General features: G+C 36.4%; 4 protein-coding genes across 14 annotated transcripts in view; 1 reads left to right on the forward strand and 3 right to left on the reverse strand.

Moving 5' to 3' along the window:
- Positions 1–10568: 10568 nt before the first annotated feature.
- LOC109083140 (TGF-beta receptor type-1-like) lies at positions 10569–44138 on the reverse strand. Its single transcript, XM_042718197.1, has 9 exons — positions 43984–44138; positions 28048–28281; positions 24034–24273; positions 23116–23346; positions 21361–21528; positions 20926–21082; positions 15997–16121; positions 14942–15072; positions 10569–11609 (listed from the first exon to the last, which is right to left on the reverse strand). The coding sequence occupies exons 1-9, from the start codon at positions 44072–44074 to the stop codon at positions 11484–11486; spliced, it is 1503 nt and encodes a 500-aa protein (XP_042574131.1). The 5' UTR covers positions 44075–44138; the 3' UTR covers positions 10569–11483.
- Positions 44139–46184: 2046 nt separating this feature from the next.
- LOC109052326 (collagen alpha-1(XV) chain-like) lies at positions 46185–84258 on the reverse strand. Of its 6 annotated transcripts, XM_042718203.1 has the most exons (44): positions 84009–84258; positions 83846–83916; positions 66928–67475; positions 65649–65723; positions 65324–65443; positions 64341–64449; positions 64217–64257; positions 63884–64066; positions 63682–63708; positions 62992–63054; positions 62790–62867; positions 61935–61997; positions 61688–61819; positions 61272–61385; positions 59907–59960; positions 59776–59811; positions 59428–59556; positions 58784–58846; positions 58538–58573; positions 58263–58304; positions 55701–55763; positions 55436–55471; positions 55170–55253; positions 55025–55090; positions 54614–54649; positions 53695–53757; positions 53110–53199; positions 52997–53032; positions 52856–52909; positions 52713–52769; positions 52561–52620; positions 52404–52445; positions 51832–51856; positions 51669–51743; positions 50975–51000; positions 50238–50327; positions 49990–50134; positions 49744–49808; positions 49514–49642; positions 49308–49409; positions 48339–48401; positions 48052–48249; positions 47811–47926; positions 46187–46883 (listed from the first exon to the last, which is right to left on the reverse strand). In XM_042718203.1, exons 1-44 carry the CDS (start codon positions 84038–84040, stop codon positions 46667–46669), a joined length of 3954 nt encoding a protein of 1317 aa, XP_042574137.1. In that variant the 5' UTR covers positions 84041–84258; the 3' UTR covers positions 46187–46666. The 6 variants fall into 6 exon arrangements, with proteins under 6 accessions (XP_042574135.1, XP_042574133.1, XP_042574132.1 ...); XM_042718199.1 differs by lacking the exons at positions 83846–83916; positions 84009–84258 and adding an exon at positions 70672–71042 and having other exon boundaries at positions 46186–46883; positions 61284–61385; XM_042718198.1 differs by lacking the exons at positions 83846–83916; positions 84009–84258 and adding an exon at positions 70672–71042 and having other exon boundaries at positions 46186–46883.
- Positions 84259–90544: 6286 nt separating this feature from the next.
- Positions 90545–115586, reverse strand: slc12a7a (solute carrier family 12 member 7a). 5 transcript variants are annotated; one of them, XM_042718205.1, is made up of 26 exons: positions 115252–115586; positions 109825–109910; positions 109538–109669; positions 109250–109396; positions 108101–108155; positions 107865–107995; positions 107411–107646; positions 106623–106840; positions 106282–106428; positions 105053–105151; positions 104870–104927; positions 104566–104740; positions 104252–104370; positions 102360–102458; positions 101416–101535; positions 101233–101337; positions 100974–101142; positions 99947–100142; positions 99516–99685; positions 99302–99433; positions 99001–99108; positions 98697–98807; positions 96988–97157; positions 96846–96860; positions 92841–92974; positions 90545–92645 (listed from the first exon to the last, which is right to left on the reverse strand). In XM_042718205.1, the coding sequence occupies exons 1-26, from the start codon at positions 115373–115375 to the stop codon at positions 92554–92556; spliced, it is 3348 nt and encodes a 1115-aa protein (XP_042574139.1). In that variant the 5' UTR covers positions 115376–115586; the 3' UTR covers positions 90545–92553. The 5 variants fall into 5 exon arrangements, with proteins under 5 accessions (XP_042574139.1, XP_042574141.1, XP_042574140.1 ...); XM_042718207.1 differs by lacking the exon at positions 115252–115586 and adding an exon at positions 111344–112781; XM_042718206.1 differs by lacking the exon at positions 96846–96860.
- A 2875-nt stretch (positions 115587–118461) lies between these two features.
- Positions 118462–144179, forward strand: part of kcnh2a (potassium voltage-gated channel, subfamily H (eag-related), member 2a) — a 45117-nt gene continuing 19399 nt past the window's right edge. Inside the window, exons 1-5 of one of the 2 annotated variants that reach the window (XM_042718211.1) lie at positions 118462–118945; positions 119783–120013; positions 130052–130219; positions 131221–131655; positions 131899–132110. In XM_042718211.1, the coding sequence (XP_042574145.1) occupies positions 118870–118945; positions 119783–120013; positions 130052–130219; positions 131221–131655; positions 131899–132110 (1122 nt within the window). In that variant the 5' untranslated portion in view covers positions 118462–118869. The remainder of the gene's footprint in view (positions 118946–119782; positions 120014–130051; positions 130220–131220; positions 131656–131898; positions 132111–144179) is intronic. The other variant, XM_042718212.1, reaches the window with a different exon arrangement.

Raw genomic sequence — 144179 nt, forward strand, 5'->3', positions numbered from 1 at the left:
GCTTTGTTTGATATGTTAGTATTATTTAGAAATATTATTAATAAAATATAATTGTATTAACTAATTCTTTAATATCATTAGTATTATTAATACATACTATTAAATAAAACTATTAAGTAAAATATTATGACTAAATATAAATATAGAATTTGTTTAATATATTACTATTATTTTCAATCGTTTATATCTTTATTCATGTTATAAACATTTGTATGTTTATGTTCCATTGGTAACCGTTCATTACCACCACAAGGTGGCGCTGTAAAGTAATAATCTCCGGTTTATTTTACCCCTTTAGTTTCAGGTCTAAGCATTACTAGCACTTACCGTTCTGCTTTGAGGGAAATCGTTGGTAAATCATCAATTGGACCTCAGAATGATAATATGTGCAACAATCAATCGAAGTGGCCTTGTTTGGAAAAGGACATAACGAGAATTTTCATTCTCTTCAAGGCATTGAAGACCCTTGAGTCTTTCTACACCGTTATATACTGATGAAGAAGACAGAGCGGATCTGAATACTGCCCTACCAGGCTCAGTTTTGAACCCCAGGAAAGATTGACAAAAATGGCTCTGAGGGTGTTCAAGGTAAAACAAAAAGTGTCCTGAATGATCAGATCTGAGATTGTGTTTGATCGAGAGCTGCATTCATCCAGTCCCTCCAGACCTCCAGACATTACTGAAGTTATGCTTGAAAAAATCATTCCTTGCTCAGCTGTAAATTGTGTAGCAGCAGTGAGAGTCTCTTCTGAGGTGAAGCGAGATCAAGCATGGCAGGAGTGGCAGACCTGTCCTTGTTCAACTTTTCAGTCTAGACGTAAATATCTGATATATTTTCTTTCACAACAATAATTCAATAATTACATTCATGCAAAGGCCTTGCGAATGCATGCCACTAAACAAAAAAGAATGAAACCATCTCATCTCATTTGTCCCTAAAAGTTTACATTGTGTTCTTTAACCTCTTAACCTGCGCCCCTATTTTTGAGCATTTTCTGAAAAACGACATACCCAAATAAAAATGTCTGTAGCTCTTGAACCCTATGGTCTAAATTTATAAATCTGGTATTGTCTGAAACTAGACACTTAAACCTTTATTACTCTGGAGTCATAATAACTCAAAACTAGTATAGCAACAGAGTAAAACAAGGTAAAACTTACATGAAAGTGACTCATGATATCTTTGAATGAAATTCACTAAGGGAAAAATGATAGTGACTTATTTGCCAAAGGCCTTAAAATGCCATAATCATTAACCTGAATGTCTGAACATATTTTGATTCAAATTTGAAGGTGATACTCCCAAAAATGTAGTTTCTGTAAGCTTTTATTTTTAAAAAAGTCTAGGCGTCCTTTCAAAAAAGCCATTTGGAGACTCCAAATGTACACCTGGTAACCAAATGACCAAATGAGGCAAAACTGCATAATACATATATGTATATCAGTTCAGAACTGCTCTGCCAACCATAATACACAAAAAAAAAAAAAACTATTCCTGACTCATTTGGTCATTTTTGGGCAAAAATTTTGGGCATTTTTGAAAGGACGCCTTAACTTTTCCTGAAATAAAAGCTGAAATAAAACATTTTTTAGGTAAAAACTTGCGAAAAGTACATCTTTATGGTATTTTATTTAAAGAAAAGCTTTGGAAAAGTCATTTAGATCTTTTATTTCAAGAAAAGTCTAGGAATACTTTCAAAAAGGCTATTTAGAGACTCCATATGACACTGCATACTACATACACTACATATGTATAATCAACTCAGAACTCTACCCATGAAACCACAAACAAACACAAAACTATTTCAGAACAACATTTAAACATTTTAACTAAACTATTTATTTTGAACAATTCTAATAATGAAAACAGATTTGATCAGTGATCATTTTAGAGTGAATGAACACAAAACATGCAAAATACAATTTATTTATTTATTTTACATATTTTTGTAATTGTACATTTTTTTTCTCTGCTAATTATTATGAATATCAAGTTACTGAAAAACTAAAAGCAACTATTTACAGTATTTACAGTGTAGGAAGACACTCAAGGCAGTCACTAAAAAGGTTTGTTCTTTGACCAACTGGACACCAAAGTCACTGAAACACAGGAAAGGGAGAAACAGTGTGTAAACAAAACAAATCAAACTTGCAAAACTGTGTTTACATGTTTTATACACACACACATAAATATACATACTCAATGCTCGTACACATAAACATACATATACACACATACACACACACACACACACACACAATACTCATGCATACGCACAAACACAAACATACTCAATATACATACACACGCACAAACATGCATAAATAAATCATGTAGCCCCCTCATATTTTCCCTCTCCGTTGTCATTTTTATAATCTAACACAGCTAACATGAATCAGAAGCTGCAAACACATGATAAACATATATAAACATTCAAAGAGAACAGCGTTGAAACTCACGTGCTAATGCTATCCCTGGCTGCATGCATCTCTCCGGGTCTTTCTGCTGCTCTTCGCCGCTGCTTCTCATCACGGCCTCCAAAAACACGATCAAACACCACAAAAACTCTTCTAAAGTCGACGTTCTTTGCTGGAGAGATTCAGATGTAAGCTTTGGAGACAATCCGCTCGCTGATAGATACCCGTGTAGCGCTGCTGCGCCGCTCTGAGCGCACCGCGGGCGTAAAGACGAGAGCGCACGGACACACAGCAACTTTTGCGCTCGCTGAATCTTCAAACTGATTACGAAACGGTGCAAACTGTGAATCACTGTAAACGTCCTTGTGATTGGCTAACACTTCCATCCATCAAAACATTGCTGGCTAGGCATTGGCTAGCTTACAACAGCCAAAACTGAGGTGCGGTGATTGGCACCTCGCTAAACCAGTCAGTGACTCCTAGCCTGTTCTGGGTTATAACATCGCCTGTGATTGAAGGGAGAGAGACGAGGGAGGGCTCATTTTGCTCGGAAGAGACCATTCTATAGGAAACAAAAGCTGGAATACGAATTAGAATCGATATTTCTTTGAAAATGGACGCTATCGACAACTATAACTCGAATCGCTCATGTAAACAAAGGAGGATCTTTCGTTTTTTCCCCTATCTTTTCGTTGTTTTGGATTAAAAAGTGGGATGCATCTTGAAGAGTAGACCCTTACCTTGAAATGTGTGCTGGTGTTCGTTGGAATAGTCCGAGCAGACTAGAACTATAGGCGATGAAACGTAAGTACTGCCGTGCACTTTGTACATGTTTAAATGACCGGTCCTTCAGCATTTATGTTAACCCTTTCCTCTCTGGTGTATTGATTTAAAAAACAACCTCAGAACATGGATATTGAGTGTTTTAGCTTTCAAATGATATATAGTTTATGATAGTTAATTGAATATTTTTCTAAAACAACGGTTATAAAATTCACAGCCGCGCCTAGACGCGCCCTTCCACAACAAAAAAAAACAAAAAAAAACAAGTAGTTCTTGTTCTTAAACTCTGTGGCCCGACAAGGTCTGGTTGGGAAGAATTCAAGGATACATGTTGCTTTACAGTACAGTATCTAGCTTGTGTCTTCGGCTGCATGGGAGTGAAGGAAAAGAAAAAGAAAGAACGAAACACGTGCTTCGAACCACATTTCCTGCAAGTCGCATCACTTATGGCCTCTGAAACAGACAATGCAACCTTTGTTTGACCTTCAGCTCCTCTCACTTATTTATAATGCAGACTTCATAAAAATTTGAGCACAACCGAGCGCAGAGTTGTCCACGGTCCAGAATGTGTATGAGTTCACATACAGCACTCAATGTAAAGTGGGTTCTGAGAACAGACACGGCGTGAAATGCATTTTAAATCTAAAATGTTCTAGATGAAACAATCTAGGAAAGTTTTTAAAAATGTATTCAGCGCATTGTCTGGTCTCTGGTTCTTGCTTACCTGCTTGTCAATACAATTGAAATATTTTATTCAAGTTCATTAAATTGTTATATATTTAATTAAGTTTGCAAAGAAAAGAAAAGAAAAATGCCAAAAAGTGTCATTATATGTATATATATATATATGTACATATTAAGATTAGAGCTGAAACAACTAATCGATTTAATCGATTAAAATCGATTATTAAAATAGTTGTCAACTAATTTAGTAATCGATTCGTTGCTAAATAATTTTTATTTGCCGTAAGCGGCTCATTTCGTGCATATTTTAAATCTGCGGTGACCAAAGTGTGGCAGTAATGAGCCTCCGGAGGTTTTACTCAGCCAGTACAGCAGGAGAAGTAGCGACTAGCCAATAGCTGGCCTCGTTTTATGTCACGTGACGCACAGCGTCTCTGCAGCATTCAGCGTGATGGGTGAGGCAGGCGGCAGTGGAGTAAGCTCGAGAAAGAAAAAGAAAAAAGCGGAAGATAAAACTAATCGGACGAAGTCATCCAAAGTGTGGGAGCACTTTACTTTGAGCCTTCAAAAAAGAAGAGTAACCTGTAAACTGCGGCAGGAAACATGTCCTCTACAGGGTTTTTCCTGGGTCAAAATTGGTCTTCGGTAGTGGCTGACCGACATGGTCATCCACACACAGCAAAGAGTACCCTAGTACCCACATGATCCGCAAGCCCAATATTGACAATAAATGTTAAATTTAAAATAAATACAAAGAAACAGTTTGTAATTTTTTTTTTCTTGTTCTATTTATTCATGAAAAAACTATCACTGTCAGGCTAGATAGTAAAAGAAAGAGATTACAACTTATTTTACATGTAAACATCATCGATACCAAAGTATATTTGAAATGTCAAAGGTATCACAATTTATCTATTTACAAATTATGCAATTATCTGACATAGATATTACCTGTCACTCTCACTGTCATGCTTTCTTTCCCTCTTTGCAAAAAAAGCTGTGATTTTTCCACGACTGGCTTTCATAGTTTTGAAAGATAAAATCCTTTTTTGATAGATAACTATTTTATTATAATCATATCAATTAAAAAGTAGCATTAAAAACGTAGCGTTAAAAGGCGTAATAGTGTAATTTTTTACCATATAAAATGTAATAAAATTAGCAGCTAGCTAGCAACAGCTTGCTTTGATCTAGTTTCATCTCACTCCAGTCTAACTTTAAACTAAATGATTTTATAGGTAATTTACTACACATTGTCATACGCCTATACATACTGTGGATTATTAAGGCTAAATTTTACTAAACACTCTTGCTAAATGGGGTAAGCACACTTACTTTCTCATTTCAGATGTGTATGTTCTTCTAAGAAGTAATGATTTGTTATACACCTATTCAGACACTGACGGGCAGACCAATTGCTTTAACCATTCATTATAATGAATCGGCTCAAAGGAGTCATTAGGTCATGAATCGGACTTTAGCGAACGTGTTGTGTGGGAATCCTGGCTGTTAGGACATCGCGAAAGATTTGTCAACAGAACACACACGCACACACACAAAACACTTCATAACTGGATAGATTTTTTTATTTTATTTTTTTGCGTTTATTTAAAGTTATGTCCGCTGCATGTGCGTTGTAAGAGAAGATAAGGCAACTTTTTTTTCTGACTGCAATTCACACACAGCGGTAATTCAGGAAAAATATTCTCCGAATGCACCACGTGAAACATGGATTCGGTCTTCCGACCTTTAGGATCAGTTGATTTTGATGCGAGGGAGAGAGCAAAGACAGATCTGAAGACGGAGAGTGCGCGCGCGCGGGGGGGGGGGGGGGGGGGGGGGGGATGGGGTGCTGTGCTCGTTCTCTCCGTCACTCTGTCTGTAGCCTGCTTCACTCACAAAACACAATTACACATCAAATAAGGCTTTGGCGGGACAAAAAATCGTTTTGGCGGCCGCCAAAATATTTTCAATGTAGGAAAAACCCTGCTCTCAAAATATTTTCAATGTAGGAAAAACCCTGCTCTCATTTGGACATGTTGACCTTTTTGCACTGTAATGCAAAGTTTTTCTCAAATAATGAGTGAATAGTGTTCTGCCTCATTTCCCACAGGTAGTCGAATTCTTGTCAGTTCACGCATAAGCTGTTTTTGTTAACATTTTATCGCTTTATTACATTTTTGAATTTTGCACTGTTATAAGGACCACTACATATTTAAATGTGTGTAAAGACTTATTTGTGGAGATTCTGCCGTACAATGTTGTTTGCAAATGTTTAGTCGTAAAAGCTGATAACATTGCTTTTTAACAATTAACATTTAAAGCTTTGTCGTTTACCAGTTCATAATTCAGTCTTGCAGCCTAATTATGACTAAATGAGAGAGGTTAATGTTTAAATGTATTTGAAATGCACTTTTTTCTAAGCATTCACTGCTCTTTTTCACACAGCAGGTTTTTTTTGTGTGTCCAATTTTTTTCTGGACAACCTTCTGATGGATTTTACTTTAAATTTTATTTTAAATTGTGAGTTACATTCAGGTTTCATGCCATTGGCACTTTATTCGAAGGATTGTTTACAATTTCACAGCATAAGCTATAAAGCTGTTTCCCAGGTATAAGCTGTGTGTTTACAGGAAAAAAATAATATAAAATAAAATGCAATTTACTGCAATTTTGTTCTGTTTTATTCTTATTCTTCGTGAAAATATGTTCTGATAGATTCCTTAATAAGCTTTGTTCGGGATGTTAAACTACTATAGGAGCCCTAACGACTGCCATGGTGAAAACATTATTTGAAATCTCCTTGTGAAATTTGCTAGAGTATGTATGGGTCAGTGTTTTGATTGCAGAAGAGTTCGACAAAGGATAACTAACATAATAAAACACAACTCCAGGTATGTTTTTGATGAGGATATGACAATGCAAAATGGTTAAAATCTCTAAAAAGTCTATGTTGAATGATAAAGACCCTTTGTTAATAATTTACTTGTTTTGGGGGTGGGATGGGCTAAAATATAATTTAATAAACCGATTCATCGATTAATCGTAAAAATAATCGACCGATTAATCGATTATCAAAATAATCGTTAGTTGCAGCCCTAATTAAGATGTACGGTAGTCAGGAAACCAGTGTAAGCACGGAACATGTGGCAACATTATAGACTCGCACACAGTTAAATATTCAGTGTTATCAGGGATTAAATGAACTTGACTAGATGTTTACAGTGTATGGTGTATATGTTTAAGACAACACATGATGATCAAATTTCTTCTCAAGTCAGTTTTTTTTTACATGTGCTGTTTCTTTTAGCCTTGAGACCCATTTGAACTGCTCCTGCATTTTTCCCTTACCTGATTGTTGTATTGTGTTGTGTTGAGGTCAGGGGCGTAGCCATCAATTCAGAAGTGAGGGGGACAGAAATATCAAATATAATACCAGGTTTTATTTTTCTTATCTCTTACTTTTAATTGGCTAAGAAATCAAATAGGCCTTCACTGCTTTACACTAACCTTTCATTTTTGTATTTATTTTTTCCTGCATTTTGCCCTCGGACTTCAAGTATGAATGAATTTTACACTGCATGAGAGTGTGCAAGATTCATAATGATCACATCGCCTCATTTTGGAGATGAATTAAATGTCAGGTCATGCATAGACTATCTTGTCACCTTGAATTTAAATTCAGCTTTATTCACACTGGACCTTGAAAACCTCTATTTGAACGCACTTTGCCTGAAAAAATGACAAATTTGCTTTTTATGAAAACATTCCCCACGTATTCTAGATACATGGTTGTGATCGAAGCAGCAGGTGGACTTTGACAAGTTGTGAAGAAAGAAATGTGTTGGTAGAGCTTTCAAGAAATACACCAAAATTCTCCAAGGTAAAATAAGTAGCTATTTATGAATTTCAAATTTACAAGTTTAACACAGAAAAAAAGAGATATCCAGTACTAGTTGAGCGTTCATCTTCTCATCCATTAACAGCGATTTATCTGACACTTCCTCAATCAGACCCGTGAACACTCCACTCCAAATGACAACATTACACTGAAGAAGAAAATAAGACAAAAACATCTTTCTCATTTGCAGAGATTGCCAAGTGTTTCAAACATTAGGTAGAGCACTGGAATACTATCATCATCGGCAATTTCTTCTATGAATCAAATAAAACATACAAACATTTCTCATTGCAAGCACTTTGCACAAATCAATGTCACATCTAAATGAACAAACCTTTATGTACACTGAGGTAAATGATCATATTTGTCCAAAGAGGTATGCTTTGACATGAGTTATTTTTGTGTTTTGCACTGTATTGTTTTTTAAAGTGATGTTTCGACTGTTTTTTTTTTATTTGATGTTATAGTGTTTTTTTTTTGAATTTTGTTCAAGCTCTTGGTAGAGACTCAATATAAAAAGGCTTCTGGAATGACTAAAATACAAAGAAAACTGACTGTGAATAGCAAAATCTGTCTGCACATAAACCATAACCTTGAAATTAACAAAGAAGAATGGTATGACTTTAAAAATGCAGAAAACCATTGCAAATACAGATCCATTCTGGGTTTCGGGGATTGGAAATACCAGTAATTTGTGACTTTGCAGAAAGCAGAAATCTTTATAAAATTGAGGCACTTGTATTGCATCATGCACTGGAGAACACAGTGAGATTGCATATCATAGTGTAAGTGTTCCTGGCTGCATCCCACATCATTTCCTGCCTTTTTGAGCAGGAACTCGTTCATTCATCAAGTTAATGCCAATGTGGGTTACAGAACAGTTTGGTGCTATTGTAGTGTGACCCCCTTTTAAGCTCAAATTGAAAATACTGAATGGAAATTGCTTTCTGATTACTGATTTTGTAGATTTCTGCTGGTGTCTTGGATTTTCATGCCTTTTTGCACCTCCCTTTCTTCATGTGTTCAATACTTTTTCCCTGGGTCATCCTATTTTATTTTATACACAGAACTTTTTTAAATTTATTTGTTTTGCTTTTTGTGTATGTATGGGTTACTTGGATTGTTACCAACATATGGTGAAAATTTCATGTCAACAGCACCTTTAGAAATATAATTACTGAGAAAAATGGTGACGTGTTCAATACTTATTTTACCCGCTGTATAAAAAATGTGTACACTGACACTTTAGTTAAAATAAATGAAAGAAAAAAAAAAAAAAAAAAAAAAAAAACTGAATTGTTAGAAAATATCTGAGCTGCTGAGGGTGTGAATATCTAGAGAAATCTAGACATTTGTTTCATTCTTTGACTGTAATGTTCTGAAGGCTGTTGGTGATTGTTGGCATTGTTTCTAACAAAAATCCAGAGTGACTGGTAGTTATGAAAAAATCTGTCATCAATTATTCATTTCAAACCTGTATGTCTTTTGTTTATCTTTGACACAAGGATATGTTTAATAAAACTAAATTCCATTTTACTGTAACTATGACGCTTCACAAAGTTCACAGACATTGTAGAAGAAATCCTCATGAATCAAGCAATTTAATTCAAGTCTTCAGTAAAGACACAATCGCTTTATATGAAGAACAGCACGATTTATTTGAATTTCTTTTATAATCTCGTCATGAACTTTTTAAAGTGTCACTTTTGGTTACATGGACTTTCAAAGGAGGGACGAGGACGATACACAGAGATTTCCACCTGATTTGACTTGTTAAAAACACCCCAGAAGATCCTTTCGGTTTTAGATTTGGCTGTCCAAATAAAAACAGATTTCTTTAAAATGTTTACAGACTGTCTAAAATGTTTCAAGATCAAATTCATTGACTTTTAGCACTCGTACCTTCCAGCTATAAAACATTTTTTTTTTTTAAAGGAGCACTTTTTGCTTAGCTTGACCAAATACAGACAAACAGAGTAACACAAAAAATCCACGAGATTGCGGCTCAAAGACTAATCCTCAACTATATGCATGAGGTCACAATCAATATGGTGTATTTTACTAATCTGAATGAATCTGGCTCCATAAAAACAGCATGTACAGCAAAATTGGATAATTCAACCCGAGGAACATGTACAGACTTTATACACAGAGAAAAATACAATGTAGATACATGTAGATAGGTCATAGTTAGTGTCTTTCTGAGCTACAGGTGTCCATGTTTTCTTAAAGGGATAGTTCACCCAAAAATGCAATAATTACTTGGATCGACCCCTGATGTCGATCCAAACCCATAAGACCTTCGTTCATCAAATTACGATATTTTTGATGAAATCTGAGAGCTCTCTGACCCTCTGTAGACAGCAAGGGTCCTACCACGATCAAGCCACAGAAACGTAGTAAGGACGTCGTTAAAATGGTTCATGTGACATCAGTCGGGACAGTCCTCCGCCATTAGCGACGCATGCGCATGGTGCTGCTGACATAGAACACACACTTCACCTTTTTCATAAGCAGAGGAAAGCAATGCACATGTGTTGATAATGGTGGAGGACTGTCCCAGAAGACAAGAAATTGTTGAACCAAGTCGTCATTTGTTTTCTTTGCGCACAAAAAGTATTCTCGTAGCTTTGTAAAATTACGGTTAATGGAACTGATGGAAACACATGGACCATTTTAACAATGTCCTTACTATATTTCAGTGCCTTGATTGTGGTAGGACCCTTGCTGTCTATGCAGGTTCAGAAAGCTCTTGGATTTCATCAAAAATGTCTTCATTTGTGTTCCAAAGATGAACGAAGGTCTTACGGGTTTTGAAGGACATGAGGGCGAGTAATTTTTGACAGAATTTTCATTTTTGGGTGAACTAACCCTTTAAAGCCTGAAGGTGCATGAATTAAAAATATAATCGGATCTTCATCATGACAGCACCATCCTTTCAAATGTGCATAAAACATACACATCCTTATTACATTCACGTAGATGTGCTGTAGCTAAGTTGGCCTTTGTACAAATGGCTTTTGATGACTAACCCAGTTTTCGTAACGCGAGCCACATTATGAAAACACTTCCACATAATGAGTTGCTGCTACAGCAATCAGCAGAATATTATTCTTTTTACTTTCAATGTTTTCTTCAATTGATGAGTTGTTTGCAAACAAGTGCTTGGTGTAAATCCAATGCGGGTTGTAAAGAGACATAGTGACTTGATACCTACAAAGATCCTTTTTTACCAAATATGGTAAACAGGACTGTTTCAGAGCAGTGGCACTTCCTGGGACAAACACTGCAGCACGTCATTATGTACAGTATTTGTTTCTGTGTTAATCTACACGTGAATATACGAGCATACAAGCAAGTCAGATATGTACATCTAGAGACAACAGGCTATATACAGAAACAAGTCCAAAAGGCTCAAGTCCAGTTTGAAAAGCACAACAATGACACCGAATGGCCATCTGTGGTTGTTGTTTGGTGACTCACCAGATGAAGCATGGCTGGTAAAGTTTGACTGAGGTGTTCTTGCATGGTGAGGAAGTATCTGTTCATGGACAACAGTGAAACAGCACCAATCGTTTCTGGTCCCTCGATATTCCTAATTGAAGTAAACCTCCACACCGGATGTAGGTCCCTCGCTGTCCTCTCTAGATGAGTGGAGGGAGTGGATAGGCATTGTAAAGATGATGAGAGTTTTGCTCTAGATCTTGATTCCTTCTTGTTGACTGAGCTGAGATACAGACTTTTTCACACGAAGTGCGGTGAGGCGAGCGCCTCCGTTGGCATACCAGCATTCCTTCATGACCTTTGCCATCACACGCAAGGCCTGCGGGCACGAGGAGACAGATGCTATCACAGGTATAATTATTATGCTATACACATTCCCTAACCTTCTCTTGCATCACTTGTGTACATGCACAAAGAGAATGACTGCTAAAACTACTGAGCTTTACCAGCCATATATTGCTGTTACCAATCATTTAATTATTTGGGACTGGTGGAACTTCTTGTGACATCAAAATGAACTGGAAATTGTTACTACAATGAGAATTTTGAAATTTACATCAGCCTATTTACTGGTGATGATATGACAGCATGTAATTAAAGATAAATATTCATGATAGTTAGTACTGATAACTAATACTCAAACTATTAACAGTTATTTTTGTTAATTTAAATAAAGCTGAAATTATTATAAATATTCAAAGAAGAAAATAATATTGACTTGGCATTTGAATAAAACTAAGTAAAATAAAATAAGCTGAAGTACTAAAATTATCAAAACTAAAATAGAATTACAAATGATAGAAAAACTACTAAAAATGGCTAAAGCACATTATACTAAATACTATATACTACAATGTCCCTTCAACATAGCAGTCACTTTAGATAAAAGCTAAAGTAAGAAGCTATGACCTCAATGAACTAAGGCACTTCTGAACAACCATCTTTATCAAGCAATGTTGTAATCTTTTTCAACTCAAGTCATTTGGCTCCTCAAACCTTTTAATTCAAGAGCCACTGCCTCGCTTGGCAATTTGATGACCCTATAATACACTCTTAACTTTGCCAAACATAAGCATTCGCTTAATTACTTAAAGTCATATAAAGAAAACTTTGTAAGCTTAAGATGGAAGAAAACATTGCGTTTAGTCACTTCTGAAAACCCTGGGCATTCAGTTGTGTTTTTAAAGCAGAGAGCATGAAGCATCTGCTGTGGCCTTCTCTCGTCCTTTTTATCACACATCACTGTCTAGACAGCTCTTTCTATTAAACACACCTGTGCATACAGAAAAACGCTCCAAACTTTAACTCAGGTGAACTTGGAGTTTGACAAGCTTATGAAACAGGTGAAGTTTCAGAAAGTAATCCATACGAATCAGCACTTTGAAAGAGTGAGGTGAAGGATTGAATGTCAGTGATCTAAATTACACTGTCTGTATTTAACAAAAACAAAAAGAGCACTCAGCTACATGGAAGTCACATCCAAAATTAATGAAATTCGTAAAAAGGGTTATTCATTATGAGCATTCATCCTTGCAAACCCAATTTAATGTTTTGCCAGGATTTTATTTCTTAGAAATCGAGGAATCGTGATTTTGAATAGAAATATTACCATATGTTAGAATTAGACACTTTGACAATATGCCAATGATAACAGTAAAGAGAAAAGAACGATTCAACCGCATGTCAGCGCGCGTGATTAACCGCTCAAGTGTGACGCGTTCATATCGCTAGGCGCCATTCACACAGAATGCACTTTTGTGTTGACAAAGATAGAAAATAGAAAAATACATATTTTTTGATGTAAGTACATAGTAGTTAAGGCCACCTAATAAAAAGTGTGACCGTTTGATTGTCCAGATCCATCTATGTCGTCATTCACAACAACAATTAATGAGTTTCAAGATGCAACAACATTGTGCAGCATCTGGTTGTAAAAACCACCTTAATTTAAATTCCTGAAGAAACTGGATACATTTTCATATGAACTCAGTATTACAAGTTTTTAAACTAAAGTACCTTTTAAATGTCTTGATGTATTGTATTAGTTTAGCAAAAGCATCTTCTGAAGATATAAATATTCATACATGTGTATAACTACAGTTGCAGTGCAAATGCACCAGAAACTTGCTCGTGAGTGTTGCTCTCAATATGTCCTCCAATATGGCGGACAGCTTACGTATATCGGCCCATAGAAACACCTGCAATAGGGCATCTACCTATACATATCTATGGGGTGATGATCTGCCCTAGCATAGATCCTGCTTTGCAAACAACGTTCATAGAAATGCAGGACTTGCACAGAAGTTGGTTCTCAAAGATGGATCAATATCAACTGTTCGTGATCCAACTTCATATGCAGCACACACAAGTACCTCACTTTATATTTTGTTAATGTTTGCAAATCATCTTTCTGAATGTGCTTGTTAACACCAGAGCCACGTTGTTATTTTTTTTTAACGAAGTTGGAACACGAACAGTTGGTATCGATCCATTTTTGAGAGTTCTATTCGCTGTGTGACATTCTCCAGTTTTGTACTAAATACTGGAGTATCTGAAGCATGAGCTGTAAAGGCTCCGCCCTCTTCTGGAGGGGGGGGGGGCAGTTAATTTGCATTTAAAGAGACGCACACTCAAAAACAGCGTGTTTTTGCTCCTACCCAAAAAGGATAATTTTGGGCACGGTGTAATAAATTATCTGTGGGGTATTTTGAGCTGAAACTTCACAGACACATTGTGCACCTGCAACTTATATTATGTTGTAAAAGGGGCATAATATGTCCCCTTTAACTTAAACTAGAATTATAAAAGCTGTTTTTATTAACTGAAATCAAGCTAAAACAAGATAAGTATTAGATGGAAAACTTGCTGAAAATTAAAAGTGGTGCCTTGGCAACTGACTTAAATTAGTTTAAACTGGAGTACTAAAATACTTTACTTAAGTACTTAAACTAAAACTGAAATAAAAAGCTAAAAGCTGAAAGCTAAAAGGCAATAAAAACTAATAAAAATCACAAAAGTCTGAAAATTAAAATGAAAACTGAAAATATAAAAATAAACACTATTTCAAAATATATAAACAATAAAAATGTATAAATAAAAATAAATAACACTAAGGGGGTCGGTTGACGATCTGATGGCATTCAGTGTAAACACTTGATAATTCAGAAAATCAGACAGGGGCCAAACATTTTTTCACAGCATGGGTCCCAGTATTTAATCCAGCATGTCAGTTTAGGTCTGATTTAATAAGCTTGAAGCTCTACATCTGCTTTCCCCTCTAAAAAATCACTTACAAAATGTGAAAATCAGAAAACCTTTTAATATTGGGCAGCACTATCATGAAATGTGTCTTTTACGCCGGCAAGCTGTAATAGCTCTGCAGACGCTTAGTTAGATTAGAGGCTTTTTACGACTGCAAATTGGATGTAATCGAATCTTCCCTTTCACAGCAGAGAAAAGCGCTTCAAGATAGAGTGAAAACAGAGTGCCACCTCTACTTATGCTGATTGTGTAGAACAAATGCTTGAAGAAATCAGAGGAAGAGCAATTTAATATAGATCAACAAGATGAAAATGGGCAGTTTGGGAGGAATAGATCATCTACGAACAAAATCATCCACAGAAAAAGGAATAAAGCTGAAGAAGCGCTCACCTCGCAGCTCTGCCACCTGTTAGGGATGTTGGCACGAAGCTTTTGGTCACACACTACCCGCTTCATGTCCTCTATTGATGGATCAGATGGTACAAGGTCATAGTAGGGCAGCTGGTAGTCCTCATGGATGCCTGAACAGAGAGCATAGCCCACAAGAGCATATTTATATATGCTGTTACAATAAAAGAGTACTGAACCTTATGTATAAAACAAAGTGGGCTCCAAAAACCTGAAACCAATATGGGATTGATTATAATTCGAGCTGTCAAATGATTCATCACGATTAATCGCATCCAAAAGAAATGTTTTCGTTTACATAATATGTCTATTATGTATATTTATTATGTACATATAACTCACACACGTACAATATGTGACCCTGGACCACAAAACCAGTCTTAAGTGTAAATTTTTCGAAATTGAGATTTATACATCATCTGAAAGCTGAATAAATAATCTTTCAGTTGATGTATGGTTTGTTAGGATCGGACAATATTTGGCATCAATAATTCTGACCCATACAATGTATTTTATGGATATTGCTTTAAATATACCCCAGCGACTTAAGACTGGTTTTGTGCTCCAGGGTCAAATATTTATTTGGGAATTATTGATGTTTTTTTGCTTTTGTGTATTTTTTTTTTATGTTTTTTATAGATATGTTTCTTGTTTATAATTAATTTATTTTTATTTTTTATTTACATGGATGTTTTTGTATTTATATATATACATAATAAATATACACAGTATACACACGTATATTATGTAAACAAAAACTTATTTTAGATGCGATTAATATCGATTACTTGTTTGACAGCACTAATTATAATACAATATAACACATTACATATTAATTATATTCTAATCAGATAATAATAATAATTTGAAATGTTTTAATACAATTGTTTTTAAATTACAAAAAAAAACCGAAAAAAAAAAACAATGAACTAATAAACTAGTAAATAGTCTAATAAATAATTAGTCTAATAAATAAGACACTGAAGAACATAAATCCAGTCATTATCATAATTTTTTTTTTTTTCACAGTGTCGTACCTCCAATTGAACACCTGCGAGCAATTTCCCAAAACACCAGACCCAAGGCATAGATGTCTGCCCTTTTAAAAGACTCAAAGTGCTTCATGTTAATGGAGTCATCCAACACCTCAGGGGCCATATACCTGTGAACATGACAGATGACATGAGAAATCCCTCAGCTTAACATTATTTACACCCTTAACTTTATTTATACGGCTGCTCATTTTGACAAACTTCACAAAACTACCCACAGGAATAAACTACACATTTTCTGTGAAGAGCATTACTTTCGGTAAAATATGCTCACAAAATCTTTTTGAAAAACAATTTTCAGTATTACTCTTACATGCACTGGAACAATGTGTGACACTGCAATGCAATTTTATCTGCTGTTTTTCTTCAAGAAATTACCAAGATTAAAACTTTGGAAACTGGGAACCATAATCAAGGAAAGCAGGTATTACAGTCAAATGAATACAGAGAGAGAGATTACAAAAGGTAATATTAGTTTCTGCAAAAAACAAAAAAACAAAAAACAGATTATATAAGAAAAGGTGTTTTTTAAAGGGAAAAAAGTTCAGATTTGAGGCAGTGCCATTTGTAATATCTTAATTTTTTTAAAATCTCCAATTATAATTAATTTGCGACCTACAATTGTCTGTCATCTTTCCAAACAAGCGAAATGAACGGACCGCAACTGATTTCAGTAATTTATCAAAAAAAAATTACAGGTAACTTCTCTTATTATCACTAATACAATTATATAAATAAATAATGATTTTTATAATGATAATGGACTTTGATAATGGGTTTTTTCTGCAAATCAACACAAAAATTGCTGCAAATATCACCAAAATGTCTGGCTGCAAAAATCTGAAAAAAGACTGCAGAATCTTGGTGGGATTTATATATGCTCATTTGGGAATGAAAGGTGACACTTTTATTTAAAGACATAAAAAATACAGATTCACTACTGTACGGTTTAACATTTAACTGTGTCTTTGGATAATTTAATGCAAAATGTGTTTTAAGGCAGGACCTCCATAGTCTTACATTAGAAAAGGGTAAAAAAAAGGGTCCCACTTCATATTAGGTGGGATACTTAACTACTATGTACTTACATAAAAAAAAAAAAACGAGTACAATGTACTTATTGTGTTCACACTGTATTGCAAGACACTTTTGCTGCTATTGAGTTGTGATACGGGTAAGGTTTGGAATAACAGTTTAATTCTAAATGTAATTACATGCAGGCATTTTTATAAATATAAGCGTAATCTAAAAACATGTATGCACACAATAAGAGCACTGTATCAAATGATTAGTTTAAATCTAAATATACAGTATAAAGCCACCTAATATAAAGTGGGAGCAAAAAAATACTTGTTGGATAATATGGCAGATAACAACAGGTGCTAAGGTAGGATTGCTTAAGGCTAAGCTTTAACGGTTCAGCTGCTGAGGGTGTCTTGTGGGTTGCACAGTGGCCTAAAACACAGTTTTCCTTTGAAAACCATGAAGACGGGCTAGATGACATCACTCAAGTGAGCCCTAGGGGGACAGAAGACTGTGAGGAAGCACTTTGACATTCAAAAGTCACATTCAGTTATCATCACAGCAGGACATGGTAGTGGGTGTTGTATACTGGAATATATGAATGTCGGTGTGTGGGTGTCACAGCCTGTCACACCCAGCAGTAGTCTAGGTAAGTGTGTGTGTGCGCATGTAGTATCCAGGGGGTATAGAAGAGAATGGGTGCACCGCTGAGAGCTTCTCGCGGTAGATTCAATGTGACACACTCTTGTGGTGACAAAAGGGGTAGTAGGGTCCCTTCAGCACTATCCTTCGCAGCACACATCTCACCCTCTGAGTGTCCTCTGAGTCATCTCAAGATCTCAGGCCTGTTGAGGGGGTCCGAGAAGTGTGGTTCCACTCTCAACAGACTAACCAGAAAGTTTTGAGCTCGGAAACTTGGCGGTTGTTTTCATCAATGACCTCTTATATGTCAAAATGTATGTCAAAAGGATATTTTGGTTTCTCAGTTCATGACCCCTTTAAATTTAATGATGGTACACTTTAAATATATGTGTATATAGATATATATGTATAAATATGTGTGTATAAAGGGCTGTCAATAGATACAATTTTTAATTGGATTAATCACACCATATTTGTGTGATTAATCACAATTAATCTCACACATATCATGAAATTAAGCATACAACATTTATCTTGTTTAACCAGGGCACCAGACAAAAATAAAAAAATTAAAAATCAATTAAGGAACCATTGGCTATAAGAAACAAAATTAGATACCAAATTATTTTTTTAAGTGCCACAGAATAAACAGTTTTATTTATTTTATTAAACACTTGAACATTTCAGTCGTCCTGTTGAATTTTATCTTTAGCGCCTTGGATTTTTCTTATCATGTAGACAACAGGTTAAGTAAAAATATAGCGCATAAATTTAGCAAAATGCTCCTCTTTATAGCTGTTTTTTTTTTAGCTGACTGATGAGCTTATGGACGCCAAATGGTTATTCTGTGGTAAATGTATTGTTACTTGCCATCATTTAAGTTTTACACATTTTCTGCTGTTTGAAAAATGAATGAGCAGTGAATGAGCAAAGACATTTTAGTAAGTTGTACTGTAGGCTATCTTTTAAAATAGCCTGCATTTTGATGTCCATTCATGTTTATTTCATACTATAGTAGTAAACAAAGGTATGAAGGGTTCACGTGATGCCACTACTGGAGCTGCTATTAGCAGGTGTGTCGTCAGCTGCCAGAGATGAGGACTGTTTTCCCAACTAAAACTCTGATGCACATTTTTTAACAAATATCATGAATTACTAATAAAACTCATGAATATTATTGCTCAAGTATTTAAGGGGCCGCACATCATGACATTTTACAACCTGAACTGCTCTTGCCCTGTCAAGGTCAAATTAACTAATATTTCCCTAATATTTTAGACAGTTGACCTTGAAAAACAGTCATGAGACAGTATATTTATGATATAATTTTAATGTATCATTTTATGTAATTTTTTCTTTTACGTTAAGACAGAATATTTTTAAATATTAACAAATAATGCAGTTTTGTTGCTATTCTTTTCTAGATTCCTTTCGAGATAGATTCTTTTTTTTATAGAATGTTGTAAACAAGTAATTTTTGTATTAATTGCTTTGTAAAATGAATAGACCAAAAATAAATAAAAGATATAACTTTATATAAAACTAATCAAACGATAATAAATAAAATAAAATTAAATAAAATAAGTATTATTATATTAATATTTAAAGCATACTACTTAAATAAGGTTTTCTTTTCCAAGAAATGTATTATTTTATCATTGAATGTTATCATAGATTATGTGTAATCAAATTTTAATTACATTTGAAACAAATAGAGCAATAACAAAAAACAAACACTGACCTGTCTACAACAACTTCTATAGCCGCGTTTCCACCGCAGGAACTTTACCCAGGAACTAGGGACTTTGGGCTGGTACTCGGTGTGTTTCCACCGCAGGAACCAGGAACTAAATAAAGTTGCTGGTAAAAAAATGCCCCTCAGAAAGTCCCTGCTGGCGAGGTAGTACTTTTTCAAAGGTCCAGAACTCTTTTAGGGCGGGACTTGGGCACTAAACATGCTGATTGGTTGAGTTCACGCAGCATTGTGATTTCAACCACCATTTATTCGGATCATTTTCAAAATATTACTGTTATTATGTCATGAAATGTAGTTTTTAAAGTATTTCAGGCGAGAATGTAGTTGTTTAAAATTCAAATCTGTGGTTTATTTAAAAGACAGCGCCTATTTAAAACTGTGTTTCGCCGATTTCGGAAACGGTCAGCTCCACGCGATCAGCGGGAGCTCAGTGCTCATGTATCCGCGGAGAGCAGCCTCACCTCGGCTAGTCCTTCTGACATTTGCCGCTGGCTCTGATGTCTCTTTAGTGGTTAAACATAAAATATAATTCGTTTTGGGTAAATCTGGGTAATTCAATTTATCTATATGTTAAAATGAAAATAAAAAGAGGCAATTGATATAATATTTCATTTCATTGTAATGGCTGTATATATACACATTTCCCTGAACGAAGTACATTTCTGGAGCTATTATTATGTTTAAATGAAAACGAAAGGAGGCAGTGGTATTTGATATCATATTTCGTCTTATTGTAAATATACAGTGAGGAAAATTGCAGTAGCCAAGGTGAGCTGACTGATGTTATCAAGTACGCTGCTGTTTGCAGAATTACTGGTCTTGCATCGTCCCGTCCACGGGAGATCACACTAGAGTGTAGAACTAAGATAGTCTGATGTTTTGAGGATTTAAGTCCGAAATTTGCATACTTTGTATTGAGAAACGCGCGCAGACCTACGTCACCAGACTATTTGCCTAATCTTCCCAGTACTTCAGACCACGGTGGAAACGCAGAAAGCAACAGGTCTGGAGGGAAAACAGTTCCTGGGAAAAAAAGTTCCTGGTACAACTATTCTGGGTAATTTCGGCAGAAACGCTGCATATTTGGTTGTGAGTGGGTAAACGGTCAAAGGGTCCTTGTTATGTCACTTCTTTTTTTATTTCTGGGCTTTTCTTATCCTCTACTTCACAGAACAATACAGAGTAGACAGGAAAGAAGGTGTGAGAGCGATGTTATGTCACTAAATTACAACAAACAGACGCTAAGTGCTTTTTTACGAAACCGCTCACATTAGCGCCTGACTCCCTCTCTTTTGAATCTCACACAAGCTACAATCATTGGGTGTTTCACAAAATCAATATTCTCAGGAACACAAAGCCCTCAAGCTCAAGCAAACACTCCAGTTAGGAGCCGTATCGCTGTGCATTGGAATACAAATGTGGGAGAGTGCGTGTCTGTCGACTGGATCTAGACATATGTCGCTGTGAATGGTGCCATGTGATGAATTACTGACCTTTTAGTGCCCACTCTGTGGTTGGGTGCAATATCAATTGTGTCTGTCGCTGAGTCGTGGCGCACGGCCAATCCAAGGTCAGCAATGCAGCAGGTTCCATTCTTCTTCACTAAGATGTTTTTAGATTTCAGATCACGATGGGCAATTGCAGGCTTACCTGAGGATTGAACACGATGCAGTACAGCATAAAACACGACTTCTAATTAAATGAAGGCTGTCTCTTTCATCTCGAGTTTTCTTTAACAGCAATACATTTAGTTGGTCCTTTATTTTCATCTACTTGACTGCATATAAAACATCACAATTATGTTTTATGGGAACTTGTGTTACACAGCATAAAACAGAATATTTCTATGAAAATCTGTGCATTTTCATGTAAATATGTCTGTGTTTCAGGAAGGATAAAAGAAAAGTGATCTGTGTATTGTGACTCACCCTGAGTGCCCACAATCTCCATATGTAGATGAACCAGACCGCTGGCGGTGGAGAGAGACAGCTTGATCATGCCCTCTACTGTGACCGTGTACCTGTTCAGGTAGTCAAAGAGCGAGCCGTGCTCATGGTAATCAGAAACCAGCCACAGCTGAGTCCACGTGCCGTTATCTGAGATGCACAGAGAGAGAAACCACTGAATGCTCTGCGCTTTGAGGGATAATAGAATGTAAGCATATTCTGAACGTGGCCGTGCTTTAAATTTCTAAATAAATCAACATCTGGCAGCTTTTAAGTTTCTTTTCTAGGAAAATATTTTCAAGAATTTTGCTGAATGCTTTTTTGAGTAGCTTTATTGATTTTGTTAATTAAAGTGAATGGCATAACTAAAATGGTTACAAATAAATATTTGATTAAACTTTTCACAGAATATTTACTAAAAAAACTGCCAAAAGTAATTGAAAATCATGCTTATTATGCTGACAAAACTATCAGTTTTTGTGAATGGACACAGCCACCACTGATAAAAGGACAGTTCACTCAAAAAATGACATATCTTTCATAATTTACTCACTTTCATGTTGTTCCAATCATGTATGAAATCTTTCTTCTGTTGAACACCAGTTATTCTCAAGAATGTTGGGAACCAAACAGTTGACAGTAGCCACAGACTTCCTTTGTATTTTTTTCTGTGCTATGGAAGTCAATGGCTAACGTCAACTGTTTGGTTACCCGCATTCTTCAAAGTATCTTTTCATTTTTCTTTTGTTGTAAACTCATACAGGTTTGGAACAACTTGAGGGTGAGGAAATGCTGACAAAATCTTAGTTTTTGGGTGAACTATCCCTTTAATTGGCTAAGCAGGTAGTACAGACTCCCTTGTCCATTTGACCAATACATTTCAGTGACTTTTTCCATTATCTTCTAGGCTTTTCTAATTACTGTTAAGGGGGTTTAACAAACACTTTTACTGAAGGATTAGTTCACCCCAAAATTCTGTCATTAATTACTCACCCTCATGTCGTTCCAAACCCATAAGACTTTCGTTCATCTTCAGAACACAAATTAAGATATTTTTGAAGAAATCCGAGAACTTTCTGTCCCTGCATAGACAGTAACTCAACTTCATGTTTTTAGGAACAGAAAGTTGGTAAAGACATTGTTAAACTGTGATGGCATGTGACATCAGTGGTTCAACCATAATTTTATGAAGTTACAAGAATATTCTTTACATGCAAAGACAACAAAAAAACGTAAATGTGGTACTCTCGTGAAATAATTTTATGAAGTTACAAGAATATTATTTAGTTGATGTGGTAATATAGTGAAGTCAGATGTGGTTATATCGTTGAATAAAGTCATTATTTGTGTTTTTCTTGCGCACAAGAAGTATTAAAAAAATTACCTCATAATAATTGTTGTACAGAAAATTTTCCATGATTTTTATAACTTTTCCAGGCCTGGAAATCACAACTTTTTAAAATTCCCTGATATCCTTTTAGAACCCCTGACTGTTAAAACACTATATATATATTGTAGAATTGACTGAAGGCTCCACAAACAGAAATCTGAAACACTGCGCACCTAAACACACACACACACACACACACACACACACACACACACACACACACACACACACAGACACACACACACACACACACACGCACACACACACACACACACACACAAAATGGAAAGCAAAGTGCTACTAAAGTTCAACATAATAGAACTGAACTGCTTTTATTGATGTCTGACCTTTGTTGTCTGCAGCAATAAAGCCCAGGATGTTCTCATGACGAAGCATGACAGTCTGGTAGATCTCTGCCTCACGGAACCAAGAGCGCTCCTCTCTGGAGGAGAAGATCTTCACTGCCACCTCCTCTCCACGCCAGCGGCCCCTCCACACCTCTCCAAAACGGCCCTTCCCTATGCTCTCCTGGAGGATGATGGTCCTGGCAATGGTCCTCTGCACTAGCAGCGGCAAACCTATAGAAGACAAGAAACGGTAGTGAGGGAAAGTACATTTCAGTCTGACAAATCATACTTCATAAATTGCTTGTTTTTGTCAGAAAACACAACAATGTCTACTCGTAAAAGGAGAAAGATGCTTTTTGCCCTTATAATGGTTTAATTACAGCATCTGCCAGCAGGGGATAACAGAGCCATGCAGACCAGCCAGACCTTGAACCTTTGACATATACTATGCACAATGTTTGATATGAGATCATGACAGTCATTCACAAGCTAAAAAACAAATATTCCATCTGAGGCACTGCCAAATGTACAGTGTTTCTTGGCTTGGACAATACGCAATCATGATAGATTCTGGACTAAAATCCTGGACTAAAGATAAAGCCTGCAGTGAATCCAGCTTGGCATGAGGCTCATAACACACGGAAAGCATTAAACTGTCAATTTACACATCCTTAATTGTTCCCAAGGGGCTTTGAAAACAAAATTATGGAAAATGAAATTGGCTTGAGCGTACTTTGGGGTTTATGATGGGTATTACAACAAAAACAACCTGCAAATATATGAAATTACCAGGGAATTTGATGATTTGATGAGAATCTTTGAATAGTAAGTGACATAAAAAAATGGTACAGCCGAAATCTTAGAAAGCAGATAGGGGAAAACAACAACAAGCTATTAATAGTATGATCTGTAAAATACCTGAGCCTGATCCAGAAGTGGTCATGTCATAGATGAGGTCCTTCAGCGTGGTGCCGTCAGCGAGGAATGGGTGGTCGTTGTTGGTGTTTTGGTCTTTTTGATTTGGATGGTGGTGTTGTGTGGTGGTTATGTTTATGTAGAAGAGCAGCACCAGCATGAAGCTCAGCACGCAGATGGGGATGGCGATCACTGCCGCCAAGGCTATGGGACTCAGAGACTCAGGTTCAGTATCAGGCAACTCTGAAACCGGAAGAAGCAAAACACATGCTTTTTAGGCTGTAAACTAGTGGTTCCCAATCAAGGAGAAGATGTACGACATTGAAATATTTTAGTTTTCAATAAAAGTACTAGAAATACCAGACATATCAACTTCAAATATTCTTTGGGACAAAGGAAGGCTTTTTGACAACTACTGCTGTGAGCACGATGCAACAAAATAACTAATAACTAATAAAAGCTATTACTCACACTAGAGCACTGGTCACACTGAAACCGTTTTCTAGCCAAAACACCAAAAGAAAACAAAAATCAACCTTGCTACATTGTAATAGGCACAACAAAATATTGAGGTTTTAAAATACTTTTGAAAGACATTCTTTTGACTTCATAAAGTCTAGAGGAGTAAATGACTATCTAAACATAAAATTAGGCCTGGGCGATAAAAAGTTATCGGAATTTCTCAAAAGTACACCTTGATTGATTACAATAGAAAAAATGTTTGATATAGGCACGTGCTATGAGTGACGCAGACAGCCCACGAATACATGCTGAAATGAGTGCTGTGCCTGTTTGTGATAAGGAGATTGTGAATAAAGAATGAGTATTAGTCAAATAAAAAATAAAAAAATGGCGCAATCGAATGTTATGTGTGCGTCTGGGAGCCTTTTCAGTGGAGCATGGAATGCAGTGATAATGATGAAAGTGACATCGCTGCATTTTAATGTTTTGTTAGTCTAGCCCACGAGATGCCCCGCTGCGTTATGAAACTGATGTGACATACAGCCAAGTATGGTGACCCATACTCAGAATTCGTGCTCTGCATTTAACCCATCCAAAGTGCACACACTGTGAACACACACCCAGAGCAGTGGGCAGCCATTTATGCTGCGGTGCCCGGGGAGCAGTTGGGGGTTTGGTGCCTTGCTCAAGGGCACCTCAGTCGTGGTATTGAAGGTGGAGAGAGCGCTGTACATTCACTCCCCCTACCTACAATTCCTGCCCTTGGATTGCAAGTCCAACACTCTAACCGTTAGGCCATGACTTGTCCCATTATGCATTCAAAATATTAGAGAAATACAGAAGGTATAGAAGGTCTCACACGAGAGATGTAGCAATGCAAAGTTAAATAAGTTGAAACTTTTAGAAAACATCACAAATTTGTGAAGGTTAATTCCATTGCACTGCGTCTCTTATGTTTTTAAATGCAATCTGTGTGAATGGCGCTTCGGCTCACCAAGACAGTTAAACTATAGAAATGATCTATTATTAACATTTAAAAGATCAAAACAAGTGAAACTGTGTTGAAGGTTATTTCTGTTGATATTTGAATTTTCATGCATGTTATTTGTCCTTTGTTAGTTCTTTTGTGACTATTTTTGAGCTCCCGTGGTGAAAAGTGGCTGAATCAATTTATACTGATGGGCTCTTTTGATTCATGCCATAAACACATTTGGTGAAGTGCACTGCACTTTTCCCATCAAGCCAAATTCTATTGCAAGGGGACTGGGATTTATTTTTTGGAATATGTGGATTTAAAACATCTGGTCTGCAGCATTTCTGCTGGTATAATTTTGAGTGAGGCGTACTTGTGGTTGTTTGGAGCACCTTGTTAAAAAATTTATTAAATAAATAAATAAACATTAACTAAAATAAAGTTTTATGCTTAGTTTAAGTGATTTTCTATATAATACAGTACTGAAGATAAATAGAATAAACAATCCATTTGTATTCTGTAGGGCCCTATGAAATCCGTTTTATTTTTTCCCAAATTCTGTTTTATTTTTTCCCAAATTCCATTTTTTCTGTTTTAATTTTTCTGAATTCCATTTTTTCCGTTTTAATTTTTCTCTACTCTTTTTAATGGTTAAATTAAATTTTATTAATCAAAAAGCATGTCTAATTAATTCAAATCATTAAACTTATTAATTTTCACATCAATTTAAACAAATAAACAAATATTACATGTTTAGGGTCCTATAAAATGTTTTATTTTTTCATCACCATATGTTTTATTGCTACCTAATTCTGTGTTATAGCATGTCTAATTCTTTAAATGCTTAAAAACAACTTAATTTATTCAATATGTTCTTAAAATAGCCTTATGATTTTTTTTTTTCCAAATCAAACGGTCAAATGCTTATGAAGTGACTCTCAGAGCAGTTCTGGAGATGTTCTTCGTGTGTTTGCGTCCTCATTTAGAGAGACGGCAGACGCTGAAATCACCGCGAGCGTTATATGTGTGTAATAAACGAAGCCGCGCTTCTGGTCCATTCATTAACAGAGACACATGCAGGATTCATATTAAAAAAATCGACTTTCCCAGCTTAATATTTACAGATACTAGTCCATATTGCGATTTGATTTTTGATTAATTCATTCAAAATTTGATAAATTTCGTGACATTCCACGTTAAATTCCGTTTTTATGTTTGGTTTCTGTGATTGGGTTCGTTTTTTCCTTATGTGTTTTATCATAGGGCCCTAATTCTGCTATAAAAAAGTGTTTGAGGAAAAAACGCTCATAAAAGAGGAGTTTAGTTAACATCAATAAAGCTTGATATACCACTGGATAGATATTCAATAGCAATAAATAAATGAATAAATGCATTAAAAAAAATTTGTTCCGACATATTGTGAATCCCTGCTACTCCGAATTGTGATTATAATATCAGGGTAAATAATTAACTATTATGATTCTTCTCACAGTTGTGTCAAAACTAGTCAAAACCATCTACAATAGACAGCGAAAGTATAAAGTATGAAGTTTCAAATCACTATTTCTTTTAGGGGGCTTTCATACTAGCACTTTTGGTGTGCACCCAGGTTCGACTGATGTCAGAGTTCGGTTCGTTTGGATGATGTGAATGCTGTTTTCCGAACTCGGATGCGCACACGCGAACACGAGTCCGCTTAAAAAGGGTGGTCTGGGGTACGGTTCATGTGAACTCCGGTACGGTTTGCTGCTGATGTGAACACAATCACACCAAATCGCGGAAGTGAACCGCTATTAATGACTTATTATTTGATAAAAATGTGTGTTTGTGTGTGTGTTTCACTCACTTTCCTGATGAGCGTGACTGACGCGCTGTAAACAGAGAGCTGTTTATCTCATTTCTGTTCGCCTTCAGTGTTCTTCAGATCATTTGCAGTACATTCGTAACACAGACGTAAGTGTCGTTATGTACCGAAGATTTGTAAACAAAACGAACGGTTCAAAAACGTAAATATACAAAAGTGCAGAGAGCAATGTTATGCATTTGCCGCATTCTGCTGCGTCACCCTTACTAAGCAACGGGATAAACAGCTGCTGGCTTGATGAATGCATTTGCCGCCTTGTTGTGGCTCATGTAACATAGGTTGGGAGCAGTATAATGTGGTATGGGGGAGTGTGGAGCGGTTGAACTCGGCTTCGGACCAGGCAAGCGAACCAAGTGTGAAAGCACCCTTAATCAAAACACATGACTCAAACTGATTAAACAAATTAGGCAAAAGAGCTGGCTTGAAAGAGCCAAGCACTTATGTCTCCAGCATCATTGCGAAGTGGATTGCATGAGAGTTATAAATATATATTCTTTCAAGTTATAAACATCTCTGTGACGCAAGAGCCAGTGTTCACTCAAAGGTTAGTATCTTTAATACAAGTCACATGGAAATGTATTGACATATTGTGAGCTCAAGGTAAAAAAAAAACAACAAAATAAAAATACATTTAATCAAGCAATGTACAGTCAAAGAGACAAGTATGAAGTATGAAGTTATAGAGACACAATCTTTGAAGATCATATTATTCTCTCACCTGGGTTGACCTTTGGGTTCTTGTTGCACATGTGCACGTCGCAGCAAAACGGATGCTTGCCGTTGTTGGAAGGGGCGCATTGGAAAGGCCTGTCCCGTGGGTAAAGATCATCCTGCTGAATGCACTGACTCTCCTGTGTCACAAATTGTCCGGCAGACTTTACAATGAAAGCAAAACACAGGCCAGTTGTGTTGCATGTCCGATTTACACATCGCTCACAATAACACAGCAATCCTGATTCAGAAAAGAGAGACAAAGAGACTCTAGTTTAGGACACATTTAAATAGTCAAAAGGCCAGTTGTGTTGCATGTCCGATTTACACATTTCACATAATAAAAAAACAACATTAATTTTTAATCTTCATCATAAAGAAAATTCAATCAATATTCAATCAAAAACACTGAAAAATCTTTTCCAACCCTAAACGTTTGAATGGAAGTGAAGTTGAATGTATAACAGAAGAACACTGGGACTGGTCACTGGTCACCTCATTCACTCAAAGAGTTCAACATGGTCATAAATTAATCTTGCACTAAGACTGTACACCAATTGTCATGCCAATAAAAGTTTAGGACACATTTAAATAGTCATTGCATTTCAAACTCAATACAAGGTCATAAAAACATTGTGCATAATAAATATAAAAAATACAAAAATGTTTTAAATAGTTAGGCTGCCAACTGCAGTTTTTCATAAAATCCATCATGCCATTATCAACACTTCCAAAGAACGTTTTACCATTATCAACTACAAAAAAAGAGCTATATCAGTACATGCAGACACAACTTCCATCTACTGTTAACTCTTTAACATAACGAATTACAAACAGTAACTACAGATGCGAGCTGAAGTTTGAAGCCTAGTGCTGTGGAGATTCAAGGACACAAACCTGCAGAGACAGCAGCGGCCAAACCTCAAGCAGCCACAGGCTTCAATTAAACCAGTGTGAGAATTCAGACTGAAATAAGCTGAGAGATGCAGTAAACCTGTTTTCCTTAAAGGTGCTGTATGTAAGATTTTGACTCTACGAAAGGATAAAAATACCATAATATGTTTGCAGATATTTAAGAAACATGCTAAGTTAACATACTTGTTTATCTGAAAAACAATGCTACAGTCAGTTATTCTCCTTTGAAAATGTGTGTTCCGGGCCGGAATATCAGTCTTTGTTTTGGTTTGTGAAACCCGCCTACTGCCAGTTTAACCATTTGTATTTCGGCACCCCGGGTTGCCAGTTGGCGATAAACACAGCGTATTTCATTTCATTCATCGTCAAGTGCACTTGTTCCTGTTTGTGTCGTCAATCTGGCAACCTGCGTGTCCGTCAAGTCTGAGGAGGTGGTGCCGGATGAAAAAAACCCTCTCCAATATTTTGAATTTGGACTGCAATACCTAGTTCAACCACTCGGTGTCAATCCTACATACAGCACCTTTAAGGGAAAACATTATTTCAGGGAGAATATATGCGGGTGTACCGGTTCAACTTCCTCACAGTTTGGTTTGAGTCACGGTTTCGTTACGGTTCGGTATGTGCTATGTTTAGGTAAAAAACTATACTGTCAAATAAAAACAGAGAAAATAAGAACAAATAATTAACTACAAGCAACAGCACAAATAAATACAATAGAGCAAAGATACAAATAAAATAAATTGTGCTTTTCAGGTAGGTTTAGCATTAGATATTAGGTACAGAAATTGAATAAAGTAATCAAATGTAAAATAACATTGCATACTTGACTGTATAAATTGTTTTTGTTGTTTGATTAACATTAAAAAAAAGTGCTGTCACACCCCTAACGTACATTTTTCCAATAAACTAAACCTTTCTATTTCAAATAAATGCTATTTTTTCTGGAAAAAGTACACAAAAGTACAAAAAGTACACAAAAATAATAAGCAGCACAACTGATTCAACATTAATAATAATAAATGTTTCTTGAGCAGCACATCACCATATTAGAATGATTTCTGAAAGATCATATGACACTGAAGACTTGGGTAATGATGCTAAAAATTAATCAAACTTCTGAAGAAAAGCATTAGGAAACTAAACCATTAAAGGGATAGTTCACCTAAAAACAAAAAAACCTGTCCTCATTTACTCAGCCTCATGTTGTTCCAAACATGTATGACTTTCTTTTGTGAAGAAATGTCTGTTTAATTTTTTGCTCACACAGTAGAATTCAAAGGGGTCCAATGCTGTTTGGACTTGAGGGTGAGTAAATGATAAGAGATTTTCATTTTTACAGTTTGCATGGTAGAACAGTCAGAGAACTAACATTTCATTTACAGATTGGCTTCAAACATATCACATCTATTCCTCCTCTTGCGCACTTCCCCATAGACTGTTGCTTTCATCAGCTTTATCTCCTGATGCAATTTTCCATGCCTCTAAAATAGCTGACAAGTTCCTTAACTCAGGGCAATAAAGACCATGTAGATAAAAAGCAGAGGCAGAGCTGGATAAAAACACAACTGTCTCTTGGGACAAATGCAGTTAAAAATCGATGGTAAAGTCTTTGCACAGGCTGCATACCATATAAACATCTAGTGTCATCTTTGACTCCTGTGTTTTATTCATGAGAATGTAAGACTGTACAGTACGTTCCTCATTGGTGTATTTCATATGATGTTCACTATAATGACAAATGTGGTATCTGGTATGTGGTACCTGTAAATGACAAAGATCATCCTTGAGAGAGTTCTGTTCTCAAGGTTTTTAGGAATATCTTGCACTTCGCTACTGCTTATAAACCTCTGTTTTGGTTAATTACAGTGCAATTTTGTTAATTGGTTAAGAATTTCTCTTTTGCTTGTAAAAAGTATCAAGATGTAGATAATAGCATGTTTAGAAAGAAAAACAGCAGGATAGAATAAAAATACATCAGTGGTAATTGGACCACCATCCTAAAATTTCCCAGAAGACAAAATAAGCATGATTTACCCCAGTCATCCTGTTCAGAAAGTTTACACCCCGCCTCTTAAAGGGGACATCAGATGCAAAATTCACTTTTACATGGTGTTTGCAAATGTGTCTTAGCAGTTTACGGACACACAACCACCCTACAATAATAAAAATCCATTCACTCCTTTTTTTAAACCAAAAAACCTAAACAGTCCCAAGTCTCAAGCTCAGGCCCCACACACGGCCACTGACACCAGTAGCTCATTTTCATTTATAGAGTCATGCACCGAAATGGGTCGCTGTGAACAGTGCTGTTTTTGGTCAGGAAAAAGTGTGTTGTTTTACATGACCATTGGGGAATTTGAAACAACGTATGTTGCAGACATTTCATGAAGACCTTAAAGAACCATACCAAACAATGGACTCTTGAACAACTCATGAAAGTCATCAAAAAACAAAAACAAACAAACAAAACAGTTCCATCATCCAGGTAACAGCAACAAGGTAAAGTACATTTGCTTTTTCACAATACTGTAAATGTTTAACGGGATGTGATCAATAAAGACATGAATAGCTTATAATTGTGTGTTATTAGCTTAATGATCATTGTGTTTGTCAATACTCATATTATGGCCAATTAATGCAGAAAACCAACTAATGGGTTCACATACTTTTTCCTGTCACTGTAATTACTTTTAAACCTGTACAACTTTCTTTTGTGGAACATAAAAGTGAAATTCTGGATAAAATACTGGTCCCTCTGTTGTATGTCACGGCATGAAACAACCATCATATGACTCTTTAAAGGCTGCCATTAATGTCCACCTCATAAATCAAAGAGATAAACTCAAAAACAGAATCATTCTGACTTGTAAGAAACATCCCTATGACTATTATTGATCTGACTCAAAAGAATGATTCATTCATGAATCAGACATCACTACTAAACTCTCAAAAACATATTAAAGGGGTCATATGATGCTGCTAAAAAGAACATTATTTGGTGTAATGAAATGTGTTTTTGTGGTTTAAGGTTCAAAAAACACATTATATTCCACATAATATACATTATTGTTTCTCCTCTATGCCTCGCCTTCTGAAACACGTCGATTTTTACAAAGCTATCCAGTGCATCGTGATTGGCCGAATACCTCAAGCATGTGATGGAAAATTACACCCCTTAACATATTGTGATGCCCTGTCCGGCCGGAGCGACAAGATATAAACATAAAACCCATTATAAATGTGATATAAACATGATTTCTAGTCGTGTCCTCTTTTGGAAGGCCAAACAAAGTAGTTTCGCTTTCTCAATGAAACAGCGTTAGGCCTAGCGTGAGTGGAGGCCGGCTTGAGTGAGCAAAGGCCAGAGGCCTAGAGTGAGCCGCGGTCTAGAGTGACTAGAGGCCGGCTTCAGTGAGAAGAGGCAGATTGACTTGTTAACAGCAGAGGTGGTCTAGAGTGAGAAGGGGCGTGCTTTGGTGTTGAGGGGACCACATGTGACGACCCCGGGCTGGACTGCTTCGTCCACGGTGAAAGCCAATCTGGCGAGCCACAGCGCAAAGTTGATGTATTTCCAGAAACAGCTGTATTGCCATGTTTACTACAGCAAGTCACAGAACAAACATTCTCAAGAAATATTTAGGTTGAAAAAATATGTATACATTGTTTTAGTTTTAGTTAAATATAGCAATAAAAAAATGATACTAAAAAACTACAAGCTGTATTTCTATACTGAAAAGGATATTTTTGTAACTGGATTTTTGTGACAACGGCCCAGAAAAAAAAAATAAAAATCAGGCTACCAGCATTATTTGTGAAGGATGTCAGTCTCACACACACAAGTCTTACAAGGAAGTACCGTTTCGCCTAATTAAAAAAAAAATTTAAATCGCACCTCCTCTGACAAACAGTTTTGTTGGCCCGACTGGAAAAAATACCCTGTGTCGTGTTTCTAACTTCAACATTAATTGATTATAGGTGAGAGATTTTACATCAAGCAATGTTCCAATTAAATGATTCCCTCAGAGAAGAGATAAGGAGCAGAAAGTCGAACAAAGTGTCTCACATGCGCCCACTGGGGTCATTATGTATGCAGTATATGCTTCGGGTTGTCACAACCATTCCTCTGAATGAAGCTGTAAGTGAATGAGAGTTTCTGACTAACCAATTTCAAAAGGTTTAATCAAATGCTGCCATTAATACGCTATGGGGGCCTCTGCAGTTTCTAGTTCATGGACATGAACTGGCAGGCACCTTTATACAATCCTTTATGTGTTATTGTTTCAGTTTTAATCAACACACACCTGAAGTACAAAACAAATTATGAATTTATGTTTTGTCAGTGGACGACCAAACTATAAAGGATTGGTTTAGGTTTACTTGTTACTGATAAACCCATGACATTAAATTGTTTTTTGTCCATCTCCATACTTACAATGTAACCACAGAAAAAAAAAGGGAATCAATTACTTCTGTCGCTTAGCAACTAGTTGCAGCACATTGCTGAACCCATTGCTTTCAGTTACCTATAAAAATCCCATTACGCACTCAGAGCCTCCACCCAGACAGCCGCGTCACCTCAACGCACCACAGCAATGAAGCAAGGTAAATCTCATGTGTGTATTTTTTTATGTTATTTATTATCATATTTTTTTTTTTGTATTATATTTGTTATGTCTTATTTCTGCTTTGTTTATTGTTTGTTCATTGGTTATTATTTGATTGTTATTAAAGACAACACAAGATGAAGAACTCATGTTATGGCTGTGTCTCCCCTTACTCACTGTGAAAAAACGGGAAATTCTTCAGGCTAGAAAAAAGGAAGTGGGCATGTCCAGACAGCACAGAGTAAACCACAGCCTCGTCAATGTAATGAGTAATAAATGAGTACGATGGCATTTCTATTAGTGGCCTACTTAACACTAAATTCAAACATGTTTCTAGACATACCTACCTAATATAGTACCTAGCATACCTAGACATGCAGATCTGAATCAGGCAGTCTCCAGATCACCTGACAAACACTTGCATTGTTGTCGTTTAAAAGCCTGGGGTCAGTAAGATTTGTTTTGAAAAAAATAAGAATAATACTATTATTCATAAAGATTACATTAGAGGGGTCATATGATGTTGCTAAAAAGAACATTATTTGGTGTATTTGGTGTAATGAAATGTTTATGCTCTGATTGGCCAGCTATCCAGGGCGTTGTGATTGGCCAAATGTTTCAAGCATCTGACAGAAACGTTACGCCCCTCAACATATACTGTTATGGCGTGTCCCAGTCAGAACACCTGCATGACAGGACAAAAACAATAAAACTCTTTACAAACCATCCAGTGGGGACATAATTACTAATTATAATGACTTATTCTGTCTTTTTACACGTTGCGTTGCATATCGCACCACGTAAGCATAAAACCATGTCTGCATTTGTGATCGGAGAAACGACAAACAACAAGTGCTACTCTACACTGCTCAAAATTCGCTTTTGAATCATCAGTGGCAAATCCTTTATATATGTAAACCTACTTACTGACTGTGAGTCAGAAGCTCCAGACTGTCCTTGCAAAGAGTGAGGAACGGCCCGCGGCTTGAGTGAGCGGCAGCCAGCGGCTATAACGAGGAACAGCCGGCGGATTCAACAAAGGAGCGGCCAGGGGTTGCGACAACTACATGTGACGACCCCAGGCTGGAATCCGCTTCGTCCACAGTGAGCGCGAAGTTGATGTATTTCCTCAGCGACCAGCACAGATCAGCTCTAGGCATGACTAAGTGGATATCATGCACTTTTGAAAGGCCAAACAAAGTAGTTTCACTTTCACAATGAAACACACAGCTTCTCCACAACATGGCGCCGACGGCAACTGCGAGAATAAAAGGTATGCCTTCTTTCTTTGCGTGAACATTTGGGCGGCATTATGCAAATCTTCCCACATAGTGATGTAGAGATGTGGGGGCGTGTTAGAACGAGCCGTTTTAAGCTGGCATGGACAAGTCTTAACTTTTATAAAGAATATCTCTTTGGATTTGAGACTTTTTTGAATTTGGATTTGAGAAAGGAAAATTTTAAATCGCATCATATGACCCCTTTAAACTGATCAAAAGTGAAAGTTAAGACATTTAGAATGTTACAAAAGATTCTATTTCAAATCAGTGCTGCTTTTTGAACTTTCTATTCATCAAAGAATCTTGAAAATACTGTCAGAGTTTCCACACAAATATTAAGCATCACAACTGTTCACTTGTGTCCTTGAAGAATCACGTGACTGAAGACTGAAGTAACGACAGCTTTTGTCACATAAATTAAGGACATTTTATAATTTAGAAAACAGTTATTTTAAACTGTAAATATTTCACAATATTACTGTATTAAATCTATTTTTGATCCAATAAATGCATCCCTTGTGAGCATAAGAGAATTCTTTCAAGGACATTAAAAGTATTACTAACCCCAAGTGAGGTAATACTAAACTGCTGAAAAAACATATTAATCCAGCCTTAGGCTGATGATACACTCTGTAACTTTTTGAGCAATGTTGCTGGGTAACTTTGGGAAATGTTGCCGTCAACAGGCAACCAGGTGAGACACAGGGCCCCCGAGCGATCTAAAATGTCCCAATAGAAATTTGTTACCCATTCGCACAAACAACTCTGCTCAAAAAGTTGCCTTGTGTATCATCAGCCTAAGAAGGTTTGCTGGACTTAGGTCGACTCTCAGCCTGGGCAATGGTTTCAGAGTGTTTTTTCAGTTGGTCAGGTTGGTTTAAAAGGGTCATGATCTTGATGTTTTGGTACATCAAAAAACATCAGATTTTAGAATAGGCAATTTTCTGTCCTGTTTATAACCCCCCTCATCAGAGCGCTCTGTTTGAATAGGCGTGGCAGATTGCAGACTCTGAAGTACACGCCCACTGCTATGACTGGCAAACAGTTGTGTACGTTTGACAGCGTACATCCTTCATAGATGGACGCTGATGTGATTTAGGTCAAAAACATAAATACTCAGTACATATCAAACGATCTGTAATAAAAGACAAGGCAATAGTTACCACATAATAAAAACAGTTACTCACACTTGTGTGGTGCAACATTACTGTCGGATCCAATATAGTTGGCACAGCACCGTCTTTTAGTTTCAATCTTTTTTAAAATCCTGCATCAAATTTTGCTTTGTTTTTAAAAGAATCTGCGGTAAAATGAAGTGACTGACACATTCTTTCCTAACGTTGGGATCAGAAGGAAGGCAATGCAAAGACTGCTTCTCCATAACTTGGCACTGCACAGCATCTTGTTATCTTCTGAGCACTTTATTGTTTGGTTTCTGTGTAGACCTGTGTCCGCCTTTCTTATTTACACTACATGCATGAATCAGTGGGCAGGGCTAGACAGGCACAGTGATGTAGAAGCAGGCACTGATCTTCTTCTGCGGTGTTAAGCAGTACTAATCATAGAGTTGTACATTCCACAACCTGTCATTTTGGCAGATTGGCTTCAATATAAGCTGTTTTTAGACTAATAGGGCCCTATGAAATCCATTTTATTTTTTTCCAAATCACATTTTTTCCATTTTAATTTTTCTGGATTCTGTTTTTTTCCATTAAAATTTTTCTTGACTCCTTTTTAATGGTGAAATTAAATTTTATTAATCAAAAAGCATGTCTAATTAATTAAAATCATGAAACTTAAACATTTTCACATCAATTTATTAAAGGTTTAAAAACAATTACATGTTTAGGGCCCTATGAAATGTTTTTTTTTTTCTTCACCATATGTTTTATTGTTACATAATTCTGTGTTTTATCATGTCTACGTAATGCATAATTTTTTTTCTTAAAATAGCCTTATGATATATATATATATATATATATATATATATATATATATATATATATATATATATATATATATATATATATATATATGTATAAAATTTCCTCAGAAATTTGGTTGTGTATTTACATTTTTCTGGTTATCAAATACAGGCATAAAACATTAATTTAATTTGTCTTTTAATTATTGAAAATTAAGCAAACTTTATTTTTTGGTAAACAAAGGAGATTTACTATTAAAATTAAAACATGGAAGAAATGTTGTGTGATAATTCCTTCAAAAATTATGTTTGTTTCTTTTTAGGTGTAGTAGTAGTAGTAAGTTATGTACATTCTGCTGAACAATAGTAATACAATTCTGGCAAATACTTGTCTTTAAATTAAACCGGACTTTTATTTTGACGGGTTGCCGTGATTACCTTTACAGTTCTGTGTCTGTGATCTGAGCTAGTTTTACTCAAATCAAACGGTCAAATGCTCATGAAGTCACTCTCATAGCAGTTCTGGAGATGTTGTTCATGTATTTACGTCCTCATTTAGTTAGACGACAGACGCTGAAATCACCACGAGCATCACGCACGCACCCATATGTGTGTAATAAACAAAAACTCACATATGCTTTGCTATTATGTGGTAATTAAGTCCATACTTTCTTCTGCATTGGAGGCTCCTGTTGCCAAAAAGTCAAATTCCTTGTTTTTGAAAACATACTTGGTAATAAAGCTCTTTCTGACTTCTGACTAATTGAGATACTAAAATTCTTCAAGGGGTGGAACAGGCACTAAATTTTGCTTTGTAGTATCAGAGGACAGTTTAAGGCCGCCCTCTGGCTCTAAACACATTTCCTTAGTCATACACACATTGAGCTTGTCTGGAGGAGGGAGTCAGACATCCTAAGCTGCCAAGTTTGGAGAACATTACACAGACGAGGCTCCGCGTCCAAGCCAGTCGCCTGCTGTGAGACACACACAGAAAGACACTGTAGCCAGCAACACAACGCCACCAACTTAATTCAGATTACCACAACAAACGGACACTCGATACTCAACCACATGACCAAAACAAACAATGACTGGAGGAATGTGATCATAAAATGGACAGAAAAAATTTCTACTTTAGAAATCTGAAACACATCCTAACCCAATTATGGCTTGTCTTGTCAAGTGGCCTTTGAGACCTTCAATCAATCAGTGTAACCCCAGTCTGAAGGTATGTTTGCTGTCTGAATGGAAGAACAATCATTGGCTGTTAAATTGTTGACTGAAATGTTTTCTGGGAATTCAATTTCAGTTTATTTTCAGTTGTCTGAAGTCAATAACCTGCTCTGTAAACATTCACGTTGACCCTCTGGTGTTTCCACATGAGAGAATATGCTCAGGCACGCACGGATCTCTCTGTGAACCACAAACCACCTTGGCTCTCTCTTAGCAAAGGTTCATATCTGTCCATCAGTGGCAGTGTCCACAGGGGTTACTAATCTTTTAACTGTGGTGTGTCATTAGCACAAGAAACAATTCCTAACACAGAGGGAGGGGCTTGGGAAAAAAAGAAGAGAAAAAAATGGTCAAATCTACTGAATCTACTAAAGTTCCTTGGACTGACTCAGAAATCTTCAGTCTAAAAAAAGAATCTCAGAAAATATAAGTAGATATGTACTGACCCACATTTTGGTCAGGTTTTCTGTCATAACAAACTCATCTTCGGCCCAGTATAGAAACTGCTCATTACAACTGTCCTAATGTTGCCATACCTTTTTTTTTTTTAACTAAAATGTGTTCACTCTGCTAGTAACATCACAAAACAGTGCCATGATAAGTAGATGCTTACACAAATCTCTAGACATTTTTTTTATTTCAAAAGCACACAGTGAAATTTCAGCACACGTTGAATGCTATAGATTTGGTCACTACCTGTTGTCAAACAAATGGAAATCAGCTGATTCTGATGTTCAGGCAACCAATTAGCATCTACAATTTATTCTGCCCTAGAACTGGCAAAACATTTGCCTCAAAGGTCTTGTTTACACCTGAGACCTGATCCCAAAAGTAATGTGTATGGGCACCAAAAACTGCAAACACTATTTCCCCCACTAAGGAATTATAAAAACTCTGGAGGTGTAGTAACCATCCAAAGAAAATGAGTAACACGTTTTTTACATTTACACACATTTAAAATAAAAATCTATGCAGTTAGGTGCTCAAATAACTTTACAAGCAATTCACATAACTTATTGAAAAGGCATTAAAATGTTATGTTTGAAAAAGTAAAGACTGGTGATGGATGTTTCCCATGGCATTTTAGGATGGATGCGTGTATTTAATGGATTTCTCGGATCATACTACTTTCAATTCCTGTGGGACCTAAATTCAGAAATCTTATTAAAGAGTTAAAAGTAAACATTTAAATAAAGACTAGTCTCTGTTGTGCACTTGACTTGTGAGAGTTGGCCTGGCAAGACAGACTGTATAATGACATACACTGCCAGACACATTTGGTATCAAACGGACCATTAGTTAGTGATTGGCTCTGATGCCAGTGTACTGTTCTGTCTCATGCAGGTGTGCTATTGAAGGCAAGGACAAAACCATACTAAAATGCCCAGAAAAAAGAGGACTGTCCCACTGAACCCTGATAACAATGATAACCCTTGTGACCCTTGTGAATTATGCTGTGCACATTTTATTTGTGAATGTTCAAAAGCTAAAGTCTAAAATGACTTTTTAATACTACAAATTATCTGCATCAGTGATTTTGTTAACAGGACATATCTAAACATTCTTAGAGCAAAACTCCATTAACAAAGGAAAAACAATCTGCTAAAGTATGAGAACAATACAAGGTCAAATCTATCAAGATATCTCTGCAAATAACATTTCATCCAATTTTGCCTCTTGTTTTATGGGTATTCAAATACTGATTAAGAAAATAATTTTTAGCAGAGGAATTGTATTGGCACAGGCAACGTTCAACTGTATCAATACACAGTATCCTGTCTCTGGATGGCAACATGAACATGCATATGAAAATTATATGCAGATGTGATGCATAAAGAGCTGTTGCGAGCTGCCTATATGGTAATTTCTGGGATTTTGGAGTAAGAAATAAAGCTTGTGCACATAATCTCCCACTGGGATTTATAAAGTGTATTTTGTGCAATTTGTGGCATACAGTATGTACATTTTTTTAAAACATTTATGCAAAATCTGCACCTGCATACATATACTTAGATGAAATCTATGCAAAGTTTTATACATGAGGCCATTTGAGTGATCTGATCACAGCTTATAAAGCAGGGATAGGCAACTTCGGTCCTGGAGGGCCACTGTCCTGCAGAGTTTAGCTCCAACCCTAATTAAACACACCTGAACAAGGCAATCAGTGTTTTCGGGATTACTAGATAGATACAGGCAGGTGAGTTTTTATGAGGGCTGAAGCTAAACTCTGCAGGATAGTGGCCCTCCAGAACCGGAGTTGCCTATCCCTGTTATAAAGGGTCACGCTTTTTTGTTTTATTATTTAATTTTATTGTATTATTTAATTTTATTTTTTAATATGTATGTATGCATTAAAAATATAATTCCGGCAATAATAATGATGCTGAGTCAAATGAAGATAAAGATGCGTGTTCTTGTGTCTGGAGTGTTTATTGAACCAATCAGATAAGAGTAAGTTAGCGAGAGCCTCATTTGATTGGCTGCAAGAAGAAGGTCCCGCCTTCCACTCGCGCTTGCAAATCTGAAATCAGTGAGAGAATCGTGCCAAAACTGCAAGCGCAAAGACACAGAAGTACATTGGGTTATTTGGGGAACATTTTGCCCCACACACAAGTAATTTAGACATTTGCAACAGTTTATTTTTTACACACACACATTGATTTTACATGGTCAATCCATTTTCCAGTTCTTGATATGGTTGTTTTTGCTTGCAAAACGCTGTGCACAGGCTTGCAATACTTTTGGCTGTATTTGGGCGAAATGACAGTGCCAAAAGTGTAAGCACGGAAAAATGGAAGTCAAAAGAATACAGATCATATTTATTTTGCCTTAGCATGAAGTTGCAGTTTCACAATACATGAATTATACTAACAAAAAAACAGTAAAAGGCTGCAAATCTTTTTTTCTTACTTTAAACATGATTTACACTTTTACAAATATTTTCTTGCGAATGCAAAATTAATTTTCACTTGCTATCTTATGTACACTTTTACAAATCTTACCCATGCGCATGCAGATCTTTTAGGCTTCATTTTATCTCCATACATTACTGTTTACACTTGGTACATGTGTCTCAGACCACATGTGATTGGATTTTATTAAGGGGACCCTTTTTACATCAATGTATCTTTCAATTTTTAAACAGGAAAAAAAAACTCACTGGCTCTGAAATATAATTGAGGTACAATAAAGCAGCAATAGAACAGTGATGTGACCTCATTTGTTTCAGACTGCCTATGGGTTTTGAGTAATCAAAAACCCATTCATGTAGTGTTGTTAGAACATAATCTTACAGAGCAGATATGAATGCACCTTTCGTAACTGGGTCTCTCACAAAGACAAATCTTTAGATGTGTGTGATTTAATGTGGTCCATCATACTTATGATGATTACAACACATGACACATAAATAGACAAAAAACGTCATATTAAGGTTGCTGTGAGATCTAGAGAGATGCATTCAAATTCTGCATAGAAATCTGTTATAAACAGATCAGACAGCGCTGATGTAGAAAACCAGGAGCAGTAATGATAACTGTAACCATGGTGTTGTGGCAGAAATAGTCGAATGTTATTACATTATTAATTTCAGGGTTTGTACAGCCTTTTGAGAGAGAAATTCAAGCAATTTTCAATGACTTACAAGCATTTCACACAACTTTTTCCAGCACTTTAAAGCTCCTAAATGATCCAATTTGAATGATATTTTCAATGGGATGAGCAAAATATACTGTGGTGAACAAATACTTATGTAAAATTAGATGGCAGCAGAGGAGCACTTATTGGCTTATTAGTCATTCATTTATACTTTTTCCTTTATATTCTGAAATGATAAAATCACTATTATAAAATATCAAATCATCAAGAAATCAGAGTTTTGCTCTTTTTTGTGTATGAAGTAAAAAAAAGGTCACAGAGTGCTTTGAAAAACAAACTTTTCTTCAATTTGCGAGTAAATCACAATCACTGAAGTTAGAAGAATAATGGTACATTTAATAAGAGTACAATATATATCTTTTCTACATAAAAATTAGATTTTGCACACGTTGCTGTTGTTTGTAAGCTTTCCAACTCAAGCTTAGTGCTTTACTGTCAAATGTGTATAAACATGAAATAAACAATAAATGAAAATGTAATATTATTAGTAACTGCACTTATTAATGCAAAACAATAGTAATTTTGTCATATCATATATAAATTTGTCATTTATTTATTTATTTTCTCTGAAATTAAAAGAATACTGCACATTGCAATCTCTATGAGTTAAGTCTATTTATTATCAAAGCACTTGTCAGTAATACAGTTAAAATGGGGAAAATATGTGAATGATTGCATTGCAGGCTAATTTAAGGTGTGCCCCTAAATTTTCTGCTTGTGCTCCTAAAAATTTTCAGTCAGGGGCTACAGTGCTCCTAGTAAAAATAGTTAGTCTGGAGACCTGTTATGTAGGATGTATGCGCAGCGCACGAGCCTGTGAGAATATGCTAGTCTTGCGCGTTTGTTTACAGGAGCCAAGGAAGCAAAATGTCCTTACTTCTCCTCTTGGCTTACAGTGAAATTTTTCTTTACAAATCCTCATACTTCTAATTTGTGACCGGCATTTTGTTTTGTTTTCTCCTCTGCGCTTCTGCATTCGTTAATCACCGGTGCTTACGCTGCACATACGTCCTACGTCATTCGCCCAGAACGGCTTCTGCATACAACAGTTAGCCAAAGTGAGAGAACAGTGTTTATAACATTTTAAATATTTATATTTTTCTTACAAAAACGCATCCATTCGCTACAGGAAGCCTTTATTCACCCCCGCAGCCATCTGAGGCATTTTTTATTATGGATGGACGCACTTTATTTGACGTCTTTTGGACTGTTGGAAAAAAACACCCACCTTCTCCCATTCTAAAGCTGGAAAGAGCAAGGATAATTTTTATTAAAACTCCGATTGGATTCGTCTGAAAGAAGAAAGTCGTATACACCTAGGATGCCTTGAGGGTGAGTAAAACAACAAGCCTCGTCATGTTATCTCATTATATATCACAAAAGCATTTGAATGGTACTTGTTGTTGTGCTCGAAATAACTGCTGTAAGCTTTTAAACGTAATGCATGTAAGTGTCATTTGTATCCGCGACAGATGTAACAATTTATTGTGTTTCTACTGTTGTGAAACACGAGAAAACGCCTCTGATCAAACAAAACTGTTGCATCCATAGACGTTCTATCATATTAAATTTACTTAGCCAGAAATAATGGTAGAAGATATCAGCTATCCCAGAGCTGGTGTTCTGTATCGTCTGTTAAGAATAGCCAGTGATATTTGTAACGTACAGAAATAGTCCGATCTGTTATTACAAGTCAAGTAAACATGTAAAACAGGTTTCCTATCAGTCCACATAACTTGATGGCAGATGCATTGAAATGAAGACTTTGATGTCACTCGTGCGTATCGGAAATTAATAAGAACCTGTCTGGGCTGTGCCCTAAAACCATTTGAATTGATAAATGAGTCGACAGGGAGTTTTTAAATGTCATATTGTGAAATAATGTCTATCGCCACAAAACACGTGCGAAACAGACGTGAAATGGAAACGGACTGAAGGTAAACTGCTGCTCGCTAATGAAGGCAAATCTCGTCAACAGTTTCAGATGACTGAACATTTGATCTAGAGGTTGTTATAAATTAACAGGAGCTTTGAAGTATGGTAAATAAATACTGTGTCGCGATATCCAAACCTCGCGCGGTGCTCCGATTGCATGCGCGAGCCACTCCATCTCATCTCCCCGTCAGAAAAACGCTCGCTAACTGTTGTGGATGTGACTGATGTCACGGCACGAAAATCACTAAACACTCATGCCAGCGCACCTTCCTATGACCTGCGCCATATTTGAACACCCCTAGGTAACTAGTATTCTGAAAAATAGGAAACGGATAAAACTTGAGAAATGTAGGCGAGGGGAAACTACGAAGTGTTACAGTCCCGCAACTTACCTCGCGCCTCCTGGGTCACCGTGAATACGAGTAAAGCCAGCAGTATCGAGCGGTTAAGTAATGTTCCCACGTCCATCGTGGTAGAGATCATTGTTTAGGACTGGTCAGTTTTTTCTCACACATTCAAGTAGTCGGGTCTTTGCTTCGAGAAAGAGAGCGTTCTGATTGGTCAGCGCGAAGAAATATGCCCCGCCCACATGTTCACGCTTTACCCTGCCTCAGTTCAGCAGGGGAGTTCAGCTGTGCTTCAAAACTACTGCGAATCTGTCCTGTGAATGTTCTTTGGAAATTGATCTGATTATCCCAAATGCAGTTCTTATGATCAGCGAGATCATGAGATACTCGTGGCAGGAATTTTAAATGGACTACGCAGCTGGAAAAAAAACTGCTCTTAGATGGTTTTGGTTTCCACATTTACATAATAGCTATCATAACATGTAATTATATTTTCTGTATGAATGCACTTAAGGTGCCTCTGTGCACCATTAAACAGTCTTAATGCGTCTTTTTTGTTATGCATGTGCTGCTTTAGATTCAACTTTTGTGCTTCCATGACACACATATAAATAAAAAGGGTTTGAATCATTATTAACATACCTAATGAGTCTCTATATGGCCAGAAATGAAAGAACTATATGACCTCTGAATGAAATGAGCCAGGCCAGACACACAGCCTGAAGGAAGAGATTGATGAGAAGCTATTATCTGCAGTTAGTGCACTGCAGCACACTTCTTTCCTGATGGTAAGAGTGGAATTGAACTATTTGAATTAGGCTGACGGGGCATTTCTATTAGTTCAGAACTGCTCAGAATAGAACTAGACTGTGCTGCTGATGTACAAAACAGTGGTAATGACATGATGTGATGCAAAAGAATGAGGCCAATGATGACTGATTATTAAGACTATGTTAAAACTTTTTAGATACATTTTAGAGAAACTTGGCAGTGAAGCTCAGCTTTGCAAAAGGTAACACTAAAATATTATCTGTGCTAAGCTTTCCACTAAATCATAATATCATTATACATTTAGTTTTTATTTTTCAACCATATATCCTGCTTTATGCATCCCCACTCTGCCCCCTTGTGACCTAATATTTACCAAAAGTGTGGGGTCAGTAAGATTTTGTTTTTGAAAGGAATCAGTACATTTATTAAGCTTTAAATTGATCAAAGTGTCAGTAGAGACATTTCTATTCATCAAAGAATCCACAAAAATTCAACATTAGAATGATTCGTGACAGATTATGTGACCCTGAAGACTGGAGTAATGGCTGCTGAAAATGCAGCTTTGCCAACACAGGAATAAATTACATTTTAAAATATATTCATATAGAAAACAGTATTTTTTTAATTTTTTTTTCACATTCTTACTGTATTTCTGATCAGATACATTCAGCCTTGTGAACATGATTTCTTTCAAAAACATCATACAGACCCAAAACGTTTGAATGTTGGACATAGTCCAGTTTACTTTGAGAAGAGACAGGTACATTGAATCTTAAAAATGTATATATATTGTTTGTAATCCTTTCTAAAATTCTGTGTATTGTTCTAAACCACAATAACAAAAGACGAGCAGACTTATAAAACAAAACATTTATTTACTGAGCACCATTCAAATATGAAAAAGAAAAGGGGAATTCTCAATTATTGTTTCATACTAGAAAATAAACAACGCTGTTGCTTACTTTCCAGTATGTTTTTCTAAATGTCACAGAAAGATTAAACAGTGAAGAGTTATAATGTGGTTGTGGCCTCTGCCAACTTTTAAAATTAATGCTATTTAAATTATGTAGTATGTGCTGCTTTTACATTATAAATTAGACTTATTGCCTCTCTTAAATACTAGTTTAAATGCAAGTTCACAAAAAGGAGCTTTGTGGTTGTGAAAAAGAAAACAAAACAAGAAATTATTAATACAGTGCATTTTAACAACTTCCAAATCTCGCTCATATGAATACAGTATATCCTTATCCAAATACTGTAGTGAAAGTGAAAGTGAAAGTGACGTGAATTCACAAATGGTGACCCATACTCAGAATTCGTGCTCTGCATTTAACCCATTCCGAAGTGCACACACACAGAGCAGTGAACACACACACAACTGTGAACACACAAAGCAGTGGGCAGCCATTTATGCTGCGGCGCCCGGGGAGCAGTTGGGGTTCAGTGCCTTGCTCAAGGGCACCTAAGTCGTGGTATTGAGGGTGGAGAGAGCCCTCTCCACCCTCAAAATATTGGCATTTAATCTGATTAAAAATAAGCATTGTTTATCTATCAATGTTTGTGGTTTCAGATTTGTAGTTAATACATTAAACACACACAAAAACTCTGTATTAGTCATTGTTAGGAGGGGCTAATTTCATTTGAGAAGGCACAGAGTGATGCGGTGAGTTCATACAATAGATCTACTCTTGCTTGTTGATGTCTGGCTGAGGTATTCTTTGGTATTCTAACAGAACTCGGTGGGTCGTTGATTGAACAGTATCAGTGGGTGTTTTATACATATTTACATCATGCTCAGAGAAGAAGTGAAACATGATTGCAGTGTCATTTCCCCTGGCTTATAACTTCTCATAAGAGCTCTCTCCCTAATAAAAGAGTAGATTGGATATTTCCCCCAGCAGTCCAGCTACTGCTGCTCCCTACATCTGCATTACTTTACTTTAAAACTGTCAGCTTTCTAGTTCCTTCCAGGGTTCTGGATGTAGCTGTTCTCAATGCAAAGCACAATGAAGTGGTTTGAGCAGCTACGTGCGTGCTGTCCCAGCAGTCTGCCGGTCTGCAGGAGAGACGCCTGTCCCGTCACCGCCATGTCACCCGTCCGCCAGGCTTCACAGTAGCTAGTTGTCATTCGGATGCCCGCGGTATCCGAGCCGTGCCACACCAGTTTCTGAGGCTTAAGTCATAATAACATATCACTTATTAATTCATGTTTGTTCATAATATGAGAAATAATATTAAATTAGATTAACCTGAAAAGTTCAAATATATGTAGAAATTTGTATCTTTCAGAATATGTCACATTTTTCCAGTTTGAGGCCTTGAGCCATAGTAACATACAGTTTATTAATTTATGTTTGTTCATAATCTAAGAAATAATATTAATTTTGGTAACTTGAAAGATTAAAATATATATAGAAATGTAGAGATGTATATTTTTCAGAATATAAGTAACATTTTTCCAGTTTCCGAGGCCTTGAGCCATAGCAACATACAGTTTATTAATTTATGTTTGTTCATAATAAAATAATATTAATTTTGATAACTTAAAAGATTAAAATATATATATAGAAATGTAGAAATGTATATTTTTCAGAATATAAGTCACATTTTTCCAGTGTCTGAGGCCTTGGGCCATAGAAACATACAATTTATTAATTCATGTTTGTTCATAATATAAGAAATAATATTAATTTAGATAACTTGAAGGTTAAAATATACGCAGAAATGTAGAAATGGTAAAATTTTTAATTTGTGTCTAAAAACAGCCCGCAGCAGTAAATAAAACACTGATTGGCAACACCGATTATAATGTTCATATACTGTACATTTACATTAAAATTTACATATACATTATTTCTGAATGTGACAATAAAATGTGACTTTGTTTGTTTGTTTTTCTTAATGCAATTTTGACCTAGTGCTTATTTTTCAGAAAATAGGGTGACTAAGATTAACAAATGCTGTAACATATTCTTTGATCGTTCATTGATATATATCTAATATATTAAATATTGTAGCATACAGAACCTTACTCAAAATGTTACCAGACAAATTAATTAAATACACACGTCTGAGAAAAGCAAAGGGAAAAGGCTGTTTACCAAGCTTGATCTGACATGACATTTCGTCCATCAAAGGAATAAATCGGTGTAAGTGGATCAAAAACAGCCCCGTCACCAGAGAACATAGCCATCCAGCTGCCGAAAAGCACATCTCCCTAGAGAGGAAACACAAGAAGCTAAATTTAGACAGCTAGACTTAGGCAAACTACATGTATTGTGAACACACTGATCAATAACACATGATTAAAATCTACTGTTGCAAGCATGCTCCTTTACATACTTTGAGGTTCACCACTGGCATGCCGAAGCGGTCCCCTTTCTTGACGATGCTGGAAAGGTCTTGTAGGTGAGAGGAGAGGAAAGCTCTGTAAGTGGATGTCAGGCCCCTGGCACGGGCTTGCTGGTAACACTGATAATCTGCCCCTCGAATTCCATGCATGTCCCCTGTGAACGGGGCATTAAGTGCCACCAGGTGCAACTGAGAAGATCAAAGGTCAAAGATCACATCAAAGTGTTCACCTTTTCATATCAATTATTTAGGAAGCAACAAGGTTAAGCAACCCTTACCGCTGGCATTGAGTGTGCATTCTGTAGAAAAACATGGTAGTCTGGCAGGGAGCTCTTCAACTCCTGACATAAACATTAGATATTCACATCAGACATTAAGATACAGTATACAATATTATAAATGATATTACACTTTCTTTCTATAATACTGAAACAGTTCTCTTGGTTTGATAAATGGTAGTAGACGACCAAAGATTCTAAGATCATACTGTGGATATCGGTACCATATCGGTTATCGGCCCATATTAGATATTCTGTATCATTTTTTTAACATTTATTTTTGGTGTTTTTATGCCTTTAATTAATTCTAACAGGGGAAGACCACAGCACAACAGTGCTACATGCCAGCGCATGAATATTTTTTAATTTATCAGTACGATATTTAATTGTTCATGTTCATTTTGATTAACCTTTCTATAACCATTTCCTTAATGTTAACTTAAAAAAGTGAATTTAAAAACAATACATTTGATCTTAAGCAAATCTCAAACAGAATGTTTATTATTAACTAAATTAAAACTATTAAAAACAAGTTGAAATATAAATATTAGATGAAAAAAATTTACTTTAACTAAAAAACTGAAATGATTTAAAGCTAAATAGAATAAAAACCTAATAAAAATGACAAAATGGCATAATAAAATGACCAAGAAACCAAAATTAGAACAAAACTCAAAATATAAAAATAAGAGCTAATTCACAACATTTATTAATGCTATAATAATATATAAATGATACTAAAATAATACTGATCTTAAAATGACTGTTTTTCTTTATACTGTATATTAAACTGTTGTGATGCCTAAACTCACTTGTAACATTTAAAATGACTAATTTAAAATAGCATAAGATTTTAATATCAGCTGTGTATTAGCTATCTGTGCAATAATGATCAGTTTATCGGTATCTCCCAAAAGTTGAATATCGGTACATCCCCATACTGCTGTATATGTATGATGCATAACGCACCTGGCTATGAACTCTAGGTACACTGCGGTCGCTGGGTCTGCTCAGGCCTTGTGACAAAGCAGATGAGGAACTGTCTTGAGGAACTGGGATTAGCTCTCCTAGCTAACAACACAGTTACACATCAGAAAACATTTGAATAAGCAGACAACAAAGAGCAAAGTTGCTCTATTACTTTTGTTTCTAAGGGAAATGTAAAGAGTAGATACCTCAACTTTCTTCCAGCCCCCTCGTACCCTGATATACAGTTCACTCTTGTCTATAACATATGCCAGAGTCCCTTCCGCAGCCTGGCTGGTCTCTCTTATCAAGGTCTGACTGTTTTTATATGTTCTTACCTGGGAAGGCAAAGTAAGCAGTCATAATGTAGACAAATAAAAAAATGCAAGGCGCATTTATTATTTTATGAGCTCGCTGAGTTTCGTGCCATTTGACTTACAGGGTTTCCATGGCCAGGAGCACCAGGTGGCCCTTGAGGACCTGGAGGTCCAGGGAGACTCACAGCTGAGACAGAAACAAGTAAAACAGAATCTTGGTGCATTATTAAGTTGTTGATAAGAAGTTTTAAGCCCTGATAAAGTCTGAAGTCTGAGAAAATCTGTTTAAGAATGCACTCGGGGTAGTTATTTAAAGTTTGGAAAAGTTCTCTTTTTGCAGTCATGATAAAGAAGGTATTTGTTGTTACCAGAGCCATATGCAGATGGAGTGCCTGGTGGTCCAGGAGGTCCTGGTGGCCCCTGTGGTCCTGGAATTCCATAGCCAGGCAGTCCTGGAGGGCCCGGGGGACCAGTGTTACCAGGAGGACCAACAATAGAGTCACCTTTCGGTCCCTAAAACACAAAGCGTCACATTGGGGCTGGAATGTGAAAGGACTTTCACTTAGTAAAATGTACTAGGATAGTCTCAGTTTATGTCTTTTTTCAGATGACTTACCACAAGGCCTGTCCTCCCAGGCAGCCCTGATGAGCCAGGCAAACCTGGATCCCCCTTTTGCCCCTTGTAGCCATTATCACCTTTAGCACCCTTAAGAGACACACACTCAACACTGTCAACAACAGCAATGTCAACCATAACATGAACAAAATGGAACTGTAGCTGTTCTGATCACTCAGTAATACTCAGTGATGTCAAATTTTGTTCTCATCATCATTATTTATTTAAACTTTTTTTGTGCTATTTTTCTCAGTGAAAGCTCTTGTAGTCCCATGAGGATCCCAAGACAACAGTTTGAAAACCCTGTCACATAAGATCCATTCACGGCTTGTTAGAACATAAATATAAGATTCTGACTAGTAAAAAGCATTCACATCCTCGTAATTACAACTTGTAAACTCTGAATTTAGTACCTCCTGACTGCTGCATTGTCACTGCAGCAATAAAAAGTAGTTAAGCAGCTATCTCATAATGTTTCTATACAATATTTCCAATAAATTACACAGATTTATTTTGCAATTAATTTAATAAAAATGCATACATATAAGTCTAAGGTAGACTAACTAGAATGAGTTTTCATGTAGTAATTATGGTAATTATGACATAGCATGAATGCACCATTACACACAAGAGTGTGTGCAAATTTTTGTCCATTTTAAGTTTTACGTGCTTATAGAATCTACACAAATGCTTAAGATATTTTTCAATGATATGTGAGATACTGAACAAGTGCTTACCACATGACCATGAGGAAACAAAGGCACTGTGAAGAAAGAAAACATAAAGAGCATTGTTGAGGTCTAGTCACTGGACTGTCTATCAGTGCCATATAGACACTCAATGCATTTTTTTATATTTGTTTATAATCATTCATTCAGGGACAAGAAAAATTAATAATACATAAAAAATCAATGTGAAATGTGACATATCTAGCCAGAGTGACCAATTTTAATTTGTAGTCCCAGTCCCAATCTGTAGTGTTTTTCATCCCAGGTTGATGGGAAAAAAAATCAATACATTAGTACATTTTATTACTAAAATCCCTATAATGTTCACAATTTTGATTTGACAACCCTTTTTTATTGATATTTTCTTTTTTTAGATAAAACACAATAACTTTTTATATCTTAATTATAATAAAATTATTAATTATTAAATATAATTGTGACAGGAATCTATTGCATTCATGGGTTCCTCTAAAGGCAAAAGAAAACTGACTAAAAGTATTTCTTATCAGTGGTAAATAACAATCACTCTCTGTACCCGTGTTCCTTCCTGTTATTTGATTTATGTACTCCTTAAATATGGGTGGAGCAAAACCATGAAGAACCTTAAAAACCAACATTAAATTAGGTAATTTAATCAATTATATACAAATACAATGCACAGGGTTATAGGTAATTTCCCAAAATAAGACTTTTTTTAATATACCTGCAGTTCCTGGCAACCCAGGATTTCCCACATCACCCTTGTCCCCTTTGACTCCTAATGATGCTCTTCCATTGCCTGTTTCAATGGGAAAAATATCATGAAATATAAAATATTATAAAAAATAGTTGAAAATGCTGCTATATTTTAGATCTGCTACATATACCTTGTTGTGAATTGTTGTTGTTGACCTGTAAGACAAACATTTTTTTGTATAAAATAAGACAACATTTTGGACAGAACAGAAGTGATGACATGAAATATTAAAAAGAATATTAATCCATGCCGGCTAATGTCAGCATATTCAGGAGTGAACAGTTTTGTTAGTGTGGCATTTTAAAATATACACACCATGGAAAATTCCATAATACCATGAATTCACTGCTGAGCCCAACAAATGTTAGAACTCATGCAACATGCTTTGGTGAGCTTAGGAGAGCGCCTTAGATGAGATGAGATATTGGTTTAAAAACCATGGACAGACACTCCTGAATTTGTGAATAAAAGCATAACGCAGGCATTATTCAGATATAAAACTAAATAAAATATTCCCTTTAGAAAACAGTTTTCAAATTAAACCTGTTCTATGCAGTTTTTAAGACCATGAACCCAATCCAGAAGCACCTTAGAAAGCAAAGTAGGCGGGGCTAGTGTATTAGGGGGAGGAACTGAGCCAGAAGGACATGCGCCACACCCAAAGCCAAACCACCAATAAGAGAATTTCACTCATTAACTTACTGGTATTTTGCAGTGCGGTCTAGGAGGAACTGGGAAAACTGTCTTTAGAGCAGAATCATTTCATGACTTTTGTGAAAATTGCATTTTAGGTTAAAGCACACTTTGATGCTCAGTTGAATTTCCATATGCTGCAAATCTGATAAGAAGATAAACTTACTCTATTGAGACCAATTACTCGTCCTGGTGGCCCTGGAGGTCCAGGTGGACCCGGTGGACCCTTGAATACAGGTAAGCCATTGTATTTAAATAGATTTAAAGATATAAACATAATGGAAGCATCATGTCACAAAGAAAAAAAGTTTAACTTACAGGGGGACCACTAGTATCTCCCTTGTCCCCTTTCCGTCCAGCTATTCCAGCCCTGCCCTGAAAGAAATTTGAGGGAGTTAATGGAAATAAGCATGTATGAGAGAGACTGTAAATAAAGAGACAAAAATTTAATTTTTTTTTACCGGTCGACCAGGAAGTCCATATTCTCCTTTTTGCCCAGGTGGTCCAATCGGCCCCTAAATATCAAAGAAAAACATACATATTCTTCGATAGTTGTATTTATGCATGCATGCTTCAGTTTTTGTTTGAGAGATGCATCTTACCATAATCCCAGGCTGTCCAGATGGGCCGATGTCTCCCTGCAAAGTACAACGATGTCAATGTCAGACCATTAAGGAACAACAAAAAGTTCAAGCTCAAAAGTAGATAGTTCAACCTTCATTCCATTTGGTCCTCTGGGTCCTCTCAGGCCTGGTATTACAGAGCCATCAGCAGCTATAGATACACCTGACTCCCCCTTTTCTCCCTATCAGACAATGCAACAAATGATATTCCATAAAACGTTACTTTATGGCAATCCTGACCAAGTAGTTCTAATGTAGTATGTCATATATGAGTAATGGGTGAAACAACTACTTCCATTAAAGGTGCTGTAAGCAATTTCAGCTATTTAACTAGGTTCTGCTAACCTGAACACATAAGAGAGAGCGTGGGACTCTCTTTGGCAGTGTCTCTGGGCTGTCACAGAGTTAGCCCTCAGGAGACCTATTTCAATGATCTCTGAGTTGGAAAAAACATTTTATGTGTGCTATTCAAAATAGCTTACAGCACCTTTACAGTTAGCAATCAGATGTGACAGCTAAATTACAGTGGGAAAGACAGCAGCTCAGATTTATGAATACTTGAAAATAAAATGAGCCCTCATTAGGAAATTTGTTATGTCAATTGTGAGGCAATGATGGGAGAGTTTGTGTTGCATTATGTGCAACAGGTTATTTCTGATCGCGTTTTAAACCCATACCTTCAGTCCTGGAGGTCCTTGAATGCCAGGAAACCCGATTTCACCTTTTTGTCCTCTTGGGCCCTAAGCATTACAACATTCAAGCAAGTTATTTCCACCATTATAAAGGGTTGTATGCCAGTTTATAACACCGAACATTAGAGTAAGCCCATTAAAAGCTTTACACAAAATCATATGAAATATAAAAGTTCAGCTTAGCCAGAGGCAATTTTAATTACCAGAAAAATTTAATTCCATTTCTTACTGCTTTTCTTTATAAAAGCAAAAATCAAGGTTACAGTAAGGCACTTACAATGGATGTGAATGGGGCTAATTGGCAAAGTGAATTCGTTTATTCTATCGGTTTTTATCCACTTTTCATTGCCACATCGACGCAACACTGCAAACCATCTTTACAGCTCATTACAGATGCAATGTAGATGAATTGATAAGTGCTTCTATAAGTTTAGTAGCTTCCTATTCCTTCTTAATACTCCAAAAACTTCATTCACTTCCACTGTGAGTGCATCAATGTACCAAAAATGTACCAACCACAAAGTTATGGATTATTCTTTTATGACACTGTAAGGTAAACTGGCAAATTCATGCACAGATAGATCATATGACAAGACTTAACCTAGTAAAAGCACTATGAAGCTATGTCAGTCCTTCTCAAGTAGTCCAAAAATCACCATTTCTTGATTGATTACATACCTATGCATATTGGCACTACAACATTTATTACATGGTGGTATTGCAAAACTAAAATTATTTTACTTGGTTATCCAGAGTGTCTGTCTTTAAAATCAAAAATGGTCAAGCAAACTCCATTGGACCACTCAGCAACTTAGCTGCATGAGCTTAACAACTTTAACGTCAGTATATCATATTGAAATAGTTTTAATGTATAAAGCAGACAGAAAATGTATGGCATTCTTACAGGGAATCCTGCTCTGCCAGGCAAGCCTTCAGGGCCCTGCAACATGCACAACACACGCACACACGCACACACACACACACACACACACACACACACACACACACACACACACACACACACACACACACACACACACACACACACACACACATAGAGAAGCAAGCAAAAAATCATCAGCAGTGACATGGATCAAAGAATAAACCCATTCTAGATCATGTGGAAATGCTAGGCATTTAGCTGCATTGTGCTGTGAGGGGTGGGAAAGATCTTGCAGATTTCTGTATCCTTAGAGCTGCGATTGCTCCTGGACATGTTTCTTGCACAATTTAGATTAAAAGCTGACGTTTGTACTATCCATGTTAAACATCTTAAAAAACTTTTGAGGGGAAAACAGTGAGCTGCTTTACATACCATAGGGCCAGGAGGTCCTCTGATCTTAGTAAGGTTCAGTTTGGCTGCAGTATCATTAAGAAGGAGCTGGAGGAAAAAATCATTATCTTTTTTGCCTCTCAAGCAAAATATAGCAAAAAAGCAGGTTACCAGACTTTATACTTACATCCTGGAAGTTAATGGTCGGTCCAGGTGGGCCAGGGGGACCGCGAGGCCCTGTGATGCTCAGTCCATCACGACCTCGCTCACCCTAAGTCACAATTAATACAGCAATTTACAGCATGTTCTACACACAAAGTGAAATTTGTTTCATACAGTGTGCTTTCGGCTTGAGATGAATACCATCATGCATTATTCATCACTTGGTGTGAATAATGTGGGTCATAACTACACATAACTGCTCAAAATATTCTTAGATAAACAATATAATACCTTCTCTCCTGGACTGCCCTTGTCCCCCTTTGGCCCCTGTTTACAGTAAGGTAACAAAAGCAAAAACATTAAACACTTATTGTGCCACAGCTACTAAAGTCATTTTTTATCATTTGCACGCTACATAAAAATCGACCCATCATTTGCTAAAATACTCATTTAGTAGGCTATTCAGTATTTCAGTAATTGTACCATTTGAAACATACAGTATACAGTATAATCTCTTTTCAGAGTACTCCAAGAATGCAAGAAACCGAAGACTGACCCTGGCACCTGGTAAACCAGCTAATCCTGGCATTCCATCCTGTCCTGGTGATCCCGGTTCACCCTGGACAGAGAAGAGACATGGATCAGGAAACATATTAATCCCTATCCGGATGGTAACTGTTTCTCATTGGAATCCAGAAGTCATTTTGTAAATCCTTTTTGACCACTGCCAAGCACCATATGGTTAAACGTGAGAATTTACATGTGTTTTAAAAATGGACACCTTCATTACTGAAATTAAAATACTGTAAACCACATTTGAAATAGGCCTTTATTATGGCAGCAACAGATATGCAGGGGAGTTAAAGTAAAAATAAAAATGTATTTTCTCTGGATTATTTTCATTTTATCTTCCATGTCTTTTTTCCCCCAATAAAAACATGTTTTAAAAAATTCTATAAAAAATAGGAACTGAGTAGCCAGGTCTTATATAAATAGTAGGGGCAATAACTTATTTCTTATCATTTTTATAAAGACAGCTATCATTTTGAGATTGAAATGCATCACAGAAAACAATTTAAATCAATAGTGTATCCACTTTTCTATATTAAAATAGGATATTTAAAGGGGTCCTATTATGCTCTTTTACAAAGTCTTGATTTTGTTTTGGGGGTGTACTAGAACATACTCTCATGCTTGTTGGTTCGAAAAACGCATTATTTTTCACATAATTTACATTATTACAATACCTCTCTCCCCAGCCTGGCACAAACGGCTCGATTAGTTCCGGGTTTGATGTGATGTGATTGGTTAGCTGTCCCAGTGCATTGTGATTGGCAATCAACTTAAGGGCTTTTCACACTGAAAGTGTTCGGCGAGATGATGCTTTTGAATCGAAACAATACATCCCTATGGGGCTAAAACATCCTTTGCGGTGTGAGAAAGCAAAGATTTTATTTTCGTCAATGGTGTTTCAGTACTGCCCCGCCCCTTGCCAAAGCAGCAAGTTCCGTCTGCTCTGGTATAGTTAAGGTATAGTTAATATTGCCATATCAATTAGAGCCAGATTCCGCCCCCCGAGAATATTGAGCAAGAGGATCGCACAGAACCTTTGCACAGATATTGTAAGACATATTAGAGTGGTAACATTATTTTTTTTTTTTTTCTCTAAATCATGTTTTAGATAGGATGTCAACAACCGCTTAAAAATAACTGCATTTACTGTGTACAGATAAGTGCATATGTTTTATGTTTATTGTTCTTTAATTCTAACATTATAGCATGAATTGCAGTGAAACTGTTATACAGTTGAATTTATTTATTCCATAGTCCAGAGCGACTCTATTTCAGGGGTGGCGAACCCCGGTCCTTGAGAGCCACAGCCCTGCAGAGTTCATCTCCAACCCTAATTAAAAACTCACCTGCCTGTAACTTTCTAGTAACCCTTCAGACCTTGATTAGCTTGTTCAGGTGTGTTTGATTAGGGTTGAAGCAAAACTCTGCAGGGCTGCGGCTCTCCAGGACGATGTTCGCAATCGCCACCCCTGATCTATTTGTGGCGGCATATATATATATGCAAATTAATTATCTGCCAGCAGGAGGCGCTGTTGGAGTGGTAGAGATCGAGGTTTCCCTGGTTACGGCTGTACACAAAGCAGCGCTCCGTGCACAAAAACTGCTTTATCAGACATTGCATGTAAAATGAAATTAAAATGAAATCCAATATTCTGAAGACAGTCGGTTTCCTTCAGTAATACAGTGATATAAAAACACCTGCGCTCAATGTATGGGAAACACTGTAGTCTCAGAACTGAAGTGTAAATTCTGCAGATTACATCATTGTCCAATACTGTACTGTCAGCAATTTATTATAAAAACATTTTCATAATTGAAACATACATATTTACATACATAAATTATTCAGTTGCATGTGTAATAACTTGCGAAAACTTGATGCTATAGCAGCACTTCTTTGTTTTGTCTGATGCACTCAACCAAGCGTTGTAACCACGACCTCACCCCTCCCCACCCCCCAACCATTCGAATTTCGATAGGCAGGAATTATTTTAATGATATTCTAATGGTCCACTTTGTGACATCACAAAACCCGGACAGCAACACTGCATTCCAAACGAGCCATTCGTTGTAATTCTTGAAAAGGGAAAAAAACGAAAACAATTTAAAACCGAAATATCTCCCTTTGGAGTGGACTTTGAGATATGTAACTTTGTAGATCTTTTTTATGCCCAAACATACACACTACACACTGACGAAAATTCAAAAAGTGAAAAAGCATAGTAGGACCCCTTTAAATAAGTGCTACTTAAATTTGATATTATTTTCCTATTATTAATTTACACATTATTGTATTAATTGTCCAAGCAACATGTAACTGATCATTTGAGAACAGCATTTCTGGGTTTGTGGAATCACAAACTTATACCTAAAACATGAAGTTATCTTCATCCAAATGCATAATTTTCCCAGTCAGTTTTATTTTACAAACATCAACATGACAAACAATTACCATCTGAATAGGGCTATTGTGAAATAAAACTCAGAAGGTACTTTAAGGTATATATGTAGCTATTTAGTGTGACTGTAGTGTAATTTGACAAACCTTAACAGACAAACCAGGGGCTCCATCAGCACCAGGAAGTCCCTACAAAAAGGAAACAGAACAGGCATATTACTAAAATATAATATATTGTTAATTTACCCACACACAAACACACCAAACCATTGCACTGGAATGAATGAATGAATTAATCAATCAAACAATAGAAATATAAGTAGATTAGCCATAAATCAATTTTATTTTAATACTACTTTTTTTATAATCAAATTACTAAATACAATAAAATTCATACTTAATATTTTAGAGGATAAACACACCTGAGGTCCTGGTGGGCCAGGTAGACCAGGAGGCCCCAAAAAAAAAAGAGGAAAGGAGGAAAAAAAACAACAACAACAATTCAGTTTATGTCCATTCAACAAACAAATTTTGTGTGCACAAAGAAAATGAACTCTGGCCAATGTAGCATGCAATGCCACATTCAAGGAAATAATAGTCAGGAGGACCTTGATATGTGAATAGAAATTGAGGATGACATAATAGTAGCGATGCTTTTGTACACTTACATGATAGCCTTTTGAAATTCCAGCTCCGAGAAACAATCCGCTTTCACCAGAACCCTCCAAATCCTGTCAGAATAAAACATCCCCTGTCTTTAGACTAATGAGTATAGAAGCACTCAAAAGCTTAAGAAAAAAATTATTAAGGCTCTGAATGGATAAAATGGTGTGCTGACCCTGAAAAGTGATGTTAGAAGAGTTTCTGCCTCAAAGAATCAATATTATCTCAAAACCAATACAGTTCTCCTTTAAGGGTTTGATTTACTTTCTAAACTAAAATGATCCACTTTGAAAATTAAAACTGTTTCATAACCAAGAATAAATGGGAGCACTTGAATGTGAGCCTTGAATTGTCCTGTTCATGTCATGTGAATTTAGCCTGTTTTGCTTTGGCCTTCAATGTGGAGCACATTTTCCAATAATCATCCACTGAGCACAGGACCTACAAGCCTGGGCAAACCTGACCTGTATTTATCTATAGGTTTTAAAGAAACATTTGAGATCTGATTATCCATGTACCATTATGTTTCAGATGAACTATTAGCATAGTCTCTTGTTGATCATAACGTCCTGCATTTAAATCCCAAAAAGGTGGTTAGCCACCAATGAGTCTCTAAAAACAGAAAAATACTTTGGTGATATTTTCAGACCTTCAAAGTGTTCGTCATCAAGTTACTGATTGAAGGTCCTGGTGGGCCAGGAGGGCCAGGAATGCCAGGTGGTCCAGGTACACCCCTCGGTCCCATAGGACCAATAAGGCCAGGGTCACCATTTTCACCCAAGAGGAAGAATGAAGCAAAAAATAAATAAATAAAATAAAAAAGCACAGAATTTGCATTAGCAACTTGAACCTGTTCCAAATTCTGTGTGACATTCCTCATTCAGTATTCCTGATTGCATAGATTTCTATTAAAATGCCTGGATTTCATCCAGGAAAAAATAACCAAAAAATGGTAAATGTGACCCCACCATTATGCAGCATAAACGTGCAGTTATACCTTAGGTCCAGAGGGCCCTCTCATTCCTTGTTCACCCTGTGAAAGAAAATCAACATTTTTAAGGATAACAATATATTTCTTTTATATGACATTGAGAGAGTTCTTTCTTTAAGATGAGGTCATTTTTATACCTTTGCTCCTTTGGGACCCTGTTGTCCAGTTAAGCCATTCGAACCAGGAAGCCCCTTTAAAGGTCAAACACATTAAAACGCCTGCTTTATGACATGTTTCAATACCATAACACATTATAAAAGTCAGCATCTATACAGACAAACTACATTAAATTAAAAACAGTATACATGTTTTCAGTGTGTTGTGATATGTTTATATACAGGGGTTGGACAAAATAATGTGAACATCTGGGAAATAGGCAATATCTCATTATTATGGTGTTTTACCACCATTAGCAAAAGTGCAGAAGAAAAATTTTATGACCCGTTTTTTTTTTTTTATTAATTAATTTTTTTATGCATTTTCGCATTGGTATCTGTGATTACATTTTTAGCAATTGCAGCTCTTTCATGGATGTTGGCTTTGTGAAGTTGTAGAAAGGGCTGAATACTGAGGCTTGCTGTCACTTTGGTCTTTTTAGACCAATCCTTGTCAGCGCTTACATGTCCCCATTATTCACTTTCAGTTTTCACCCACTTTTCTTCTTCACGGATGAAGTCTTGCCATGCTTTGCGCACTTAGTCATAATAAAAAAGACTCTTGCTCTTAAAACACCAAACTAATGGACTGGCTGAGTTACAGACGCTCTTGCTAAACAGGCTTCCATGATTTGTTCTTGTTGAATGTCTTAAAAGTCCATTTCAGCCATTGCTTTTACTAAACAAAACTACTACACTGAGATACACACTAGAAAAGAAAACAAGAAAAAGAAGATAATTGCAACATCTGTTTGATTTTTTTTTTCAACAGAAGTCTACACAAATTATATTAACCCCATAAAAATGGGCGTTCACATTATTTTGTCTTATCCCAGTATATAATTATGTTATGTCTAAACATAATATTAAAATTGCCATTGCTGTTAGTACAAGCAGACAGTTCAAAATAAAAAGACAGATTTTCTCCAACATTCAGAAAAAGGCAGCACAGTTTCAAGCTGTCCTGAAATGCAACCTGAGTGTTCATCACCTTTCAACCTGTACTGCTGTTGTTTTTCTTTCAAACTGCAACAACTTTTACAGTTTTACCTAGAAACACCTGTGATGTTTGTTTGTATACCTCATTATTCCTCTACTATTAAATCTGTACTCCCATATAAACTCAACCCCATCAAAAAAGATATCAAAGCTTCTAAAGTATCTAACAACCCTCTATTAGCTAAATGTCAGGGGTAAAGTAAGATGTAAAGCCATAGCAAGTATTTGACTGGAGAAAATACATGGAAAAATATAACAATGTTAACTAATCCAAATCTTAGTTTGCATTCAGGCAAATGTCCACAAGCAGATATTGTTGGAGAGAAAATGCTGTCTTTTCCAACCTACTGGTTCAGTGACCTGAACGAACCAGGGCAATGCCTGTCCTTTACCAAAACCTGAGCCAAACCCTGAGCCAAACCCAGAGTCAGTGCCAGACCCACTAAACCAGTCCTCAAATAGCTGGGCAATCGAGAGAAGGAAAGAAGACAACATGAATCAGCTAAAAGCCATGATACAACCATCACTTAGCAACACTGGGAAATCTTAACAAGTACTTGATGGGGAATGAAAAATTTATCTGCTGGTCAGAGTTACTTATCGTTTCACATGGCTTCATTTCTAGTTGTCTGAGTGCATTAGACATCATGTGTAATATGAAATGACAGGTACAACAGGAGAAGCAGATGAGATATGAATTGTAATGAAATGTAAACTGAGTCTCTCTTCAGCAGCTGATTTTATTGAAGAGAGAACATACTCACACGAAGTCCAGGTTGCCCATCTCTGCCATCCTTGCCAGGGGCGCCTGGTGGTCCAGGCAGCAAAGCCCCTGAGGGGCCATTAGGACCAGGTGGGCCAGGTTTCCCTGGAGGTCCTGGAGGACCAGGTGGACCCTAGAATATGCCATTATCATTTATAGTGACATACATTGACAACCTGAATGTTAAACGCCATTAAATACTGTATGTGCTGTAAGAATACTGTCAAAACACGGGCAGATTTACTCACTCTAAGACGTTCTGTATCAATGTCAACATCTTCAAATCCAGAGCCGAGAGCATCAAATCCATACTATCATTAAAAATTGAGATATGTTCTTAATAAACAGAGTGAACAGCATGGAGAGTTTGAGCTGAATTACATCAGTTTCATAACTGACAAATTTTGCAACATTGACACTGCTATTGAATTTAACTGAACCAACCTTGAACTTAAGATAAATAACGACACTATTGTCTTTTTACAGATGCTTTATAGCAGAATCAGAATTTATCTTATACTGCTACATCAGTCCTGTTATTTGTTTATTACTTTGAAGCTGTATTGTATAAACTGCTATATAAATAAAGGTGACTTGACATCTTAATACATCAGATTTACAGTAGCCATGAAGATCACGGGCATAAAGGAACACTTTTATCTCTAGACCTTTCACGAAAAATCATTGCTAAGAGACGCATACAAGTTTCTAAACAATACAACACACATTCTGAATCCAGAATTTGAAAGGTTACCATTGGAAAGGAGATTAAGAATACCGAGGTGCAGACTTAAGAGGTTCAGGAATTCATTCATTCCATCGGCAATGAAGTCACTAAATAGTGTAAACTGATTTTGTATTGGGATTTTTTTTTTTTTTTTTTTTTTTTGCAATGTATTGTTTTAAGTGTGGTGATGCAGTTGCTGTATTTTGAGCTCAAGATTAATTTCCCCCTGGGAAAAAATAAAGTATACCTTAACCTTAGCCAAAGACATCATCTAAAGAAACAGTGTAGTTAAAAATCACGTGCTTTGGAAACAAATGCATTTTCCTCCAATATGAAGTAATACTTAAAGCGACCCAGTTTTTTGCAATATACTTACTGGAACTTTAATTGGTTTTGATGACCCCGGTGGTCCAGGAGGCCCTGGTGGACCAGGCAGACCAACCCCAGGATCACCCTAAAAAGAGTTAAATAGGATGAAATACAAGTTTTTGCTTTTGTGTTGAAAAAAGTTCTTGCTGTACTGAGGTATTGTGGATAATCACATGTTAGGGAGGCAGCTCAACTGCATTATCCCTCACCTTTTCTCCTTTGACTCCAGATTCTCCAGGCAATCCTGGAAGTCCTGGAGGTCCTTTCTGCCCCTGCATTAAAGAGACATTGTATTAAGATCAGCGGAGACAGATGTAAACATGAAGCCATGAAATTCTATTACATTCTATCCTCCTTATTTTCAACTGTAAAGTAAATTATTTCTTCTGAATCTGATTCTTTATCTGCTCTAGGTAAAGGAAAATTTCATTTCATTTGGTTCACAAATGGCAGGAATCAAGTCTTACTTTTCTTCAATATAATGTAAGAAGACCAAAAAAGAACCTGTGTGTTCTATTTGAATGTCATCTGGTCATCTCTGAGCACTGCGAAGGTCATTTTTGGAAGGTCAGCTGGGTAATAACTCCTGTAGGTAACCCTGAACTTACCCGTAAACCTAACCCTAACCCACAGGAAGTACAATGTAAAGAAAGATAAGTGTAGTAATGTAAAATAAAATCCCATCTAAATGTTTTGTTCTTATAATTCTAAAGAATCAAATATGTCTCTTATTTTGAGTTCTACCAAAAAGGATTATTAAATAAACAATTGTAATATGTGCACAATAATGTTGATGCATCAATTGAACTTTGTGCAACATTGTACTGAATGTACTGTCCTTCTTCTGTACACATACCAGTATTTTAAAACTGTCCATATGTAAGCAAATTATTACTCACTGGTTTTCCTTCTTCACCTTTGCTCCCCTGCAAAACATAGGCAAGAGGTTAAAAAATTCTAGTTCACTCAATCTATACTGCTAGGACATGAAATGGTCAATAGTACTATGTTTATAGACAAAAGGTTAGACCTAGTCTCAAAAAGAATAAGAAGAAGTAGCACATTCAATATTGTCCCATAATCATAAGGAAATAATCATACAGGTTGTCCATCTTTCCCTGGTCTGCCTTGTCTTCCTGGTGGACCCATTGGACCTTGAGGGCCTCTCTGTCCAGGCTGACCCGAATGTGTGGGTGGGAGAGATGGTCCAGGAGGGCCAGGGGGTCCCGGGGGGCCTGCAGGTCCAGGTTCTCCACGCTCCCCTTTTTGCCTCTGGCCAGAACCCTGAGAAAGTTCACGAGACACTATAATTCTATAATTATGTATGCAGGACTATCACATCATTTTAACCGTACTGCAAGAGCAGAAGTCAGTTAATTCAAAAATAAGTATCCTTTTTTTTTGTTACAACAGGAAATAAAGTGTAATACTTACATCCCCTGTACTCTCCCCTGTTTCATCTGTTTTGTAAGTCCCTGAAAGGATTAACAACCAATCCAGATAATCATCATTCATGAAAGATTAATTTTTTTGTCTTAATTAAAGAATGTCCTCTCACCTCTAAGTAGCCTTTCGTCTATAGGGGTCACATGCCCTGAAAACTCTCCTTCGTCCATGTCAGGTGACACAGTGGGCGGAGCTTGGACAGGATAGGTGGGTCTATGTGTCTGCAAGCAATAATACATCAACTGATTACATTCTTACAACATGTATTAGCTATAATAATGTGAACTACACATCTGAATCTATTTAGTATGATTATTTGTTGCCCTATTTTTTTTCCTTGAAGTGCCCTCTGATATTTAAAGTAACACTTAAAATGTAATGCTTTTCACAACAACTTTACCCATTGCTATTTGGACAACATTGAAATAACTTATTTAATTATTTTGATCATTTAATAATATTTATAGTTTTAATTCTGAACACTTGTTTTAAAAAATTATACATGCATTGCAATGCATTACATCACAGCAGCTTTGCAACTGGTTTTCATGTTTCTTGTGACCAATCAGTATCAATGTCACCCATTCCATTACATGTTTTAGAGAGCAATGTATGAATATATATTTGAATGTAATGCTATCATTCATATACTGTATATAGTGTATTCCTCACTCATTTTCATTAGAAGGAGCATTCTGCAAAAATATTTCTGTTCCAAGCAAGAAAGCAAAACATACAGTTCATTTTTGGTTGAACTACCCCTTTAGCATTAAAATGGGCCTCTCTTCACATTTAAAGTGCACTAGGAAAGTAAAACAACAATAATCAAAAACAATAATAAATAAATAATAACACTTCTGAACAGTATTGTAAACGACTCCTTCTAACACATACAATCTGTAAATGGCATAATGGTCCTGGATAATGTATGGCTTTAATAATTGGCACATTTTAAAACAATTATTTGACACATATTTAAATGGCAAAACTATGTAACTGGGTTGCCAGATATATATTTATTTTTTAATTTAATTTAATCAGGTTAATAGAAATGTAATGTACTGTAATGTGTGCAATGAAGTGCTTCTGTCAAACCTTTTCTTTGTCTTCTCTCACATTTGTCTGACCGGAGATTACTTCACGTCTCCCATGTTCTTCTTCATCATCATAATCACCACCACCACCACTTCCATCACCACTTCTGTCCCCGGAGGCCTGCAAATGCAAAACATCACGAGTGTCACAAACGACTCCACCACAAGAGGGAGTGCCAGCCATACTACAAACATACCCAAACATACATTTTGCTTTCAGTCTACTATGACAAATTTGCCTCTATAAAACAGCCAAGGACAGTGTAATAATATTCTGAGACAGACAACACGAACAAGACAGAGAGAATAATAAAAAAAGCGCTCACGCTGGGGTCATCCTCCTCACACTGCTCTTCTGCTGCCCTAGGGTCTGGTTTTATTACCAGCTGTTGAATAGACCCCTGACAGAATGAGATAAAAAGAGTAAGAGAAGAAAAAGGTTTAGTTGTTCAGCCATTTAAAACAAAATCAAATTGTCTGTGTACAAGATCGCTGTGTATATTTGCAGAATGCCAAGTGGTTAATCACACTGCAATCATGTTCATACACAAGTGCTGCCTGGAGCTGTAAACTACTGTCAGGAGGAGATCTGTTCTGTTATTTTCATTCTAACAGCAGTAGACAGCGTTCAGGAGTACAGCAGCACAGATTCTTCCAGCACTCAGAGAGGTGATCCAGAAACGCTTAAGGGCAGGTAATAAATTTTGTACAATTATCAGCAGGCTTTCAGATGAAGCACCTCCTGCTTTACTCATTAGGATTTAATGGGTTCTTTTAGCCACGCTTTCATAGAAGTACAGCTGGGATTTATGACGGCCATCAGCTACTTTCATTATTAACGGTATTAAGAAATGTCCTAGTCCAAACAGCCATAAAACAATGACAAGCAAAACTCAATTAGAACCATTACAGATAACACATATTAGCACAATAACTTTCATCAGTATTACCTCTGAAGGGAGACGTGAAAGAACAAAAGCTCAACAACAAAACTGACTTGTGCCTTTACAAGAGAATACAAAAGTAATTGCAAGTCTGAACCTGGGACCTGTGATGTCTTAGCCAAGATTATAAGTAGCATTATTTCTCTCTGTATGTGTACAGTACAGTACGTGAAAGTTTCATTTTTTCACGTTTTGTTAGTTGTTTCTCTTTCCTTGAAGGATGCTCATCTAGCATTATGCCACTTAACACAAAGGATTCAACCTTCCTGAAATCTTCTCCATGACAACAAGCCTACCTAAACACAACACACCAACACATGAGGCAAAATCTTTGCTCCAGGTAGCTGTGAATAACCTTGAGCAACTTTTAATCGTGGATTAATTATAAATGATAAAACTGTCAAGGTGGATGTGAATTTCAATGTGAGCCAGTCAATTTACTAAAGGTACATGCTGTATGTTCAAGGCCCCAGGCATGCATAAAATCACATCATCTCATCAATAAATGTACGCTACTTGAAAGCAAAAGACAAGGTAAATATGAATAAAAAGATGATATATTTCAATACGGTTTCAGCTCTTCTTTTATGTTTTTGTTTTATGTTTTTGCCCATTAGGAAAAGGTTTTTGAGATTTGAAAAAATGTAAAATGGAGACCTACCACAAATCTCTCCAGGCCAGTACTGCCCGCATTTGCCACGAATATACCCGAGCCTTGCTTAAAGCTGAGGGGCTGCTGGCTTCTCTTCAAGGGGGCACTGTGGTACTCCTCACAATCCATATAGAGCCGAACCTCCTCATGCTCGACCGTCAGCGTAAAGCGATTCCACTGCTGTGTCATATCAGGCACTTTAAAGGAAGCCACCTCCATGGTGTCTGCAAGCCCTGGTTCGCTGTAATACAGAACAATCCTCTGGGTCTTATCCTCCACGGGCGTCAGGGCCAAGCCCAACTGGACGATCGTCTGGGAGGGATCTGTGATGGCGAACAGTACCCCTCCTCGAGAATTGGAGGGCTTGACGGTGACAATAATGGCAAAGTCCATGAAGAAGGGCTCAAGTACAAAGGATTGGGTCAGTCGACCTACATTAGCATTAGGCCCAAAACTGTAAGCAGGGAAACCCTCGTAGCCAGTGACGAAGGACACAGATGGAGGAAGAGGAACACCAACTAGTTCAGTCAGGACTAGGTGACCCTTGGACCCTCGCTCTGAAATAAAACACCCAGTAACAGAGGGAATCATTCAAATGAAGGACAATATACAGTCCTAAAATTCCTTCCCACATTGATGAAAACATGTCTCTTCTAATAATACATGAACATACATACAGTCTAAAAACTTTTGAACAAGACAAAAGTGTTGCGATGAAGATCAGAAACAGGGTTCTTCACACACAGATTTTTCATGTATATAACAAATAAATAATCCATTGTTTCAATTAATGTTTATTAAAGAAACGGTGCTCCAAAAAAGTTCAACTCAAGGCAAACTAATATAATTTGATTTCTTTTGTGGAACACAAAGGGGGAAATTCTGACTGTGCCGGTTGCTTTCGGTTGAAACAAGACAAAAAATTGTGATTCATTGGTAATTTCTTGGTAAAGAACTTAAATGTAAAACTTTTTTACATTATATGGCTTCAGACAACATAATTTTGGAAGTTGAGATGGATGGACAGCTTTTATGATATTTTTATGGTATTATATCATTGAACTGAATTTTCATTGAAGTTTCAGGTTTCACTGAAGTGTCAAAAATTTTAATTGAATTCCTATTTATATTTATATATTTCAATATAAGGTGTTGCATCATACAGCCTCTTTGCAAAGATTTTGAAAGCACTTTTTACTTTTACAAGAGCTAAAATCTAGGAATTTATCTTAGTATAATAGTCCTATTAGGAGGACAGTATAACATTCTCATTAGTTCATGCCAAAGTCAGTGCCAAAGACTCCTCAAATTGACAACATTCAGAAATGTTCGCTGTTTCAATCTGACATGAGTCATAATGATAATAATGAGGTAAAATGCCAAATAAACTGCTCTACAGGGTTGCAGGGCTTCTAGCTGTCTGGCTGACAACAAAGAGTTTCATAACTCAGCTAAGCATTCATTACAGCAGAGAAAAGATTCTCTTCATATAAAATTAGTTAGAGGTCACAGAAGTTTGTGCTGAAAATACACAGTAATGCAAAGCAACTAACTTTCTAAATGATTAGAAAAAACAAATGACTGCAAATCACATTAAAATATAATGAAGAGACAAACAGTAAAAGTGCGTGAGTGTATAATACATCTCTCCAGTTGGTTCATTTCAAAAATATATTATGAAATCTTCAAAGAAACTAAATACATTTACAGTCAGTGAGGATCTTTGTGTCTTCATTTTCACTTCAGTTTCATTCTCTCATTCAACATTCACATCACATTCAAATGCACTGAAGAGACAATTACTTCAGTGAATGCATGAAGTAATGGGATGAATGAGATATGAATTAAGAAACACGTTTGGACCCCAGGGTTAATTTCACAATCTTTGTGCCTGTAATCAGCAGGTGGACCTGCAATTGATGCACCATCAGTGACCCCAATTTTCCAAAAACCTCCCGCTCCTAATCCTATTATTATAATATCATGTGATAGGGATTTAGCGTTATTCTCAGAGAAAAGTGCATGGGCTCACTGAACACCACCAGGCTGATCTCTTTCACACAACGGCATTACACAATTAGAAACCATTCAGAGTTAAGCTGCACTTTAATATCTGCTATAGCCTCATGGGTGAACCATAATCTCAATAATGCTCCGAACACATAGATAAACCCAAATGACATTTGGATAAATTAAACTAATAAGATGGTAATGATACACATCTTACACATGCAAATCTCTCTTGCTGGAAAAACATATGGCAACACTAATTTCGACAGTCCACTGTCCAGACATTCTGCTGACAATAAGAAGCTTTGCAACAACATGTAAACTTATTCTACTCACTGATAAAAATGATTCTGTGGTGGAGTAAATACTACAGAAAAACAAATTTAATTGCTATATGAAATAGTTCAGCCAATAATAATATATATTAAAAAAACACAAAGCAAATTTTATATTGGTACTCAATTTAAGTTTGTAGAAGTTAAAGCATAAATATAAACGTTACAAAATTAAGACCTACTCAATTTTTTTTCTGATACTGATGTTCCCATCATGCACTGGGGCATGAATAATTAATAAGGTTAATTGTTTCCCCCATTTTCCAGCTGTATGTACACTGTTTTATCATTGCTTTTGTTGTTAGGTTTAGTAACTTGCGATTTTGTTACATCTAGACTTTCTTTTCTACTCAAAATGACACTTATTCAAAAATGAACCACAGTTACAATCATTGTGTATTGTGTAATTGTGTACCAGAAGTCTCTGTGTTCGGATGAGTGCTGCATTAGTAATTAGGTATATATAATGTGTATATGATATCTATTGTATTATTTTCTTAGATGTCACATTCATTTTAAAAGCACGGTTAATTTAGGTGCTAAATTAAGACAAATCAAAATATTGCGAAATTAGCTTTCACTGAGTAAAAATTGCTCAAACTTTTACTGGCCGAGCTAATTTTCTTTGTTAAATTTATTTAACTTAAGCAGATTTTATTTAATTCTATATTTGAAATGATATATAATTATGTAAAATGTACTTAATTTCTATATGAACGTTAAGGTCAAAAGTAAGTAGATTGTACTGTACAGAGCAGTAAAAGTAGCAGTAAAATTTACTTAAAATGTTTTAGTGCAAATTGAAGATTTTTTGGTAAATCTTAAAAGTTTTTTTTTTTGTGTACTAACCCTAACTCTAACCCTAACATAACAGTCTACTAATACACTAATGACAGTTTGTTGACATGTAGTTGCAAAGCTACTTTATAGTATAATGTTTTAATAAAGTGTATATTATGAAATCCTTAATGAATCATTAAACTGATCAAAAGTGATAGTAAAGACTTTTACATTGTTAAAAAAAATCAGTTTTTGTTCACCAAAGAATCCTTGAAGTTTGCATAGTTTCCACAAAAACATGAATGCAGCACAACTGTTTTCAACATTGACGACACCAAATCAACATATTAGAATGTTTTCTGAAGGATCATGACACTCAAGACACTGAAACTTTAAAAGTGTGGGGTCAGTAAGATTTTCCAATGTTTTTTTCTTAAACAAACGTCTATTATACTCACCAAGACTGCAGTTATTTAATCAGAAATACAGTAAAAACACTGATATTGTGAAATAACTGTTTTCTTTTAAAATGTATTTTAAACTGTAATTTATATTCTGTGATGGCAATGACGACATTACTTTCAAAACTTCCTACTTTCGCTCATCCCTCATTCTGACCGACACTCACCACTCTTCCACATTCTGAGAGGTTTCTTAGCTCTGGCTTTGCTGGATCCCTCTGTGGGCTGAGGAGAGGAGGCTGGGAAGACAGGGGCTGTGCTCTCTTCTGGTGCTGTAGTGGTGGATGCAGGTGTAGTGACAGCAGGAGCAAGTGAGGTCGTCTCTGGGACCCACAGAAACTTGAACCACTGGATCTGAGAGGAGACACTGACCAGACTCAGAAGCACCAGACAGGTCAGCGGCAGCACCGGGGCCGCCATGCTGCTTGGCTGAGCGAGGCAGATCAGCGTACGTCGTCCACTGTTGCAATACCGTCAGAACACGCTATGTCGCTCCTCCCGCACGTCTCCTCTCTGTACCCCCTTGGACCCCCTCTGTACCCCACGCACCACGCAGACTTTGGTATTCAGCAGGGCAGCCAAATGTCCGATCATAATGGGATTGTCGAGCACACACAGAGGGAGAATGAACAGCCTTTGACCCCCACCTCAAATCCCCTCCACCAATTACCACCCCTGACAAGGATTCAAAGTGGTTTGTTTGCAAAAGTTTTAAAGCTTTTTAAATGTTTTTCTTCCGCTTATAAGGGCATACAATGAAAGTAAAGACACACTAAGCAGCACATTTCCATAAGAAGGCATAAGGATGCTATATGCATTTTCAGTGCAATTGCGATTCAGTTCTGGTACAAGTTCAGGCAGATAAGAAAAGTAATATAATAGAGCACCGATGCAACGTGTGAAAGTGATGGCAAAATTAAAACTTTTGTTTAGCAAGAATGCATTAAATTGTTCAAAAGTGACAGTAAAGTTGTTACAGATAAATTCTATTTCAAATGAATGCTGTTCTTTTGGACTTTCAATTCATCAAAGAATTCTAAAAATAGTATCTCAGTTTCCACAAAAATATTAAGCAGCACAAATGTTTTCTACATTGATAATAAAAAGAAATGCTAGATGAGCACCAAATCAGCAAAGTAGACGGACCAAAAATCTGCAAACTGCAAAAGTTTTGGGTCAGTAAGATTTTGTAATGTTTATGCTCACCAAGCCAAGGCTGCATTTATTGATCAGAAATATTGTAAAAACAGTAATATTGGGAAGCCTTTTTTAAATTTTAATGCTTTGTGTTACAATATATTTTCAAATGTAATTCTTTCCTATCATGAAAAAAAGCTGAATTTTCAGCAGCCATTACTTCAGTCATACGATCATTCAGAAATCATTTTAATTTTTCATCCGGCATTGGGGTTGCTTGTTTGTATGCTTGTTTGAAATGAATATGCCTCAGGCTGAAGGAATTCAAAAAGCTCAAACAAACTTTTCAGCTGTGCTTCCATTCTGGAGTGCACGAAGACTAGGATGCAAGACAAGAAAGTTCAACACTTTCTTCTCAATCACATAAATAATAAATAAATAAAACAAAACACAAGTGTTATGTTTGCTTATTAGTATGCTTGAATTGGATCATTGAAGGTCAGCAGCAAAGACAGCAAAGGTTAATAAAATGGGATTAAATACATAAAGGATTTTTGTGTTAACATTTAATTATTGCAGATTTGCATAATATTATATAGAGTTTGCTTTTCACAGTTTTTTGAATTTTAGGAAATATTGAATCTGTTTTTGTGCGAGTGAGATGAGTAAATGCATATTCACATTTAGTATAGAACTACAGTAACAATGTTTACACAGCACACACAGCACCTCTGCACTTCCTCCTGATTTATCTCAGTGTGGGAACAGGAGAGCAGTCAGTCAATAAATGGTTACTTATTTGAAAAAGTAACTCAGATATTTTTCTGTAAATGAAAAGTAATGCAATACTTTACTAGTTTGTAACACCATAATGGCTTTAATGTCACTTTTAATCAATTTAATGCATGCTTGCTAAAAAGAAGTATTATTTATTATTATCAGAAAACTCTCGGAGGGCCGATTATATTCTGGATGTCATCCATGTCCAGGAACATGGGAAAACTAGGAGTTTGTGTTCTGCACAGAGGGAAAAATCAGGGCATGGAAATACTGAGCCAAATTCATCAGCCAAGACTCCACAGCTCAGTGCTCATCAATACACTGACAAAGAGAGTCTGTTCTGATCCATACGGTGACAATGTGTGCTTGAGTATGATTATTGCAGATTGTTTAGGGTTTAATTTACAACAGGGTTATTGGGAGAAGAAAGGCTGTGTCTTCACATAGAACAGAAGAACCAAAAGGGACATTCCCACTAAAGAGAACTGTCCTGCTAATATTGCATTCAATCTGTCAAACCAGATGATGTTTTCATAAAACTCATTACTCTGTGTAAATGCCCTTTAGCCATTAAATCCACTGAATATATGCTGCTTCATTTACCAATCAGATGTCTGTATACATTCCTGTTCATCCCTGTAAGCACTTGACTTTGTGTGTGGGTGCTTTAAAGTATAACTCTTACAGTACCCTGAAAATAATAGTTTTTAAAGTGTAAAGGTCAAAAATAAAGAAGACCGAGGGTCAACTTGCTATAGAGTCTCGTGTAAACAAAAAGGAGCCCAAACTGTTAGCCTGTTATTTTAGGTTCAGGGGATCTTTGAGGCCCAAAGGTTAAGCAGGAGAGATGATGTTCCCATCCAACCGACCACACTACTCCCTTTTCTGTACCTCAGCAACATTCATAATTGGTTTATTGTCAAAAGCCATCAGTTGTGCAATACTGTGGACTTCTTGTCTATTGAAAAGTCTCAATTAGCAGCCATGGCCTCCACCCAAGGGCATTATGCCTTATAGAGCAATTAGACAGTACTGTCCTCTAAATGCCAGAGCCTGAATTAAGAGCTAGACACAAATTGAGGCTAGACACCTGATTTCCATTTGCTTTCTCTTACTGAAAAGCCAGTATTATACAGAAAAAAAATATAGTCTAATAGTCAATTATAGCATTATTCAACCTCTCTGAGCACTTAGGCATTGCGATTTTGAACAATAAAACAATACAAAACAATTTTGAGAAAATAATAACTACTGATTCTAAAATCACATTTGGTGAGCATTCTGTAAATGGAATAACATGTTAACCCTTTCAACAGTCTAACTATGTTATGTGATTTTACAAACAGTGATCATCCAGCTCTCCCTAGTGGTGAGTTACAGAAACTCTAACACAGTGAAATATCTATCACTTATTCACTCAAACAGACTCAATGAAACTATACAAAAATTGTAAACCCCACCAACACAAATCAAGCAAAGACATGTAAACAAAGTGATTAGCAAACTTGCTAACAATTTGTTGCTCATTTTACATCAAAACTTCTTTCTTTGTAAAGTGTTGAAACACTCATATTATGAGTTTGAGCACCACACCGGCTCTACTATCTGAGTGGTGGTCGACTGATTGGTTGTGAGTTCGTGTGAGGGCTTTAGTACTGAGGGATTAGCATCAGCCCTAGTGAGAGAACAGGAGCTGACAGTAGCCAGGCTTCAGTAATCAATTAGCAAAACGAAGGAGGCTTTGTGGGTGAACAAAAACAGTGCTTAGCCACATTAAATCAAAATCACACTCGCTTTTTCCTTTTTTTAGTGACTCCATGGGCTGTTACTCAAGGGCAGTAGCATACTTGATGTCAGGCAATATTTTGTAGCCTGTAGTCTGATTAGTTGTTTACATCTTAATCTCCAACTGTTTGAAAGCAGAAACCCCACAGTTACAACTCCGGAAAGCAAACATTGTGCGCTGGCTGCTTGTGAGGTACTGAATACAAAAAGGAGACTGTAGTTTTACAAGACATCTTTATATAAATCTGGCTAAATGATAGCAAATACTGATTTTGTACAGTGATCCCAAATTTATTTGAACCTATAGTGTGTATTTTTTTTTAAATGATATCTTTATATAAATCTGGCTAAATGATAGAATTCGTGCTCTGCATTTTAACCCATCCGAAGTGCACACACACAGAGCAGTGAACACACACACACACTGTGAACACACACCGGAGCGGTGCGCAGCCATTTTTATGCTGCGGCGCCCGGGGAGCAGTTGGGGGTTCGATGCCTTGCTCAAGGTGCACCTAAATGGTATTGAAGGTGGAGAGAGAATTGCACTCCCCCCACCCACAATTCCTGCCGGCCCGAGACTCGAACTCACAACCCTTCGATTGGGAGTCAGACCTAACCATTAGGCCACGACTTCCCCCCGACTTCCCCACGACTTCCCCACCAAATTTATTTGAACCTACTAAATGTTATGCATATAACAAACCATCATTTGCAAATCAATTTTGGTAGATTTTTTTCTTACAACTAACTTAACTTTTCTGAAATTTTTTTGCAATGTCTTTTAAGCAACTGGTCAAGGTGATTTTTAATGGAAGTATAAGGTTGGTTCTCCTCAAGTTTACATAGAGAGTAATCATGGATGTAGATCATGACATTAACTATGAACATGATCCACAATCCAAAATATTTTTGTCTTTGTAATTTAATTTTGTCTTTTGTAATTTAGATAAAATCTATGTTTTAATGTAACTGACTTTAAATAGTTATGACCATTCTTAAAGAACAAAAAAAGTGGATGACTAAGTTGTTAGAACAGTCTAAGCATTTTATACAACTGGACACTGTCTGTAAAGTGCACTTTTGAATAAAATTTAATTAAATTACAAATATAAAAATTAAAATAAAATAAGATAAAAGAAAAGAAAAGAAAATAATACAGTGACATTTATACATTTATACAACTACTTTTTGGGGCCACTGTATATGGTAAATATACATAAAAAGAGCACAGGAAAATTCAAGCATGAACTGTAGTGGAAACAAGTTGCTAATGCATCTATTACAGTTACAGTAAATTCCTCCCAATATCCAGTGTAAGCACTGCCCCTTGCTTTGAGCGAACTACTTCACTTAAATCATGTGCCATAAGATGAACCCTTAATCAGGTACACAGGTAACTAGACACCAGCAACACGGTCACCTCCACACCAAAGCGAGATCTTGCCAAATATTTTGGTGGCCTAGTTATCTTTGGCTTTCAGCCATATGTATTTGTGGATGTTTTCTTTGGTAACATGACATAAGGCAGTGTGTGACATCACAGAAAGTACATTTTTTGAGCCAATCAGATTAAGCAGTTGGGTGGGAGGGAGTTTCTGTGTCCGAACAGACAGTGGCCTAGTGTTCGCTCTGACTCAGGTCATTATAACGTCCTCACACACCTATAAGAGCAGAGAGAAGCTCACACTCAATGCAGCTTCTGTGTAACACATGTTTTCTTTATGGCATCAGCCCCCACCTGCTTTTTTCTTGTGATAGATATGCAAGTATGCACAACTTTCTGCAGTATGTTGAGTGCAGGAAATGTTCAGTTTTATCCATGTTTACAGTGACTGATCTATTTGTATTACATTTGACTAATTAATTTTCCCCATGAAACCATGAAATAAATAACCTTAATGAACTGCTATGGAACTAACTGATGGTGTAACATCAAAACATCACAGCTTTTACACAATTATCCAAATATGAACAGGAGTTCAACATGAATGTGGCAACAGCAGGACATGCTATACACTCTTAAAAATAAAGGTGCTTCACGATGCCATAGAAGAACCTTTTTGTCTAAATGGTTCCATGAAGAATTCTGTTTCACAAAAGGTTCTTTGTGGCAAAAGAAGTTTCTTCAGATTATAAAAAGGTAAGAAAGAGATGGTTCTTTAAAGAACCTTTGACTGAATGGTTCTTTGTGGAACCAAAAATGGTTCTTCTATGGCATCGCTGTGAAGAACCTTTTAAAGCACCTTTACTTTTTAAGAGTGTACATTATAACTCTTTCTCATAAGTACTGGTGAAGTCTGCAGGTAATATTTTAGGAAGTTTACCATGCTCATTGTAATGCACAGTCCCTGAGGGTCTGTGATAGGCTTGACGCCTGGGCAGAGAATGATAGGAATGTCCAGGCCCCCACGTTCTGTCCAGCCTCAATCATTCAATCACCCACCTGGAGGTCATAGTTGACTGAAAATTGAAGAGGAGGCTCCCCCAAAGTAATTACAAAACTGCATTGAGGACAGCAAGGCAAAAAATCTTCATAGAAAGAGTACAAGTGGTCCTCAAAAGGTTTTTTGGGGTGATCATGGATTTAAAATAATTGTAAATACTGTAAATTAACCATAGTAAATGAACATAATGTTTTGATGTGGGAGGCAGGGTTTGTGACTGACCAAGACTGATGTTAATTCCAGACTTAATCAGGTTTTAGAAGGGAGTGCAAGCAATCATTACATGACCAAACTTCTGGTTAAATGTGAATGTACTATATATCTGTCAATAACATCTGCAAAACACCAAGTTGAGTTTTTTGAAAAGTTTGTTTTAAGTTTTTTGTTGATTTTTTTGTGTTTGTAATGGTTTAATGTCATTGTGCTTGCTACGGATGCGAAAATGCAGAAAATTGAACCTGATCTGAATTTTTTATGATGGACCAAAATTTCGGAGGCAGTGTGTAAACCTGATTGACACAACGTGAGGTCGTATTTATTTTTTAACGTGTGTAAATTTCAGACGAAATTTGAAGTGTGCAATAATCTTTACTATAACAGTTGGTTTAAATGTGTCTGACTTTGAATATCTGTGGTTTACTGTGAGAGTAAAGAAAAATCCAATGAGATTTGACAACCAACCTAATGGACATCATTAGAGGAGCAGAGTATTGACTACATTAACCCAGAGAAACATACTTGTGGGTGCTGTGGTGTAGTGGTTACAGTTTTTCTCAGTCGCTTTGGTGCATGTCTCGATATCATCCTTAATATTTGCAAAGAAGTATATGCATTTCTCAAAACAATTTGTACAAACAGCACCACACAATGGATTACCTGCAAAAGCCTGTAACTTTCTTAAAATCTTTAGCTCATCTCTCAAAAGTAAGTTTTTATGTTGATGAACATATCAGTGCCATCAGAATGAAAAGTCCTTGTGTCATTGTTCACAACCTACAGAAGTCTACACCTCCTGACGTGCCAGTCTCATCTACATCACAACGAATATCTTCCCTTGCAATGCAATGTGGAACTGGAGTCAACTGAACCATCTCACAACTTTATATATGTGGATGAGGCTGGTTTAAACCTGACCAAAAGCAGACGGCGTGCTTGAAATGTCATCGGCCAGAGCTACTGTTGATTTGCCAGGCGAACGGGGAGGAAATATCCATTGTCAGAATTTGTAACTCTTGTGTTGTCCTCTGCCTATACATGCTTTCCAACTGAAGGTTCATGAGATGCACCTTTGAGCTATTTCAGAGAACTGGTTTGTCATTGGTTGATCTACATTTTCTTCATTAGTGAAAGTCAAGATTCACCTACACAATTCATGCAAATTTACACAAAGTCGAATAGAAATGTGAAGAAAATATACTTGATAGTTTATGACAACTAGATCAACCATTTTGCATTTAATGACTTATATAATAAACTAATGCCTAGATGTTTTGGGGGGTAAGACTGAGAACTATGTAGTACATTTTGAGGAACATGACATTAGCAACTGATAATGTAGGAAACCACAGACAAATGTACATAATCAACTGCATGAATGTACCAAAGCAATCGCAACTTGTTCAAAAGAATAAGAAACTGCTTTTATGATGTGCACAAGTGACTGGATGATGTGGAGGTTGAACAAGTAGTTTTGAGAATTTCATTTCTGATCTGAGAAATACACCAAAGCGACTGAGAAAAACTGTAAAGCTCATTGGAGGGTTATTTTCAAGAAGCAAGCAATTGTGCCCTTGAACAAAGCTCTTAACTTAAGGCTCCAGACAGACAGACAGACAGTTAGAGTTATACCTCCAAAGTAGGGCAGAAAGACAGACAGACAGATAGACAGATAGATAGATAGATAGATAGATAGATAGATAGATAGATAGATAGATAGATAGATAGATAGATAGACAGACAGAAAGACATGCAGTCAGACAGTCAGATAGACAGATAGATAGATAGAAAGATAGACAGACAGACAGACAGACAGACAGACAGACAGAATAGATAGATAGATACTGTAGATAGACAGACAGACAGACAGACAGACAGACAGATAGACAGATAGATAGATAGATAGATAGATAGATAGATAGATAGATAGATAGATAGATAGATAGATAGAAAGACAGAAAGACATGCAGTCAGACAGTCAGATAGACAGATAGATAGATAGAAAGATAGACAGACAGACAGACAGACAGACAGAGAGACAGACAGACAGACAGACAGACAGACAGACAGACAGATAGATAGATAGATAGATAGATAGATAGATAGATAGATAGATAGATAGATAGATAGATAGATAGATAGATAGATAGATAGACAGACAGAAAGACATGCAGTCAGACAGTCAGATAGACAGATAGATAGATAGAAAGAAAGATAGACAGACAGACAGACAGACAGACAGACAGACAGACAGAATAGATAGATAGATACTGTAGATAGACAGACAGACAGACACATAGACAGACAGATAGACAGACAGATAGATAGATAGATAGATAGATAGATAGACAGACAGACAGACAGACAGTTAGATAGAAAGATAGATAGATAGATAGACAGACAGACAGACAGTTAGATAGAAAGATAGATAGACAGACAGACAGACAGACAGACAGACAGACAGATAGACAGATAGATAGATAGATAGATAGATAGATAGATAGATAGATAGATAGATAGATAGACAGACAGACAGACAGATAGATGGACAGACAGATAGATAGACAGACAGACAGACAGATAGACAGACAGATAGATAGACAGACAGACAGACAGACAGACAGATAGACAGATAGATAGACAGATAGATGTTATTATTATATTATTATTATTATTTAAGTATTATTTACACTAAATAAATAAATAAATATTATAGGATAAGGCAGAATCTAAAATTCTAATTAAACAATAATTATTTTAAAAGATAAACAAACAAATAATAATTATTAAATAAAATATATAATGATACAAATGATATATAATTGTTATTATTAATGTAACAAACAAATATTTATAGCAATTCTGCTCCCCATTGTGACTTCACCTACAAACACACATTAATATTAGACTCAGACATTAAAGAATATACCACCACATACTTATTTAGGCTAATTAAATTATTTATTTACTTACTTGGTGCTTCTGATTTTACTCCCTATTGTGACTTCATATTCAAACACACTTGCAAACTCACACTAACACGCATACCTTTATTTTCATGGTGATTAGAGTGTGCAGGACTGACTGTCTGTAGAAATTAGGGAATCAAGCACACTGTTGACAAGCCCTGGTTACTAGTTAGGTGACACAGAAAGAAAACACAACAGTGGACAATGGCTGTCCATTCAGACCATTCTCAAACTCAGTGTGACCCTGGTCTGGTCTGGGGGGCTGGAGGGCTGATGTGTTTTTTCCATGCTGTGAATTTTCCAATGTGTGTAATATATCACTGTAAGGGCTAAATGGATGTATTGTATATCAGAAAAACGGTGAAGCGGAACTTCCTGTACAACGATGATGTCAATTTTAGGGTCAATGTGCTTTTCAGCATATTACAGTATCTGACTTAATGAAGGAAACAAAGGACAGATGCAACTAACTCATCTAAGGTGATCTGGTCTAATGCAGTGTTTTGTTAAGAAGGATCAAATCAGGGATTTTTTTGAGAAAACAAACGGAGCCCACAGAGCACAGCTTGGCATGCATAAGCCACAAACCACAATAATGATCACATATCAGTCAAAAATGGTAGATAAACAATAATACAAACATTACATTTCATATTTAACTTGCCACTTGGCTAAAAATGACACTTTCAATATGACAGCTTTGTTAAATGTAGAGGGGTTCCCAGGCAGGTGCTCTCACAGCAGGGAAGAGCTCAAAGCTATTAGACTAATGTTAGCATTTGATTAAAGCTGAATTTGATTAATGCTGAACATTAATTGGTTTTGGGGGGTTCCTTCCTCCCAATATAAAGAATTTAGAAATAAAGTGACAACCGCAGCAAACATGAATCCATAAATTAGCGCAACAAATACAAAGAAAATCACTGAAGAAAAACAAAACAAAACATACAAATGAATATTTTTGCACAGCTTAACATCAGTAACAAAATAAAGTCACATATGAGCAATGAGCAGTGCAGAAATTAATCAAACTGCAGCAGCTGAACCAGCTTTCACTTCAATAATCTCCCTAAAAGATGCAAATCTCATGCTGAAAAATATACGGTGATTAGTGGGAAAATGTCAGAAAGAGTGTCTGATCGCTCCTCTGACAGTTTCAGTTCTGAAGCTGAGCTTCAAACACAACACATTACATATTCAAAATCTCTCTCTCTCTCTCGTTTTTTTTTTTGGCTCAGATACCACAAATACAGAATATGAAACAACTCAACTTATCTTTAAGGGATATCTGTGTTATTTCAAAGGTAAACAGAAAACAGTATTTGGTTATCAGTATAACTAAAAAAGTTAGACAGTTCCTAACAAATACTCTATTATTACTATATTAGTACTTTTAACATTTACCTTCATTATAAGGTAAATGGGATAGATCAGCCCATGTAGGCTATCACGAGACAAACTTCTATGTTTTTGAACAAGAACTAAATAGGTTTCGGTTAAAGACTTCCAGAAGAGGAGCTCTAAACACATAACCAGATTGGAAGAGAAATTAACTCTAAAATACAACAGCAACTCACACTCTCTCTTTTTCTTAGTGTTCACTCACTTTCACTTATAGAATAGGCACATGTTAAGCAGCTTATCTGAATATGATTTTTTTTTTATTATTAATTTAGCCCTTTTTATCTGAGGACTCAATCAAGTCAATGATCAGATAGAATAAGATTATTTTTTCAGCTGTCAGTGTAATTCTCTATTTTTTTTCTATTTATATATTCTTGAGAGCCACATATTACCATAAGATTGGTAATACTTCAGTTAACACAAAATAACAATATTTAACACAATATATTGATCTTGGTTAGTGTTAAATTCTACACTATTGTTACATATACGATATACATAACATATACATATATATATACATATACATAAACATATGAAGAATTAAGAAATAAAGTGACAACCCCCAGCAAACACGAATCTGTTATTTATGGTAATAAGCGCAAAGCAAACCACTACAACAGGTTCTACCGCAGGGTCAGTAAAATAATATTTCTTTTTTTTTATATATATATATATATATTTTTATTCAGAAAAATACATTAAATTGATCAAATGTAAAAAAGAAATGCTGTTTTTTTGAGCATCCTATTCATCAAAGATTCCTGAAACAAGTATTATGATTTACACAAAAATATTAAGCAGCACAACAGTTTTCAACATTGCTAATAATCAGAAATGCTTTTAAGTGCCAAATCAGCATATTAGAATGACTTCTGAAGGACCCTGTAACTGAAGACTGGAGTAATGATGCTGAAAATTCAGATTTGCATCACAGGAATAAATGACAATTTAAATAGATAAAAATAGAAAGTTATCTTAAATAATAATATTTCACAATAGAGCTTTTTAACAGCAGTGTATACTAATTATACTTTTTACATTAAAAACTGCAAACATTACAATCAGTTGATGGTATGGACTAATATAACCAAACAATGAGTGTTCACAAAAAAAGATACAAAGTCGGATTGATGGAGCTCTTCAGGTCAGTGGAGAGCATCTCAAGTTACTTGGCTGTCATGCTGTTTGGATGATTGCCTTTTGAAGACAGTGAGCTCATTAACTAACCAGCACAGAGAGGATATGAAGGATTGACTTTATTCTAACAGTTTATCCCTCAATTTTTGGCCACTCCAGACGTCTGAGCACATAATTGTGTTGAAAAATGTAGGCCGTGAAACTATTCCAAGCTTTGGACAGCAATATAAGCAGACGCAACAATATTTCTAAAAGAGAGGTCACCTGCCCACTCTGACCTGTTGCCCTACTGGTGCCCACAAACAGTGAATGACAACACTGGGCTCACCACACAACATAATGTTTACTGCATGTCACCTAATTCTGAATCTCTAGGCAGCCAAATCACACCTGATGACAAGCAGACACGCTTTGCTCTTTATAAGGATGCTGTTAAATGGTTGTTAGAGCAGATGCACTATAACCTCTGCAAGTGATTCCTTAATACTGACACACAAAGTTCCTTTAAACCTACACACTTACAGCATAAAAAAAACGTCATAATACAAAGACAGTGTTTAGATAATCACAATGTCTAGGCCTGGAGGAGAGAACATTAAAATTTCACGGTGCATCTCCTCTACTCGTCCACTCATCAAAAATGTAATTTTCAGTTAAACAAAAACACCAACTTTATACCAAAAATAAAATAACAGAAACATTTGCTTTATAATATAATTTGTATGTTGGACAAATACTTGAAATAGACATCTTTCTAAATTTGAAATCACATGCACATATGAGCTCAATAAACTTATTCATCTCCAAGGTATTTTAAGATCTGATTAGAAGTTTGCCAAGTGACCATAAGTGATCATGAGATCTACAAGTAAAGCCCTTCATTAAAGCTTAAGAAAGGCTGGTTTCATTTTATGCTCTCTATTCTAAATCAGCAATAAAAATCTATAAGCATAATAAATATATCAAATCAAGTATACACAGTGGCATACGGACACCTCAGTCATCATCTTACCTGCATACAACTCTGTCATGTTCTTTACAACACATAAAGGCCTACAGGTGTCAGATTTGCGACTTTTCTGTAAAAATCTATCACAATGGCCTGACACTAATATTTCCCCATTCACACATAAAACTACTTTGTCAAATGACCTAAAATAAACTTCATGTGGAGATATCTTTTTTTTTTTTTTTTATTTAAGTAAAATATAGTATTGAATGTGACTAAATCAACCAAAATACATACTGTACAGGAACAATTAAAGTTATATTTTATGGGTCACATCATAATAGCTCCTCACATACTGTAACTGTATTGTAGGCTACTGACTTTTTACATACTTGTGCAAAATTCGTTTTGCATTTCGGTGCAACCCTGTGGCAACCCTGTGGCGTACATCATGTCAACACACTTAAAAAAGTTGACTTAAAAGTGTTTTAAATATTTAAAAGCATTCACCTACCTTCCATCACATGAAGCGCAGATGAGCGATAACTCAAGGCGAGATGCGCACCGAGGAGCCACGACAGGAGCCTAAACGAATGCAGTGATGTTAAACGCAAATACACTACAACATATGCACAACTGTTTGCATGATGAATTATCTGTTCATCCCATACACTTACCAAAGTTTCATTTTCCGCAGCAGTTTGAGCATAAGATTAGTGCAAAACCGTGGATATCAACACTTCCAGAGTGTTTTCGGCCACTCTCTCTCTCACTTCTCTCCTCCTGACTGACTCTCTCCAGTCTCTCACTTCAGACTGACTGAACAAAGACTGCCTCAGTCTCAGCACTAACCAGCGCTAAGGACTGCTGAAATCCGACCCCGAAAAATCTCTGAGAAGCGTCGGTCTCCACTCTTTCAAATCCGTTTCAGTGCAGTGACCCCATAAACAGCTCGGCTGTTCAATCCCTCAACAAATATGTTTTTTTTTTTTTTGATTATTCATAATTGGCTGTGAGTTACAGCACAAGCCGGGGTTGCCCACGAATTATCTCATGTTGCACAGTTATTTATTGAGACGAAATGTGAAATATGTTTATTCTCGTAGAAAACATATTTACAAACTGCTTCTCGACGAAATGCACAAGTAGAATATCTACCTACAATAGGCTACACTGTAAGGGGGAAAAAAAACACGCAGTTAAAGTAGGCTAGCGTTAAAGCTGTATGCCACCTTGTAAGCCAAACTGGAAAGCTAGTTTTTGTTGCTGACTTGCTAACAAATTGTTATTGTTGTTTGATTAGTGAAGCAGGTAAAATCAATTTCTTGTGGTAGAAAGAAGTTTTTCACCAAGACTGCATTATAAAGAAAAAAAGACATTTTATAGTGAAATATTATTTCTGTCTTTTTGTTAATATAAATGTTTTCTATTTATATATATTCCTAGATATAATGTATTGTGGATGGCAAATCTGAAAAGCAGCTTATCAGCAGTCTATGCTTATCATCAATGTTGAAAACAGTTGTGTTGCCTAATGTGGAAACCGTGATATTGATCTATCTCTATGACATAAATAAAACTACAGTACAACCAAAAATCCATTGGAAATTCCCTGGGAACCAATGGCTTAAAAATAACAATTCACTTCCAGGTAAATTTTAGCACTGAAAATTGGGGCATCATGATCAGATTTAGCAAACTTCATATTTGCGTTCATCTTTACATTTCCAATTTTAAGTTATAAAAGTTAATAACCTATTACTGTATTTTCCATCAACATGCAAGAACAAATAATTAAGTATATGTAAACAGTCCCATTAATCCAATTGTCTTTCCACCATTTTTAAGCTAAAATGATTTCCTCTTTATTCCTTGGTGCTTTTAAGACAAGAGTACATGCTTAGGAACAGAAGACTGTTCTACACTTAGCAAATTCCTGAGAGACCTACTTAAAGTATTGAAGAATAACGTCCACGAAGGACCACCCGGGAGGCAAAAGCCTTGTTTGACTTTCACCAAGGGGCTTTTAAACCCCATCCAGTCCCTTCAGAGACTTACAGAGCTGCCTTAAGGCACTCATACCTCTCCCTGAAACAATGCACAAATCAGGGGCACAGATCCCATGTCAGACAAAACATCTTTGGGAGTCTTTGGTCCTGAACAAAAGATCCTGCACCACAAGAGTCCTTCTTATTCTTCATCAGCATGCTCTCCCTGTTATCATCATGAGAGTCCTCACCCCGGTCCATTTAAGCTCTCATATTTCAGCCCACAAAAGTCTACATGATGAAGCCTTTTGTTAAGGTGAGAAATTAATGGGTAGTTCTTGTCAACAACCCGCAATTAGCTGGTCTTGAAATGATAATGGTTTAATGCAGATTACCTGACATGCCCCAGCACTAATTGGAAAACTCATGCTCTCCAATTTGGTAATATGCAACACCAAAGCATGGTATACCAGTAAAGACTGGAATATACAACACAACTTTTAAAATCTGAGCAGATTCTAACATTAGGCAACTAGCATAGACTCTTCCAGCTGTAAACCGGATTAAAAATCTGGTCAAAAATCGTGTAGGGTATTCCAGCCTTAAAGGAACACTCCACTTTTTTTGAAAATAGGCTCATTTTCCAACTCCCCTAGAGTTTTCGAATCCATTCAGCTGATCTCTGGGTATGGCAGTAGCACTTTTAGCTTAGCTTAGCATAGATCATTGAATCTGATTAGACGGTTAGCATCACGCTCAAAAATGACCAAAGAGTTTCTATATTTTTCCTTTTTAAAACTTGACCCTTCTGTAGTTACATTGTGTACTAAGACTGATGGAAAAGGAAAAGTTGCGATTTTCTAGGTTGATATCTCTAGGAACTATACTCTCATTCCAGCGTAATAATCAAGGAACTTTGCTGCCGTACCATGGGTGCAGCAGGAGCAATGATATTACGCAGCGCCTGAAAATAGTCCCAGCTAGGTAACTTTAAATAAGCCTACTTTCAGGTGCTGCGTAATATCATTGCACCTGCTGCACCCATGGTACGGCAGCAAAGTTCTTTGATTATTATTCTATTATTATTCTAACGGTAAAACTTGTTAGGAAATGAGTTGGAAAATGAGCCTGTTTTCAAAAATAGAAATGAGAGCATGAACAAGATTTTTACCAGTGATCAGATCAATATAGTATGGAATAGTTAATTCATCCACAATACTGAATTTGTATTTACCCAAGTTCATAACATAAACATGGTATACATTAGTGGAGCAACATGTGAGAGTAGGTCTCAAAGGAGCAGTCAGTTCCTGGATTTGTTATAGAGAACTCTTGTTTTCATTAGATATACAAACAAATACTGACGGATGTGTTTCCCAGCCTCCTGATGGCTCAACAGACTAACATGAGATTGTTTAAACGTTTCTGATGTTGCTGAAATTTCTATGATCAACTTCCACATCTTCAAAGTCAATGTCTCTCATCTACCATGGGAAACAGCTGCCTTTCTTATTCTCATCAGTCTTTACTGACTAACTTGACTGAGTTGCTACCGAAAGCTTTGACAGGCTTTTCATTTCTTTGTATGGTTTATAAGCTGATTTCTCATGGAGACCAAAAATGTCCCTACAATGTCAAAAATTACTGGTATTTAGTCCCCATAATGTAAGGAATACAAGGACACACACACACACACACACACACACATACACACACACACACACACACACACACATTCTAATAATCATATATTAACCTTTATCCCTAAATATCTATCATTTATGAAGACATTTAGTCACTTTTAGTATGTGTTTTCTCAGTTTCATAATTCTTTCATATCTAGGGGTCAGTAAGGTTTATTTATAGATTTTCTAGATTTATTAAAATATTTATTCAGCAAAGAAATACAACAGTAAAGACATTTATCATTTTAAAACGGATTTATATTTCAAACAAATGGTTTTCATTTAAACTTTGTTCATAAAAATAATAATAAAACAATAAAAAAGCATCACTCCACAAAAATATAGGCAGCACAACATTGATAATAATCACTGTTTCCTGCGCAGCAAATCAGCATATTAAAATGATTTCTGAAGGATCATGTGACACTCAAGACAGAAAAATCACAGGAATGATATGTTCAAATTTATTAAGAGAGAAAAAAAAATATTTTAAATTGTAATATTTCACAATATTAGTATATTTTGAACCAATAAATGCAGCTTTGCTGAGCGTAAAATATATATATTTTTAAAAAACATGAAAAAATCTTACCAACCCTAAACTTTTAAATGGTAAAGTCGGTTAAATGTATTTTAATGGTTATATGTATTTTAACAGACTCTATGGAAACATTATGTAATTTCCTTTCTTTTATTTCCATGCAACCAGAGCCTCTCTGATGGTGTGCAACCTAAACTGCGTATAAAATTTCAAGGAAGACTTCAGAAACACTGGGATGCTGTTGTGCTGATGTCTCTATGTTGTACCAGGCTGCTTAACCATCTAGCATAAAGAGCAGGACTACATGGTCGACTAGCTTTACTGTTAAACTGAAGCTAGTGCATCTGCAGCACCAAACGCTTACAATCCTACCTGGACCACTTAGCTGACTTTTTCAGCATGGCAGCTGAACATTAAGACATGTTGTGTACCTCCACACTGTTTATTGCTATAGTAACCAAAATAATATCATAAGTTTAGAAGAGGGAACAGACTCTGCATTCACAGGACTGGAAACACTGACACAGTGTGACCCGAGAGGAATTTCATTTCGTGGGATGTGATTGTATTAGCTGCATGAAAGCTGCGTAGGCAACGCTAGTGCTGGTAAGGATGTCAATTACACAAAATACTGACCTCACGCTTTTCAGCATGCACCATTTATTACAGTAGTCAAGCCCAGAATGTAGTCTTTAATCACGGAGAAGACCTTGTGTCTTACTGACTGTGGATGAATCTGAAAGAGCGGTGGAAATGAAGTCAAGACATCCTGGTGAATGTAGTTCACTGATTGAATGAGAGCAATTGAGGAACATAACATGACACAATTACCAAAGAATGTTCATTTTTCTCCCTGAGGTCCACTTATAATGTGAGTAGCGTATGTGTGCCAAAAAACATTCAATATTTAGTTTTATAGGAATATTTTCCACCCTCTTTCTGACCTTTTAAAGGGCATTTTTATTGCCAGTGTTCCTTTAAAACATTTATGTAAACTTCCTCTTTACATGAGAAATAAGATTTGCCCTTTCTGACTCTTGCTTCTCAATGACATGATTTTATCATGGTTTAATGGTGGATTAAAATACAATTGTCGTTACATTTATAGATTCAAAATGCAGGTTCTTTAAAGTATTTGTGTCTGGGTCGTTTAAATCACCAGCACATTTTTCAAATAAAAAGTTCTTTATGGGACATAGGTTCTCCATTGGAACTAGGCTGTAAAATGCTCTTTAGCTCTATTTGTGACTTTTTTATTTTTAGGAATGTGTTCCACCTACTTTTTTCCCATGGATGAAAGAGATGGATTGTCATGATGTTCGGACTAGGAGGAAAAGTCATTCATGCCAGAGCTAGTGTGTTGACCCTGGTTAAAGCTTTAGGATCTCCTAGTGTGACATTAACTTGACACTTACACAATACCTTTGCTCCATCTCAAGGAGATAAAAGAAAAGAGGAGAAAGGCAAAGGGAAAGTAGGCTTTTTAGATTCCCACTTTCTTTCCCTTTAAAACTATAAAATATTTAAATGGCATACAATGTTTTAGCACTGATATGGACCTACTAATTCATATAATTATTAAACAAAACATTTGTATCCTGTAGTGCTTTGAACAAAAGAACCTATTATGTTAAGAGCGCATCTCCAGTCTATGGAAAAAGACAGAAAAAGTGGATGTGGAATCCTCAATGAATATTTTTTTTAATCTTTACAAAATAAAAAGTACAGTGATAAAAATCACAAGTATCAATTTGTAACCATATGTACTGTAATTTCATTTTATTTTATTTCATGATGTATTATCACCATATTACCCACCAAATATTTTGAAATTTTTAACTGTTTGTATTTTGTTACTGAATTTTTAAGTAAGAAAGCCATATTGCTTAAAAAAAAAAAAGAAAAAAAAAAAGTTAATGATAAAGATATAACTATAATCGTTTTACCCCTATGTGAGGGCAGGTGTGATAAAAATAGCTCTGGATACAGTGTTTTTATATTAGCGTGCACCGGGACAAGCACTATAACTGTGAGCTATTAAAATTAGTCATTCCAAATCACATGATAAGAAAACTTGCCATGGGAATAAACTCAAAATAGAGCCTCATGTGAAACACCAGAGGCATATTAAGCAAAGGGAATAGTTATTCCCTAAATTCCCTGTATTCTTTCATGGGCAGTATTCTTTGGTATATATAAACAATATTTTGTGGTTACAATAAAATCCTAATGTCCAGGACATATAATGTTCAGAACTGTTCAGTGAAAATGGAGAGCACCCACAGAAAAATAAATATAAAACATATTAAGTTCAATCCTGTCACAGTGTCTAGTCACTACTGAGAACTGAAATGCAACTGGAACTGTCCATTTACAATTACATTTTGGCAAGATGTTTTAGGTTTCATTAGAATTAAAATGTATAATGAACGTGTCCTGTTTTGGAAGGATGTAGCGCTGGGTTTTACTGATTAAGAACAGTCTAAAAATGTATGAAGTGAATCTGATTTTGCTGCTTGCAAAATTCCACATTCATAGATGCAAATATTCAAACTCCAGAACTCTCTTTTGTTTTCATGAAAGAATTTAAGCAATACCTTTCATTGATCCAATTGTCTAAGAACAAAAAGGCTTTAAAAACATAAAGCTTAAAAAAAAAAAAAGAATCTGTTTGTAACTGTTTTCCTATCTTTAATGACATGTAAGTTTCACATTTTTGTTTTGTTTGTAATGTATTTAACAACTTTTAATATTTTTATTTTGTTGTTATTGTCTATCCTTTTTATTTGTTAATGTTTGTATTACTGTTTTTGCGTATCAGTAACACACACACACCACGCACGCACACAAGCATGTGGAAGTAATGGTTTGTGTTCATCTCCCTCTACAGAGGAGGGTGTGCGTTGTGCAACAGGCCTGTCTGCAGTTTCATGCAAGATTATAAGGTCCATGTTTGTTGATTAAAAAAAATTTCAGAAAATAGTCAGCTATAAACAATTCAGTCACTATATATTTTATTTACACTTTTTCCAATTAGGAGTGTAATTATATAAAAGATCTCTATGAACACTTAATTTACCTTTATGATGGACTTACACTCTTTAAAATTAAAAAAATCTTCAAAAATCTTTATTAAGATTTTTATTAAGAAACATGAAGAACCATTAACATCCATGGAACCTTTTCACAGTTCTACCTAAAATGGTTCTTATAAAGCATCAGTAGCCAGGTTTCCATCCAAGGATTTTGTACGGAAATTTTTTTAGCACTTAAAATTTTTTACCAATATAGCTGATGGAATTCCATTTATCGATACAATTTCTCATGTGTCGATATTATCTGTTTCCGTTTAACTTTAGCTAATAATTCTATATCAATACTTCAAAATAGTTTGGAAACACTTTTTGTCAAGAAACAGGCGGCAGACGATCTTTGCGGCGCCGCATGAAGTCGAACAAGCATATTTTCAACTTCTGCCAAAACTATTCTAAATATTCCTTTATTTGTGTACATTTACAATAAATACAAAACATTGTGCTTTTGTAAAATTAAGGAAACAAACAGGATGCCTCTTTCTCAAGAGTGCATCACAAAAATTACCCGAAATTCTGTATTTAGGCTGCTTAATGTTGCAGTTTTTTTTTGTTTTGTTAATTTATCATTTAGAAAAATATATTTAGCATATAGGCCTATTTATTTCTTTTATATATAGCTTATATATAGCTTTATTATGTTATTCTCCATTCACAGAAGCACTGTATGTGTGTGACATGACCATGTCAATCCTGCTTTTTGTGTGTATAAAATGAATCCCATGAAAACAAATTTAGGTTTACATCCACGTATTAATTCAAATTTAATTTAATTGTAATTTAACAATCTTGTCGGTTAATTATGGCTTAACGACCGTCGGTTGTTGGTTAGGAGAAATAAATAACGGAAATGAACATTTCTTCTAAAAGTTCATCAGAAAAATAATGACAGACTAATACAACTGCACCTATTTATGAATAATGCTTGATGATCAAGCATCTAAATAGTCTATAACAAAGTAGCCTTAAAAAAAAAAAAAAAAAAACTCATGACACTTGTTAAAAACAATTTTATACAGTCCTATACAATTTAATAATAGGCTATATAATAAAGTTTTGTTTCAAATGGATGAAGATAATATATAATTACGCAGTAGGTGAAATAATGTATAGAAACGGCTCAAGGGCATTTTTTTTGCGATACACCAAAACTTATGCGACAACTCATTTTTTTAAGGGATGACATCATCACACACACCATTTTATCTGTAAAAGTCTAGGCTGTAGACAGCAATTTTTGCAAGTTTTTTTTAACGCATACTCTCTTTGTCGATAACATAGCACAAAAACTGGATGGAAACTTGATGACTGCAAAAATGCTACATATTTAACATAAAAAAATAGTATTAAAAAATAGTATTAAAAAATATACTAACAGGCTTCAACCATATGATTTGGCTGGTGACATAATCATGATTTTACACATACTGCAAAGTGAGCAATACTGATATCGAAACAAAAATCTTATGAATCGGACTAACATCACTGTATAAAGCTCAGCAGAGGAACATGATTAGATACAAAAATATATCCATTTAATACATATAAATTACAAGCACTTTAATGATTCAAACACTGTCCTATGTAGTCATATGACTCAGCAATGCAACAGCTGATGTCACTCTTCAAGCCTTATGGGATAAATCTAAGTCTTTGGCCTGTTTTTTTTTTTTTTTTAATGATTATTAAAGATCACATCAAAGGACCCTGTTTAAACTTGGTATTAAAATGTGTTTGGTATTAAAATTCTAAGTGAAAAGAAAATGAGAAGAATCCTCTTGGATCCTCAAATGTGTGTGCTGGCCTGCAGCTGGAGTGCTTTTGCCTGTCCTGAGTCCATCTGTACAGTATCTGTGCAGCTTTGGACAATCTCTCCTCGTAGAAATATTCTCCTCAGTGTCTGTCTCTGCATGATGCTATGAGTAAATGGTGATGACCTCCCTGCTGCTACCTCGGACCAGCAGCACCCGTTCCAATCCCTCTGTGAGGACCTCCAAGAACTCCATGTCTGACCTCAGAGTGAAGGAGAAGTTTGGAGAACTGCTGTACATGAAGGTGACATTTAAGCTGTAACTCACTACGAATTAAGCTCGAAGTCTGAAAGAAAATGACAGACCATGTTATCAAGATTCTTTCCATTACGTATCACAGCCCCTTTTTAAGCAGACATGCAACTGTCTGCATTCAGCTGATGAAAGGATACAATTCTCATCTCCGCCCTTGTTTTTGGGTGGTCCTGGCATATTCAGCAGCACCAGTTTGGCTCCCTTGGATTTTTTGACTACAACCTCATTCAGCTTGACTGCAGTGTGCATTCTTCTCACGTTAGTCTGATCCCTGTGAAAAATTCAGTCATTCACATTTAGCATTAAGACTTAGCGGTTAGAACTTTGGGAAACATGAACAATAGTATATCAGTTGTACGTAATATATGAAAAATCATAAATAACTGAATATGATCATGAATGCAAAGTAGAAGATCAATCACAATTTAGTATTTAAATGATGTCATCACCGTCAGTTACATTTTTAATGGTGAGCATTAGGCCAGAAGATTTCTTAAGATCAAAAAGAAATCATAAAATATCTTACCATTATATATTTTTACATACATTAACACATGTGGAGTAAGTACATTTTTTAAAATGGTTTTGAAAGAAGTCTCTCACCAAGGCTGCATTTATTCGATCAAAAATATAGAAAAACTGTAATACTCAGAAATATTATTGCCATCTTAAATAAATGTTTTTAAAAATATATAAATTTAAAGTGTAATTGATTCCTGTGATGGCAAAGTTGAATTTTGCTCAATACACACACACATACACACACACACACAGACACACACACACACACACGATGAAACCATGTTTTTTCTCCCTTCAAAACTGATGAACAACGTTTTTGTTTTGCATTTATTTGAACAAAGCATTTATATAAAATAGATTTTTTTTTTTATAACGGGAAAGTTTTTACTATTAGTTTTGATCAGTTTAATGCTTCTTGCTGAACAACAGTATTCATTACTTTTAAAAAAAAATCTTACTGACTCCAAACATTTCAATATTAGTGTATGTTTGTAGTTAGTAGTGTATGTTTGAAGAATTAACTAGTAATGTACTGCAGCTTTAGTAGAGATTCATACTTCAGGGTTCCCACACCTTGATTAACTTCAAATTCAAGGACTTCCCAGGTCCAATACCCTCAAATTAAAGGATTTGATGTGGGGACACATTTCAAGTGAGAGCAAGGTTACATCATGTTATCTATATTCAGACACACTTTCTCTGTTTAAATCTAGATTAAAAACACATCTCTTTGGCCAAGCATTCAAATAATGCATCTCATAATTTTGGACTGTAGTTATATCTGATCAAATGCGCATTATTATTCTTTAGCTTGGGTTAAACGAATTAATTTTACTTGGTTGGAACAGCAGCTACGCTAATTATGTCTCTATTGGTTTCTCTGTTTTGCCACGGATTTACACAAGCTTCAGTCTGGATCCAGAACACCTGAGAAGAGATGATGCCAACCCCTCAGAGAACCTCAGATGATGCTAACCCTGAAGCAACATACAGAACTACCAAATTTTGCTATAAGTTTGATTCCATCATATAATAATTGCTGTTAATAGTGTTCATCGTCTGTTTGATTACGTCTTTATTTGATTTTTCCGTACATTTCTGCCATATGCACATAAACTGACAGTCACCACTGATAAGCTACTACTAAATATTGTAGAAACTTAATTTTCTGTAAAGTTGCTTTGCAAATGATTTGTATTGTTAAAAGCGCTATACAAATAAACTTGAATTTAATTGAATCGAATCTTGTAAAATACATTGTAACAGTTTTCATGTCTCAAACACAACTATGCAAAAAAGCTTCTTTTTTTGCATTTATTTTTGGCCATGACAGAGATCTGATATTCTATTTGTTGTATTTCTGTTTTGCATAAAACTGAAGAATATTCAGTACATCCTATACTGTATTCTAAAATTATCTGATATTAACTTTTGGATGGATTTTATTGTAAAGAGCTTAGGCTCATGTAACTGGAAGTTTTAAGATATATGAATATGCGTTTAAGTTTTTCTTGCCTCATGGGTTTACATTATCTTAACAAGCAAAGCAATTCAACATTAATTTCACGGTGTGTCTGTGAAACGTTGAGGTACCATCCTTGTAGTTTTGTGCGTGCATGAACGTCATGTAGGGTGATCATATTTTAGTTTTCCAAAAAGAGGACAGTGGGTGCGGGGGGGCTGGGGTGTGGTTGGTTGGTGGTTAAAGTAGTGCCCAAAGTAGTGCAATGATCATATCCCAAATATCAAAACTGAAAATGTCATTTCCATTCTTAAAATAATTTTTTTTACAGTTACTGTTATGCATATTGATCATAACCATTGATCATAAGCTTCCTTACCAGTAACCCTCCTTCACAAAACTTAACATCTAGCACAGTTTTATCATAGGCAGAATGCAAAATGTTTCAATACAAGCATTTCAGTCAAATGTAATTTAAGCAACATTTCAAACCTTTAACCCACGGGGGAAAATTAACCCATTAACAGTTTAAAAGTAGCCATAGGTAAAAAAAAAAACGCAGACTTGGCAACCCTGCATTCAACACGAGCTGCAGGTGTCAAATTTGACTGATCATGGGTTGAGGAGAGAGAGATGGCTGAGAGACCATGCAGGAGGATTTGCTGCTCAACAGATCCTGAGCTTAATGACAAATATCTGTTATCTTTACACAGAGTGTGCATGATCGCGTAAACAGAAGTGAAAATGAACAGCGAGCACTCATTCAAAAGAGATTTAAATACTCTGCATATTGACAGATGCTCCCTGATACATGAAAATTAAGCAATATTAGAATGTTTGCGGGAGCGGGCGGGGCTGGACACAAAAATCACGGGAGCGTGCAATAATGATCAGAAATTCAGTGGGAGCAGGATTAAGAAAACAGTCCATTGCAGCGCTCTAATGCAAAAACGCACACAATCATTGGCGACTGTAGAAAGCAAAAGCAGAATCCCCGACATTTTGGGCAATTCAGAAATTTTTTTTTGATCCAAAAAGAGGACATGTCTGGGAAAAAGAGGAAATATGGACACTCTAACGTCATGGCAATGTACAACACAAAGTACCTCACATGGGAAACACTTAATGTAATGGGTAAATGTACGTAACTAATGTGAATCAAGCAAGCTAGTCAGTAGGCCACGAAGTGTTGGCGAAGTAACACATTAGCGGACAAGAGGGAATAATGTGAAATTTTTTCCCTAAAACCTCTTGCACAAAATAAATTCAAGCTCTTTCAAGGACCTGTGTCAATGTATGCTTATTTTCAAAAACTTTCCAGGGCCTTGAAATTTTTTTTTTTCAGATTCACAAACTTTCAAGGATTTCAAGGACCCGTGGGAACCCTGATACTTGATTGTTTACTACATTATGAAATGAGTGAATATATTTTATTGTATTTCCTTAAAAATGCTTTGAAACATGACGGGGATCCATTGCTCAAAGGCTGATATCTATATCTTAAGGACTTATATTCTTACATTCTTAAAGACAGTGCAGGATTCAAGGTTAAGTGACAGAGATGTGATTTAAAAATATAGATATTTTTTACTTCTTTAGAATTTTCTTCTGATATTTCTTAAATCCTTATCTTTGCAAAGGATTACATAAAAAGAACCATCTACTTTGCTAGAAAACAGATAAGCCTGAATTATTCCTACAGCCCTAAATGAGTGAAATGTAAAATTAATGTACAATTCATCCATATGTTAAATGTTAAGTATGCGTTAATAGCCAGAAACAGATGTAAACAGCATCAATAAACAAAACACAACATAAAAACGTGTTACACTCTTAATTAATAAAACTAATGGCCAATAATCTGGAGCTAAGCACTAAAAATAATACATACCATCTCAAGCAAGCACAAAGTTAGTGTTGAAACACATGCAAACAGAAACATCTATGTCACAATGCTTCATGCTGACTCATGCCGTGACTGTGACTCACACTGACTCAAGCAGGCCACACACAGAGACACACACCAATTCATGCCACATGTTTAGTGTGACACACATGCAACACATCCTGTTTATATCTATTACTGTAACACAGACCAGGCAACTAATACAGACTCTTAAGCACACAAACCACTTGCACAAGATTCAAAGAAACTTACAGATTCTCCCACTCTCTGGAAGGACAAAACAAAATGTCTTAGCATGAAAAAAGCCAACTTTTTTTATTTTAAAACATGATAAAACTGATTCAGATGAACTGCAAAATTGACTTTATTGATTAACGGTCTTTATTGAACTTACGGTTTCATATTGAAGATGTCCCGGACAGTCATGTGAGCCTCCCGATGGCGGTTTCTCTCACTAATCAGCTTCTCTTTAGTCCAGGTCATATGGACCCGGTCAGAAGTTGGCGTGGCCTTGTCGTTCAGAGTGGCATGTGACTTAGTGTTCCTGTCATGAATCAGCTGAGCCTGAAAGAGCAAGACACACTCTGTTTACAACAACAAACCCCATTAATGTTCACTGAAAATGCCGATGGATAACAGACTGGCAGGACCTAGATAGACAAACTTTGTTAAAAGACCCGCTGAAAAGATCAGCTGGGGCCAAGGAAATTTCCTTGGTGGTCCAGGCTGGTTTATGCTGGTTTGGTGTGCTTGCTAATCAAGGTGGTTGACCAGGGAAGCCTTACTGGATAAGCTACCACCAGCACATCAGTTAATGCTGATCTTTTCAGCAGGGAATGAATGTTGTGGGATTGTTGCGATATCCACAAACTATGGATTAGTAACTAGACTACCGTGGAGTAAATAACCAAAAACTCTTCAATACATAAAACAAAAGTAAACCAATAAATACACTACTGTTCAAAAGTTTGGTGTCAGTATAAGAAGAAATTAATACTTCTAATCAGAAAGGATGCACTAAATAGATCACAAGTGATATTAAAAGAGATCTATAATGTTCCATAATGTCTTTCTTCTGTTTTGAACATATTCATCTAAGAATTCTGAAAAAAAAATTATAATAATTCAGTGTTTAAAAATAAAAAAATAATCAAATGTTAATAAATATAAGAATTAGTTATTTTTGTTAAAAGCCACCATAAATAATAATAATATCAATTTTATTTTTCATTATTTTGTTTTTTATTATATTATCAGCATTGGTAATTAAGATGTTTCGTGAGCACTAATTTGGCATATTAGAATGATTTCTGAAAGATCATGTGATGCTGAAGACTGGAGTAATGATGCTGAAAATGCAGCTTTGCATCACAGGAATACATTACATTTTAAAATATATTCAAGTAGAAAACATTTTGCATTTTTACTGTATTTGGTGAGCATAAGAGACTTACATTCACATTTATGCATTTAGCAGATGCTTTTATCCAAAGCGACTTACAGTGCATTCAGGCTAACATTTTTTAAAAACTTATTAAACTTATTAAAAACCCCAAACTTTTGAATGGTAGCGTAGTTTAATTAAATAAACAATCTTAAAATAAAGTAGAATAATTAGTGGAGTTGCAAACGTTTTCACTCAAAACTCAGTATCGAGACATGCAGACATGCTGTACAAATGAAACTATGACATTTTCAGAGCCACAGTTATTCCATTGCCATGTTATGCTTATTGCTAAATAATAAGGAATTGTCAAATTTATGAGGTGAAAACCATAGCAGAATTATAGTTGCAAAAAGCAGCCACTGGTGAAAGCTGTGGCTCTGTCATGTCTCACAATGTGAAGGGATTACTGCTTTTCCACAGGGGCTTGTGTCAGAGATGGTGTCCACGCTTTTACACACAAAAATCTTGGTCTCAAACAAGAGGACCACTTCCACATCTCCCAAGTCACCGGCTCCAGCTCAGGCACCAGCCACAGTGGAAAAGAGCTAGTTTGGATGGAATGGTTCAGGAGAGGTGGACAGGATGGTTATCTGGTGCTAGTAGCGTTGACAGAGAGTAAACATATAGGATTGGTAAGAGGTAAACCCCTGAGCTACCTCCTCGTCCAGAATTATAGTTGGCACTTGAAACTTGTTGCTTTGAGTTGGTTTCTCTCCTAAGGGCTTCCTCCTGATGGAATTCCGGGATTCATCTGAGATGCTTTGAATCTGGCAGTCGCCACATAGCAAATAATCCAAAATTGTTAAGTAGGAGGAAGAGGCCTCATGTAAAACAGAGCACTAACAATGCCTTGAAACTGGAAAGTGTATTGACTGCAAACACATTGATTTATACCCCATACAGTCCCATGGTAACCAGTCAGCAAAAAAAGAAAAGAATGGATTGCTGGAGAAATATTACCTCTCTCTCTCGCTCTGTCTTAGAAAGCTGCATCTGCTTCAGCATCTGAGAGCGTTGCTCCATCACAAGGGTCTTCTCATAGGTGAAGGCCGAAATATCACCTGCATGCTACAAAGAAATAGAAATAATTAAAAGTTAAATTCCAGTATCTTGCAAGCATTTCACCACACATACTATACTATACATATCTTTTATTTATCAAAATGTGATTAATTTATTAAAATGAAAATTAATTATAAAGATTTATTATTAAACCATTATAACTGATTTTAAGTTAATGCAGATAAAAATTGTATCTCACCATTTCCACAACTTCCACCTTTGCATCAAGACGCAGATGGTACAAGAACATCTGTAGGTCTTTCTTCATCTGGATGCTGTTGTCATCCATCTGAGCCACTGTGAAGATCCTCATCTTACACCTTCTCCAAACCTATATGATTTCAGGGAGAGAAAAGCACTCTGATAACTACTGGTAAAAAAAGATCAGTTTTCTGTATCAGACATTGCGTTACCTTGTGCTGGCGGAGCAGGAACGGAAGGAGCATGAGTAGACCACCATCATGGACAATCCACCAGACATCAATGGTACCCTCATCTAACCGGTCCTGGTTTGTGGGAAATTTGTCGATGTTTTTTGCCACTAACAGGGCCTGGTGGGCAGCTGTTGTCTCTCTGATGGTTTCTTTGGGACAAATCATTTTAGTTTTCGCTATTATGTCAAACTTATTGATATTTACTGTACTGCACCATTAGCCACAAATACATTTTGGATCTAAAATGATGTGGAATTATTGTAATATTGCAGCATTTTTGGAACTTTGAGATCTAAAGCCTACAAAAGTTTACTCAAAATAAAGCTCAACTACAGTCTTAAGCATTATAATCTTCATTGATAATCCATGACCTCATTGTAGCTTAGCATCAGAAAATGTCACATGCGCACCGATGAAGTTCTTCCAGGAGAGGGAGCTCTCGGCTTGTTTCCAGTTGGCAGGCCAGGCCATCAGCACTGAATTGTGTTTCATGCCACCCAGGCCTGCAGACTGGATCAGGTGAGAGAAACCATCCCGCTGGTTAGAGGACACCACCACATGACAGAAACCCTTCGTTTTCTCCTTTGCCATGGCCGCTTTGATATTCTGTGAAAAAGAAGAAGAAGAAAAAAACAAGGTAAATGTTAGTAAGTTAACATAATGTTGAATAATTTTCAGCTGGATATAAGTATTGTAAATACAATATGTACTGGAGCTGACATAAGCTGAGATGTGTACAAATGCTGTTAGAAAGGCAACAAATGTCTATATGTAATCACTACTAACCCCTGAACTTTATTTAACAAAACGACAAAAAACTGACTACAGTGTAGATTAAAATTTGTTTTGTGACTGTCATACAATGCCACCATAAGCCATAACTTATTACAAGGACTTTCACTCTGAGCAAACTACAGTTAAGTGTTTTTTCTGCTGTAAATACAGTATACACAATGAAAAACCTCAACATTTGGTGGTGCATTTATTATTTTCTTATGGCTGTAAGCTGTTCTGAAGGGCAAGGTGAAAAAACTATACCTAAAATTGGATATTTTTTTTTTTACTGGATTAGAGAATGTGCCAGGGGTTCCCAAATGTTTTTGCCCTGAGATTTTAAATTAATATTTAAAAACATTTAACAACACATTGACATGTTTATTATTATTATCATTATTAGTAGCAGAGGTATGTTTTAACTCTAATTATACCAATCGAGACAGATATTCATTATAGTTGTAAATTACAATTATACTGTAAAATAAAAAATATATAATTGATCATTTAATAATGCACCGTGTGTTTCGTTTATGAACCACTGTTTGGGAAACCCTGGAATACACAATAACCTCGAAGAATGCTATTGAGTTGTCAAAGCCAAAAACTAATTGGCTTTGCTATTAAAGACAAAGAAGCTTGGCTTTAACTGTATGACTTTACCTTTTCAGAGAGCTTCGCATCTGCCTCGCGAGCCATGTAGGTGCCCTCCAGCACTGAGCAGACGATGGTCAGGCCTTTCCCAGCCTTCAGCTGTGAGGTAAAGGAGAGCAGACATGGATGTTTTACCCCCAAGTCAGAGTCCAACTTCAGGAGCACCAGCAGCTGAGGTCTGGAAGATGAGTTACATTTGAAATATTTGCCTTAGATTCTGTCAAGTATGAAGAAGCTTATACAGCACTGGGTTCTTCTGGATGCTCACCTCCAGTTCTTGGTGTGAGGTGGCGCCTCCTCCAATTTTATTAGGGCATATTGAGCTGCATTAAGGGATAATCCTCGAATCCCATCTCCCCATTCCTTCTCTGCCCTGAGGGGAAATAAAATGGGGAGTTAATATAGAACTTTTTGCTTTAAAACACTATGAATATGATGGACACTTGCTTACCCTCTGTATTCAATGTACTTGTAGATGCATCCAGAAAACAGTATGACAACAAAAGCATAGTACCAAGATGAGACAAACATGAGGGACAGACTCAGGCTCATCCCAAGAAAAGAGAGGGACCTGCAGACATTTAAACAAATCCAATGGTGCATTTAATGGTAATTCACACAATCAAACATTAACTCAGACTGGTCCATTTTACCTCAATTTACATGCAGAAGGGACTAATAGGTATTACACTACACTTGTTTGGTTAATGAAAAACCAATGTCTATGCAACAGCATGAATTTGTAAGCATGTAGGACAACAAAACGTGCCCTTCCAACAAAGCTGTTGCTAGTTTAGGAAAACTGGCTACTCGACTGAGCCTGGTTTTCGCCAAGGTTTTTTTTTCTCCATTTTTGTTACCAATGGTGTTTGGGTTCCTTGCCACTGTTGCTTTTATTGTTGAATTGACTGTACTGACATTGTTGTGTACAAATTGGGCCGGTTGCATAAACTTTTTAAGACTAGTCTTAAAAAGTTAGTAATTTCTTTTTTTCTTCAAGGCTGGTCATAACTTTTTAAATGCAGTTTCAAAAAGGTAGTTGTTGGTCACACTAGTTAAGACACACTTAATATCGTGACTATGTTTATGAACTGAAATATTGACATCACTGTTTTCTACAGGACTGCTTTAAAGCTGAATTGATCCAATTTCATAACTGATGATCTTTACACAGTTATTGAATGGAACTGAATCAACACTGAACTGACTTGAACAAAGACTACTGTTTTTCTTAGAGCTGCTTAATAGCAGAATTAATCTCTGTTTGCACTTTTGAATCATTATTTTCCCATTTATCCTTATAAAGCTGCTTTGAAGCAATCTGTATTGTATAAAGTGCTGTATAAATAAAGGTGACTTGACTTGTTGCTCTAATAATCATAAAGTGTTACTTACCAGTGGTAGAACTTGAATCTTGGCCTCCAGTTTGGGGTGCGTAGAAGTGTTTGGACAGCACAGGCCAAGTTTACAAAAAGGTAACACATCAAGAAAAACCTGCAAAGTAGAAATTGGAAGCAGGGCTTTTATAGTTAAAAAGTAAAAAAAAAAAAAATTGTTAATTGAACTTTGTTAACTGATTGTTTTCATTTAGTTTAACTTATACTAAAATTGACCAAAATAACTAAATCTAAAACTGAATTAAAAATTGATAAACACTACACTACCAGTCAAAGGTTTTTGAACCGGTAGATTTTTAATGTTTTTAAATAATTCTCTTCTGCTCACCAAGCCTGCATTTATTTGATCAAAATACAGCAAAAGCAGTAATATTGTGATATTTTTTTACTATTTAAAATAACTGCTTTCTATTTGAATATATTTTAAAATGCAATTTATTCCTGTGATCAAAGCCAGTCTTCAGAAATCATTCTAATATGCTTATTTGCGGGTTAAAAAAAACACTGATTATTATTATAAATATCTGAAACAGTTGAGTAATTTTTTTCAGGATTCTCTGATGAATAGAAAGATCCAAAGACCAGAATTTATCGGAAATAAAAAGCTTTTGTAACATTATACCCTATACCATTCAAAACCTTGGAGTCAGTTTTTTTTTTTTTTTTGGGGGGGGGGGGGTGATTATAGAAATGAATACTTTTATTTAGCGAGGATGCTTTAAATTGATCAAAAGTGATGATAAAGACATTTATAATTATTATGTTCTTCTGAACTTTCTATTCATCCAAAAAACCTGCAAAACTATACTCAGCTGTTTTCAACATAGTAATAATAATAATAATAAAACTCAGCTTTGAAATCAAAGCCATTAATTACATTTTAAAATATATTCAAATAGGAAACTTTTATTTTAAATAGTAAATGTCAGGATCATGGACTGTCTGTGTCATGTTTGCCCGTTTCTGTTTCCTTATTTGGTCATGTTCCTGTCCTCGTTTTGTTAATTAGTTTTGATTAGTCATCCCATACACCTGTGTTTCCCTAATCATCCCCTGTATTAAAATCCTAGTCTGTGCAGTCTGTCTCTGTCGGTTCTACTTGTTGGATGTTCTGTGTTCCCATTGTGGATTATCCCTGTGATTCCTGGATTAAAGACTTTTTGCTTGTACTCCACGTTTCTCTCTCATTCCTCCCACAGCGTAGTGTGACAGTAAAAGTAATTCAAATATTTTTTTAATTTAAAAAAACATTAAAAACCTTACTGTTCAAAAACTTTTGACTGGTAGTGTACATAGAACTCTTAAAAAATAACACACACACAAAAAAATTCACACAACAAAATTAGTAAAGCTTTAGCAAAATTTATAATAAAACAGACAATGATTTAAATTCAAACTATTAACTAAAACTATAATAGTATCTCTGATATTTAAATAACACGGAATGTGATGACTATACATATACAGTCCAGGCACATAGTACAAAATTTCACTGACACACATTTTATAATATTCATAAATGATAAATGTTTTTAAAAATAATGAAATGTGTTAAAAATGGTTTAACTGTAAATATGCTCATTATAAAATATCTATTGTTACAATTTGTTTAGAAGCTGAAAAATTTATTTTTGAGCAATAGTGTGTAACACTGTAAACTTTAATGCCATTAAGTCGTATGTCATTGTGTGATTGCATCTCAAATATATTTAAGCACTTAAATTAGTCACGCAATGAGTAATTCAATGCAATTTTACATTGTTGACATTTTAAAAGTTTAAATTTAACAGATTTTACCCCCTAAATCAGTCAAAGTAGAAGAAAAAAGATTCCGTCTGGGTCTAGTTATGTCACAAAGTAAAGATGTGAAAGCAAGGGGAACACACTCACATTGAGAGGATGGGAGCAACATGATCCAGGGAACCAATGAGGATCCCAATCTCACAGATTGCTGCAGTTAGGAGTAAGGCCCAGGTTGGCTCACCATTAGATTTGCTATGACCAAACACCTACCAGTAAGAAGTAGGACATGTTAGTCTTCATAGTCAAGACAATTTTTTTCAAGTGCTTTGCGAACTTTCATTTCTTTCTTTCTATATATTTTTTGTAAGTAAAAACAATTCAAACACACATGTGCCTCAGGACATATAAATGTGCCTTTACCAAATAAAAGATCACAAAGGGAAGGCATGTCATGTTGTTACCTGTAAGAATGGCATGATCCCATCTCGAGCGATAGCCTGAAGGATCCTGGGAGCACCGGTGAGGCTCTGTAGCCCCGCCCCACAACAGGAGAAAAATGAGCCAATCACAATCACCCACGAAGATGGCCAAGCTAGTGTTGCAACAGCAAGAGTCCCATTAACTGACTTGCCATACCTTTTACAAAAGCAAGCATGCAAAAACAGGAATAATACATTAAAACTCTGACTGCAGGTCTTATCTGAAGTTCTTAACTGATTTAGCAAGCATTTTTGTAAACCACTTTTATTACCAAACAGCACTTACTTGTCTCGCAGTACCACACCTTCAATACATGCGCCAAATAACACCACACAGGAAAGATCTGTTTTGCAGAATTAAGGTATTCATCGGACTTGTCAAATAATTCATTATAAAATTGTTTACAAAACTAACTGCTTTAAATTCTTTTCCTAGAGGATTCTTTTTTTTTTTTGCAGAAAAAGATACAGATAATGGAGGTGGTTGCAATAGCCATAATGGTACCAGTGGGAATGGACCTCTGAGGGTCTCTAAGATCTCCAGACCTGTTCGACCCTGCCATGATTCCTTTGAAAATCAGAGAAAAAACATTCAATGCATTTCTTTTAAAACACGTTTCCCACAGCAAATAGTTTAACTGAACTTTTCAGCACTGTTGTTCGTTTTTAAACCACACAGGTTTTTTTTTTAGTAATAAAGCTATTTGATGTATTAGGCACAATGTCTTTCAATACATCAATAATATTTTACACAATGTAACACAGAATCGGCCAAGTGGGTTAGAAATGATAATCGGCCAAATGGGTTAGAAAAATGTTCTTGAATCGCACGGATCAATCACACTTTGAATCATTTGAAGAGGTTTCTCTCTCTATAAAACCTGAAATAAATGAACAAAAAGAGCACTCAGTGAAGTGAATATTTACCCACAATCCACTGAAACCAAACCTGCAGATGAATCCTATCGTTTGTAAGCGAAGAAGGTAAAAAAGTTCTGTCTTTAGTCATTTGTAGCCAAAACAGTATAAAAAAACTAAAAATACATGGAAGCACAAGTAACATGGGGAAGAGCTCATATACTGCTCACGTTTTTGCTACTTTTGGCTTTCATAAACATTATTGTTTTTACATAAACAAGTGGAAAAGACACACTTTAACTATAAACTAAATTGTATACTTCAGACACTGTCACACCCTACAATCTGCCACTCAAAATATGGACTTAGGCATACTAGAGTATTGTAAAGATTGAAAAGGAACTTGAGCTTCATTACATCCATTTTCTGTTTCTGTTCTGAGTTTGAATTGTTTATGCATTTATTTGTGTTCAACAGCAATTGTCATTTATGTATTCAGCTAATAGCTCTTGTTAGAGCACTGACATTTTTGCTACAATTTCACGTGAGTAAAAAAAAATAAAAGCACCTAATTGACAAAAAATAAAAATATTATTTATTTATGTAAAGCTTATAAAATACTATGAAACCAGGCAGATTTAAATGAAAATGTTGGCCTTCCAGTCACTTTTCCATGCTTCATGTGACTGTAGAGTTGTTAATAATAATGTAATAATATGGTGATTTTTGTCATTTTGGAGCTTGAAAATCCCACATTCATTTTAATCATACTGAAATTCACCAGTACTGCAAAAATCCACCTTTCTGCAGAAAAAAGAAAGTTATACAGGTTTAAAATACCTGTAACTGAAGGAAAGTAGATTCCAACCAGAAGGGTGAAAAAGGTAGTGACGTCATGGAGGACATAATGACTTTCATCAGATTTATCTGAAGCTCGTTCTGGACTCACTATATCCCTGTATTGTCCATAGTGGCCCCACATGTTATCTAGGAGAAACATTAACACATAGTAAAACACTGAGCAACCTAAATTGACCTATGCAACCTATATGCATCAAGTTATAAAATAAACAAACTGACTATTTCAATTTGTTATCATCAAGAAATATTGTGGTGTTCAACTAATTTGAAGTTAAATGAGATTTGTATAGCTTGGTGTGTCATTTTATTTGAGTATTCACCTGATATGACCCCGCTGAGCAAGCCACGAACAGCTTGAATCTCTGTTAAATTGTTATGGGTGAAGTATTCATCACATGTTGCATTTTCAATGCCACCTTTACAAAAAAGCTTCCATAGTTGGGTGGGGGTGGTCACGTTGTTGATGAGCTCTGTTTTTTCACACTTGTCAAACCTGGAATTTTGCAAGGTGCGGTTGCCTAGCAGACAAACTCGATGCCTTGATGTACAAAAGAGACCAGAAATGAAATTGTGTGCAAATAATATGCTCCATCATATTCAATATATCGTTCACTTTTAAACATTGTAAATTAAGCTGTAGCATATTTTAATCAAATCCTAAGCCGTAGGCTTTTCTAGACCCATTTAAATAAATATATAAATAAATGACAATAAAAAAAAAAAAAAAAAAATGAATTGTCCAGAAACTTGCAGATGCAGTTTTGTTGTAATGTCACGCCAGGTAGCCCAGGCCAGAATCCTATATAATTTAATCGTATATAATTCATATATAACATCATGGGCATCATGAGAATTTGTTGCATTGCTTCCTGTTAGTGGAATAATTTTGCCCTCCACTGTGCTGCTTTTTAATTCTTTTTCATCATTTTGAATTCACATGTAGTTATTTGGGTTTATTGTTCAAAATATAATGTGAACAATATAATGTTTTTAAGACTTATTCCATGTCATGTTTCCGACTTAAATATGAGACATAATAATTTGTACACTTGAACGCAGAATAATGTTTTATGTCAATGTAAAAAAAAAAAATCACAGCACTACTCACTGAGAATTGGGAGGCTTGATGGCAGATTGGATGACCCCTGCATAGATGGCCATAATTGACAGCATTACGCAGGACAGGAAGACCAAAGCCATCTTGTTGACATATTTCACTCCAACAAACACTACCAGAGTCATGATAACTAAACAGAATGTCCCATAAATGCGCATGTTATTTTGCATTCCAGTTGGCTCTCTACTCTTTGCTTCAAACACAGCAGCATTTGGCATTATGTATGTCTGTAACAGGGTGTGAAAAGAGAGAAAGGGTTATTGTTATCATACTGAGGATGCATAAGTTAATGTGATTTTTGAGGTTATGTCAAGGGCAATAAAAAGCTAAGTTAATGATAGAATCTGCTGACTCGTGTTAGTTCAGTGCTGACACAAGCTCTTCTGTAGTGCTGAACGACTGTTTGCAAGAAATTGTTAATGTTGGTCTGTAAGTTTTAACTTACCAAAAAAATTTCCATGGTTCCTAGTATGTACATAGAACCTGCAAATGTGGTGCCCAGGTAGACACACAAACCCACTGCTCCTCCAAACTCTGGACCTAATGCTCTGGAGATCATGTAGTATGAACCACCAGCTAAAGTGGAAAGAAAAGAGAATCACGTTGACTTAAAAACAATTATGGAATCAATAATAATAAAAATAATATATAAAAGAGTGACATAGCAGATTGAAATCATACCAGGCACTACACCATTAGTCGCAATCGCACTCATTGAAATTGCAGTCAGCATGGTCTAGAGATAAGAAAAAAGACGGATGTAAAACAGATAAATATTTTGTTAAATGCAAGTTGAAAATATATGATCAAAAAGGCTAAAAGAATACCTCATATGGTACCTCAATTTACTTCATTTTTTTTGTTAGAATTCACCTTTAGTTTTAATTGTTACAGAGCTTTCCAGTTTTACTTTCATTATTTCAGGGCTGCCAAAGTTAATGTTCAAACTGTAGCTTTTAAAAATGTTTACCACCTGTGTGGATGAATGTGCTTTGACGTACCAGTGTACAATCTTAGCAAAGCAAATGAACAAATAACCATTTTTGTTGCTGTTGTTGTTGTTTTTACAACCAGTGACTCCCCCAAAGTTTTGCCATATTGAATGATCCACGATCAGTTTTTCTCTGTGATTGACAACAAACTGTCAGCTTCCTGCTACCCACAGCTGAAACTTTTCTCTTTGTACGGATATGTCTTGGCACGCATGGGGGAATTACTTAGTTTCTTGTGAAATTCATTCTGACAGCTCTAAAATATAAATTGTGTATTTAGGTAAAGGCATGGTTTGGAAGACAGATTTTTTTTACACACTCAAAGATTTCGAGTTTTATACTATACTGTGTTTAAAAGAAAAAAATACTAAAAATATGATTTTACTTAAAAAATTGAATTACAACAGAAAAAAATTGTTTATTGCAGTCCTATTAGTTTTTATTAAAATAAATAAATAAAAAACACAGTACCAGACTTTAGTCTAATAAAGTTCTTTCGCACCTGACTTCAAAATGTTCTCAATTTCAGCATTCTCATGAAACTGTTGGCACAAAGTCTGAAGCGCATAGTTGTCTAGAATGTCAATGTATAGAATCAAGATTTGTCACTGGAATCCAATAATTATTCAAGCCAAATCTGATAATTATAAGGAAGTGTTGAGTTGACATACTTTTGGCCATGTCAAGTTTCTCATTTCTTTGTGTGCCAAAACTGTCAAAAAGGCATTTGTTTATTAAGTGACTGAAGAAATGGTTTCATGTTTGTTTTTCCACCTGGATACACTAGGTTAGTGAGTACAAAAAAAGTGTTTTTCAATTGAAAATGGAAAAAACTCACGCAAGAACAGCACATGAAGACGATAGCAAGGGCCTCCATGATTCCCGCGGTACCCACTATCCATGTGAGCCGCAGGAAAAGAATCACACCCAGAATGTTCTGCATGCAGGGCAGGAACACACCTATAAATGTGCCCATCTGTGGGCCCTTCAAACAGATTGACACATAAAACGAAAACATTTCAGTTATGTAGGACAAACTGAGATAGAAGCAAAATGTAAGCTGTGAATTCAATGCGTGTATGAGAGTCTTTTAACCATCTCTGTGCGAGTCAGTTTGGAGACTCACATTCACGGTGACCCTCTGAATCCCATCCTCACTCTCCGCCTCCTCGTGCTCGAGGGCCCCCTGGGTTATGTTGGTGTAGTTGGCCAGTTTGTTGAGGAGAGATGACACCATCGGTGTGCTGTCCATCTCATCCTGAGTAAAGACATGGAGCAGCCAAATTATTTAATATTGTAATTTAAAGACACTATATAAATAAGGTGAAGTATTTCATTTGAACAATGTTCTCAAACAGTGCTAGCTGATGCACAAAGATGAAAGGGTTGGTTTTAAGCAGTTTGTTAGCCTACCTCATAGAGAGCCATATTCTTGCCATAGATGCTGTCATCATGATCTGTACTGATTAAAGAGCTGGTTTCTCTGGGAGTCTCTTCACCTGGAAAATAAGAGAAAACACTATTACAGTTTAAATCAGAGACAGGTTGATTTTTAGTTTAAAGGATGGAATAGGCTGCACCATTTTTAAAAACTCCAAACACAACAAACTCACCCAGAAACATGCACCTCATTGTTAGAAGATGCATAACAAATGAAAATAAAGCAATATGCCCCAAGAAGCCGAGGTTTACAGTGAATTTATAACAGCTAAGGGGCACTTTGCGTCGTGCGTAAAACCTCCTTAGCTGTGATAAATTCACTGAAAACCATGGCTTCACGGGGCTTATTGCTTTTATAAAACTGTTATTCAACGTATGTAGTAAGGTTCACAGAATAAAACAGAGTAAATAAAGTGTAATGATATAAATAAATAACAGTATTCTTCCACCAAAGAATGTAGTTCCTCAGAAACAGTTCTGGTTCCAACAAAGTGGTTGCCGAGCAACACACAAAGGTAAACAAAGGTGTATGTTCATAGTGTAATTTACAACAGCTTAGAACACGGCTCAACCAATCAGAATCAAGGACTGGAACTATCCGTTTTATAACAAACATTCTAAAATCTGCTCAAAATATCAGGAATTTTTGAGATCCTGTGGCTGGATGAACACAGTCTGAGTCTGTGACATTCTCTAACATTCAGCAACTTCTTTAAACTGCAAATCAGGTTGAAAATCTCTGCAAAATGCATGTAGTGTATTTAGTCTAAATTAGAGCTTCATTTGTTTTTTTTTCTCAGTGTTGTTAGCTTTGGACCAGACATAAGGTGTACAAGTACAAAAAAATAATAAAAGTGAAAGTGTTAACTCAACTTGACAAGACATGTTTGTTCTTGTCTTGGGAAAACATTACAAAACTCACATTTTCCACATCACTCAAATTCAAATGTAATTGAACACTTTCATACTGTTGAAATAATTAATGTTCATGTTGTCATCTTTGAAATAACTCAAAAAGTGTTTAATGCCAGTATATTGTTTAATATGCCATGATTGTTTGCATGCACCAAACCAATATTTGCAGCAAACAAGCATGAGATATTTTTCTAAAATATGTTTGAGACGATAAAATACAAAGAGATCATCCAGATCATTTTTTGTCTGTCCAGAAGACACTCAACCTGTGTTGCCTCAAACTATGGCTCATGATATGGTTTTTAATGTTTTAATCTGTTTATATCTTCTTAAACCTTCACAACAGCATATCTGTGATATGCCTACTGCACACCTCTGCCTTAATGTATGAAACATATGTTGACAGTAAAAAAGTGAAACATTACCAATGTATAGGCTTTATATAGGTCAAACAAGCATTTTTCCAGTATGTGAAATTTCAAATGCTCAACATTAATTACAAGATGATTTAAAATCAGCTTACTCTTGCCATTGTAATGAACTTTTGGTGATCCATATAAATGAGATTCTGACTCACCTAATGTCTCTACATTCAAGCCTTCTTCACATTCCATGCTGAGAGGGAGACAAAGGCATGAACGTCTCTGATGGTCTGAGCAGTAAGAACGCAGTACCTCAGGAAATTTCTGTACTGTCTGCTCTAATGCCAGTCTGTCTGTTGAACCACAGTTAGTCTTTACTTAGTCTTCTCGACTCGTTGCAAGACTTCTAGACAAACTCCTTAGTTTTGTCAAAAAGGACGGTGGTCCATGTGAAGGAAAGCAGCCTGTCTCTGTGTTCCAGCAGTTGTCCTCGTACCTCTCATGTCTGATTGTCTCTTTCTCTCTCTTCTTCACTCAGTTTTTATTCCAATACATGCTTAATGTAGGTGATATCAGCCTCTCCCTGCCCTCCAGTCTGTTTTGTCCTCTCTGAGGTTCAAAAACAGCACCAGACTGGCTCTATCCTGTATTTCTTAACCCCTCTGTACTGGATCACTGACTGAGTGCGAGTCTTGAATGACTTCTTATCAACTCAAAGAGGGGAGGTGGGATTACAGTCAAGGCTTATTCAAAACCAGTTAGTCGGGCGAAAGAGAATATGTGCAGAAAGAAAAACTGAAATCCAGTACATCGGCATGCTACTGTACACCTCATGTGTGTAATTTCAGAAACATTTCAAATTGAAACTTAAGAAATGTGTGTCCAGTGTGAAATTACTGAAGTGGGTATATAATATGATTATGATGATAAACATTTAAAGATTTATATTTAACTTAATATTGATGTGTAAATTAAAATGATTTATATTTGGTAGTTTTTAAGCAGTGACAATCAAACAAACTTCTGTGAAGTTGTAAGACTGGACTCGGTGCTGCATTGAGGTACAGGTATATTGCTGCTGTTAGACAGACTGAGAAAGTTGTATTAGCTGTATTAGGCCTGTGCTGCCATTGGGTCTAATTTAAGGTCTCTTTCCGCAGTGAAAACAGAACAATAACAGAGGAGGTTCATTAAAAGCTTTCAAGGTTTCCGAAACATCCTTTTCCTGAGAATTCCCTCTGTGTGGTTTGAAAGCGGTGTTTATCATTCTGTACACAGCTAATTTTGTATTTAAACAATGAAATCCCAAAGGGACTAATTTGTGATGTTTTGGGAAAGCTCAGTTGGCATGCATTTAATGTATAAAGACCTGATTGTAAAAGAGATTTGGCCAAATATTACTACTAATAAAAAAAAATTATATATACATTTTAAAGTGTAATTTATTCCATTGATATATTTATGATATATGTATAATGAAGTAATACAAAAAAAAACAACATTAGTATTATTCAGATGCCAAAACTGAGCAAAAGTATGCAATACAGTGCAAATGTTATTTATGTGGCCAAAAGATAATATGAAATTCTGACAGCTTCTCACGTAAATTAGTTTTCATTCTAGATCTCCTAAAAACACAAGATGGTGTTAAATGCTTAGTTTTATGATCTCTGTATTTTGGCAATGCAATGATGATTGAGAGATAAATGTCCCCCATACGCCTTATGTAACATATTTGATACTTGCATTTTAACATGATTTTTCATATAAAATGATGTATGGATAATCAAGTAAAACCAAGTTTTTTCAGTCCAGTAAATCATGATATAATAAAAATGACACAATTTATTCTTCTGTTTACTTTTTAAAAATCATTATATTTTTATGAAGTTTTCATGTTAAAAAGATTAACTGAATAGGACATTTTTATAGTTGTATGTATGAACTATTAATCAGAGGGCAGGAGGCATGTAGAGCAGGTTTTTCGTCAAAGTTCTGGCCTTGTTAATTTATAGGAAATTCATGTACTCTACAGTAGGGCTTTATAGAGTTAAATGTTCATCTGATGCCTACACAAAATGCCTTTACAGCCACAGGAAGGTTTTTTCACAAGCAGCATTTCATCTTAAAAGGGAAACAGCACAATTAAACGTATTTTTGTCATGGAAAGTTTTAAATAGGCCAGTTAAAAGGATGAGGACTAATTCCAGCATGGTGAGCAACAAGCTCTGCTACACACCCCTGTACACACATTAACACACATAAAAGAAAACTTCTGGATCATGCAACTCTTATGTGCAGGGCCGTACACAGTGGGGTGCCCCGGTGGCTAGAGCCACTGCCCCTTTGCCCTCATGGGATAAGGTGCCCCTCTCGGCCTTCTAAAAGTGTTGTACAAAATATCCATGTTCTTAGAATTAGAATTTCTAATCAAATTATTGTACCTGATCAGATCTAATATAGATAACACCAAATGTGCTGTTGTTGGCACAATTTGTAGACAAAAATAAATAAATAAATAGCCTAAATAAAATTTCTAGCAATCAGACCGAATCTGATTCGAACCCATGTGAAATAAATAATAATTTAAAACGAAGTTAATAATTTCCTTTTACAGACAGTCATATTTATTTTCTTAAAGTTAACTTTAACAACATAAAACCAACCAAATTAAGTTTAAATTTCAACATTTAATTGTTTCTGAAACAATATGTGGAACACCAAAGTTGTAGCCTTCCTAAAAACAGACTAAACAGAGTTTGTTGGCCATTATTGACTACAGGTGGAAAGAAATTTTATTTATTTTTATTTGTTTTCATAACAATATCTGGCAACACTGCCAGAACTTAAACTGATAGTAATCAAAAGAGCCCACAAACATTGCTGACAGGATACCACATTCTATAAGGGAAACTAAAAAAAAAAAAAAAAGAAATACATCCAAAATACACTTCCAAAATACATTGTCACATGACAGTAAAAATGTACAGTTGCCAAGATGCAGGAGTGGGTCATCTTACACACAGGCTCCACTTACCCTACTTCTATTGAAGATGAGACAGAAGCAGGCTCAGAGAGTGAGGGAGAGCCCACTTTTATCAAAACATCTACAATAAAGTCAATAATTACAGAATGTGCTATCTTCTCTTTTAATTGTAAATTTGTAACAACTGGATAATTTGTATTAACAAGCACCCACCCTCCTTGTGCCCCTTTTTTTGGTTTGGGCCACTGCCCCTCAAAATGTCTGTGCACGGCCCTGCTTATGTGAATGGATAACGATAAACTTTAAGATGATCACGCCTGTTCAAATAGTGTGTCAAATCAGAAAATGAAGGAACATCAACCAGCAAGCACAACTTCCTCATTTGATGTAAACAAAGATAAAACAAGCAACAAGTTACACGACAAGAATCCTGATGCAACTTAAAATGCCTAATGAATGAACTGACATCGATTTAGTCCTTATTCAGATTGTGTCATTTACTCACTCTCATGTTGTATCAGACCTATGAATTAGTTTCTTCTGCTAAACACAGAAGATATTTTGAAGAATATTGGTAACCAAGCAGCTATTGACTTCTATAGTAAGGAAAAGATTCTACGGAGGTCAGAAACTGTTTGTTTACCAATATTCTTCAAAATGCCCTTTTCTGTGTTCAGAAGAAGAAAGAAATTCATACAGGTTTGAAACCTGAGGGTGAGTAAACGATGACAGAATTTTCAATTTTGGGTGAACTGTCCCTTTAAATTTGAATGGACTCCACAAAAGAAAGTTCAGAACGTCCAGAACAGAAGTTCTTTTTCTACACAAAAAAAGTGCAGCAACAGATTAAGTGATCTAAAGAGAAACAGTGAAAGACGTCAGAGTAAAAGACAAACAGGAAAATGAAGGGGGGAAAAAGGCACCAGGAAACCACCAATTGTTTACACTCCATGGAAGATGATTTCACAAACACATGGCAGTGAACATGGCTCACATTTGCTTCTGAGGATGCGCTTACTGTAAACAGACGCTTTTAAGAAAACCAAAGCCTTGCACAATAAGCATTTAAAGGTCTCCTCTTCTGTTTGCACATGTCCAGGCAGATTTTTATTTTTTTTTTTCACAGAAAGCTCTCACCTGAGTTGGGTCCCGCTGCTGTGCACGTCTCCTCCTTGTTCTCTTCTTTATTTATCGCTTCATCATAGTCTGGATTTGATATAGGGGTGTCCTCCACCGGCACCACTGTGAAGTTTGTGGGCATTTTCCCTCAAACCATGTGCTCAGTGTTATATTCCGTGAGTCTTTTTTTTTTATCTGTCTCACTTCAAGTCTCCTGGGCTTGCCAGAGTTCTAAGTTCTCTGACTTCACAACTGTTGTTCAGACGCGGCAGCTCATGTGATCACTCTCAACCAAATAAGGAGCTGTACACAACTCCTCCCTCGAGGAGCTACGGGCTGTTCTGGCTTGCCACAGAGCTTTGAGCTGGTGCTTCCTGTTTGTGCTAACTGCCCTTCTCATTTTACCTGTGAATGATGAGAGGGCGGTGATTGTTTGCCGTGTCAGAGTCATCTGAGACTGCCCAAAGTGAAGGGAACAAAAGGCTAAACGCAATGTGGCATTCCTCAACCCCAGCCCAATTCCCTGCCCCACCCCCTCCTGACGTTTCTAGCCTCAAAGGAAATGTGTGCTACAATCACTCCATTCAGGAACCATTAGGACTGGATAGGAATTAAAGCTTAAAATAACTGCATCGCTCCTGTTTCTCCGGAAAGGCTATCACTAAAGCTGCATGGAAGTTTGGTGGACACCATATTTTTGCACAGAACTCTTGAGTATTGATTAGCCACATTCTTCTAAAAAAAATATGTATGCATTGGTTTAAGAAAAATAGGCCTTGACAATGAGTTGCTCTGTTTTCTGCTTCAAGGGTGTGTGCACAAATATACCCTAACATGACTGCAACTGACAACGCACTCGTCAGTCATGTGAAAGTGGCTGATAAGGGCCAACCAGTGAAACTTTGCTGCCTTCACAGAAACAACCTGCAGACCTGCATAGCAGCTATTCAGTGGTGAAGAAAACTGCTGTTGTGGCTACAAACTAGAGAATGAAAGTCTTCTTTTCTGTGGGGTCCAAGCAAATAAATAAATTCTCACAAATAGTTAAATACGGAGAAAACAGGAGCATTTTTGAAGTATCATGGTGTTTGCAACTGACTGTCTACATAATGTTTTCATTAAAAAATTGAAAAAAAAGTGTTTATTATTGTTATTTATTTATTTTTAAAAATTACTACTTAGGTTGCCCTCTGTGGTTTTTTTTTTTTTTTTTTTTTTTTTTTTTTTGACCATATGTGATTGTCTGTCAACAGTCCAGCAGGTGGCAGCCTATACAGATTTTTAACCGACTGCATTTGGGCTCTTGCAGAAGTTTCCAACTGAAGCATGGAATAAAAACTACAGAACCTACTTAAGGTAAAGAAAAAAAAATATTATTAAAAATAATAATATAATAGACATTGTTTTGAGAAATACACTTGTATTTTATCTAAAAAGTTGAACAAAATATAAACTGGAGATGCTTTAATTCATACTAAAAATATTGTGAAGTTCAGTATGTCACTGTCCTGTATAGAGTATTATAAGCTGTACATTGCACTTAATCAGACAACTTTAACTGCACTGTGATAAGATTCCGATAAGAGCTTTGGATGTGTTTGAACTGAGCTCAAAATTTTCTAATCTAAAAGTTCAATTCAATTCAAATTTATTTGTATATCGCTTTTTACGATACAAATCGTTGCAAAGCAACTTTACAGAAAATGAAGTTTCTACAATATTTAGTAGTGTGTGAATGAAAAAGTGGAAATGATTCAAAGTTCTTTCTTTCTTTATTTTTTTCTTTCTTTATGATTGGTTGATTGTAAACCAGGGACCCCCACCCACACTGTCAGACAACCCAACCTAAATCTAGTATGAAAATGCTATATTTTCTTGGTAACTAGGGCTGTCAATGACATGGTGAAGAAATTTCCCTTGTGGTGATTTTGAGTGGCTATCGCAATATGCGATATTATCACCATTTATTCATTTATTTTATCTATCTGTCTATTTATCTACACACACACACACACACACATGTGTATGTCTGTGTGTGTGTGTGTGTGTGTGTGTGTGTATTAAGCTCATTGGTATATTAATATATGTTTAATAGTAAGTTTCTCGAATCTGACTGGACAAGAGGCTTTCCAACAGTGTTATTGACATCAGCAGTTTGAGGACTGGTTCCTGCGCTCATTTTACACAGGCTGTCAGTCAGTGCAGTTACATTATTATGCCAGGAGGTGGCAGAAAGGGGCTGTTAAAAAACACATTAAAAGCGTTAAAAACGCATCATTCATAAATGAAACAAGATGTTGAAAATAGTTTAACATTAAAGCCACTTTACAAGGTTCAATCGATGATCAACGCGTTAACTGGTTAATGGTGAAACTAATGTTTAACTTCATAGAGAACAATGCCATAGGCTGTTCAGTACATTGAATATAGCAGACACAGTAATGGGAAATCCCCCATACTCTGAAAGGATGCTATGACAAAGATATCGCTTTCATCTTCTGACAACTGATGGCGAACATATGTACAAATCACAAAGGTACACAGAGTCTTAATGACGAAAAGAAAAAAAAGTAGGCTATACTCTGCGGTTGGTTTGTTAGTAGCGATACTAATATTGTGGTCACAATATAATCAATGTACTTTAAGCAATCAGCAAGATGGGAAATTTGATGTTGACAATAACTCTATGCACACCACTATGCACATTTTTAATGTTTGTCTTATTTGACACACACAGCTCAGTTTATGAAGTTGATGATCAGAATCAAGTGTCCAGGACTGGAGTTAAGAGCCACTGCTTCAAATTTTTCAGTATCCACATACAGTGTATACATTTGTACATTTAAAATAACTTAAGAAATATGCAGTACCTTCTTGGAACCCTGGTAGAAAACAATGGATCCAAACAAAGAATCAACTTATATTTTAACATCTTTATATTTAATTTATACATACATGTTGAAAGTTTAAAGAAAGAAAGTTGATTTGCAAATACATGGAAATCATCTGGAGGTTACTCTATCCATGTTATCCAAATATAGTACTAGTTTTACCATTTTTTTTTAGCTTTTCTTCTACCTATATATTATAGGTTGCTCTCGACCTGATCTAACTTACCACTCTAAATCGGATTTGTGCTCGATGAAGAGTGGTACTCTGAGAGGTAACATCAGGATGAGTGAGTGAATCATGCGGTCCTCCACACCCATGACTCCTTCCCCTCCCCAACCATCCTCTATACAATCTATACAATACTACTCAATCTTATTTTTAAGCGCTCCCAAACACAGAGAGGGGCTGTTTCACAGCGTGTAGGAGCAAGTGATTGAGTGCACTGGGACAGAAAGTTGATTTGCATACATTTGCAAAAAAAGGAAGCAGGTGACGTGAGGTAATTGGACAGACAGATGATTTACTGAGCGCGAGGATGCGCGCACTGTCAGATTCGAGGCGTAATTACTGTAAGACTTTAAAGTGGCTCGCGCTCGTGTTGCTTTTACGTCGATGAGGTGTGAATGTAAAGCTTGTGTGCATGTGTGAGTCCTGGCGGCGCAGTCAATACATCTCTCTTATTGAAAATAAACACAAGCTGAGGCGGAACTTGCAGAACTTTTTGCCCCACTAAAGTAGGACATAATGCCTGTTCGACGAGGACACGTTGCGCCTCAGAATACCTTCCTGGACACCATCATTCGGAAATTCGAGGGTCAAAGTAAGTAAATGACTTTTGTTTGCTTGCTTGTTTCGTTAAATGAACACTGATATGTTGTTAAGATGTTTATGATGATTATTTTTCACAATTTTAATATTTTTATTATCGGTATTCGTTTTTTAGACCTTTATGATGATAATGATTATTATTATTATTATTATTATTATTATTATTATTATTATTATTATTATTATTATTATTATTAAATGTTTTTGGATCATTTGAATGTGTGATAACTGGGAGAAACTGTCCATTAGTAGTAACTATAAAATTCATAGCATCAATATAAGAGAAGTACATTATTTGTGTGTGTGTGTTTATTATATATATATATATATATATATATATATATATATATATATATATATATATATATATATATATATATATGAAGAGTTAAGATGCAAAACCCTCTAAGTGCCATCTGAAATTTTCTTTAAAAATTTTAATGTGTGAAGTATGTGAGTTTTTCTTTCTGTGAAAAGTGTCTTAACAACTGTGGCTTTAATAATTACTTAATTTTAATTGTAACAATTTATTTAATTGTATTGCATATAACTGTAAGTTTGTCTTTCTTTTAACTGAGGTACAACATACTTTAATTTTAATACTTTGATTTTATTGCATATTACTGTAAGTTTATCTTTCTTTTAACTGAGGTACAACACACTTTAATTTTAACAATTTATTTAACTTAATTGCATATTACTGTAAGTTTATCTTTCTTTTAACTGAGGTAAAAAAGACATGCCTTCATTCACAATGGCAGCTTGTTTTTTTGGGTTCTACATGAATGTGATTTATGAAGGTCTTGCATCTTTTGCTTTACCTCAACAGATCGCAAATTCATTATCGCCAATGCTCGAGTTGAAAACTGCGCCATTATCTTCTGCAATGATGGCTTTTGCGGCATGTGCGGCTACACACGTGCAGAGGTCATGCAGAAGCCGTGTACCTGCAGTTTTCTGTATGGACCGCATACTGGACGACCAGCGGTGTCCCAGATGGCCAAAGCCTTATTGGGCTCTGAAGAAAGGAAAGTGGAGATCTCCCTATATAGGAAAGATGGTAAGTTTCTGGGGTAGTTTCTTATATATGTATATTTAAACATTCATTTTTGTTGGTGTCATTACAGTGACACTTAAAAAAAGCTGCCCTAGAAGCATAACATGACCACAAGCAATTTCATGCACTTGCATTCATTTGATAAATGGTTGTCAGTGACTTGCAACCTTGCAATCATTATATTTCTTTGAACCCACTAATACTTACTCCCTAAACACTATGTATTTTCTTTTCTGCTCAATCCTTCTGTGATATTTGATGTGTCCCCTGATGATTGATCTTGAGTTTAGCCTCTCTTGTGGCCATCTCTCTTACCCATGCCATCCTTTATTATGGATACTCAACTGAAAGATGAGGATTACAGTACAAGGGCTATTCTAATTATTTCTATTTCTGTCCTCTCTTATTTAAAGATAGCATTTCTGGATGATGTATTGATTTCCAGGACAGCTGAGAGTTTGAGAATAGGAACAATAGTCATAGAAGACATAATTGCAAAGGACAATTTCTCACTATCCAGATCAATTCCCAGTGCTATATGTTAGTAATCCAAATAGCTGCATAAGGCTGTCATAACATTTTGTCCTCTAGTGGTGCTCAGGACAGAGGACAATGCATAGTCTACGTTACTAACAAGTCAGCAAATTATCAACGTCCATGAGAAACCAGAAATGCTCCTGTATGACTATTTTAAAGGGAAAAATATGCTAACATGTTAACAGAGCCGATAAACATACACATAATCCATCCTAGAGTTTAGGCATCATGTCCGAGCACAGGGTATTTTTCCACTGATCTGGATGTTAGGAATACTTCTCAGTGTGACCCTTTGTAACCTAACCACCCTAAATTTCTCAGGTGTGCTCAGGCTACATTTAGTCATTCCGAAATATGAGACCTCTCAGTTTTCTGACTTCCTTACGCTGTCGTCTACATTTCAATACAGTATGTCATTGGTAACAATAAAGTTTAGGATATACATGTGTACAATTGTGGTTATGTATTGACTTATGTGGTCTGTGGGTATTGTGTCATTGTAACCTACAAGTCAAATCCATCACCTTATGTCCATCAGGATTGTCATTGGACGGCATGTTCAGTATGTGTATCAGAATACAATAGCAATATAAATATAAGCTATTGTTGGTGTTCAGATGCCATGTTTGAAAGTTTAAGCATGTTTTATGAAGGAGGTGTAAAATGCATTATGTGAAATCCTTGTACATTTCCAGTACAGAACGAGTTACCAGAGCTTTATTGTAATAGCTATTTTTCAGTCAGTGTTTTTATTTTTTTTTGGATTGTGCTGAGGCTTACGGACGTATACAATCCAGTAATAGAATGAATTGATTTTTTTTAGGGTGCATATGTCAATTACTTTGTAGCAAAAGCAAATAAACTCAAAATCAAATGATTAAGTAATGATTAAATGTTGGCAGATTTTTCATTTCAAATTTAAAAATTTTGACTTGTATGAAGTGCATCCAGTGTAAAATGACAAAGTCCGTCTAAAAGCGTTGAATGCGGCAATAGAAATTGCACAGACCAGAATGAAATTGTTATAATGTTCAAACAGATAAATGTTAAATGTAATGGCATGCTAAGGCATATTTAATTAACTTCATAGATTTAAACACAATGAAATCAATCTATTATTTCCACAAATGAAATCTTCAGTGGACTGAAATTTGTAGATTTGTAAACATTTGTACGTCTCTAAAGTTGTGCATACATAAAATATTCACATTTTATGAAAATGTACGTTCAATGTCTATGCAAATGTACAAAAATGTGTGTCAGTAGCACAGTTTACAAATAAATACATATGATTACTGATGAAATCATGTTTTATTTGCCAGTGTGTTTATGGGCTTCTCCTATTTGTCAGTGGGATGTATTGTCACTCATCCAAATACAATCGTAAATTTAATTTCTAATCGACCTCAATTAAATACTCCAAAAAATGTTTCATGCAAATAATACACAAAGAAAAAACAGAACAGCCTTCATCATTCAACAACATTCAGTGTAAATGATATGGGATGAGATGTGCTTTCTTGTGTATCAATCCCATAAGAACCCTAAAAATGTTAGAGAATTAATCAGTAGCAGGACTTCGCACCGAGATTTTTTAGATACTCTAAACCATAAATACAACTAAGATGTCCTATAATAAATGTGTAGATGGCTATAGTCCAGAGGGTCATTTATTACTGAAAAATAATGTGAGGTAATGAAGGTGTCATGGTCAGTAATAACGTCCTGCAGTCTGGAGAGGACTACTGGACGTTTCTGCACAAATTACCTGCTGGAAGGACACACAAAAAGCTCCTCTGAGGGAACTTTGAAGGATAATGATGCTTCAGCAAAATTCTGCAATACAGAGGAAGGCCGTGGGGGGTATTCAAATCCTTCTAGGGATGTACAAAAATCTATTTCTGATTAGAAAACTAGTATAATCAGCATAAATAATTTTGTTTTATGAACTTAAAGAAATAGTACCTTCTCATTATATTACCCAGTGCACCAATGCCCATTTTCCTGTAAAGGCAAAGATCCTCGCCTTTTAAGAGAGTCCTTGGGAAGGACTTTGAAAGCAAAGCACGGAACTAATGGTGGTTGCACCAGTAATCCTCCAACAAAAGAGCAATTCCAATTACTGAATGTCCAACCCTCTTTAAAGCCTGTTGGCCCTCTGAGGTTTATCTAAATGATTGTGAATTGTATAAAGCATAGCAGATGATCACTTTATAATGACCCCCGAGGCAGATTATGCTCTTGCAGTAAATGATCTGGGGATGACTTTTAATAGGAACTCCCCATTTCAAAACTTGCTACATTTTTTTTCTTTACCTTAATGAGATAAAACAGAGCCTCATTAGTTTGAGCTTTATATTTGATGAAAATAAGGGTATTATTCTTTAACTGAAAATTCTGTCATTTGTTGCTTGTCTTCATGCAACAGTAGTTATTTATAGTGGATTAACCAAGCTGCTCTTTCCCACAATAAAACCTGTTCCTCACATAATCTATTGTATGACTTCAGAAAATTCTGAAATACTTTTCTTGATGATTTTTGTCCTTTTTGGAGCTTGACAGTCTATGAACCCTATTTATTTTCATTAAAGGAATAGTTCAACCAAAAATGAAAACATGCTGATAATACACTTAAACTCACCCTCTGTACATATTGGATGGCCTGAGGGTGTTTCTTCATGTGCACAGATCTAGAGAAATTTAGCATACATTGCTTGCTCACAAATGGATCATCTGCAGTGAATGGGTGCCAAACAACTGATAAAAACATGACAAGTAACCCACTCCATTAATTAAAATTCCAGTTGTAGTGTAGTGTGTTGTAAAAAGAAAAGTTGTGTTTTTATGAAACAGAGTTTATAACTTCAAACAGTTAAAATATGAGTCCATAATATTGCTATTTCCAGTAACAAGTCATCTTGCTGAATCAGAAGAGAAATATGCACAAATCAAGCACCATCTACAAGTGACCACAGACCAAAACACTTATAAACAAAATGTCAGTGGATTTTGATATGAGCGGACAACGGGATGGACTTTTTGCATCAGAGGAAGCATTATTATGGATTAGGCACTCGTATTTTGTCCAGAAGAGAATGTTTAAAGTTAAAAAGCCTAGTTAAAAGTTAAAACAGATTTTGCTTCACAAAATATTAATGCACTGGAGTCGTGTGGATTGTGATTATGATGTTTTTATCAGCTCTTTGGACTCTCATTCTAACGGCACCCATTCACTGCAAAGGATCCATAGGTGAGCAAGTGATGTAATGCAAAATTTCTCCAAATCTGTTTAGTCTTTGGAGGACATGAGGGTGAGTACATTTTCAGCAAATTTTCATTTGTGGGCGAAGTGTTCCTTTAAAAAGGTAAAATAAAGAATCTAAATATTGCAACATGAACAGTTTAAATACAACAGCTGTCACTTTAAGAGGTGTACAAAGTATTTCCAGTATTTTTCGCCCATCTTCTCTGGACTATCTTATAAGTATGAATGACTTTTTAAGAAGTATTTTTTTAATAATAATACAGAAATTATAAGCAGTCACTGAATAATCAAAAATTCTAAAACATGACCCAATTATGAACGTAACAAGGAAAGATCCAATGGAAGACCTCTGATCAACAGATAAGACAGAGGATGACCCTGCTCATCAGTCTTCATATTCTGGTAATGGCCTTCTCAGCTATAATTAGACAGAGTAATGACTGAAACCATCTCTGGGAGTTAATTATTTAAATGTCCGTTCTTCATCCCTGAACTCTCATAGGAGAGTCTAGTCAGAAGGCCCTCCTCAGCGTTCATCAGAGTTTGGAGTTACTTACTTTTCAAATGCTGATAGGTCGTATGGATTTATTAGTTTGTATGTTGTTAACCTGGTATTGCAGATGGTATCACCATAGGATCAAAGTTAGAGTCAAACTTGATGAATACTTTACAAGTGACAGAAAATTTTCAAATACATTTTATCTTTAATGTTAATAGATCATCTGCTAATTTGTTTGCAATGTTTAGTTATTATATTTTTTATTTTGCTCCTAAAAGAACATTGTAATTAAACCTTTTGTTTGTCCACTGACTTATTGACTATGGTGTGTTTTTGACATGCCACAGGTTCAATGTTTCACTGCCCAAATTTCAAGGTATTTTCAGGGCTGACAGTGTAACATGAACCCTGGCAGGCTTGTAGGGTGTTTTCCTAAGAGGAGTCACAAATACGCCAGCAGTTCAGCTCAAACCTTAAGCTATTATCTAAATTTGCATGCTATTTGTTTTATGATATTCAAATCCTACGAGTAAATCGAGAGGATAGCAGGCACAAGCTCACATACTGGTGATACAGTGCTGTCTGCTACATCTTGCTTTCTTTGTTATTGCAGCAGGTATTCTCAAGAATAAACACCATGCGAGCAGTAAATCTTAAATTATAGAGTTCTGCAAATTTCTGGAGAATTTGTATGCAACTCATTCACATAGTTACGTACGTCGCTCAGCCACTATTTATTAAGTATTCTAGCTAATTTGATAGTGCTTTCTGCTGCAAATAAGAGTGTAGTATTTATTGTACCATATTTAAATTCATTCTGTAGAATTTTGCAGTTAGATTTTGTTTATTTTGGCTGATTTAATAGTGCTTTCAGAAACAAATACTAGAAAGTGACTAACGCTAGAACCCAACTTTGAGATCTTGAGAAATTTTAAAATGAAATAATGAAAAAAAATTATATAATTATACAATTATTTTGAGTTGTCTTATTTATCAGTTTTATTTAACATAATTGTTAAGGTATACTCTTAAAAATAAAGTTTTTTGGCTGTAATGGCATCAATGGTTCAGTGAATAGATGTTCAACCATATGGAACTTCTTCACTGCACAAATTGTTCGTGATAGTGGTTATCAGAATGTTCTTCACCCAAAGAAAAAAAAATATTTTAATAATTGTTCACTGAAAGGAAAGGAGGAGGGTGTGGAGCAGGAGAAAGGCAGAAACAAAAATAGTCTAAAAGAGTCAGAGTGGGGGTGGGAGGAGCCAAGGGGAAGCCAGGAGCAGGAGGAGCCAGATGTTGGTCCAGAGACCAGCCAGGATGAAGCCCCAGGGCAGAGTCAAAGGAGGGAGGAGCCATGGTGGAGAAGTCCTTGATGACACCCTGGGGGCGAATGATGGAGACTGAGTCACTGGAGGTGGAGACCCAGATGGAGCCAAGAAGATGGGAAGAGAAGACGGAGAGCCAGGGTGACACAGAGGATGTGGAGGCAGGGATCCGGGAGACCGCAGCAGAGCCGGAGTGACTGAGGACAAAGGTGGAGCCGGAGTGAAGGAGAAGCCAGACAGAGCCAGAGGGATGGAGTGATGTGCTGAAGCCGGAGGAGTGGAGTCCCGAGGCGGCGGATGGTCAATGACTGACCAAGGCATGGCCGGAGGGACGAGGGAGGTGGGTGGAGCCAGTGTGATGACAGGCCACGGTGGAGACGAGGGAGCTAGGAGCCAAGGCGGAGCCGATGGGTCAAAGGACCAGGATGAAGTCCAGGACTCGGAGACTGTAGAGCGGAGACAGGAGATCATCACGCCTAGGCAGAGTTGGAGACTGGAAATTCCGAGGCGGATCAAAGCGCCCAGATGACACTGACTGAGGGTGATCTGAGGGACTGACAGGCACCAGCGGAGATAGGACTGAGGAACTGGCTGGTTTTACAAGAGGAGGCGGGAGAGGGAGGCTGGGATGGAACACAGGAGAACAGGAGCTGGGCCGAACCAGGAGAGATGCAAGAGATTCAGGTTTGGGCGGAAACAGCAGAGACACAGGAGATTCAGGGCTGGACGGTACCAGCGGAGACACAGGAGACGAGACACATGAGCACTGGGTATTACCTCCCCAAACCAGTCCCTCTGTCTGCGGTGGGCTCAGGCGATACCTCCGTGCATCGGGATGATGGCTGGCTGGTCTCTGGTTTGGGAGTGGGGCTGGAGATGTCCTCATCAGTGGGGCAGACGGAGAAATACAGTCCTTTATTCTCCAGCACCCACTCCACAAATGTGGTGAAATTGTCCCTGGGACCATCCGCTGGATGGTCACCTTACTCCAGGCAAAGCAGGGCCACAGCAGGAATGTCCATGGTGACAGAAGAGTGGGAAAAAAGGTAACAAAATGCCAAAAAAAAAAAAAAAAAAAAAACTGTAGTCGGTCCGTTCTTCTGTCTTGTGTTGGTGATACAAACTGCATGAGGACGAAGAAGATAAACTAAAAGTCTTTTAATCAGATAAATCCAGGAGAACAGGCACGTAAACCAACTTAACATAGACAGAGAACGGACAAAGACTAAGGGATAACTGAGGACTTATAAGCATGAACCAAACAAAGGGAACTAATGAGATGATTAACAGACAACAGGTGAACTTAATGACATAATCAGGCAACTCAGGAAAACTAGGTCACAACGGAGAGAACAGAAAACAAGGCATACAGGTGCATCTCACTAAATTAGAATGTCGTGGAAAAGTTATTTCAGTAATTCAACTCAAATTGTGAAACTCTTGTATTAAATCAATTCAATGCACATAGACTGAAGTTGTTTAAGTCTTTGGTTCTTTTAATTGTGACGATTTTGGCTCACATTTAGAATAAAACAAATTAGAATATGGTGACATGACAATCAGCTGATCAACTCAAAACACCTGCAAAGGTTTCCTGAGCCTTCAAAATGGTCTCTCAGTTTGGTTCACTAGGCTACACATTCATGGGGAAGACTGCTGATCTGACAGTTGTCCAGAAGACTATCATTGACACCCTTCACAAGGAGGGTAAGCCACAAACATTCATTGCCAAAGAAGCTGGCTGTTCACAGAGTGCTGTATCCAAGCATGTTAACAGAAAGTTGAGTGGAAGGAAAAAGTATGATAGAAAAAGATGCACAACCAACCGAGAGAACCACAGCCTTATGAGGATTGACAAGCAAAATTGATTCAAGAATTTGAGTGAACTTCACGAGGAATGGACTGAGGCTGGGGTCAAGGCATCAAGAGCCACCACACGCAGACGTGTCAAGGAATTTCGCTACAGTTGTCGTGTTCCTCTTGTTAAGCCACTCCTGAACCACAGACAATGTCAGAGGCGTCTTACTTGGGCTAAGGAGAAGAAGAACTGGACTGTTGCCCAGTGGTCTAAAGTCCTCTTGGTTTCTTCTAAGTTAGGTACAATATATTTTTTACAACATTTGCTTCATGTCACTATGTTATGAGTTATTTTCTAGGTCAGACAGTCAGATTAAATCTTACCATTTGTAAATGAGATGAACTTCATCCACGACGATACCCATTACGTTGTCTTGAAAAACATCGGAGCCTAGCATGTCCCTCCACTTCTTGTTCAGCAGCCAGGATTCAGAGCTGACAACGACCGCTGGTTATGTCCACCTCGCTGTGCACGCCGAGTTGCATCGCCGTGATGCCCATTTCGGTTGCTTCTTGGTCCTCCATGAGTGCGACCAAAGGAGAAACCACAATGACAACAGGGTTTTCATTGCGTCCTATCTTCTTAGCGACCATCAGAGCCAGCTGATAAATTAAACTTCTGCCGAATCCCGTTGGAAGGACGGCAAACACATCTTTCCCATCGCCAAATCCCTTGATTGCGGTTCTTTGTTCGTCTTTTAAAATTAATGCGCTGTCGATTTATTTTATTACAGACGTGATAGCGGAATCTAAACATCTTACTTCTCCAGCTGCAGTCATCGTTGGTGAAAACCAATTCAACCCAAGCGCTCTTTGATGACGTGGGTGGTTACGTAACCGCAGATAGCCTGTCCATCATCGATTAAAGCCCGCCCTGGCTATTTGATTGGCTCGGCCTTCTGGGAGCCGTGCATAATTACTCCTCAATGGATCGAGTCCAGACCGAACTTCCCGTCCAAAAAATGTTGTGGGCGAGGTTCGGGCTGGCACCCAGGCTATATACATGTAACAGTGAGTCATATTTTGATTCAGGAGCAGTAATGATTAATTGACGTGGAATTTCATTTCACAGAGTGAGTCATGTGTTGTTTTTAGTAGTCATTCTGACAGATTCAGTGAGTTCATTCATTGGATTCCTCAGAAAGAATCAAACAACTCTTTTTCTGGGTTTTAGTGTGCTGATTTTACCGTATCTAAATCAATTCTGTGAATTTCTAAAATTTAGGAATGAAAAACACTAAAAATCCCCAACATAGTGTACATCAGGACTCTAATCTGCTTGCTAATCTGCAATTTAGAAAGTAATAAATCAAGATCACAAAAAGGATTTATACTGATAAATTAGTATTTTTATACTATAACCACCACTTCCAGGAAAAATACCTTGTTGTTTTCTCATTGCAGTGGTTGGTTTTCTGGAATATCTATCTAAAACCACAGGATGAAATTTATACAGTGCATCTAAACCTAACAAGAGGATGTGGTGGAGAGGAGGAAGAGAAAGACGAGGGGGTGTGTCAGGCTTTAGAGCTACTAAATCCCATTATTAATTTCAGTTTTCTATGGTGCTTATGTTCTTATGAAAACAATACAATTTTCTCTGGTGGCATTAACCTCCCTCGTCCTAATAGCCGCCTCTGTCCTTGGTACTGAAAAAGTCAAAATCCGATTTAGTTTGTAAGGTTTGCAAATGAAAGCTTGCCTTTTTTATGGATATAAACAGACATACCCTTACATTTGCAAATAAGGGAGTGAGATTCTCTTGGGAATGTGTGGGGTCATCTCTTAAAAGGCTTGGTTTTACAAATTATATGGTCAGTGGTCAAGTCACACCCTTTTGATTTTCACTAGCAGTGCTATTTCTTGAAAATATTTTGATATAAAATGCCTTTATGGAGAAATTAACATGTATAATAATAACACATCAGCATTTCTGCTCACCTGTATTGGTCTGATACCTTATACCCTCTGAAGATTATGACGTAGAAGATGCCGGTGTTAAGCAGCAGATGGTTATGCTCTTCGTGACTTTGTTTTACAGAAGCAGATGCTGCTGGTATGAATGAAATGATTTACAGAGGAATAGAGGAGTGTGTTTCACTCTATAATCCCTGAGAGATGGCATCATGTTCCCGATTCCATTGTTGTCCTGTCTGCCCTTGAGTTCATCTCACTGTGAAGCACTCCTGGCCATCAATACTGGCCCATCAGACTGGCACAGAGAGGGGCTGATTGGTTTGGCATTGTGAGAGAGCAGGAACCACAGTGCCAATGTGGGACGGCTATCAGTTGCCACAGTGAACAGTCGGGGCTCAGGACATCTGCCAGTCTGGTTATCGCAGACCTTAACACAGACCTTTGCCGTGCTCATTGATTGTAATAGCATTTGAGGTGGACAGGTTGTGAATAATAATAAATCCACTTAAATACTTAAATCCTGTCTGCATCAACTATGTGTTTGCAGTGGAACGGGGATCTTTTGTTGTTGGCTGCCCTCTAGTGGTGACAGAAATGTACCATTATTGGAAAAGTTTAGATTTCTCCCTTTTTCGCAGGTGTGTGTTTGCCGTGCTTTGTGGATGTGGTTCCAATTAAGAATGAGGATGGCTTAGTCATCATGTTCATCCTGAATTTTGAGCTGGCAGATCAGCAGGACAGACCCCTCGATAGCTCACCAGGCAGAGAGATCAACCACAAACACACCATCCCATGGCTCTCTAAAGGTACTCAGATGGGACTGACAGATTTGATTAATTAAAGTACATTATATTGAATTTGTATTTTAGTTCTGCTGTTAGTTCCTCATGTTTGTAAAGATATTTGTATATATTTTGTATTGTACAATTAATTGGTCTACTTTAGTAGAAGTAGTTTGTAACTCCTAGGCTTTTATGTTTAAATTCGTTAAAAACTGATCATTATTAATTTTTGTATGATCAGTGATATCATGTATGCTTATTGCTTACATGTATTATAACCAAGTTTTTCAAGTTTTCCAGTTTTTCATTGTTTTTACAAAACAGTATAACACAAAAGTTATAACAGGCATTTATAAATATTAGTGCTGTCAAATGATAAATCACAATTAATTTTTTGACAGCACTAATATAAATATAAATTATAAACCTTATGAAGATGCATTTTGAATATTTTAATTAGAACAACAACAATTTTAGTAAGACTTACTACATCATTTTTATTTCTTTATCTGTCGTTTTGTTTATTGTTGTCTGTTTATTGCTGTGTTTCATAATTCAGAATGACAGAAAAGCTGCATAATTTATGTAAACAATGGGTTGGTTACTTGTCCTGTGAACACCATTGTTTCCTGTTACACACTCTTGCGTAATGGCATTGTTGAATGCTTTTTAACTAAATGGTAGTATTTCTTGGTAGACTTGGTTTAAAGAACTGATTAGTGTGAATAAGTTGTAAAAATAACATAAATGTTGTCATAATAATTTTTATGCTTTTAGAGTCAATCATTCACTAGCAACACATCTATAAAAGCATCTATAATAGAATATTTATATGCTGCTTGTTAAACATTTTATGTTGCCAAATTACACACCTATTTTTAAATGACTGTCAATGAAAAGGCTGCAGTATAGTTATGACTTTTGTGGGACTCCAATTCATGAGCTACCATCACTGTGTTTGAATAACATTATGTAGCAATAATCTGACAAATACTTAACTTCCTTACTCTTTGGTATTTCCTCAGCAAAAAGACAGCATCTCAGGCTGTCCCTGCCTTTGCTGCGCTCCCTGAGTGGCAGTAAACAGTCTGTGAATGAAGATTCTGAAAGAGGTTACATGCAGCCGATGCCCCATATGGGCCATGAGTCAGTGGCCCTGGACAAACTGCTCTCCCTGCCTGAGCGCTCTGCACTGGGAGGATCTCAGCTGTTTTTTTGGGAAGATAAAGCACAGAATGAGCCTGAAAGTGAGCCAAGGCCATCAGAAGCGTCCCCTCCCCTGCCTCAGGGCTTCTCTCATTCCTCCCCTCGTCTGCACAACCTCACTTCAGAGGCATCTCCGTCCAGCTGCAGCATGGCACACAGCCGCTCCTGCGAGAGCCTGTGTGGCATGCGGCCCTCACCCTCCACCAGTGACTTCAACTGGGACAGGAAGCTGCCTGTCAGACCCAGTAGCACAGGTAATGACACAACCAGCTGGCAAACTAGGTTCTAACTTGTGTTGCAAAAAAAGAGTGTTAGAGAATAGCACCAACATGGATGACAGTCCAGTAAACAGTTGAATGGTCACTTTGCAAAAAATATGACCACTGAACAGTTGCAGCTGACCAATCAGAATGAAGTATTCCAGAGAGACGTGTGATAATTCAAGACAAAGTAATTGATGATGATATTAATTAGATCTTTGTTTTATTTTCTTCTAGGTGCCATGCACTGCAAAGCCAGCTTGCAGAATGCTACTTCCGATCCAGATCTCATTCGGCTCCGGACCTCAGCTCAGGGCCCCCGAATATCACACACCTTAATAGATATAAAGCCAGACCCCTTAATCGCTGTTCCACCGGGTGAGATTGACATCATCGCCCCCTGCAAACTGATAGACCGGACTCATAATGTGACAGAGAAAGTCACTCAGGTGAGGTTGAAACTCTTTTCTTTGAGAATGTGACTCAATGACAAAACTGTTCCAAAAATAAAGCAGTTTTGGAATGTCAAATAGAAAAAAAATATATATTCTGCATAAATTATCAGCCGATTAATTAGCCTGACTGATGTATAGGCCTGTCTGATATATATTTCTGAAGCATCACAGGAATGATATATTACCAATTATTTTAAATTGTCACAATATCTCCTAACAATACTGTTTATGTATGTATGTATGTATATATATATATATATATATATATATATATATATATATATATATATATATATATATATATATATATATACACACACACACACACATACACACACAAATATTTCATAACCACTTGTGTCATTTGGCCAAGCTGAAAGAGTAAAGAATACAGTAAGAATGCAAAATATCAGCCGTTTAATTAGCCTGATTGATATATAGGCCTGTCACTGCATAGGTCATTATTTCCCCATCCCTTATATGATGGAGTATAGATTATGCAGTGGTTTTTAGCAGTTTTTTATCCAGCTGGTGGCAGTAAAAACTGCTTTTATATAATACATATGGATTTTAAACTGTGGTCTGAGGGCATTCTCCACAGCGATGTAAATAATTAATGCACATACAGTTCATTCGTGCAGTCTTTTATAATTATCCCACGGGAATATCTCATACCTGGGGTTAATGCAGCATCCTGGTCAGGGTCATATAGTTGACAGCTGTGCATGGCTGGCTGAACAGACACTTGCCCTCCATGAAGGGCGTTCCAACAGAGCACAGAGGGAATGAGGTCATGCCAAAGGTCACATGGCACATGCCGCGAGGTGTCCTTCCATTTTCAGCTGAGTTATCTGGATGCTCCATGACAGAAAGATCTATATCTCCACAACTGAGTAGCCATTAGCACTCGTGTGGATGTGTGTTCAGAGATGCTTAGTCGTTTGTCACTGTTTAGAGTAGTGCCCTGTTGACATAATCAGTAGTTTCACATTTTTCAGAATCAGAATGAGAATCAGAAAGAGCTTTATTGCCATTATGCTTGCGCATACAAGGAATTTGTTTTAGGGACATAAGCTTGCAGTACACAGAGACAACAACACACAGACAAAAGCACCAAAATCAGCTTTTAATAATGATTTCTAAACTGTAATGTGACACTGAAGACTGGAGTAATGGCTTTTTATATTTGTATAAATATTTCAATAGAAAACATTTATTTAAAATAATAATAATATTTCACAATATTAATGTTTTTATTTTAATTTTATTTTTGACCAATAAATGCAGCCTTGGTGACTTCTTTCCAAAATCTTACAATCCCAACCTTTTGAACAGCAGTGTATCTTTATTTATTTATTTAGTTTAGCACTTATTTTTCAGTGCAGACAGTATTTTTGTTTTTTGTAAGGAAGGTGATTTCACTAAGTTGTGTTTTGCACAGGTGACTTGCGGCTGCAGTTGTTGTGAATTGCTGATGTCTGTGCCAGAGGAAATTCGGACTCTCCTTAACAGGGATTGATGTGTTATTTTGGTCAATATAATGCTGTAGGGAAATAGAGGGATACCTTGTCCCCTTTCTCTGCCTCTGTCTGTCCCCTCACAGAAGTGGCGTCTTTCTGGTGTTTCTCTCCAGAGCCCCAACCCACTTAAATTGTCATTAGCTCATTAATCACATTGGCACACTCACAGGAGGCCTGAGCTGTTGCCTGACCTGCTGGAACAACCACCTCAAGCAATAAGCTCTTTCCATCAGAAGCTCTTCATTATTTCTCTGTTGTTATATGTGTGGGTGGGTGTGGGTGGTGGGTCCAGGAAATATTGGGAAGGATGACAAAAAGTTTGTTTAGTTAATGAATTATGGAGTATGGAAATGTTATGGCGCAGATCGGGTTGTATTTGTTCGTAGACAAAACTCATGAGAAGTCTATTTCGCCCACTGACAAAGTGATGATGTTTTTACAGTCTACAGCTTCTGTAAAATGCTTAAATACTACCAGGTCTATAGCTAAGCCATATGGCTGATCCTAAATTGATGTTGATAGACATTCATTGTGAGATCTTGCAAACGGAGAATAGCTAATGAATATGCTATGCCAACTCAGGTGAAGTTGTGACTACATGGACTTCCCATTGAGCAGCTGTGGCCTAGATCGCAGGATGTGTTTTTGCATTCAAAAATACCTAGACAGAGTGAAATAGAATGGAGCAACATTTTAAAGGTTCAGTTCACTTCCAGAATGAACATTTCCTAATAATTTACTCCCCCACCTCATGTCATCCCAGATATTTGTGTCTTTCTTCAATCGAAAAGAAATTAAAGGGGTCATATGATGCTGCTAAAAAGAACATTATTTGGTCACACACCTCAAGCGTGTGACAGAAATGTTACGCCCCTTAACATATTGTGATGTCCTGTCCGGCTGGCGTGACGAGACATGAACATAAAACCCATTATAAATGTGATATAAACATGATTTCTAGTCTCGTCCTCTTTTAAGGCCAAACAAAGTAGTTTCACTTTCTCAACCAAAACAGCTTGACACACCGCAGTCTAGAATGAGTGGGGGCCAACTTGAGTGAGCAAAGGCTGGCGGCCTTGAGAACGATGCGGCTGGCAGATTCTACGAAGGAGCGTCCGTTGTGCTTGCGGCAACCACATGTGATGACCCCGGGCTGGACTCTGCTTCGCCCACGGTGAAAGCCAATCCTGCAAGCCACAATGCAAAGTTGATGTACTTCCTCAGCGACCAGCATGGATCAGTTCCAGGCATGACGAAGCGGATATCATCCTCTTTTGGAAGGCCAAACAAAGTAGTTTTGCTTTTACATTGAAACACACAGCGTCTATACGACATAACGGCGGCAACAACAATACTACAGCAAGAATAAAAGGTACGCCTTCTTTCTTTTTGTGAACATCTGGGCAGCGTTATGCAAATCTTCCCACATAGACGTAGATATGTGGGGGCGTGTTAGAATGAGCCGTTTCGGGGGGTTTGGACAAGTCTTAACTTTCATAAAGAATATCTCTTTGGATTTGAGACTTTAGTCTTTGCAACTTTACAGATCTTCTTTATGCACCAACAGCTTGTAACACTCCAAAGAGAAAGGAAAAATTGAAATTGCATCATATGACCCCTTTAAGGTTTTTTTTTTTTAAAGAAATAAATACTTGTTTCAGTATTAAATTGATCAAAAGTGGCAATTTTTGTAACAATGTTAGCGTATTTACTTTTTCCATATCATTGCTGTTCTTTTTAAATTTCTATTTATGAAAGAATTCTGAAAGAGTTGTATCTCCACAAAAGTATAATGCCACACAACTGTTTTCAACATTGTCTTGAGCAGCAAATCAGCATATTAGAAAGATTTTCTGAAGAATCACGTGACACTGAAGACTGGAGTAATCATGCTGAAAATTCAGCTTTGCCATCACAGAAATAGATTTGGTTTTAAAGTATAGTGCAAAACATTTCTTTTAAATTGCAACCCCACACTTTGTCAAAAGTACGTCAAATACATTTATATAGATAGTCAAATTGAAAGGCAGAAATGCAGCATGTTTTATTTTTATCTCAGGCTCTTGACATATTCCCTGTTTCCTAACCAGGTGGACAAAGGCAGATGATTACATGCTGCATTGATCAGCTTGTGTGGGATGCACGGTGAGTTTGCGCAGTGATCAACTATTAGCTCTGAGATGTTCTAAGAGAGGATTTTGCTTTTATAACTCTCCCACCTTGATACTCAAAAAAGGCAGTGCATGATGTTTCAGTTACTCATAAGTGTTAGTTCATGGTTTTCACCATGTGTTCTACTGTGGAATCCAGACAGATAAAAGCATTTCCTGTGAGAAATACATTACTGACATTATTTTTTTGAAATGGTGTCTCAGATGTGTTTAAACACTGTCTGCTCTCCCGACTATCTTTTTCATGTTTTTAAGGCCTTTACTTACTTAAACAACAGCTGGGGCCAGGCTGCATGTAGAAATTACAAATGTTTTGATGTTAGAAAAGAATCAATTAAATTTATGCTGAGCTCAAGGGGCATAATTTATATTTTATCACTTTTTTTTAATGAATTGTAGTAGATAAACATGTTAAATTAACAACCCAAATATACATTTAACTGAACAGCGTTAGAAATTAGTAAAACAAAGGTTTATTGTCAATGTAAACATTTGCTTTTTTTTCTAATAAAGCATTAGATTAAATAACCTTTAGTAATGATACTTTCTCTTCTCATGCTTCATCGTGGTCCATTTTTTTCACATTTATTCATATGTTGCCCATGAATCTTTTTTATAATGAGGGTATGTCTTAAAATGAGCTCTTTAGAGAGTTGGCCTGTTTGGAGTTGAAACAGAATGGAGGATCTACTATCCTTTTGTTTTGACTCTAAACTTTATTACTTAAGCCTAAGAGATTTTCATTGTAGATATCTGTAGTTGATACAAATGACCTCAGTACATAGTAACTTGTAGTATTCAAAGAAAATAAACTGTGAATGTAAGGAACCTGGGGAAGAAAGGTTAAACAAATCCACTGATATTCATTTTCATTGTTTGTGACTGTACACTTGAATACACCATCACCGAGCACACTGTTAATAAATGAGTGAGCAAATATAGCTTATGGGGCACATCATTAAAAAACAGAGCAAACATATATTATGTAAGCCTTTTCTTACTTGAATAAATTTCCAGTGTCAGTGTGTAGACTGGAGAGACATAAATGCTTTTGTTAGTACTACTATCATCTTTTCACCACTGCAAGTGCAGTTTGCATGAATGCACTAATGCATCTAATTTTTACTTAATGTATAAATTAATTTCTCAGCAATAACGAGCAGAGATGGCACTGATAAAGGCTGTAAAGTAAAAGGTTTATATCAAATGATCAATTTAAAGGCAATACACTTTGAGTGTGTTTGCCCCCTGGGTGCTGTAATGTTAACATCCTTTTGTGGTAACAGACTTATTTTGCTGTCTCGCTGAATGGCGCTGGACTGGATCCAGAAACTCCATTAGTTTGCAAAACTACATTAGAGCCCTCTTGGCAATGGCAAATTACAATCGTAATATAAAAACATCATAAAGAAATGAAGTAAAATACTGAACGTCAGACAGATATGTTCCAATTAACCATCTCTTCCAGACCAAGCTGCAGGGACTTTACAAAGTAGTGTTCATCGTTGCAGTTTTGTAAGATTTTTGGCAGGAAAGGATGCTGAGTTTCCTTGTAGAGGCAATTGTTTGATTGTTTCACCAAAATTATCTGAAATGTGCCCCATTCCATAATACATCATGATGGATGTGCAAGGTTTGCCATTAGTCATCATGAAATGTGGCCTTAGCTATGAGTATCTCGAGCAAGTTCAGTTGAAATTTGTATGTCTGAGTAGGTTTAGAATAATGACTGTTCAGGGCCTTTAGACATGTTGTTCATATTTAAATTATGTACATCTCCCGACAGACTGCAGAGAGTTTTTATCATTTTAACAGTAAACATGCAGTTAAAACTGTATGGGTGTTTAATTATTATATGATTAACCAGTTTTTAAGTGATTGTCAGCAGTGGACATCTGTGCAAATGTAGGAGTCCTGGATATCTTGTTAAAAAGACATTAAAGGAACAGTTTACCCAAAATGAAAATTTGCTGAAAATGTACTCACCCTCAGGTCATCCAAGATGTAGATTTCTTCTTCTGAAATTTAGCATTGCATAATTTGCACTGGCTCATGAAGTGTAGTGTAGTGAATGGGTGCCATCAGAATGAAAGTCCAAATAGCTGATAAAAACATCACAATAATCCACAAGTAATACATTTGATTTAAGTGCAAGTGATGAAATGCTACATTTCTTTAAATCTAATCTGATGAGGAAAATCATCTAAATCACGGATGGCCTGAGAGTAAGTACATTTTCAGTAAATTTAAATTTTTTTGGAAAACCTAAATTACAGACTTTTAAATAGATTTAGACATTGAAAGTTGAAAGAAAATATTGACAGTTTGAGAGCAGACATTTACACACAAGTCTGACATTGAAACACTAGCGCATACAAATTTAAAATTCTGATGTGAATCCAAATTATATATTCTGAAAACAATGCATAATGCCCCCTGGCAATAAATCAGCAGAGTTGATGGTAAAGTCACATAGACTGTGACATCATAAAAACAAATAAACACCATTTCTTTCCAAAGAACTGTTTGTGGGAGACTTGAAGTTTGAATAATTTATCATTCCTTCAGAATTATGTATAATGACTTCAGGCATCTTCATTTTAATATACTGTTTATCTTCACAACAGCCTGCTCTTCTTTTCTGTCTTTACTCATAAACCCAAGCATGATATTATTATGCATTATTCTAGGAGCATGAGAAATTCTCACTGATATTAAGAATTGTTTGTTGTAGTGGCATGATAAAATTATTTCTTAGTTTTGTCCAGGTTTACTATCTTTACGATCAATTCAGTGACCTTAGTGTCTGTCACACTTCATGAAAGGCCTTCAGAGAGAAAACATCTGGAGTCACATTCAATGCAGCCTAAAGTGTTAGTATATTAAAAGAAATCTTATTATCTTTGCCAAGGGTTTTTTGACTCACGTTAATGACAGGAGTTAGTCATCATGACTCAGAAAACAGACATACCATACAGTGCATTTTCTTTTGATGTCTTTGTATAAAATAGCTATTTTACATTGTGTCTCATGCAGTGTCATTATTGGTTAAACTAGATAGCTGTCAGTGTGTTGACATCTGAAAGGTGACTTAACATGCATGTTGTCAGTCATGGGCTAGTAATTATGTTGTCAGGGGTCATTCAGAGTTAACACATGACTTACTGATCAATTGTTTTTATAGCGAATGCTAACCAGCACATACCAAAAACATAAGTGAACGGTCAAAGATGTATTTAGAAGGGTGTAGAGCTTTGTTTTTTATTGTTGTTTGGCAGTGAGTGCTTAGTAATTTATTTTGGTAACACGTTGCAATAAGATTCAGTTAGCTAATGCATTTGGTATCTTGAACCAACAATTAACAATAACCTACCTTAATAAATGTTGTAAAAGTCATGTAAATTTTTGTGCACACTTTACTCTTCGAACATTTGGTAACTTCACTTTTATTCAAAAAGTACACATTAAATTGTAATTATTTTACAATGTTAAAAAAACAAACAAATGCTGTTCTTTGGACCTTACATCAAAAAGTGGTCTGTAGTTTCCACAAAAATATTAAGCAGTTGTTTTCAACATTGATAATAATAAAAAATGTTTCTTGCGGAGCAAATCTGTATATTAGAATGATTTCTGAAGGATCGTGTGACACTGAAAACTGTCATAATTAAAATTAAGCTTTGCCATCATTGGAATAAACTACATTTTAATAACGTTAAATATCTTACATATCTAAAAGTGTTAAAATATCTTAAAATATCTTACTCTTAATATCTTAAAATAGTAGTGTATATTAATAAATTGTATCACTTCAAGCTGTATGAATTAATGTATTATTCCTATTATATAACTATATTACTATTCACCTAGATTAATAAATGCTGTAAAAATGTTGTTCATTGTTAGTTCATGATACCTGATGGTAACAAATTGAAGCTTATTGTAAAGGGTTCTCTATCTTTTGATTGAGAATAAGTATACTGATGTGTATATGTGAGCAAAGACCAACATTTGGTAGAAAAAGGTTATTAATGGCATACACTGGCTTGGCTTTAAGTTCACACATGTAGTTTAAGTATGATTAAACCTAATGTTGGTGACAATTATCATAACAGAAGCTAGTTAGAGGTGAGGGTCTGTAACATGCCTGGGAGCTGGGCACATAGAGAAAAAAAAAACTTGTTTTTGAGCGTGTTTGTGCTTATCAGGGGAACAGAGGATATCCATCAAGCCCTGCAGCTGGGCTACTGAGAGCGAGGAGGTGGATCAGTCAGCCAGCAGCAATTACATCTCTTGCCGAGTGGGACTTCCACAGAGAAGAGAGAGAGAGAAAGAACTAGAGGAACACACACAAACACAGTGTTTCTGAAAGCGAGGGAGGGAGGGAGGGATGGAGAGGAATACCACAGGCAGTTAACTCTCTTTAAAAGGCAAAGCGTGCAAAAAGTGGAACAGCTGCCCTGACAGCGTGACGATGGATCCATGCTGCTGCCATTCAGCCTCATATTGTCTTTTCTGGTTTTTGTGCGAGAATCGAATGTGAAGATGGACAGTTTATTCATGTTGTGCTGATTCACTTGGAGTGATCGAAACAGCTTGGAAAGGTGCTGAGCAGCAGTAGGACTTGAAAGACTGGATGATTTGCTTTCCAATTTTGAAGGATGGAAAAAGTGAGCGAAATTTAAAGACCAATCAGGGTTTTATTAGAAGAGATACATTCTGAAAGAGAAGCCCTTCAGACTGACGGAACTGAAGTGGTCCACCTCAGAGGATGAGAGTGTTGGCTGTTCCTGAAAGCAGTGGGTGAGATGAACCGAGGTGTTTAGACAGCTATCTGTATGGGGCAGAACTATGTCCTTTAGTGCCAGAGGCAGCATTCCTCAGGAGGGGGTGCAAGGGAGCAATGAGTGGAAAAACACACGGGTCAAGAGGGCTGTTCGCATCTCTAGTATTGTCGCACAAGAGGTGAGTTCCCAAGGAAGGTACACTTTGTTTTTACCACTTGATATACACTGCTTGAAAAAGTTTGTGGTCAGTAAGAATTTAGTTTTTTTTTTTATTCTTTCATTCAACAAGAACACATTAAACTGATCAAAAATGATAGTAAAAATACTTATGATGTTGCAGAAGATTTCTATTTCAAATAAATGCTGTTCTTTTAAATATTCTATTTATCCAAAAAAAAAAAAAAAAAAAAAAAAAAAAAAAAAATAAGCTGCAGATGTTCCTGAGCACAAAATTAGCATATTAAATGATTTCTGAAGGATCATGTGATACTGAATTTACTGAAGTAAATCCAGCTTTGCCATCACAGGAATAAATTATGTATTTTTAAATATATTAAATCAGAAAACTTTTTTTTTTTCATTGTAATAACATTTTACAGTATTATTTTTACTATTACTCAATAAATACTATTATTTAGTACTATTTTTACTGTAATTTTATACAAATAAATGCAGCCTTAGGGAACATAAGGGCCAACTTCCAAAAACATAAAAGAAAAAAATCTTACCGACCCCAAACATTTAGACGGTAGTGAATTTCACATTGAAATATAGGTAAACTCAGACTATAAAAAGTTCAATTCTTTGGAATTCGGTAATGTTCTGTGTATTTAAAGTATAAGGAAACATTGATTTTAAATCAGTTGTAATCTAATGGTAGTCTGTGTGTGATTTGTCTCCAGTATTGAGAGACTGGAGTGAAGAAATATTTCAGGAATTACTGTACGTATTCTGGACAGCGTCTATAAAAGCATTCCCATCATTATCATTGTCACAAATCTCATTTTTGAATGTTAACAAAATATAAATATATACCTTTCATATTTACTGCAGTCAATTCATAGAAAGGAAAACAGGATTGCAATTTTGCTTTTTAAAATGACTTTTAAAAAGTTATTTCACATTATTATTTCCTTGTGCACTTGAGATACTTCACTCAAAAATAATAGTCAACATGAGGGTGAGTAAATTATTCTAGAATTTAATTTTGGGATAAATTATTCCCTGTAAATGGTTACAGTAGGATGTGCCTGTTCCTTTATTTTTTTTGTGACGAAAACACAGGACATGAACACTGGCACAGGACAGAAACACTGGCATTTGTATCTGCCCAGAGCCTTGTGTTGGCGGCATGTAAGATTGGTGTTGTTGTATCAGAACTGGGCTCTGCTCACCACAGTCTCAGCAGTCAGGTCAAGCACCCTACATTCATCTCAACACAAGGATGCCCTTGACTGCCACACCATTGTCTGTGAGGCACTGAGACAATCGCTCACTGCAAATGGTAGTGCCCTATGGGCTGTAGCTTCCTTGATCGATGGTTGCCCTTTCTGACTGCTTGCCTGTGAGATTAACTTTCAAATGACAGCTCTCTTCTTTAGTGCAATACGTCTAAAGCTTCTACCTGTGATGTTTCTTCACAGTCAGATTAGGATGCTCTGGAGCTGGATATCGCCTGGTTGCTCTTTGAAGGCTGTTGAGCAGCATTGTTAATTGATTTGAGGGAGATTATTATGTACCGCAGTAATGGTCTTTTAATGGAGGGTCTTTCTGTGTGAGTGGAGTCCCCATACCTATTCCCACGATCTAGTCACCCTTCTGTTCCACAGAAGAGGGCTACTTCAGTGAATAGTCAGGGTAGCCTGAGGGTTACAGTGGGGGCCTTCCGAGTGAATCTCCGTTGGCCCCCCACTCCTCTAGCACTCCCCAAGCTGTGGAGCAGCCAGGTGAATGTGTTGGTTCCTGGTACTGGGGTCTGGTCGTTTCATTCAGTGCCATTTTTCCAGAAGTGCATGAGGGGGTGACTAGGTCGTGCACCTTTTTCTGGCCAAAGTTGATATGTTGTGTACGGCACCCTTTTTTGCCTGGATGGAGGTGATGTGGTGGGTTATGCTGAGTACCCTCGGTGGAGCACATGGTTGCGATGCAATTGTGTCCAAGGAGAGCTTTCTAACCCTTGTCTCCCATCCAGGGCCTGTAAGTTCTCATTCGTACATACGGCTAAGGCTTATGGTGCCGCTGGGTTGCACAAGGGTAGTTCTGACCCAGGGTTGATGCAGAAGCTGCGCACAGTGACGGACCTTGCCTTGAGAGTGCCGAAAGTCACTGCGCGCTCCCTGGGTCAGACAATGGCCTCGTTGTTGGTCCAAGAACGCCATCTCTGGCTGAACCTGGCGAATATGCTGGAGATCGTTTTCTCAACTCCCCCGACTCCCAGGCTGGCCTTTTCGGCAATACAGTCTAGAGCTATGCCCACCAGTTCTCAGCTGCCCAGAAGAGACTTTCAAGCAAATTCTACCCTGGCGGCCCGCTGCTGTTTTCACCCCACCGCCAGCTGCACCCCCACCAAACCAGGTGGCAAGCGGAATTGCAAAAGGCCCTGAGACGGGGAAACCCAGAGGTGGAAGGGACAGCTCTTCGGGAGATGGTGACCACACAACTCCCTCCCCTTTTGTTCCTTTTCTTGTTAGAATATTTTGTTTCCTTTTCTTTTTGTTCCACCCAAACCATCAAAAAAAGGAGCAGTTCCAAGAGGACGCGGATGATGCTGTCATGCTATGCCTGGACAGCCTCATCCCCCTGTAAGGGAAACAGGTCAATTTAGCTCAAAGGGAATCATTTAAGATTTTAAAGGGAATTTGAACAGAATTACTGTTTCACGGCTGATCACTGAAACGGCCAGCGATTCACTGAACGAGCCGTTTAACATCAAATCTGCGCTGGATATTAATATCCAAAGTATAGTGAAAACACTATTTATTAGCACAGTAACAAGATCGGCAGTTTAAGACATTAACTTGTGAGCACAAAACACAAGATACTTCTCCTTTTCAATATAAATAAGGCTTTATTAGATAAATCTAAGACATATAAACTAATCTAACACATAAGCACACGCACTCACACATTCACACAAGTTGCAGTAGGATAGAACGTTAGGAAAGAGTGAGTTTAAGAGAATGAAAATGTGAAATCCCAAGTTTACAGCAATACGTGAAATTGCATAGACATGAACAACTATTTAATCACTTAATTAACCCTCGCACTGAGTTCCTCAATGAGGTTAAAATTATATTAGATAACACCAGTACAGATGTGAGTCTGGAGGTTACTTGCGTTGCCTGTTTAACGGGGTTCCCTTTTGTTGTAGCTGAAAAGGGGGTTTCCCGAAGTTGCTGATTGGCTGGAAGTTCAGTAGTCGTTGAAGTGACGTCTTGGGAAGCCCGTGGTTGGGCGTTGGCTGAAGATGCGGAGTTGTGGGCTGGTTGAAGTTGAACGGGCACTCGAGGTCAGACTCGGAGACACGGCGTTACAAAACTTAACTCAGAACACGAAACTCTCAAACGGAAAAGAAAAGAAACTAAA

Source organism: Cyprinus carpio, chromosome B2, assembly GCF_018340385.1.
Source record: "Cyprinus carpio isolate SPL01 chromosome B2, ASM1834038v1, whole genome shotgun sequence".
In the NCBI taxonomy this organism is placed as follows: Eukaryota; Metazoa; Chordata; class Actinopteri; order Cypriniformes; family Cyprinidae; genus Cyprinus; species Cyprinus carpio.

Excerpts from the sequence above, each read along its gene's own strand:
- LOC109083140 (XM_042718197.1), bottom strand. The coding sequence starts at position 44,074 with ATGATCTCTACCACGATGGACGTGGGAACATTACTTAACCGCTCGATA. Across the intron at positions 28,282-43,983 it reads GGTGACCCAGGAGGCGCGAG|GATTGCTGTGTTATTGTGAG; the intron begins GTAAGTTGCGGG and ends TTTCTGAATCAG. Across the intron at positions 11,610-14,941 it reads ACAGGTGGCAGAGCTGCGAG|GCCTTGCGTGTGATGGCAAA; the intron begins GTGAGCGCTTCT and ends TCGTGCCCGCAG.
- LOC109052326 (XM_042718198.1), bottom strand. The coding sequence starts at position 70,924 with ATGGCGGCCCCGGTGCTGCCGCTGACCTGTCTGGTGCTTCTGAGTCTG. Across the intron at positions 64,450-65,323 it reads TGAGAGAAGACAAAGAAAAG|ACACATAGACCCACCTATCC; the intron begins GTTTGACAGAAG and ends TATTGCTTGCAG. Across the intron at positions 64,258-64,340 it reads AGACGAAAGGCTACTTAGAG|GGACTTACAAAACAGATGAA; the intron begins GTGAGAGGACAT and ends TAATCCTTTCAG.
- slc12a7a (XM_042718205.1), bottom strand. The coding sequence starts at position 115,375 with ATGCCCACAAACTTCACAGTGGTGCCGGTGGAGGACACCCCTATATCA. Across the intron at positions 106,429-106,622 it reads GCTCAGCGGGGTCATATCAG|ATAACATGTGGGGCCACTAT; the intron begins GTGAATACTCAA and ends TGTTTCTCCTAG. Across the intron at positions 99,109-99,301 it reads AGGTGGAAGTTGTGGAAATG|CATGCAGGTGATATTTCGGC; the intron begins GTGAGATACAAT and ends ATTTCTTTGTAG.